The following is a 143,654-nucleotide window of genomic DNA, read 5'->3' as shown; positions in this document are numbered from 1 at the left end:
TCTGCCGGACGGGTATGGGGTTGTACAGGGCCATGGTCCGGGCTCTCTGGGCCATCGACTGCTTGTACACTCGCTGCCCTCCGGGGGGCCCCCCTTGCCTGCTGCCGCCGCGGCCGGGCCCCCCTTGTCCGCCGGCACCCCCGCCACCACCGCCACCACCACCTCCTCCTCCTCCACCATACCTGTTGGGTAGCTCGTCTCCAAAACGCGCCATTCTGCAGACACCAAACGCCAGAAGTTAGGAAGGAGCCGGGGGGGGACCTCAGAGTGACACCTCCACATGCCACCACCCCATCAGCCTCGGCTCCAAACACACATGCAGAAGCGGAGTCAGGTTCTCTCTGTCTCTCTCTCTGGCTCCCCTTCTCCGTCTCCTGCTAGTCTATCTGTGCGTCTCCTTCCCAGATCTTCAGCACCGAGAAGATACCTCCATTTGTGTGTGTGGAAAAGGGAGGGGGTGAGGAGGAGAGAGAAGGGGGTGGGAGGGGAGGGAGGGAGGGAGGGAGGGAAAAGCGCACGGTGTCTCTGACCGTGTGTTTGGAATGTGAATGTGAAACAGAGCGATGTGTTTATGTAATTTCTGGCGAATGAGTTCTCTGACTGTAAGAAAAAAAGAATTTGGTTTTATTGGCGAGAAAACTGTCAGAAAATGTTCTAACTCGTCAGAGCATCCGCGTTTTCTCTCCGTCGGAAGAAAAGCAAGGCATCCTGTTTTTTGTTGTTATTTTTTTTTGGGGGGGGAGTCGGTAAAAATAAACCTCTCCAAGAATGAGCCAGTTTTTGCATTTCAATAAGCAAACCGTAATCGATCACGTTTGATACGCGCGATGAGGACGCATGTAGCTGAGCGTTTCAATAAATATTGCAATCATCTCCACTAAGTAGGCTGTACCCCTGGCTGGAGACTGCGTCTTTTTCCCCTCTCAACAGTGCATCTTGACAGGATCTGCAGTTGTCTTTTTTTTTTTCTTCGTCCTCCTCCTCCTCCTCCTCCCCAGGTCCCCTTTTTTTCTCCTGCGAGATAAAAATACAAATAGATAAGAGTAAAATCTTTAATAATTAATTTATTCTTGTGCCATATATGCGCAATGTTTAGTGTGTTGTGGCACGGCAGATCCCCCCCCCCCCCCCCCCCCACCCCCCCCCCCGCCGTCGCTCACTGCCACCACTCCGCTCGGGTTACACGCAAACGCCAACCGAGGGGGGCTTCCCCAAAATCCGAGCCTGGTGACATTTGTTGATATTTGGTGATGGACGGTGCGGCATCCCCCCTCCCCCTCCTCCTCCTCCTCCTCCTCCTCCTCCTCTTCCTCCCCCCTCCTCTTCCTACCCCCCTCCTCCTCCTCCTCCTCACCAAGGCGTCGGTCACTGATTTTGGGCGTGATTGCGCGCACTTGGAGACGAAAATACACCGGTGCTCAATCTACCAATTTATATCTTGCCCACTTCCCCGCGAGGGATTATACCAAAAAAAAAAAAAAAAAAAAAAAGAGTTGAAATTAAATTAAAAGAAAAAATGAATGTCCACAACGATCATCTATAATCCAAGGTTGTGAGAACAAGAATCCCGGACGCGTAGGATCCGGAGGAGCAGAAACAGACCACTGAGGGAGGCAGCAGCATCACCATTATCAGTTCTTGTTCGGAAAACACGACGGCGGTGTGTTGTAGCAGCGGCTTGCGTCTTCTCCGCCACCGGGAAGAAACCGTGCATCATGCCCGCCCAGCAGCATAGCCCCCCGAGGCTCCCCGATACCAGAGAGAGGCGGCCAGCCCCGCAAAGCTACAGCAAATCCAGCGTCTCTTCTCTCTCTCTCTTTAGCTCTTTTCCTATTCCTCCCTCTGTGTGTGTTTTTTTCTTCTTCTTTCCTCCCTCGACCCCCCCAGGTGGACGTGAACCAACACGCTGTCGGTCCGGAGGAGGCTGTATATATTCCCGTGGAGACCAGCCTTGGAAGCAAAAGAAACCCGACGAGCGGAGAGCTTCTCCGGCTCTCACCGCGTTCAGTCAGCCGTCGGGGTTGAGCCGCGCACTGAGCATCTGATCGGTCTGACGGGAACCGAGCGCCGCGCGCAGATTCCGTGGCCAAGCCTTGCAGCGCACGACGCACGGAGCGCCCCCCCACACACACTCCAACCCACTCCCCATATAGCGCACGACGGAGATGTATGGGCGTTAGTTGGGTACGGCGGGTCTCCTTTGCCCAGATCAATCATCATGCAATCTTATGATCGTTAGAATCACAATAAACAAGCAGGTCAAACATGTCAGATGTGGTCGGGAGGCCAAAACACATCTCGTTTCTAGTGTTACCTGAGATCATTTGGTGATTTATGTCTGATAACTTTTCATTTCCTCACTTATTAACCAGCAGGCTTGTGAACGCGGTTCAGAGTCAGTGGGGGGGCCAGACGCGGTGGACTGGATGGGTTTATAAGGGGGGTCCTGGCCACTCACGGCTTCTTCTCATGTTCGCTAAGTGCCAAAAAAGACCGTTCACTGTTTACTCAAACCCAACAAGCCAAGCAGAGGGCTTTGTCAGGAGGGGGTGAAGGTGTCATGGAGACCAGAGGACGTCAGGGGTTCCTGCCAGCTAAATGAGAGCAGGGTTGTTTTCACAATCTGTCTGAGTGTATTTTTTGAATCAATAAGTTCCCTTTCCCCTACTTTTCTATCTCCTATCTGACAGTACAGACGGTTATGTAATATTGTTCCAAGCCAAGAAAAATTCTGCTCAAATGGGATTCCTTGGGAGGACAAAAGAAAAACTGTGATTTTGAGCTTATTTTTGGACTTCCAAAAAGGTTTTATAAGCAAATGTTTGTTTGCTTTTTTGCCCCCATAAATGTATGAAAAAAAAGATGTTGACAATAAACTAAGTTGGACCAACATTTCATCTCCAGGAGGAGAGTTGAGAGAGTTTGTGAGTGGGTTGTTTTGTTTGTTTTTTGAGGAAGTACTGTTATTTTGAGGACGATTTGAAAGAGCTTTTTTTTTTTAATCTCTCTTCGTTCCTCCCTTTTTTTTCTCCGAGCCGGCTGTCAGTCTGGCTCCGGCATCTGAGTCGTCTTTGATGCGGGTTGAGCAAGCTGTTTGCTTGGGCTAAACCGACCGAGCTGTCACCTCTCCAGAACAGGAAAATGAAGGTGGTGGAGGAGAGATGGAGGGGGGGGGGGGGAGTGAAATCCATAAAAACACATTTGCCAGAGAATCCCTTTCAAATAGACCCTATGAGATATTTTACATAATGGAAGCAGGAATAGAGTTAAAAGACACCGAACAGCACCAACTCTGGTCTTTTTAGAACATTGACGCTGTCCTTGGTGCTGAAACAGCTACTGACGTGTTTCCAGGGCCTTTTGGTGCTGTCCAAAGTGCTGAAACAAGAGCACAAAGCTCCGAACACCACCTGCACGCCTTTGGAAGAAGATTACCTTCATGAGGGTGGGTTTAGTTACTGTACCTCCATCTGTTAAATACTGAGAAGTGTTTGCGAGTTCTGCTGGCTGTTTGTCTCCTCTACCGGCTTCTTTGGCAGGTAAACTACCCATCATTTGGAGATCTGAGTCTGTTCTAAAAAAAAATAAAAAATCAGTTGGTGAAATACTCAAAGTGGGCCATATGGTGGGTTTTGCGATGGATCTGACAGGCAAACTGTGGCAGACTATGTGGAAGTCTAACGAAGTCTCGCAAAAACTTCACGAAAGGGGATCATCTGGTGCTGTGAGATGTGCTGTCACAGCGATATTACGGGTTCTTTTACACGTTAAATGAGCACACAAACATTGTAGGTTAGGTTTTACAACCTATATAATTTGAAGACTGCTATCCTTTACACAGAAATGATTGTGTGGCATTGGACAGAACATTCCCATGTCTTTGTCACAACCATTAATGTAGCTACAAGATCAAGTAACACCCACTGGGTGAAGAAAAGTAGCAATCGTCTGGGTTTGATTCAGTCAGGTGATCATCAAATGATGGGTTTGCTGCACATCAAAACTAAGTTAATCTGTTTTTTAATTACTCATGTTAAAACACCAACCGTGTCTTCTACTAAACTACGTTCCCATAAAACTAAACTGCTCTCAATCACATTTCGAGCGAAACATATTTCCTCAAATTTAAAACAAAACTTTTTGGTTGGGTTTAGTAAAACACATCATGGTTTGGCATAAAATGATTACGATATTAAAAACAAAACAAAAACGCAACGAAATTACTTGGTTATATTCATCATCCTAAATGGACTTAATTGAAAGGTGTTTTATGATATGTCAAAAAATGCGTTTCCGGAGAAACTTTATTTCACATTGCAGTTTCGTTGTATGGGAACATGACCTTTTAGGAGACCAGGTTGAAACACACCTGTAATGTTTCGTCAAACTCTTCCAAATCTGGGCTTGTCGAGGGAGCAGCTGAGTCCGTTTGTTATTTTGTTTAGCGGTTCACAACTCATGATGTTGTCAGCACTGGAACAATATCACAAAATAGATCTTGGCCATGAACAGTGGTTCAAATAAACACCGTCTACACTGTCAAATCCATTATTTGGACCCTTTTTGATACATATTCTGAAGATGGGAGATGAGTTGCATTTGCATTATGAGTAATTCATCTGTTATAAAGCTCCTCTGTCACCCTGAGGTCTCACAGCTACGCTATTATTCACAAGAGGCCCTTTCAACGTCACAACGTGTGGGCATCACCGCATTTGACCGGCATCTGATTCCCGTAGACTAGTGGCCACCGACAGGCACATAAAAGCCTGTTCCCTCTGACAGCAAGGGGGGGAGAGAGAGAGAGAGAGAGACAGAGAGAGAGAAAGAGGTGGGTGGTGGTGGAGAGACGGTGGTGGACAAGCCTGTCTGGGATTTTGCGGGAAACCACGCGGTGATCGGACGCCTGAGACGACCAGCCCCCCCCCCCCCTTCTGTGAATTAGCACGGAGAGGAAAGTGATGGCTGGAAACTTGTCGCTTTTCTTGTGCACACTGGCATCCCGTTTTTATCGCTGCTGCATGCCCATGCAGCCTTTCCCCGTCTCTTTCCCTGCGAGAGTGTGTGTGTGTGTGTGTGTGTGTGTGTGTGTGTTGCTGCTGCAGCAGCTGAGGGAGTCGTGCTGAGGCCCTGGTGCGCAGCATTGTCATTCAGGGAGCGTTCACACAGGCAACCCCCGCAGGAAGCCCTGACACCTCCCCCCCACCCCTTACTCTCCTCCCCCCCCCCCCCTCTCTGCTCTCTGATCTCACTCAGCAGGCCAAAGCTACAGAGCTGTCTGAGAGGAAGAGAATGAGAGAGACAACACAGCAGGATTAGGGCCAATTCACGTTCAAATAGAAAAAAGAGAATCGACATTATGATTCACTTAAGTCTGGCAACGTCAAGAGTTTGATTTCAAAATGTGATTTACTTTTGAGCAGAAATGGTGGCAACTTCTCTACGCAAGCTACTTCAGAAAATAACTGTTTTATAGATGATAAGAAACTTAAAGTGGCAAATAAACATGATTCCCATTTCATTGAATTGAACTTGAAGAAGAATGAATGCAGCCCGGGGTTTTCTTCTAACCGATGGAGATTCAGATGGATTTAGGTGCACAGAAAAGACCTCCTCCATCTTTTCCTTTTTTTTAAGTGAAGCTGAGTGCCAGGCTGCGAGCGCCAACAGCCTCCTTCTCTTCATTGACTGCTGCAGCTGCAGTTTGTCAAATGGCAGTTTGATTTTTCACTCTAATGGCTGCGACTTACAGTGAATATCGCTGGGATTTAAAATAGTTAAAGTAAAATGAGTGAAGTACACACAAAATAACAAATTAGTTTAGACAGTACAAACACATGAGCCACAATAACAATACTGCAGACTGGGCTGGTGATTCTCAGTGGGATCTAGATTACTACTATACCTTCATATCACAAAAGTATTTGTTTCATTGCTGGTATAAAAGTATTGCTTATGGACTTTTTAATGAGTATAAAGAGTGACAAAAACAAAAGAGCGAAGGAATCGTGGCTATGGCCGCCTCTCTTTCTCTGGAAAAAAGAAAAAACATAAGCACACCCAGATGCATGCTGGTCCTCGACCTGCCTATATAACCACAGGTGCCCACAGGGTTACCCAATTCACAAGCAAAACTAAACTAAATGTTAATTATGCAAAAACTAAACGGGAAAAGAAAAGCCGATCAATACTCTAATCTAAATGAGACTCCGATGGATCCGGTGTTACGGAAGCTTCACCCCAACAAGAGACGTGACTGTCCATTGATATCCGTCTCTCACACATCTCCAAACTTTATGGAGGTAAAACATGAAATAGCTGACAACATTTTGTTGAAACTATAAAACGTCTTCATTGTTTGGGACCAAAATATACAATCACGTTGTCTTCTGTTCTTTTTAGGACGTCGCACGGACACCAGCTCTAATAGATTAGTTTTGTGATAAATAAACGTGCAAAATGTTTCAACATGTATCTGTATCATTATGGAAGATTAAGTTTCACAGTATGTTTTAGTGTTAAAGACATTGCCTATTATCAATACTGTGCTACTTCTGAGTGAAGTCTCTAAAGAATGAACACAGACATAAACATAACAATTGAATTAGGTTTCACTTTCATTTACATGTTCACAGATGTATGGATAAAGTATTGTTTTTTTACTAGCAAATATTTTATTGCACGTACACTATTAAGCGTAGTTGCTGCCAACTCGAGTATCATTCACTTCATCTGGTTCACTTCACCTTTTGTCGGTTTAGTCTATACGGACGTTAGCCCGCTACAACTGTCGCGACGGCAACGGTGCACCTAAAAAAGGCCGCCGCACCGACCATCCTGCTACAGAGATTTGAATGGGGATATTCCCTTGATATTTCCTTGAGCAAGGCCCTTAAACTCTGATGACACCAGCGGAGATCTCAGGAGGAGAATACTGCGGTTTGAACCTGGAAGCTTCCAGGTGCCAATGCATCATTTTAGCAACATGAGGCAGCCTGGTGATAAGTGAAAAAACAAAACAAAACAGCCTGCATGATCAGCAAAAGCCTGCCCTGGATACAGGACGGTTTGACAAATGAAGGAACGTTTCTGGAATAGAACCCAGTGAACCCAACTGGGCTCCTTAACACAAAATCAGCAATGAAGAGGCGGATTCACGAGCTTTGAAGGAGCGGAAAACAAATGGACCCAATGAACCCCCAAGAATTATTATTATTACGAATGTTAGACACTCCAATAGACCTAATGTGACCACTCTGTCGGCTACTGCTGTTGTTACTACTTTTACATATACAAACACTGCTACTACTTGCTGGTAACGGCAACCAAAAGGCCAATTTCTCAAAACGGGCAACCGTTACCGTCGGAGCCCTGCTGCGTGATGCTGTCTTGTCGGATAGAGATCGAGGTCGTCTGATAATTTTGACCAGTTCAGCACGACAGCCCCGCGCCAACACTGCGGCACTCGAAGCCCCGACCCACGCTGCCTCGCCGTCTTTTAGAACACAACAAAAGCACACGAAAAACACACACACACACACACACACACACACACAGGCACACACACACACACTTACAGGGCTTCATTCATGATGCCAGCTAGCTGTGTTTTGCTGGACTCCGTGTGGCCGACAAGAATGAGGAGCGTTTATGTAACGTTTGGTCATGTGATGCTTCTTTGAACTCACAAGCTTCTGTCTACAGTAAGTGTGTGTGTGTGTGTGTGTGCGGAGGATGATCAGGAAACTCAGCTCTCAATGCTCACAATCATAATGTGAACTGTGTGTGTGTGTGTGTGTGTGTGTGTGTGTGTGTGTGTGTGTTATGCAGTTAGGCAGAGAGATATAGTGAGCTGATGTAGCGTCCAAGCTAATTAGGAGGATTGCTCTTTTTTTGGCTTGTTCTCACGCCGACTCAACCTGTATTAATTGATTGGCTGGTTAATGGGAGTGGAGAGGAGGAACGCAGGAGGGAGGAAGAGGAGGAGTGTGCTGGTCTCAGCTAATGGGCCCGGGCTCTGGTGTGTGGAGTAAGCATTCTAGTCAAAGCATCAGCACTATAGGACGGACAGAGAGAGAGAGAGAACAGCAGAAAAGAAAAGGAAGACGGAGAAACTGCTAAAGAAAATGAAACTCTTTCTATTTTTTTAATGAACTGCGTCGTGACACCACAGATCATCTCGAGTACACGCAGACATCCACACCAGTGACAATACAATGCTGAATTATCTACAGCTATTATCAAAGTCCATTCCTACATACGTAAATGATTATTCAATGCCTGTTTAGTTACGTATTTAGACACATGTGACATTACTTGCAACTTGTCTGTAAACACGGCAAAGCTGGTTGGAAAAGAGGACAAAGGTCCGTGGACGGCAAAAGAATGATGGAACTGTACCGCCTCCTTATCTATGTTCTCTACTGCACCAACAACTGCAACTTTCTTCTTTATTTTATACTTTATTTTTCAATACCCTTTTTAAATATGCTGGCCGGACGGCAACCTCCGGTTCTAAAGAGTAAAGCCGATGAAGAAGTGCCTTCAACTTGCATTCTCTCTAGTGTCCACCAGGGGGCGACTCCTCTGGTTGTATAGAAGTCTATGAGAAAATGACTCTACTTCTCTCTTGATTTATTACCTCAGTAAACATTGTAAACATGAGTTTATGGTCTCAATCTCTAGTTTCAAGTCTTCTTCAATACAGCATGATGTTCATTTGGAACATTATGGTCCATTTAGAGTCAAACAGACCATAAAGCAGGGGATGCTTTAGGGCGGGGCTACACAGTGATTGACAGGTCTCTACCAGAGACGTATATCTTACTTAATCTGACGTCAGGAAGATGTGGGTGGAGGTGGATTTCCGACAATGTTCGACCATCCGACAAGCACCTAACTTCAAAACAAGTACAAGCGTCAACAGCAGCAGAGATCACGGGGTCAAAGGGCACGGGCGTTATTACTTCCTACTGCTTTCTGATCTCATGAGATCCAGCGCTTGTGGCCTTGCTATTGCGTCCGGCGTTTTCGTAGCTTCCTCTTGGATGCGTGCTTAAGATCCGGCACCTGCAGTCTCTACGTTGCTGTCTAGGTTGATGCCCAGAAAAGTCCCGAAAACAGCAAAATAATAAAACACAAGCAGACGGCGGCGTCTCTGCAGACGCACACTTCTACTGGGTCATCAGTGATGATTGAGAGGGATGCTTTTTGTGTGAGTCAATACATTGTTTTTATATACTACTACTCATTGTGCCTTCAAAAAACCGTACAAATCATTTTTCTGTTGTGGTTTATTAAACATTACTATATGTTTAAGTTGACACTTCACTAATTTTGGAGTGGCAGCTTGGGGAGAGACACAAAGATAAACGTCACTTTATCAAATTCAGAGCAGTTTAAAACATTCTTGGCTGAAATCAGGAGTAAATAGAATATAAAACCCCTCGCAGGCCAATCCGAGATCGCACATCTTTCGAGAGATAATCCCAGAATGCACTTGTCGGTGCAGCACAATGTGTGGCAACCTGCCAGAGCCGGAGGGACGGCCAACGGAAAGGCAAGTCAAGCACGTCGCCTCCATATGTCTCAGGATGTGTAATACCCACCGAGGGGCTGCGAGAGCCATCCAGTTGGATAAATGTTAAATTTACAGGAGAATTAACCCACAGAAGACTGTTAAATATGCTTTGTTTGGTTAACCCTTTCTACTGCGCCTTTAAAACAGCAATAGTTGGTAAAATGTTAAATATTATTTTTGCGGGAGAGCTGGAGACTTGAAGAAGTCTGCTGGAGAATCAGCTAATTAAGGAGAACAAGCAGAACCATCACAAAAAAAGGTATTTAGATCCATGAGTGAGGACGTTTTACAGAAATGATATAATAAACCTCTTTTCCTTCCAGCCTTCCTAAAATTCCTCATATTACTGGCATTACAACGGTTATATTAGATGATGTGTAAGAGGAGGAAACATCATGATTCGTCATTTTAAAGAGGCTGCAGTGTGGGAACTGTGAACATGACTCTCAATACTCTGATTAAAGAGCACAGTGGGGACGATGCTGAGACCTTCTACTCGTCCTTTAATGCATCTTTGTCTCCTTCAAAGTAGTTCATTGGAGAGGAGAAGTAAGGGGAGGAGAGGAGAGGAGAGGAGAGTATAGAGTAGAGTGCAGAGAGTAGAGATATGAGATGAGATGAGATAAGATGAGGAGCGGAGAGGAGAGATGATGAAACGGGAGGAAAGGAGAGAAGAGGAGAGGAGAGGAGAGAAGAGGAAATGAGAGATGAGTAGAGAAGAGGAAAGCAGAGGGGAGGGGAGGAGAGATGAGGAGAGGAAAGAAGAGGAGAGAGGAGGGGGGGAGATATGAGGAGAGGAAAGAAGAGGTGAGGAGATGAGAGGAGAGGAAATGAGAGATGAGGAGAGGAAAGAAGAGGAAATGAGAGATGAGGAGAGGAGAGGAGAGGAAAGCAGAGGAGAGAGGAGGAGAGGTGAGATGAGGAGAGGAAAGGAGAGGTGAGGAGATAAGATAATAGGAAAGGAGATCAGAGAAGAGAGGAGGAAAGGAGAGGTGAGGAGAGGAGAATCTTAGTTAAGATGCTCTCCTCTGAAACCAGTCATCTCGTATCGTCGGCTTCTTGCCGTAATTTAACTACGATGTCACTCTGACATGCGACCAGCTGATACACAGAGTGACATGTTCTCTTTACAGATGAAACCAATTCAAACAACTAAAAGCTTATTCATGGCCGGAGATGCAGCGCTCCACCTGCGGAGAAAAAAGGGTAGGACAAAGCAACGCCGATCCCAGTAGTGTTTTCTGCCTTTTCTCTGTTCTGGACATCAGCGTGTTACCCACGGCTCAGTGTCGTCTGTGCACATTCAGGACGCTGCTGGTCTGTGGAGCTCCGGCCCTTTTCTTCTGTCTGGAGACGAAGCGATGCAAGAATATCTGGTTAACTCCCAACAAGTTATATTTGAGGCTTATACAGCAGATTTAGCACATTGTGTGGTGCCAGAAACCCAACAACGCCCCATACGAGGGAGCAGTTATCTGTTCCGAGAGCCTCATTTGAAAAGCTGCCCTACAAACGAGTCATCCTCGTGTCAGCGGGCTCAAGAGCAGCACTGCATCCTCCAGGATTACAGGTGCAGGTATCCTGCAATAAATCCAGCGAGGAGCATGAAGAACAAGGAGGTTCAATTCCCAGCCCGGCTGATACAGCCACACACCAGGTGGACTGCAGAGTAATGCGAGTGTTTGCCTATTTTTGGTCCCGTGTTGTTGGACTGAACCTTTGTCTCTCCAGGTGGTTTCCCACCAAATGCTGTCGAGTGAATCCGATGCTGAAGCGTCTTAAACCTGCATTCTCTCTAGTGTCCACCAGGGGGCGACTCCTCTGGTTGTATAGAAGTCTATGAGAAAATGACTCTACTTCTCTCTTGATTTATTACCTCAGTAAACATTGTAAACATGAGTTTATGGTCTCAATCTCTAGTTTCAAGTCTTCTTCAATACAGCATGATGTTCATTTAGTACATTATGGTCAATTTAGAGTCAAACAGACCATAAAGCAGGGGATGCTTTAGGGCGGGGCTTACTGTGATTGACAGGTCGCTACTGCTGCCAGATTTGTATACGGCGTCTCTGCGTCACTCGTCCTCAGTCCTAATATGGTCACTTGTGTTTATTGGTTGCAAAAACAACAACATGGCGACGGCTGTAATCACTGAGCTGGAGGCTTCATAACATCCGTCCACAAACCAATGGGTGACGTCACGATGACTACGCCCACTTCTGTGGTTATTACTAATGTATGGAGGTGGTGGACGGGTCAAAAACAAAGGGCCTTCAGTCATTTTCAGTCAAACCATTTTATGTTTTACTAAATCTACAAAGTACTTTTGTAGCGTTTTTATGTTTTGTTTTGTTTAAAATCTGAGAAATTATGTTTCTCTCAAAATTGAGAGTGCAGAAAGTAAAGATGGAGAAAACTACTGGAGATGAAGTAAAGATAAGGGCGAAAAGAAAAAAGAAGAAGAAGAAGAGAGGAAAGAAAGGAGAAATAAGAAAAGCGAGCGAGGGGGGGGGGGGGGGGGGGGGAGGGGGGGACCAAAAGAGGACAAAGACAAAAAGGCGAGGAGCTAAAAATGTGATGAAAAGCAGCTGAGAGGAAGGTAAAGAGGAGGCGGGGTGGAGGAGGAGGAGGAGAGATGTATAGAGGAGGCAGGAAATAAGGTCAGATAGGAAGTGAGAGTAGAGAGATAGCGGAATGACAAAAAGGAGACGAGGAGCAGAGCGAGCGAGCGATTGAAAGGCCGAGATAAGGAGGTGGAGGAAGGTGAAAAAGAGGAGAACAGGAACAGAGGGAGATAGTGAGCGGGTGAGGAGGAGGAGGAGGAGGAGGGTACGGAGCAGTCATCATTGTTCATCATTTAAGGTCTAGGAATGTCTAAAGCCAGAGAACTCCGTCTAACTACCATTGAACTCCTAAAACATCGTCCGACTCACAATGAACAGTTAAAAAAACAAACAGGGATTGAAAGTTCTTCTTCTTTGTCAAAACCTGGAACCTACATTACCCACAATGCAACTCCAGTGAGGACAGTCGGTCATAGATCCAGGCGTGCTATGCTAATTGTCTGGTTATAGCTCTTTCTAACTTCACACCTCCACTTTTTTAAAATTCCATTTTCAACCAGTCTGGACGCTGACTCAAGTGACATCACTAGAGTCAATTTATCAAGATTTTAAGCCCCAAAACGTTGAAAGAAGTGCTGCCTACACACCTCATATCTCACAGGTGCTTTAATCTATCAGGACTTCAATCAGTTTGTTCCTAATGACTCCATTTCATTGTTTTTTATCAATTGAACACGAATGTAACGAGGGTTACGGGGGCGGGGCTTACTGTGATTGACAGGTTGCTGTCGCTACCAGAGACGTATACGGCATCTCTACGTCACTCCTCCACATTCCAAACATGGTAACTTCTATACAGTCTGTGAGACAGACACGTGCACACGTGCACACGTTTGAGCGATGGCATAAATCTCCTGCTGAAAATATAATAATGTTTTGAGAAGAAATGAGTAAATGTTTTGCTGTGATGGTTGTTTACGGTTCCTTAGTTTAAGGGTTTGGGTTAGACATGTTGTCATAGCTACGGGCTGGAGAACGCATGTGTGTGTGTGTGTGTGTGTGTGTGTGTGTGTACTGTAAGTAGACCAGCACACAGAGGTTTACCAGGCAGTGATAAAGTGGCTGAATAAATCTACATCTCTCCTTCCTCTCCTTCTATCCTCACATCTCTCCTTCTCATCCCTTTTCCTTCTTTGTCATCTCTCTCTTTTCTCTAGGCTTCTCCTCTTCCCTTTCTTCTTCCCTCCCTCATTTCTCCATCACTCCCCTGCTCTCGTCCCTTCCTCTCCCTCACATTCACTCTCCTTCTCGGCTCCTCCCTCCTTCCCTCTCTCACCCCTTCCACCTTTCTTCTTCACTTCCTGTATTGTTTGCTCTGCTGATTCACACTTCACCTCCTGTACTCTCACATCCTCCCTCTTCTATTCCCCCCATATTTCTCCTTCCTCCTTAATCACCTGCTTTTGTCTCTCTTCTATCGGTTTCCTTCCCATTTTGTTTCTCTTCTCCCAAAGGCCGCCTTTATTTTTAGTCTCACGCTCACCCAACCGCCCATGTCACTGTGTCCTCTTTGATCTCTCTCTTCACTTCACGTTCTCTGGAATGAAACTAAATATAGTCAGATGGAATAGTTTATATACAGCTTATAAAGGGAATCATATTGATCCTATATTTTGAGAATATGGCAGCAGCTTCTCATACCTACAAACGTTCCAGCTCAGGCATGTTTTCCTGACACCAGTATTTCAAAAGTGTATATTTTTAAAAAAACATTCATTCTTTCCAAGTTTTGAGTCTCCATTGAGTCAAACAGGTTATATGTTAAACCCTACTATATTAACACGATCACTGATTTCATAGATGTGTGCTTAAAACGTTGATTATATATTTGTTAGTGCCGACTTACTGTGGCAAATCAAACTCCAACACTGAACCATCGTAATGTTCAGTGTTTGGGACACAGTTTGGACTCGACAGTCTAAAGGTGGGAAACGTTGTGCTGCAGCCGTAATTCACTTAAAGAAACAAGACAGCTGGATTTTTACATAAAAATCTTGCTGAGTCCAGCTTTAATGCGCTTAAAAGCCATTTAAAGTTTAAACTCATTTACTAAGTCAATATATCTCAAGTATAATGAGAGTGTCTGTGTGTGTGTCTGTGTGTGTGTGTGAGAGAGCCGTAAATGTCCCCAGTGTAACGGTTTCATTGAGAAAAAAGCTGAGGCATGAAGGGTGAGGCGGTGCCCTCACTAAATGGGAGTGGCTGGCAGCTGGCCAGCCGGCCAATCACAAAGAGAGGGCGACCCTGAGTGACAGCTGGAGAGAGAGAGAAGAGAGAGAGAGAGAGAGAGAGAGAGAGAGAGAGAGAGAGAGAGAGAGAGAGTAAAGAGCTCTTAAGAAAAACAGAATGTCATCTACCACAAATGATGCAGTCACCCTTGAACCAATCAGGAAGGAGTACTTCTTTGTTAACTCGTTTTCCCGAGTTTACTCTATAGGCATCTGAACGGGGCCTACAGGGCACAGGGGCCCACAGTGTGAGGGGGCCCAGTGGCCTTCACCTACACAAAGGAAGGGACTCAAAATGACCAAAAAGAAAGAGAAAATTATGACCAAGAGACACAAACAGACCAAAACAACCACAAAGAGACACAACAGGACTATAAGGGACAAAAAACAACTGAAAAGAGATTTAAAGGGACTACAAAGAGACACAACAACTTCAAAGAGACACAGCAAGACTACAAAGAGACAGTAAGACTACAAAGACACAGCAAGACTACAAAGAGACACAGTAAGACTACAAAGACACAGCAAGACTACAAAGCGACACATAACAACCACAAAGAAACACAAAACTACAAAGAGAGTCAAAGCAACAACAAAAGAGGCAAAACTACAGACCAAAATAACTGGTCAAAACAAAATGTCATTACAAATTCATTCAAGTAAAACCCTTTTGTTGTTGGGATGATCTTTGCCACTAAGACTGATCATTTGTCTTTTTTTGTCTCTTTTACAATTTGAGGAAGAGAAAAAAAAGGAAAAGGCTTCCAAATCTCCACCGCTGCCACCGCCGCCATGCCGTGCAGCCCGACCCCCCCAAACCCACCGCCATCCAGCAGAGAACGGGCTGTGTCATTACAGGAAGATAGCTGTGACTAAGACTATTAGCTAATTGATAGGCTGACTGTGTTTGGCTGCTGCCGCGGCCGGCTGACACAACAAAACGAAACACGCCCAGCTTCTCTGCAATAATCATTTCCGACTCCAGAGGAGACGTCCACCAAACACTCGGGAAGTTTCCTTTTCAAATCAAATCTCTCATCTCCTGCAGAGTAAAAAGGATCATTCTCCAACATTGCATTTTAATTTCGAAAGTACATCTAAAAAACAACAACAACCGTGTGCACTGAAAATCGCTGAAAATGCAAACCTGTCCTCAGAAGGACGGGTCCTTCCTCTCAGAAGCCGGTGTGAGTCGGCTCCTCCGGTGTCAGAGTGTATAAGTGGAGAAAGTCATTTGTTTGACTGTACTCACTCTTTACATTTCACATGAGTAGAAAGAAGAATGTGATGAATGGTAAGGGACGGGTTAAGTGTTTTAATACAATATGACAGTGTGCATTAATGCATGAAGTACATGTATTTCCCTACGCGTGTTTTTTTTTGGGGGGGGGGGGGGGTGTTTGTTCAAACTGCTGCCTTGTGCACAGTTCACTCCTCGGAGAGAACAAACGCGTTCCCGGCAGATTTCTCCTCATTAAAATAAAGGACGAATCAATGATTTCTAAAAAAGAAAACCTTCTATTTATCCTGAGAGGACTTTGCTGAGCAGTCAGGCGTTCTCTCTGCAGAAGAGCTTCACAGTCGCTCCTGCACATTTTGTTTTACTGCTGCACACATTTACATCTGAAATCTGCACATAATTATATGACTCTACGTGGGATCATGTGGGATTGGTTTACCTTGGACCAATGGTGAAAGCTAGATAAAAAAACACCACCGAGGTTCCTTCGTGGTCGACTTTGAGACATTTAAGTTGTAAAATTGCTTCGTCCTTTAAATCAAAATGTTGGCAGTTCCATCCTCCTGTCCTCCCGTCCAAGTGTCCTTGAGTGAGACACTGAACCTCAGGTTGCTATCCGGAACGCTTTTACACTTTCCGCTTAGAAAGGGGTTGAATGCAGCGCTCAGGTTTTCCTATCTGACAATATAAATAAAGTTTAATTCATTAACTAATTAGCTGCAATCACAAATCTGCTACTTTCGTAATGTACTTACTGTATATATTTCATTGTAGTGTATTGTGTTGCATTGTGCTGTACACCGTTTTACTTTAGTGTTTGCTGTTTGATTGTACTGATAATATTAGGCCACTAACCTGTAATAACCTGCGCAGAGGACTAAAGATGGAAATTAGCTCTCTAACGAACTCACACGTCGCACATTTACAGTGAGGTGGAACCTGAAATGTTGATTATTGTGCACCGTCCCTGCAAGTAAGTTAATACATAAAGAAATGATCAAATAAAAAAATTTAAATATATATAAATAAAATAAAATAAAATAAATATATATAAAATAAATTAAAAATTAATAAATATAATAAAATAAACAACCAGGGACACCAAAACAGCAAAAATGAAACTTGAGTCGTGACATGATGTTTTAAATAAGCTCCAATGTCCCAATTTTCCTCCCAATACAACACGATGACAATAGAATGTGGTGATGGTGGCGATGTTTGTGTATTTGTGTGAACACCGGTTCATCTGGGCAATCCTCTACTGACACTCTGTGGTCACATGAAGAACTGCAGATAAAGGTTTTTGTAAGATGATTACCTCCACTCATGTTTTTGTAGTAAAATGTTGAGCTACTTGTGCTACTTACATAATATCTCCCATTTCTGCTACTTCATACTCAGATTTCAGAGACACGTTTTGTACTTTTTCACTTCACTACATTCATCCAATAACTTTTAGTTGAATATTTTTTTTTGATAAATAATACAAAACAAAATCAACAGACTAGTGATGATGTAATAATCATAGATCAAAATAAAACTGTATTGATCCCTGGGACGAAAGCTGGCAACATTTGTACACATTAAAGCATCAGTATTATTATAATCCAATATTACAGTATGTTTGAATCATACATATACAGATAATGTGTACTTTCAGTTTACTTTGAATACTTTTGTTCTTTTACTTAAAGCGTGCTTCAGAACAACTTTTTTGTTTTAAGTTCATGTTCCTCTTTTTTCTTTGTCCCGTTGACTTTTGTTCACTAATTCAACAAATATTTAAAAAATGTATCTATTTCGGGGCGCAGGTTTTGCTGTCTCTGTTTTTATTTTAATGCCACTGAAGGCAACCAAAGGCCGAGAATTTGTTTCCAATTTTCCAAAATGGTTGCAGATGGCAATATCGCAAACCTTTACCATCTCGCCCTGCAGTTGTACTCTTATTGTTCGTATCTGTTTTAATTGTTAACAAACTGCTCTGAATTCTAAGAGGTTTTAAAGATCTGGTTTTAAAGATTCTGGTGGATCTATTAGCAGATATGTAATACAATATTACCTAACCCTAACCCCTAACCCTAAATAAGTTTTCTTTAGTGTGTTCATCACCTGAAACTAAGACCCGCTCTGTTTTCGTTAGCTTACGATGAGCCCCTTCATATCTACATAGGGAGCAGGAGGCGGGGTCCGCCATGTTGCACCGCCATGTTTCTACAGCAGCCCAGAACGGACAAACCAAACACTGGCTCTTAGAGAGGTACTTTCCAGGCTTTAAGTTCCCTGAAGGCCCCCGTATAGCTCTCCGACACCCTTGTGAAGTCTTGAAAAAGGGAGGAGTGAGCGGACGGGTATTCGGTCGGATGCAATCTGCTAACTCACCACTAGATGTTGCTGAATCCTACAAACTGTCCCTTTAAAATGGTATGAAAACTAGGCTACAGCAGTGGAGGTAATCATCTTGGAATAATAAACAAGTTGGAATGATGGGAGGTTTTCCTGTTCTTGAACGCACCACAATGAAGCCCACCCAGTTCAAAACATCCTCCAAACCCCTTGAAACTGGTTTTCTAATCCTTAAATCAAGCCGTGTGTGTGTGTGTGTGCGTGTGTATGGGGGCATCGTGCCCACCTGCGTCACAGTGTGTGTCAGCATGACGCATTTGGTCCTGTATCACCTTGCTGCCACACACACACACACACACACACACACACACACACACATAGACAGACAGACATGAATAAAGAGAGGAGAGAAGAGGGAGAACTCTGATTTGATGTGTTCAAGAGAATAAATCAAACACACATCGCAGATATGATCAGTTATCAACACAAGAGGGCAGCAGAGTCCCACATGAAGACTCCTCCTCACACTGAAGCTTTGGTCCAGCGTGTGTGTGTGTGTGTGTGTGTGTGTGTGTGTGTGTGTGTGTGTGTGTGTCGGTCTGAGTGGTTGTCAGTCAAAGAACCACCAGACCTTTGATCAAACTGACTGGGCGGTGGTGTGTGTGTGTGTGAGTGTGTGTGTGTGTGTGTGTGTGTGTGTGTGTGTGGAGGTGGGCGGGTCGAGGTGAAATAAAAGGAGAGGAAGTGGGGTGAGTCACTGAGGTTTGGGATGAAAGGGATGAGCGGGAGATGAAGGCTTCTGTAAAGTAAGCCTCATACAAACAAAGCAACCTCTTGCTATTGTGCCAACTACTGTCGTCTCTCAGGAGCAAAGCGTGACGTTGCCAAAAACGAGGGCGTTGAGGACGGTTGGGCAAACAAGACACGTGACATCAACCCGGGAGACCGGGAGATATTTAAAGAATTTCAATCTAAGGAGAAACGTTTCGTGTAACAAAGAAAGGGGGACATTGAAAAGAGATCCAACCTTCACTTCCAATGAGAGTTAACTAGATCTTGATCTTCTCATCAACTAATAACTGCAGAAGAGTAACCCCGGTGGGTTCTTCATCTGCAGAGTAACACAGGTCTTGGAGCACTTTCATGAATTATGTGTGTGAAGAGTGAAAACTGAGAGACAGAGAAGAGTTTGGTGGAGTCGGTGCAGACCAGGCTGTCCGTCTATAGATTACCTTTATATAATACTCATTTGTTTTTTCCAGCTACGTTTTGAAACATAATTGCTGCCTGGCTCATGAACACTGACGTCATTTATTTACCAAAGTAATATTTGTAGGGAAGCAGTCAGGGAGGACTGAAACTGACCGGGATCGGTCTCCTGAGTTCTGCATGAGGTTTGGTTAAGTTTGGAGAAACTCTTCAAAGTAAAATAAAATAAAAAGTGAATTCTTCTGGTTTGTGTTGTGTCAATGTTGTCACTTGTTACAATATGGCACCAAAACCAAAAATCTCTCCCCTAACGTGTGCTGCTATAGCGCCTGTACAAAACCATAAACAGGTGGTGATATTGTAGGGACAATTAATGCAATATGTTGTAAGTGAATATTTATGGTTCATTATTAAACGAGTAGTTATTTCTAAGAGATCATGATCACAAAATGCACCTCACTGATGTAGAAATGTGTTTACTCATCCGACTGAATGTACCGAATGAAACGGAAGCGTGAGGAAGATATAAAAGAGGAGGGAGGAGAACCTGATGGGTGGATGGAACGGAGAGGTGGAAGGTGAGCGAGCGGAGGAGGAGGGATATTAAAATGAATGATGTGCACTCTGGAAGCAGAGGTGCAGCTGGCAGCAGAGTGGCGTCGCCCGAGCCAGCAGAACAAACTGACTGATGCTGGCACTAATACAACACAACAGAAAGACAGTCAGTGAGGGAGAGACGGAGAGACGGAGAGACGGAGAGATGGAGGGACGGAGGAGCAAAACATGTCTCGCTCTGACTGACCGCCCTGTCGACCCTCGTCTCTGGAACTTTTCACATTCGTGTGGTTTTGCAAAATACGTTTTTTTACAGCCTCGTTCTGATTCACGTAAACGGAGGAAGGAAAATGACTCTGGATTCGATGATTAGTGCATTTTACAACTTTTAGGCAGGCGGCAATGTCCTAAAACTTGCATTCTCTCTAGTGTCCACCAGGGGGCGACTCCTCTGGTTGTAGAGAAGTCTATGAGAAAATGACTCTACTTCTCTCTTGATAACACAATCTTTCAAGAGCGCTCGGTGCTCGATGCCGAGTGTCTCGGGACAAAATAAAATGTATGTTTATTATGCACCTGATATGAATGAAAATGAGTCTGCGGGAGCGTGTTGGAGGAGACAGTATTTGGCGAGAAGTTGTAGCTTTGGCGTGAGGGCACTGCAAATATCTGCCTCCTCCCTCGGAGGAGAAAGAGGAGGAGGGACGCGAACACAGAGAGAGGAGGAGAGAGACGGACAGAAATATGTTGCTGTACTTTCATCAAGCTGTGGTTGTTTTTGTGGCGTTAGTTTTACACAACCTGTTTCTTATTGTACGTCTAGTTTGTCGTATAACGCTCGACTTCACAAATCCAGCTTTTAAATCTTTGAATTAGAACAGATTACAGGCAATAACTACACTAATAAAACTCATCTGGTCAAAGTAATTATACTGTATCTGTGGTCAAAGTGTGAATGGAACACATGATGAGACATGTCCAGTAAATGTGATGCTGAGAGAAGGAGTTTATCGATCGTATGTGTCCTATTTGATATGCCATGCATCCATTTACGGTGATGTTTAATGCATATTTTCCTTGTGTAGCAACCGGCTTCTTCTCCATCTCGTATCCTCATCAGGCACTTGCATTCTCTCTACTGACCAGCAGGGGGCGACTCCTCTGTTTGCAATAAGAAGTCTGATTGTATAGAAGTCTATGAGAAAACGACTCTACTTCTCACCCTACTTTATCCCCTCAGTGGAGAGAATGCAAGTTTTAAGACACTTCCGCATCGGCTCCACTCTGTAAAAATGCTGTTCAGACTGCAAAGCCCCTTGAGGCAAATTCATAATTTTGTTATTTTGGGCTATAATACAACTAAAACTGACATTTCCACTTGATGCACACAGAACTGATGTGCCAGTTATTGCTTTTCATTTTGTTTGATAATGTGGTCACTGGGAACTTTTTAATGACATCCAAAAATGAAGACTGTTATATGATTGATTCCTCAAATTAATAAAAGTAAATTAAACCACCGATTATAATTATTTCTACTTGCTGGAGGCTTTTACATTTTTGAATCTCCGTGTTTTAATGAGTTCTTTCTCACGTCCAGTGACGTCACATGATCCAAAAAAACAAAGAGGCCCTTTCTCTTCTCGATCACAATGTCAAACACGGAAACGGCAGATTGATACGGCAAGTTTATGTAAAAATGAACAACGCAGCGTGTCTACCAAGACTAAAACACCACCTCGTGCTCGGCAGGTCAACTCTTCCCTCTGACCCTGGCTTTTGCCTATTTTAGCCTCTCGTTTTACAAACCACAGGCTTTCTCAGCTTACTGTGACCTTTCAGGAATGTCACAGCCTAAAAAAAGCACATTTTACAGTAACTGAGCGCTGGTGGCAGCGAAGGGGTTAAAGAAACACGAGAATGAGGAGGACGGAGTCTGGTTTGACATTCAAGGCTGGCTCCAGAAACATACAACAGGGTATTAGACACATGTTGTGTACCAATAATAACTAATTAAATGCAATCAAATGTTCTCAGACAAGTCAAAAATAAAATATATCATAAAATCTTGATTAGAGCTAAAGTTACTTGAAGGAACCTTTATTTTGTGTTGTTTTTGTTGACCCCTTTGGACTAAAGCATCCGGCAGAACGACGAGGAGGCGCTGCTGCTGCCGGGAGCAGAGCGCTCCTCCTCCCGCCGGAGGTCCGAGGCTGCAGGGAAGCCGGATCTGGGACTGGTCTCCGCTGGAGGATCTGGGTCCCTCCACGGTGAACCGGTCTCCGGTGGAGGCCCTTGCTGGAGTCTGAGCTGAAGGAGTTTTATCTTATTTTCGGGAATCCGACCCGGTGGCACCGATGACGAGCATTAACAGAAACAGCCCATCTTCTCGCTGATGGTCTCATTTACCGATGAAGGTCTCATAGAGGATCAGGACTAAACTGAGGTTCATAACCAGTTAAAAACTCCTTGAAAGAACTTTAAATATTCAAAACAGAGTGTAAAAAGAAGTATGAAGCTGTGCACTTTTTCCCCAATCAATTGGTAGAAATAGCAAAAGGCTTTTTCTATTTTTAGCCGCCTTGAATTAGTTGAATTAAAGTGTGTTTCTTCTACCACACTTGTATATGTGATGAGAGAAATAGAAACCTTTGCTCAGGGAATATCGGGAAAAGGAAATCTAAGGAACTGAAAGTAGATCTTTCATTTTGCAGGTCAGGTCAGTCTCCAAACACACAACCTTCAGAGTCTCTGCAGTCGTTCCGGTTTGTGAAGCAGAGTCTGTCACCCTGACTCGTCTACAGGGAACAGTGCAAAACAACAGGAATAGTGAATAGAGCACTGGGCTGCTTTTTATTCCCAGTTTATTTTTAGTTGGACTTTTACTGATGGTGAAAAAAAAAACATTACTTTTTATATTGTACTATTCCTACACAGTTGTACTCCTCTGACGTGTCGTGTTAATTATTACCTCGGCCTTACCGGAGGTCTACGCTCTCAGACCGACCCTCTTGTATATATTAATAGTCTGTAAATACATTTTCCTACTTTGATTTGCTTTATTTGTCTGTTGTTACACTATCTTCCCTCCTGGGGATCTACCTCTTCACTTTCTCACCTCCTCTTAATTGATTTTGATCTTCTTTTTTTTGTTGGCAACAGAGGGAATCTCTGTGTTCTGCCAATAATGGACTCAGTGAACTGATCTGGTGCCAGAGACGGCGAGACAGCGGAGACGGGTGAAGCAGCAGAAGCAGTAAACATGCTCTCAATCACAGTTGGGTGGAGGGGGTGGAGGCAGCGACTGGTCCTGCAGCAGTAAATGGTGTGATCAACTAGTCGGCATGGACTACATTATAGTCTGGGGGGGCAGAGAGGCAGACAGACACAAGGGACCAGAGGCTAATAAAACCCTTCTAACCCTTCGGCAATCTTTCCATCCATGGGTCTGCTGCATGACGGGGTAAGTGGGGTTTTAACCTGTCACGTCTAATAAAAATCAGTTAGCCCCCCCTCCCCTCCCCTCGGGCTACGCTGACTCACCTGGTCTGATCTGCAACTGGGTCAGCGGCTGTCCGCCGGTCCGTCTTTCTGCTTGTTTTTCCGTCAAAACCCACTGCCCACTGCCTCCGTTTCAAGGCTCAGGACTCAAGGACTTGTTATGGGCTCCGGTAACAGAGCCAAACTCGCTTTCATTTCACTGATTACTTCCTCTCCTCTGTTTGAAGGCGTGTATAGTCAATCAAATCTGCTGCTGTGGAGTTCGATAGCAAGAGAAACCTGCGGACTGTCTGATCTTCTGTGACGCACTTTTGAGACAGATGCTACACAAAGAGGTTCCACTCTAAATATCAAACACGGCTGCTCATGAAAACCACACACCGTGTGACGTATTAAGTTGCATTTCAAACCTTGAATCAGGGCGATATGGGGAAAACCAAATATCATGATATTTTCAACCAAATACCTCGATATCAGTATTGCGACAATTTTGTCGGGGTTTTTTTACGCTGAGATTTCTGATAAATAATCATCAATAACGTGGATATAATAACGAAGTCGGGTAAAGGAAAATAATAGAAGAGCTACAAGAGTGTGCCGAGTTCAGAACATCACTTCACTGGAATGCAGCCTTTAAAACCAGGAAATGACATATTTTGCCGTATTATGATATTCAAAATTCAAGATGATATCTAGTCTCAAATCACGATATCGATGTTAAAGAAAATAATTGCCCAGCCTTTATACGAACTCACCGCACGCTACATCTTTTCAACAGAAAACACGTGTTGAATGTTGTCAGCGTACGAGTCTGCAGAGGGAGAAAAGCAACAAAATAAACGACTTTTCTTGCTTAGCTGGCAACAGTCTCCAAGTGATTATGAAAAATACTGCTCGTGTTGTTAAAGAAAACATTCTATAAGCTTTCAGAGACGTACAATCAATGAAGACACAAAGCTATTGATTTTCTTCGTTGTTTGAATCACGTTCGGACTAAAAGCTCCGACACTATTTTGAACACAAACGTATCGATCTCGCAATGAATCTTATAGCTTCCTAATTTTCCACGAGGACTTTGTCTCCACACCCCCTGTCTTTGGAAAGTAAAGCTCAGGGGAACTGGGACCTTGTTAGGACTGCTAGATCCCAGATACGATTACCGCAAGTAGTGTCGAACAATAGCAATTACGGTTAATGGCTCGTCCTCCGTCTCTAGGTAACCTGTACAGAGCCCTGTGTTTGGGAGGCAACGGGTAAGCCCATACGAGATACGGGTGGTGCAGGATAATGAAGGATGCCTGTATGGGGAACAGGAGGGGGAGGAGGGGGGGGGGGGGGGGGGTGTGAGAGGCAGATAGAGGATGGATATGTTCCCTTACAAACCAGGTGGAGGGAGCGCACTCCTTGATGTCCCGACACAAAGCACGTCGGCTGATAACGTGCTGCAATTACCATCAGTGTCAGTTCAGCTCCAGTTATGTTCCCAGATAAACATTTACCACCTTCACCGCAGTTTAGAGCTCTGATAAATCAATATTCTTGTTTATATTTGCATTGAATCAAGTGAATACATAGAACATGAAATGGTACAGTTGAAGTAACTAACCCACTGAGACTTATCACCCGATTCTGCAGCTCCACTAAACATGTCAGCCTCTCTCTAGGCTAACTGAAACGTCAGAATATGGCCATAAGGTGAACCCATCCAGTTGACTCCAACACCATAACTCTATGCTGTCTCAACTGTAACAAAAAGTGAACGGTACTCACTCCCACTGCTTCCTCCTGGCCTGTGGTGTGTTTAGCAGCTTGTGAGCCTGGTGGGCCATGATGACGTCACGGTGGTCCACCACTCCTCCCCTCCGGCGGACCAGCGGGACTGTGGGGTCGGTGCTGCTGGTAACCAGGGACAGGGAGCCCCGGCCGGAGCGAACCCCATAGCCGCCGCCGCCACCTCCACCGGTAAAGGGCACGTCTCCGTACTGCTCCACCCGAACATCGTAGACGGCGTGATAGTAGGTGGGGTTGGGGCCCACGCTGCTCCCGCTGATTGGAGGAGGGTGGCAGCGTAGCGGCCGTTGGAGGCCCTGAGAGGAGGAGCAGGTGGAAGGCTGGGGCCACCCCACCGAGCCGCCATGGTCCGGATAGAGGGGGGACAGCATGGAGCTGGAGGAAGAGGAGATGGAGACAGATGAGAAAGGAGCAGCAAAGTCTCCGACAAATTGTGTTCCCGTACGACAGAACTGCACTCTACGCTTCCGGGGGGAAACTTATTTTCTCCCGGATTGCGTTTGTTTTTGATGCATCATAAATTCGTTAGTGTAAGTCAGCGTAGGCATCGAGGTACCGACTCTCATCCCGACTGCTTCAGACACGGCGGCAAACCGCCCCATTGTGTGCTGATGGAGCAAACAGAACCAAGAACTCAGTATTTCATTACATCAGCAGCAGGCCATTGATACTTAAAACTAATAACAATAATGCGGTTGACCTTATTATTGGAGGACTTTTTGATGAATGAAACAAACATCACCGGTCAACATTTACAACATTGATATGTTGGGTATAACCTGCTGCAACTTAGTTGCACCAAACATATTTCAGGTTGAGTTTTTGTGACTTTTTTTGACCAAAAGTAGCATCAGAGGGCGACCACAACCGCCATCTTGGATGTAGAGAGGAACAGTAAGGAGGGAATGAGTTCAGAGATTATATTTGTGAATGGAAAACAGAAGAAAGGATGGACGGAAGGAGAGGATGTGGAACGAGAGAGGCTCTGGAGGAAAAGGGGAACAGAAGAGGGGAAATAGAGTCAAGGATTTAGAGTAAAAGTGTTGAAAAGGAAATTTGTGAATAAATGACTTTGGAAAACAAAAAGCGTAACAAAAGAGGAGATAATGGAAACCGTTCCTTCAATCCAATGCTCACTCATCATAAAAATAATAATACCATCCACAGTGATAATACTTATTCAGTAAGAGGACAAGCTGCTTCCACAGATACTCCCTTTATGAACACCAACACCTTTCAAAGTTGGCATTAGCAAAGGAATGAAAAACAACAACATAGATATCATCACTTAAATAAGCCACTAAAAACACCAACTACAAAGCTTCAGCGGCTTCACAACCACAGCAGTGTTTGAATAGAAGAATGTCTTCAGAAAAAGCTTGTCCAGAAACACCATTTTAGATTATTTACTGAATCTGTACGCAGCCTGGCCAATCATAGCGTAGCGTCGACCAGGGTCCGACCACTGTCCGCCTCTGCTACGTATACTCATGCAATCCTTTCAGATTTGTCTCATGATCCGGCTGGTTGTGTGTATTTGGAGCTTGTCATGTTTAAACATTGTGTACTGGTTGGAAGGAGTTTCTAAAATGTTACATTTCTACGTAAAAACCTGTGACGCTAACATTAGCGGAGTACGTTAGCACATCATTAGCTAGCCTTAGCACTTCTATGCTACGCTAACTAATGAAGGTATGCTGAACCAATACACATGCTGCTTTTGCTTTTAGATGATTGTAACAGTGAATAAAGAGGAACAGTGTTGTTCCTTAATTTCATTGTCTTCTGTCTGGTGATGAGGTGGTTCACTTCAGCTTCTATCTTTATCTTTTTAAACCTGTTTTCTCTGCTGAATCAGTTTAAACACACACTGTAGACCCTCTGAGATCTGTCTGCTTCTCTCAGAAATCACTTTCTTTCTTTTTTTTCTCCAAAAATTAGATAATATTGATGCAGGGTAACGTATTTCTGACAGCTTGATGGAGTTAATCTGGGTTTTTGCAGAATCATCCAATTCTCCATTTTTTAGTTAACCCCTTGTGAACTTCTTGTCCACATCAAGCAAGTGAATTCAAGGTCAGGACACACAATAAATTGTCTCTCTAGAAATTAATGTCTATACATTTCCAGTTACACATGTATCCTTCCATACCATTTCAGTTCCCATTTCTTGTGTAGTTAGCATTGATGATTTTGACTTATGGCTGGTAAAAGTCTCAGGATGTCTATTCAGTTGAAGTTTTCCGTACTAAAAATGCAGTTGGTTTTTTTCGGGCAGCTCTGAGCTTTTGCAATGTTTCTCAACTTGATACGTTAGAAATAAATATAAACCAGAGAGAGTGAGAAAATATGCAGAATATGAATCCACATATAGAGAGGGGGTGCATTAAACACCCAGACACTCAGTAAAAATACAGAGGACAAACAACAATGAGAGGTATGGAGAGAAACGGAGGAAAGAAGAAGGGTGGACGGGAAGATAAAGGGGTCACGCTCTTAATGAAACACCTGCAAAGAGTAACGACGCTAAACTGGCTTTTTCATTTTTACTTCAGACTTGCAAAGAAATAAAAAAACAAACAGCTCCTGGTTTGTTTGTGTATGTGTGTGTATGTGTGTGTATGTTCACTTTCATGTGTGTCAGTGCATGTGTGTGTGTGTGTGTCTGTGTGTGTGCACAGAACGTATTGTAAACAGCAGTTTTCCTCACCAGTTATCTGCTGAGAGTGCATTACACATTATTTCTCCCTGACATGGTGTAAAGCGAAAACTAATTCACGGAGACATGCGCGCACACACACACACAGATTTACGCTCACACACTGCAGGTACAATGATGAGACATACTGCTATGGTAAGGACTTTGTTGGGTGATTGAGGGTGCGTGTGTGTGTGTGTGCCGCAGGGCTTGAATAACACGGGTCTGGTTGTATTAGTGGGAGCAGAGGAGAAGACAAACTCAGGACCATGCACATAACACGGAGCAAGGGCAAGCTACGGACCCAACACCGACGACAGAGGACACAAAGAGGTGGGGAGATTATGAGGGGAGACAGGGAGGTTGATGGACAGACAAAGAGGAGGGTGAGAGGGCGAACAGATGAGCGTGAAAGAGGAAGACAGTAATGGAGGACAGAAACAAAATAAAAGTTATAGTGAGACATTGGGGAAAACAAAAAAACATGCACCCCCAAAGGCACAGTGGTATGATGGAGAGAGCCCTTTAATAAAAGGTACAGAGGCATCAAAAGATGAGCAGGATGACGGAGAACGAGTGGGAGCGATTAGGGGGGCCTGACAGATGAGTGGACGAATGACTAATCGAGAAAGATAGACAGGGATGAAGCAAAATCCTCTCTCTCGTTCAGTCATTGTGTTTCCCTTTAGCAGAAGAGACGGGGACGTTCTATTCTGGCTTAGCAGTGAACTACTACAACTCTACATACTGTAGCTCTACAAAACAGGGAACTACTACAACTCTACATATTACAGATCTACAGAACAGGGAACTACTACAAGTCTACATACTACAGATCTACAGAACAGGGAACTACTACAACTCTACATACTACAGATCTACAGAACAGGGAACTACTACAACTCTACATACTGTAGCTCTACAAAACAGGGAACTACTACAACTCTACATACTGTAGCTCTACAAAACAGGGAACTACTACAACTCTACATATTACAGATCTACAGAACAGGGAACTACTACAAGTCTACATACTACAGATCTACAGAACAGGGAACTACTACAACTCGACATACTACAGATCTACAGAACAGGGAACTACTACAAGTCTACATACTACAGATCTACAGAACAGGGAACTACTACAACTCGACATACTACAGATCTACAGAACAGGGAACTACTACAAGTCTACATACTACAGATCTACAGAACAGGGAACTACTACAACTCTACATACTACAGATCTACAGAACAGGGAACTACTACAACTCTACATACTACAGATCTACAAAACAGGGAACTTATACAACTCTACATACTATATGTACAGCACAGGGAACTACAACTACATACTGTAAATGTTTTTGTGTCACCATCTCTCTCTCTGTATCCTGTACGTCTACGTAACCGATGGCTCAGTCAGTTATCTGGTCAGTGTTGACGAATTCATACTTCAGCTTTTGAATCCCAGTTGCGTGTATATGCATGATTCTGAATCTGATTTTGTCCACACCACAAAGACCACAAACAACTTACTTGTGTTAATACTCAGTAAAAACAGCTTTATAAAATACCTGAAATAGAGCCTACATTTAGACATTAGAACTACAGTGCAGTCATGATGATAACATTCACAGATATTGGTAATTAAACTGCTCGGTTACTAATCAGGCAAGGAACTGTTATCGCAGACAGTTAAGTGAATGAACTGATTCATCCTGCCGAGTCCTGATACGTCACCGACGTCAGAACCTTCAGTTTCCAACGTGACACCAATAAACAGCAGAGATGAACATTCAGACTCAGCTCAATTTAATGAGCACGACTCACCCTGAATTTCTAATGGTGATTTAATTCAAAGTATTTCTTTCATGGGGTGTTTGTCCTCTCTCTTTAATCTGGCTACACATCGGGGGGATGGTAAGACCAGTGTGATCATAACTGTGTTATAACTGTGTTACTTGCAGTGTGTGTGCAGATGCACAGAGAAGAGGAAGTATAAAGGGAGCATTGGTTTGGTGCCTTTAAGAGGGACAGAGAAGAGAAACGGGGAGCAATGCCTCAAAGTCACAGAAGCTGGATTTTGATTGGAAGGTCAATGAACTGAATCCCTGAGCAGCACCGGGAGGAATCTGGCAAGGGGAAAGTGGATGAGCAAAACCTTTTCCTACCCTTGAGGAGCTACGAGGGCCATAATTTCTCTAAATCTACTGTGAAAAACACCTTTTCATCAATACAGTAGGCTAAGGAGTGGGAACTCAGCAGAGGAAGAGCTGACTGGCCAAGTTATTTTGCATCTGTCAGGTCAAGAGAGGATGTTTCACTTGACAGCTGCATCTAAATGCATGAATGCATCTTTACGACATAATAGACTCGTATCTTTTGCCTCGTGTACGCCTAACGTCCACACTATTGTCTAGTTTTAAATCCCCCAAAACTGGGGCGTTTGTTTGAAAACTCCATAAAGCAGATACCTGCCCATTATTGTTGCAAGAATGATCCTAAGAATGCTTTCCAAACAAATAAGATAATAATAAATAAATATATGTTAAACTGAATGGAGTGGGATGCATAAAGGTAAAAAAATCTTCAAACATTTTTTAAAAAATCCAAGAAACTCTTCTTTTACATTTAGAGAAATGAATGTCATTATAGTTCACACTGTTTGTTTATCCTAAAAGTAGATACCAATGCTTTCCCAACAAATAAGATAATAAATAATCAATAAATATATAAAAAATTAATGGAATGGGATACATAAAGTTATAAAAATCTTTTCAACATTTTTTTACGGCTGTCACCATGTTGTATTTTTCACAACCAGTGAACAGGAAGTGACCATATTTGGAATGCAGAGGAGTGACGTAGAGACGCCTTATACGTCTCTGGTAGATAGTTGTCAATCACAGTAAGCCCCGCCCTCAAACATACTCCGATTTGACTCCGATTTGACTCTAAATGGACCATAATGTACTAAATGAACATCATGCTGTATTGAAGAAGACTTGAAACTAGAGATTGAGACCATAAACTCATGTTTACAATGTTTACTGAGGTAATAAATCAAGAGAGAAGTAGAGTCATTTTCTCATAGACTTCTATACAACCAGAGGAGTCGCCCCCTGGTGGACACTAGAGAGAATGCAACTTCCTCATGGGCTTCACTCTGCAGAACCGGAGAATGCCACCTGGTAGAAACGTTTTTTTGCTGTTTGATCGTACAAAGAGCAGCAGTAGAGATTAGGGCCACATGTGAAAAAATGTATGAGCTCTGAATTTAAAGTCAGAACACAAAATGACCAACCTACAAAACCAACTGTAATTGAAATAAAGAAGGGTTAGGGAAACAGAGGGCAGCACTGAATGCAGCAACGTCAGCTAAACTACTTTTGAACCAGACGCTGGTACAACCTTGTCCTCTGCCGTCCCGTGTGATTGACTGTGTCGGCAGCCGACAGCACTGTCAGCAGCCAAGACGCTCCGTGGGTGTGACAGGATTTAAATCACTAAACTCTGACCGGGACGCACACTTTTTTAATTCTCTGATTGTGTGCAAATCTGAGATCATCTGGTTTGGTCGTATTTGTTGGTGCAGCCAGTATTGGTCAGTCAATTTCTCAAAGTGTCAAGTCGAATGTCTAAACTGAATAATGGCGTGGTAATGAAATGGTCGTGTCTGAAAATCTGGCTAAAAGTTAGGGCAGAAAAATGATTTAATATCATCTGATGATCATTTCAAGATACAAAGAGTCACAGCAATCGGTGAGTCAGTCACTCTAATTAGTCAAACAGACCGGGCAGCAGAGATAAAAGTGATCCAGCCTTCTGTTTAGCAGCCAAACACAGCTTCTGGTCTCCTGATGTTCCGACTGTCTGACCTCTTTCTGCCCCTCAACCTCCCCAAAACGCTCTGACCCCTCCGGTCACAGCTCTGTGACTGCTGCATCCATCAAGGAGCAGGTGAATGCAAACAAGCCGCACGGTTTCTCCCCTCTCACATCTGCTCATGAGGCTCAAACCGCAACCGGAAAAGTCTCCCCGCTAACATGTGACTTTGGTACTAGGTTATAACACCAACACATAAATATAGTAAATGGATTTTTGACTTGCAAAAATGTGCTTCTTTTGAGCAGGTATTAGTCCGAGGTGATAGTCACGGCAGCCACTTTATCCAACAATAATTATTTGAGTATTAAGTCTTGTGATCGTTTGTTTGAACCCGTGAAGGTATACAGCAGTCTACATTCTGAGGAAGAGTATAGTTAATTGTCGGTTGATGACATTTTCGTCCTCCTCGCCAAGGTGAAATGACATCACATGCAGGAGGCTCGCCATCGCTGCTGTAGTTTAAATAACCTCTTGCTGCTTTTAGAGAACGACAATTTGCAGAAAGTTATGCATAATATCAGCTTTACAATTCCTGTAACACAGCAGGTAACATACTGTGCACACAAAGCCCCGACATATCCTCCTGATATTGTATGAATATCCAAGAAACTCTACTTCTCACAACGGTTCTTATCTTAGGACAAAGTTACTCCCCATTTTTCTTACGAAAGTCCACCAACACGTGTCAATTCCCACTTGCACACACATACAGTCTTTTCAAAATAAAGTTCCATCTTCACAGGAAACAACTGAAAAAAAATCATGAATTGGATTAAAATAACCAGGGAAGTGGCGTTACTTAAGTGATGAAAGTAGGAGACGAAAATGAACATTGTCTTCTAGTTACTCTGGTAGAGACCTGTCAATCACCGTGTAGCCCCGCCCTAAAGCATCCCCTGCTTTATGGTCTGTTTGACTCTAAATGGACCATAATCTACTAAATGAACATCATGCTGTATTGAAGAAGACTTGAAACTAGAGATTGAGACCATAAACTCATGTTTACAATGTTTACTGAGGTAATAAATCAAGAGAGAAGTAGAGTCATTTTCTCATAGACTTCTATACAACCAGAGGAGTCGCCCCCTGGTGGTCAGTAGATATAATGCAGCTTTAAGGCACTTTAGCATCGGTTTCGCTTTTCAGAATTGGAGGTTGCCGCCTGTTTTATCCTATAAGACATTCATGTGAAACTAATAAAATCATTTCTTTTGTTGATGTTACAGTGACCTTTGACCACCGAATTCTAATTAGTTCAATCTTGAGTTCAGCTGGACTGTTGTGCCAAATTTGTGGAAATGCCCTCCAGGTGTGCCTAAGATATTGCCATCACCAGAATGGATCGGAGCGACCAAAACGCGAAAATAACCGTTATAATATGCAACAAAGTAAACTGGACTGTTATATTGAGTGTAATCCAGACTTGCTTTACCAGATACAGGTTTAAGAGCCTTAGGACTACCAACCAACTGCCCACACTGAACATTTGATGATGATGACGAAGCATATCAGTGTAGTTCCCGGCACAGAGGTTTGCTTGAGAGGCAAACTAATCCTATGACGTCCCCATTTTTGGACCGCATACATTATGATAGGTTGAGAAGAATCACCCCACCACCGCGTTGCCCAAAAAAACAAAAGCGTTCTCCAATTACCAAATGGAGATCAAGTGATTTGGCTCGGAAGGACGTAATTAAACTGTAAACGGTCTCAGTGAGTCCAAGCACAAGCTCTGGACATGAATAAAATCAGCTGGCAACATGCTGAGATCCATTATTCTGAGAGAGGTAGCCAGAATTATGGGGCAGCAGAGGAGACAGAGGAATTACCTACTGGAGCGTATAAATCTGAGAGTTACTGATGGGCACAGAGACAGACAGCCAGGACGATGGACGAAGTGGTGAGGCGCCTCTCTCCGTCAAAACACAAACACAGGCATGCGACTGCTCCGCGTCAGTGCTCCGCTGAACCCAGCCGGCGTTTAACAGCTGAAGCATTTACTTTGGGTTCACCCGAGGGTGCCACGACACACACTGACTCACTCCCGCTTTCATCCCTGACTGCTGCATAAAAAAGCCAGAACACAGGATGTTGTTTACTCCGCTGAGCCCGGTTACACCCGAGTCGACGGCCACGTTTGATTTACGTCAGAGTGGGAAGGCCTATACCTGGATCCAGAGCCAGATGTTCAGAGAGGAAAAGGCTCAACCAGTCATGAGACGGAACGAGATTATATTAAAATCAAACGGCGGAACAAATATGCCAATTTTGTACCTTGGTAAAAGCAGGAATAAGCACAGAGTAAAAATATAACTGAACGCCATAGACACCGACTACGTTTACATGCACACTCATATTCCACTGTCAATCCAAATACGACAACATTCTGAACTTGATATGGTTCATGTAAACATCATATTCCGTTTGGATATTCTGAAATACATCTTATTCCGAAAGGAGCTTTTTACGATTAAAACTGCCGATATTATTCAGGTTTTAGGAGCATTCTTTGGACATGTATTCAGTTTATTAGGAATATGCGTCTCAATAGAGGTTTTTAGTCACTTTGAGAACACACGGCCTGTTTCCTGTTTACGACCAGCTCTGTGCGTTGAACACTAACCAACTAGCCAATAGTTTGCAACGCTGGAGTAGAGATGGATGCCCAAAAGAAGAAGTAGGAATATTGTCTTTTTCATATTTTTTTTTTGTCTATATTTGTTGTGTTTTAATTTATTTGTTACAGGTTATATATGCAAAGAATTCCTCTCTAGTGCAGAGACGAAGGCATTCTCACCAGTATTTGACAGAGCAAACAACGCATTCTCTGCTCAGGTAAACATTACTCCACTAGAACTTTGACATTGCAAATAACGTTAACGTGTCCTGGTTCGGACTGCACGAGCCGCTATTGTCCGAGTTCGGATGCATCGGCATTTTCTGCTCTAATTTCTTCGGTGATCGCCCTCAAAGTGTAAGTAATATTAATTCGTACATATCAAAGAAGATGACAGCAGAAAGACCAGAACGTGCCTCTTAACCGATACATCCGAACCAGGACATGTTTACGTTACTTGTTTGCTGCTAAATTAATTCCCTGAATTTCAAATTTAGCACCTTTAAAGTTTGCGCTTGTGAAGCAGCTATGGAGGTCCGTCCTACACAACGTGGCCTGTGAGAGGTATGAGCTACCTCAAGTAGACATGCTGGCTGTTTCTATTAGACCTACAGGCCTCCACATGGTAAAGAATAAGCTTTAATCTCACTTCTCACCTGTACTCTGGTTCACAGTCAAAAGAGAGTGACCAGGAGTTCATGCCTATTTCTATTTCCTGGTTCCACCATTGTTAGAAGAGAAGGTGAAGCATAACGTGTCTGTTGTTCGTTATGTCTGGTGTTTTTTGCTGGAGCTGCAGGATACATGGAAATTAGATTTAAAACGATTTAGCAATTACCGGACAAATGTGTTAATATATTTTTTGTCGTCATCAGTTATCTGTCTCTATGAAGATATAAAGTGAATTTCCCCCCACTGGTGTGGTGGTTCAGTCCTGTCCAATTGGTTCCCAGTAAGGTATAAAAAGGTCGTGGGTGTGGCTGTTTAACATTCCCAACAAAATGCCTGGAAGATGATTACCATGACTTCCTGGAAATAAACTAAAATGTAAGGCGGATGAGATTTGAATTATTAATATTAATGTGCGCCCTCCAGTCTGCTGATCAGTTCTAACATCATGGATAGGCCCAGAATTTGAATTTGACCTATGCATAGTGAATAATTACAAGATAAATAACTTCAATAAGATAAATCAGATCCAAGTCCAGATCTGATGCACTGACAGAGATTTATCAAACACGTAGCACAATCTCAAAGCAGGATGTGAGGCGCTGTTTTTATATTTGGGAAACAAGGACGCAGATTACTCGGCACAGAATGCTGCTCTTGTGGATGAAATAGCAAAATACTGACCATCAGAATACACTTCAATCATTAACAAGTCAGTAAAAGAAAGGTGGAGGAATACATGGGGGGAAAGAAAAGAAGAGGAAGTCTTACTTTACAATACAGGAAACAGTTTGAAAAAGCGTTTTTTATCTGGGAGTTGTCCAACTTTAACCCTTTCACAGTGCGTTTTCGGTTCATGGAAGTTAATACGACATTTTGGTCGCAAAGATGGTGAAGGCCAAAAACCAAGATGGCAATGGCTGAAATCCAAAAAAGCAAGATGGCAACAGCCAAATAACAAAGTGGTGACGACCAAAAACATTAACTCTTTAACTCCTCCACTCCAATACTACCACAACCCAAAAAACGCATGTGTGACTCTCATTGATCCCCGTAGTGGTTGAGACCAGCTCACACCATCCACGGGTTCACTGACAAACTGCTTCAGATGTCATCAGACCCTAAAACAAGCAGCGACACCGGGCTTTAGACGTCACCGAGTACAGAAACAAGCCTCTGAGCCACGGTATCAGTTTCAGCATCGTTAATCTAATGTATTGGCCAACATGGCAGTGACTTGACCAACATATCCCCTATCTGCACTATTTATTTTCTGTATCCTATTTATCTCTGTTTGTCCCCATTGCTCGTTGACTTTCCGTCTTCTGCGTTTTGTTAGTTTGGTCTGACAGTTACAGAGTCCGACAGCGCCGCTGTTTTGTCTCATGCCAATAAGGCTCTACTCAGTCGAGTAAAGCTGACAAACAGAGGGAAGGAAAGCACCGCGATGGATTGATGGATAAAAGGACGGAGAGATGGATAAATGGGAGTGCTGAGACAGGAGGGTCGAGAGAGAGAGATGACCCAGAAGAAACAGGCATGAGTGAAGGCGTGAGATTGCATTTGGTAAACACGAATACAAACACACATGCACACACACACACACACATCTGTCAGAACGACTCTAATCCTTCCTACAACGCTGGTTCTGTGGGCGTTGAAGCAGGAGGAAACCTGCTCCCTGTAAAGATTCGGTAACACTTTGATCTGATGATGTTACGTCGGTATCAGGGTTCGGGCCAAAATAGTAACGGAGCAGAGAGGAGAGGGAATATTTCTGTCCGAGAGGTACAGTAGTACATTCGAGAGATCCGTATACCTAGAGATTTTACATAACTCACTCATCCAACAGAGGATTTGACACTCTGCTGTGTTCAATAATAGCCCGGGGAGAAAGCGTCAACGTCTATCGCAATCTTGTCTTCTTTAGAGGAAGCGTAGAGGGTGCTGAGAGGCGTTTTCTTGTTCAACAGCAGGAGGAGAGCTGCTTTGTTCTTTGTATAGAGTATCAATTTGACCTCAACTGGAGTTTCTTTCATTTTTAACATTCCCTTTTGGGACAAGACCAGCGAGTATACAAGTACTGAAGAACGTACATTTCACTCTAAATTTCTGTCCAAAAAATACTAATGAGCTATTAATGGGCATTACATCCGTTTTAAGGGTTTTCCAGACCCTACAGGATCTGAGAAAGTTTCACTTCAGCGTTCTTAAGTAGTCAAAAGCTTTGCAATATCTTTCCTGCAGTTGTTCTGATTCTAGGTTTGGTTGCACAGCTGCCAGTGTCTTGGTGCTTCTGCTGAAACTATTTCTGAGCAGACTGAAGCTCTGTCTCTAAACCAATGTTTCCTCAAACAACGGTTCTTATGATACCTTGCAAAAAGTTTAAAATGAAATGTAATCCTGATCCTCTATATGACCTCCATAGGTAAGCAAAACCATCAGAGAGAAGATGGTCTATTTCTATAGAGTTATTCTGAATGCTTGTCATCGGAGCCACTGGGTCGGATTCTGGTGAAATCAGATGAACTCATGCAGGTTCACCAGAAACTCCTTCAGCTCAGACTCCAGCAGAGACCGGTCCACCGTGGACAGACCCAGATCCTCCAGCAGAGACCGGTCCACCGTGGACAGACCCAGATCCTCCAGCAGAGACCGGTCCACCGTGGACAGACCCAGGTCCTCCAGCAGAGACCGGTCCACCGTGGATAGACCCAGGTCCTCCAGCAGAGACCGGTCCACCGTGAACAGACCCAGATCCGTCTTCGCTGCTGCCTTCGGCCTTCAGTCAAGGCTCCGGAGGGAGGAGGAGAGCTCAGCGACCTGCAGACCCAGGCCGTATTGCTGGGCCCGCTGGAGGGAAGAGAGGCACGGGAGAACCAGAACCAGGACTGAGAGGGGCCGACTGTCAGACCCTGCTGCAGTATAATGAGAGGTTTTCTAAAGGGACTCTGGTGCTCAGAGACACGACCGCTTTTGTCCCCAGGGACCGGAAAAAATCAGCACACAATTTAAGTTCCTCATAGTAGCCGTTGACTTTTGATTTCACACGGGACATGAACAGCGACCTCCTGTGTGAAAGTCCTGTGTTTGTTTATACATGTGTGTGTTTGTCCATTCACCTCTTCTAAACTCAGACATTGATGCTCTTTCTACTCCGTCATCTGTCCTGACTCACGACTACCTGGGTCAAACAGAAATTAGAGTGCATTACTTTGAATGAGAACAGCCTGCTCTAAACACACCAAACCCAGCTATTTCTATATTCATACCATGTATACTCCAGTAGCTGTTATATAAGAGTTATATAAGAGCCCTGGGTTTTAAATGATTTAACATGCATGTCAAACATAGGCTCAGACTAAAATTAAACATGAATATAGTGACATAAGCATTATATCATTCACATTTGTTCATCTCACTATCACACTTACACACATACACCCCTTACCCAACATGTAGGATAATTATTTAATCCAAATATATTAATTAAAAATTTTTAATTACATTTCTATTTGTGGTCTTTGTGGATCCAATCGCCAGAATACATGTGAAGAAATTATTAAGGTCGTTAAAGGGACAGTTTGTAGGATTTGGTGGCATCTATAGGTGTGGTTGCAGATTGCAACCAGGCTGCAACCTCCAGTTGTGCCGAGTTAAACCGATGCGGAAGTCTCTTAAAACCTGCATTCTCTCTAGTGTCCATCACGGGGCGACTCCTCTGGTTGTATAGAAGTCTATGAGAAAATGACTCTACTTCTCTCTTGATTTATTACCTCAGTAAACATTGTAAACATGAGTACGGTGGCCTTCAGGTAACGTAAAAAAGTAAAAGTCTCTCTCTAGAGCCAGTATTTGGTTTGTCCGCTCTGGGCTACTGTACAAACATGACGGTGCAACATGGAGGACATATAGCTGTTGTACTCATGAGCAACTTAAGTAGACGTTTCAGTTCAAGCCTCCTTTTCCCGATATAAGCCGATAAGGAGTGCAAAGGTTTCAGTAAATAACCCGCTCTCCCTTTTATCAACAGGGAACAGCAAACAGAGTTATTATTATTACATTGAGATGAAGACGCTCCGGGGAACTGTGAGGCTTCCTGTTCTGTGTTTCACTTTGAGCTCCATCCGTCAGTCAGACGTCATCACATGATGTAAAATCTGAACTGCCCTGATATCACCAAATGTGGATGACTGATGGGGACGTGTGATTACAGGGAAAACCTGTAAACCTTTTAGGGACTTGGGAATTACCCGAATTAATTCTAATCAGCCGCATTTGAAAGGCTCCTCGTTGGATTTACTCCTTCGAAACTGGCCACAAATCGAATCTCTTTCAAAAGTTGGCTTGTTAGCATTAAAAGTAATGGAGAGTTCTTCGAAGTCAGACTGCAGTATGTCGGACACCAGCTGCTATTTTAGAAAACACACTAATAGGCTGAGAAAATATAAACAAGGATCTATTAATTCTTGATTTCTGCACCCTTTGCCAACCTAATATTAGCAGTTGCACTCTGACCATTCATTAATGCTGAAGTTTTTTTTTAAATATTATATTATATAATTTGCTTGAAGTAATTTGAATCCAACACTGGGATCTTGCTGATTGGTCAGATGTGTCATTTGTGATGAGTGATTGGTTTTATTTTCTATTGATCAATGAAGCAAAGAAGAAGCAAAAACTAGATATGAAGCATTTAAAAACCTTCTAATACGTCTGTGCTGTTGCATTCGGGGCCCGGGGCCCCACTAGAGGGCGCTGATGTGTTATCGGCTTTTTTCTATTTCAGACCACAGACTGTAAATAAGAAGTGGACGTAGTCATCGTGACTTCACTCATTGGTTTGTGGACTGATGTTATGAAGCCTGGAGTTTGGCATTTTTGCCGTCGCCATCTTGGAATACGGCCGTCGCCATGTTGTCTTTTTTGCAAACCGATGAACAGAAGTGACCATATTAGGACTGAGGAGGGGTGACGTAGAGACGACGTATACGTCTCTGGTAGAGACCTGTCAATCACAGTAAGCCCCGCCCTAAAGCATCCCCTGCTTTATGGTCTGTTTGACTCTAAATGGACCATAATGTACTAAATGAACATCATGCTGTATTGAAGAAGACTTGAAACTAGAGATTGAGACCATAAACTCATGTTTACAATGTTTACTGAGGTAATAAATCAAGAGAGAAGTAGAGTCATTTTCTCATAGACTTCTATACAACCAGAGGAGTCGCCCCCTGGTGGACACTAGAGAGAATGCAGGTTGTATGACCCTTTCCCAATGGCTTCACACGGCAAAACCGTGACACAATTAAACGTTTAATGTGAACTTTGAGATTGTGAGTGAGGCCTGATTTTAGCGGTGCAAGGGTGTACACGTCTACGTTAACGTTACAACAGTAGTGATGACTCGTGTGGATTATTTAACCACAGTACGATTTAGAACTTTACCGCTGGAGCAAAAAAATGGTTGGGACCACACTGACTGGATGACTTAATCATATATCAAGAAGGAAAAGATAATAAAAAAAGATAATTCAACCACTGAAACATCTCTCAGAAAGGCTGGTAAACACCAGAGTTTGTGGCACTAAACAATGCAACCGTCAGACTGAAGGAACACAGGAAGGTTCTTGGCAGAATTACAATGCTCAGCCCTAATTTAAGGGCACCTCAGATATTATTCAAAACCAACTTTTTGGAATTGCATGTTCAATGTTTACAAGGATGCGGTTGCTCCACAGATGACAAAATGCACCTTTTTCTGTTGCCGGTCATGAGTCAGCTGTATTTGACGTGGAGAGATACTAGCTCACAATTGTGAGAGTATCAATGTGATACATAACTGTGGTATGTTTGGATTGCATCATCCAATTTTCTTGATTGAATATTGTGTGGTTCCACCAGAATTTACATACCAAACTCACCACTGTTCCAATGCAGTCTATGATCAATCATTAATCTGTTTACACATCATAATACATAATAAATACATAAATAATCTGAATTGAGTTGAATAGATTAATATGAAATCCAACTAGTTTAGTGTGCAGTTTAAGTATCATTGTGTCTAAATTAGAAATTTAATTTAATAACAAAAAAAAGCGATTTGATCTAATAGTAACATTTATTATTGACTTAATAATAGAGTAAATGATCTGTTATTGGGAAAAATAAGAATGAAAACTTGCACTTGGAGTGCATGTTATATGCACACGTGCTTTAGCACATGTCCCGGCCTGGTCCGTGTAGCCTTACCTGCCTGTCAGGTGCTCTGCTGTCCAGCGGGTACCGAGCCTGCGGGCTCCGGGGATTCCAGACCCGCCCACCGGGTCTCCGGTGACCCAGACCCGCTCACCTGGCGAGCGGAAGCGGCTGGAAACCGGTCGGCGGTGCCGGGAGGACTGGACGGGCGGAGACGGAGCAGCGACGTATCCACTACCGGAGGAGAGGAAAACTCCATGTTCACATCCAGAACATCCCGACTAAAGTGATGTCGCGCCGGTCAACGAATGTCAGAGAGACTCGGCTAAAGGAGGCGAACCGAGGGGACGAGAGAGGGAACGAACCGAGGGGACGAGATAGGGAACGAACCGAGGGGACGAGATAGGGAACGAACCGAGGGGACGAAAGAGGGAATGAACCGAGGGGATGAGAGAGGGAACGAACCGAGGGGACGAGCTGTTCAACCGAGAGGAGATCCGGTCTCTGTTTAGAGGTCTGCCGGTCTGAAGAGGACGTTTCGTTCTGCAAGCTGGTTGATCCTCAACACACCGAGACTAGACCCTGTTCTCTCTCTCTCTCTCTCTCTCTCTCTCTCTCTCTCTCTCCTCTCTCTCTCTCTCACAGTCCCTCTCTCTCTCTCTCTCTCTCTCTCTCACAGTCCCTCTCTCTCTCTCTCTCTCTCTCTCTCTCTCTCTCACAGTCCGTCTCTCTCTCTCTCTCTCTCTCTCTCTCTCTCTCTCTCTCTCTCACAGTCCCTCTCTCTGTCTCTTTCTCTCTCTCTCTCTCTCCTCTCTCCTCTCTCTCTCCTCTCTCTCTCACAGTCCCTCTCTCTGTCTCTTTCTCTCTCTCTCTCTCTCTCTCTCTCTCACAGTCCCTCTCTCTGTCTCTCTCTCTCTCTCTCTCTCTCCTCTCTCTCTCTCTCTCTCCTCTCTCTCTCTCTCTCTCCTCTCTCTCTCTCTCACAGTCCCTCTCTCTCTCTCTCTCTCTCACAGTCCCTCTCTCTGTCTCTTTCTCTCTCTCTCTCTCTCTCTCTCTCTCTCTCTCTATGTCTCTCTCTCCCTCTCTCATGCCCTCTTTCTGTCTCTCTCTTCCCAGAAAACCCCAGAAAACTTGTAATACAAAAAACAAACATCTATGAGTTCATGTGTTCACCTGTAGAGTCTCTAAATGTCTGTAATGTAACTAAACGTCTCTTTAAAGGACGTTTTCCTCTAACGTTGACAGTATTTTCTGATTTATGGAGTGATATAAAGAGATAAACAATATTCCCTCTGTTAAAACCTTTGACGACAATTTGCATATTCAAACACAACATTTCAGAAAACTAATAACACACAACATGTCTTAATGTGAGGATTCCAATGTCACAGGAACAGACTTCTTTTCTTTTGTTCAACGTCAAGCTGTGATGCAGAAAACCTCCCGACGCCAACGTTTGAATGTGTGCGCGTGTTAGCGTTTCTGTTCGGCTCGCAGTCTGTGTCCGTACCCTCCATAGTGTGTGTGAGCCCGACTCAGCACCTTCCCACCAACAGCATTCACATAATAACACCTTGCTCCTGAAAATGAAAGCCTCTAGCCATACATACACTTTCTCTCTCTCTCTCTCACACACACACACACACACACACACACACACACACACACACACAGGCCCACAGGCACAAGTACACACACTCTCAAATGACACAGGCTGCAGTGTGGAGGCTGAAGAGCCATGCAGATCTCACACAGTAAACACACCTTGAATGGTGTTGTGTAGGTTGTAGGTTAAACTATATTTATATATATTTATAAAAGGAAATTAAAGACTTTTAAAAAGTTGTAATCATTATTGTCTTCTTGTTTTTTATCCCTGGTGTTTATTTTATTTTAAGATTTGATCGTTTTATTGATGTATCTACTTTTTGTTTTTATATTTTTTTGGCTTTGTCGCAATTTACTATTTATTTTTACTCATTTTTTAAATAATTATTTGAAACAAATATCATAAATATTAGGGTTTTTCCCCCAAACAATTGCACCACCAGCCCAACATTTAGTCTTAAACATCTCATTTGTTTGTTCATGTCTGTCTGTGATTGCCTTTGTGCGTTAATAAAGTTGTATTGATTTGAATTGAATTGCTGAGTGGAGCACTTTGCGCTGCATGTTTGTATGAAAGGTGCTATATCAATAAAGTTTAAAAGTTACTGGTTCAAATTCTCTGAACCTCAGATGATCTGGCTGTCGATGCCGAGTTCGAGCTGCTCTTCATCGTTGCCGTAGTAGTAGTAGTAGCTGGATAGCAGCCGGTGATATTTGTTGGTTTCCATGCTTTCATAAACTACTCTGGACTTTGACCGTTAATCCCTTTTAGTTCAAGAGGTCGGTTCTGTGGTTTCACTTCGTAAAAAGTGGCTTCATGCTGTAATGTGCGACACAGAGTTCTATAAAACACATTTTGTTACTGAAATTTAACATTTATGTAAACCATCATTTAATTTCAAGTTGTCACATTGAATAGTTCTTGATTTTCAAGACATGCAATAAATAAATGAAGCTAATGACTTTGAGACAGACTTTCAGAGCCGGTTGCCCTTCAGCGAGGCACTTAAACGTGCATATCTTTAATTAACTGTCCGTCTCCGAGGCAGGAGTTAGGCCGAGTCTAACAACTAAAACATCCTCCAATAGTTAACTGTCTTGAGTGGCGATCTATTTAGCACTGTTTGTTTGTGTTGTATTCAAACACACGCTGCTTTAGAAATGACGAGAAGTGACTCAGCATATTTGCACTTCTGGTTCCCTCTTCTACAAAGTCAATGTTTTGTTTCATGTTTTATTGGTTAGACGTCTGAATTAAGGTCTCTGGTTTTCTTCTAGATTATAATATCAGTCAGTAGACACCCCTCTGGTGGATGTAATAGCTTTTACTAGAACACTAGTCCTCCTTTGGCTCAGTGGTGGAGACGTGCAGTCATGTGACCGTGGTGGAGTTAGCGTTATACTTTACACTTCAAACATCATAAAAGTGTTGATTTGTAAAGATTATCTTGATGAACAAAACTTGTAAGTATCATAAACGTTTGTTCGCCACAGAGATGATTTTCTGCAATAATCCAGAATCCGATTGTCTTTTTGTTCAGGGAACCAGGTCGATGTTAACTTCCTGGTTGGACGACAGAAATATGTCATCCTGCAGCTCTGTGTCACGTTTCACAGGTGACATGAGAGATTTTATCCCAGGGTGCATCACACAATGCACTCACTCACTTATGAGACATTATTCCACCAAGACATGAGGTAGTATAAGGGACAAAACAACCTGAAGGCATTTCATAGAGTTTCAAATATGTGGATTTATTGGTTTCTTTCATTTTTCGTAGGATGCACGTAACGTTCCGGACCCTCGTTGGTCTATCAGACACCAAAGAGACACATTACTTTACAACATCATGTGTGTTTTAATGAGACAGCAGAGGGGGACAGCGGAGACGATTGGGCTCCATATGATGGGCCTGTGAGGGGGCCACGTGGGGCCTTTGGAGTCTCGTTAAACTTGAAACCACCTGCCGTCTTATCAAAGAAAGGAAGAATATAATTGACAATGCTTTTCCTGATGCCTTTCACCCAACCATTTAAGGGCTAAACATCATTCTATAGAGTTCTAATGCCTTTTCATCCACAGACTAACTCAATTAGTGGAGGCCACAGAGACTGGACTCATTTCCCCTCGACTCATTAGAGACTCACTCGTTTGCGATGCCGCTGTGCCCTCTGGTGTTGGGAGGCGGCCTGCTCCACGGTCCACTCTGCTCTCATCGGGCGGACTCAGCAGACCAGGATATGGAGATTAGATTTAATTAAAATCGCCTTCCAGCACGTCACCCGCTGAACTTAAGATCTACGTTCAGCAAACCTTGACAGGTCTTAATATCCAAATTACGCAGCCCGCCGATCAATGCAGGCGATAACCGCTGACTCAAATTCAATATCCTCTACTCTGATAGCAATCCACAACAAATGCAGCATTATGTACTGGGGCAGAAGGGATTTTACAATATATATATATATATATATATATATATATATATATATATATATATATATATATATATATATATATATATATATGTACTGTATGTATAACAATGGGATGCAGGGAGTTGTTTAAAAGGGCTCCCCAAAACAAAATCAGGAGACAACCCACTGGGGTTTGCTGAAAGTATATCAGGTACTCTGTGTGGCAGCAGAGCCCGACGTGAGTTATTATGTGCCACTAAATCAGCTTCACATCCAGCTGACTCCTCCAGATTCTTGGCCGTCCTCAGCACACACACACATACACAGACACACACACACAGGCGGCTGAATGCTGTGTGCATTTGTTGTAGAGGAGAAACCCTCGAGAGGCCGGAGGAGTATTGACCTACACTGTAACCTCAGACCGTATGTGAGAAGTGGACGTGGTCATCGTGACGTCACCCGTTGGTTTGTGGACTGATGTTTTGAAGCCGTCGCCCTCTTTGATTACGGCCGTCGCCATGTTGGTTTTTTTGCAGCCAATGAACAGAAGTGCGGAGGAGTGACGTAGAGACGCCGTATACGTCTCTGGTCCATCACAGTAAGCCCCGCCCTAAAGCATCCCCTGCTTTATGGTCTGTTTGACTCTAAATGGACCATAATGTACTAAATGAACATCATGCTGTATTGAAGAAGACTTGAAACTAGAGATTGAGACCATAAACTCATGTTTACAATGTTTACTGAGGTAATAAATCAAGAGAGAAGTAGAGTCATTTTCTCATAGACTTCTATACAACCAGAGGAGTCGCCCCCTGGTGGACACTAGAGAGAATGCAGATTTTACTTTACAGAACCAGAGGTTCCCGCCTGCACCACCTGCTCAATGTGTTTCAATTGTCTTTGTTTAACCTTACTGTTGATTTGGCACACTGACCGACAAGAAGATCACAGACTTCTGCTAGTAAATAATAACTGTTAACGTGAAGAAAGAACATCAATGACTTGTTCTACCGAAGACAAATAAAAGCAAACAGATCCTTTTAAAATCATACAACTTTATTTATGACGTCCTGCAACAGAATTTGGAAGATTTCATCAACAAACAAACGTTAGAAAAGGTTCAAAAGAAGAAGAAAAACAGCCGGAGGCCATCAGAGACCACTCGATGTCTCCGTCTTGACGTAGTGTCCTCTTTACTGTCCTCCTCCTCTCGTCATCTGTCTCCTCTCTCCTTCTATCACATTAGATTTCTCTCCGTCTCTGTTTTTACTCAACGATGGCCGCGGGGTGGTGGGGTGGGGCACTATCAGCTGTTTTCGTCATCCATGATTTCACTACCCGTGCTCTTCCGTGATTGGCCGTCGGCTACCATGGCGGCGACATCGGCTGAGGGTTCTGTAGGTAGGACATCACGACGGCCGAGATGGACAGCCTGAGGACGGGAGGAGACACGGTGTCAGGTGCGTGAAACTAAGTTTAAACGTCTGACCTTCACTCAACGACTTTCCTGTGATCCACAAATGACAAATCTTTTGCTGAAGAATAAAAGAATTGAGAATTATCCAGAGACAGAATTCCCAGGCAGTCTGAACGTGGAGACTTTGGGACCGACACCTGTACAATTCAGCAAACGCCTGAAACTGAGGAGTCGACAAACAGCTTTGCTACGTCGGCATTTTCTCTCCCGTTTGCATTTGTTGCGGTTCCACGAGCACCTTCGCTCGTGCGACTCCTACTTATTGCCTACGAAGCAAAAACACACCAGGTATTTTTTTTAAGGAGATATTTAGCTGACAATGTTTGGCATTTTTACTGTTACAGTGAGCAGAGATACAAACAGGTATGAAGAACGTCTCCCGTAATTCATCCACACCTGACGACACGCCGGTCCTCCTCCGCTCCTCCCTCCGGTATAGAAGCTCACCTCTCTCTGATAACTCAGGGCTTCTTACATCACGTCTCTGCCTGTGACAGATGTCCTACAACTGGCCTCGAACCAGCTTTCTACGCACACGAGGCCGGAGCATTAAGTTCATCGTCAGACATTACCCGCTGAGCCAAACATTTTGTGTTCAGTGCATCAGGCTCGTCTTTAACACAACCTCATCTAGACGATGGACCGGCTGCAGCACTCCTTCATGAGCAAATGGAAACGTAGCAGCCAGCGGAGGTCGCTCAGTTAAAAGCTTTTGGACATTAGAGTTGGCTCGTCTCAAGTCTCAGCCAGTCTGACCTCCAGATTCACAGCTGAATAATTCAAGAGTTTCACGTAAACACGGAGGGACTCAACCCCCTAACAACTGAGACTGTTTGTCCAAAAACCTTCAAATAAATACATTTCTTCCTGATAGCAACACAGCAAATATTCAAAATAAAACCACTAACGTGACGTGAACATGTCTTCAAGATGGATTCCAATGAAAGTGAATAAAGTATAATATTAAATCATATCCCGTTTACTCACATGAAGCTGCTCATCATCTGTTTGGTGTCCTCCGAGCTTCTGGAGTTGGCGAAGCTGATGAAGGAGCAGTAGACGGCGATCCAGGCGCACCACTTCAGCTGGAACACACAGAAGGTTACAGAGCTGGGGAGAGTTCAGGCCTTCTGCTAGTGAACGGTTAGCTTAGAGACCGACTGGATTAAAAAGGAGGAGCACGGCTGAGATGTACTTCGAGGGTAGATGGACGCCGAGGAGATACTTGGATAACGGCTCAGTGAATTCCCAAACAGGACGACGGCTACTCCAACGTTTAGGAGCTGCCGCAGCAATGGTGCGGTCTTATCTGCCAGCCTCGAACCATGAAAACGTTCGAAGCAATAGTTCTGAGGATCTAAGTCAGTGCAGGGATGCTAGTATACCGGTGTAGTACCAGTTAGGTATACCAGCCTTTCACCACAGAGTTGATCTGTTTGTCGTATTCCCGTCAAAGAAAACACGATTCCTTTACGCGGGCATAAAGGTTCGATGCCAACGGCCCCATAAGTGGCCCTCAAGGACCAAAAACAATCACTTCTGTCCTGTTATTGAGGGTGGCTTCGATACCATCAGGCACCTACGATACTCCTTCGTAGGTGCCTGATATTCATACAGTATTCTTGTGTTTATATATCATGTACACATCTACAGAAACACATCCAGTGCTTTGAGTATTTTCCGTGTTCCATGCGCTGACAGAAAACCCAAAATCTGGCAGTGCCATCGCCAGTCTTTACCTAAAAGAAATAATAATAATAATAATAATAATAATAAATTAAGAAACGTTACACCAACAAGTCAAAAATAGTTAGCCTGATGCTGTGCCCTCTTAGTGTGTCGTATGCTGCCCTTCATCCTTTCACCTTCAATCTTCTAAATGGAACGATTGGGCTGGACCACGGTCTAACATCCAGGGTGTGTGTGTGTGTGTGTGTGTGTGTGTGAGAGAGTCACCTTCAGCATCAGTCCACACATGCTGAAGATCATGCCGAGCAGGTTCATGTAGTCCGGCGTGGGGTCCTCAAGCGTGGGATTGGTGTCCGTGCTTGGGGCCTTGTACCTGCAACACCACGAAACATATGTGAACCACAACACGCGATGGAACAAGCACCGTTACACAGCTGATCGCACTATTATATCACATTACACCCATACACGCTCATTGAACAGCATCTCAATCCAAAACACCATGGTGGCCATTACTACTACTGAGACTCTACTGTTGAAACCCACTGATTCTACTGAGACTCTACTGTTGAAACCCACTGATTCTACTGAGACTCTACTGTTGAAACCACCGATTCTACTGAGACTCTACTGTTGAAACCACCGATTCTACTGAGACTCTACTGTTGAAACCCACCGATTCTACTGAGACTCTACTGTTGAAACCCACTGATTCTACTGAGACTCTACTGTTGAAACCACCGATTCTACTGAGACTCTACTGTTGAAACCCACCGATTCTACTGAGACTCTACTGTTGAAACCCACCGATTCTACTGAGACTCTACTGTTGAAACCCACTGATTCTACTGAGACTCTACTGTTGAAACCCACTGATTCTACTGAGACTCTACTGTTGAAAAACCCACCGATTCTACTGAGACTCTACTGTTGAAACCCACTGATTCTACTGAGACTCTACTGTTGAAACCCACCGATTCTACTGAGACTCTACTGTTGAAAAGCACTGATTCTACTGAGACTCTACTGTTGAAACCCACTGATTCTACTGAGACTTTACTGTTGAAACCCACCGATTCTACTGAGACTCTATTGTTAAAAAACACAGATTCTACTGAGACTCTGCTGTTGAAAAGCACTGATTCCACTGAGACTAATCAGCATAATCCCTTGCAGATATAATCATGACTTGTGTTAAAGGTTACCTCATTAGCTGTTAGCTGGCATTTAGCTGAATCTAAGCTAATGTGGTTGGCTAATTCCATCGATACAAATGTCTTATTTTCTGTTTGACGTACTCACCGTAGAATCTTAGTCTGTCTCCTCGGGTCTGACATGTTGTTAAAAGACATAATAATATCCTCGTGTGTTTTATTTAGAAATGTAAACTCCTGTGTGAGCGATAGACAAGTGATCGGACTCTCTACCGGAAGTGACAGTAGAGCAGGCTGTCATATCCGATGAGTTTCAAAATAAAAGCGTTACATACCCAGTAGGCAAAGATTAAACGGGAGGACTTTTTTAAACTTTTATTTTGACAGGACTATTTTAATCCCAGTGTGCATTGCGCGTACTAGCAAAACATGATGGGTGAAATGAATGGAAGAAGCTAATGGTTACAAACTCGGGATAAACTTATTATATAACGTTACATATATACTTATTAGTAATATTAACTGCACCACGGATATCACCATGGCACTCTCCTGAGATTTAACTCTGGTAAAACGGTTAAATAAGTGAGCAGAACGGGGAAAAACTAACGTTAATGTGAGTAGAAAGTCATTAATGTTAGCTAGCTATAGTAAAACATGCTAAATATTCCACTGCTAAAGCTAATAACGTGACCAAAATGTAACGTTGTAACATAAACTTCCGTAACTCCATTAGTTTCTTTGGCAATTTGCATTGCAATACTTTAAAGTGCATTCATTTTCATATGGCAAGAAAAAAAACAATAACCGGAAGTTGGCAGTGTGGCTCACATGTTTGTGTTGTGTTTTTCTTTCACACACAGGTTACGTCATGTCGTTCCCTCAGCCCAAACCTCAGGCTCCTCAGCTCCCTCAGCATCTGCTCAGGACCATCGACTGTCAGCAAGGAGCTGTCAGGGCTGTCCGCTTCAACGGTGAGAGAGAGACAGAGAGAGAGACAGAGAGACAGAGAGAGACACAGAGAGATATTATGACTCTGATGAGATATAAGTAGACATAAGTAGCTCACTTAATATGAGTTGTTACTTACTTTAAACACAAGATGAACTTGAATAAGACAGGTTCAAAAGTTACAGTGCATACCTGTATATTATATTTATATTTATTTGACAGACTGTATAAGGATCAGCTGCTCAGTCTTTTACTTTAATATTTTTTTATCTTGGTCTTGTTCTGTACTCTCTTACCTGGAGACGAATACCGGTTTATCTTATCTTTTAATAGTCTGACAGCACAAGGACAACACAGTGTGTCCTTTACTGTTATGCATATTATTTGATGTTGTCGAAGCACACAGCCTCCAGCGCCTCTCCGTGTGAGTCAGGAGTCATCCATGAAATCAAACTGTATTCATTCACACCTGCCTCTGTCTCATGTCTCCCTGCTCGCTCAGCTGATGGGAACTACCTGCTGTCTTGCGGCAGCGACAAATCTCTGAAGCTGTGGAGTGTGAGCCGAGGAACGCTGCTGAAGACGTACAGCGGCCACGGGTACGAGGTCCTTGACGCCGACGGGTGAGTGTCGCAGCCTCCTCCCCCCGCGCGCTGTGTCGGGAAGGTCGACTCTGAATTTAAAACACGTGAACTAATTCATCATCGGCTGCTTCAACAGATCCTTTGACAACAGCCTGCTCTGCTCCTGCAGCTCTGATAAGAGCTTGATCCTGTGGGACGTCGCCACAGGCCAGGTCACACGCAAACTCAGAGGGCACGCTGGGGTTTGTAGTTTCACTCTTATTTGGTTTTGTCGTGTCCATTTAAAATGTCCATTCATGTATTCACTTTTCTTCTTTTCTGTCTCCATATTGTCACTCCAATTGTCTGCCCGCAGAAAGTCAACTGTGTCCAGTTCAACGAGGAGGCAACTGTCATCTTGTCTGGTGAGTCTTTATCTTCATAAAATGCACGACACAGACTCTAGTTTATATTGTGGGTTTCCTTAGATAGCTCAATGTGTATTATGTGAAATATCCTGCCGCTTGAACATCGCGTTGTAAGTTTCTTGGTCTGTATGTAACTGTAACTCATGTCATTTATTCGTGGTCCGGGTGTGTTTGTTCTGTGTGTGTTTTCTCCTCATCCAGGCTCCCTCGATGGGACAGTTCGGTGCTGGGACACGAGGTCCAGAAGGTTCGAGCCGATCCAGGTTCTAGATGAGGCTACGGACAGCGTCAGCAGCCTGAAGGTGTCTCAGCACGAGCTGCTTACCGGGTCAGCGCTGTTTACATAGTTTTTTCCATGATAGACACTTGAAGTGGAGTTGATCTTCAGATTATATTGATCACTAATCACTTGTTACTTGTTTATCTGCTGCTCATTCTGACTGCAGACGTTTGGATTTGTACTGGAAGCAAATTCAGACTCAATGTATCCCCAGTTTATATTTAGAAGTAAATGATTCTTGCTTTGTACGTGGTTCTTTCAGTCTTAAACATGTGACGGTTGTCTCTGGTGTTCAGGTCGGTGGACGGCAGAGTGAGGCGCTACGACCTCAGAATGGGACAGCTGCACGTTGACTTCATCAGCAGTCAGTGATCTTTTTTTCATGGTTTATTTTCAGCATTCACTAAAGGTAATAACAACCGTTACTGCAGAACCCTGTAACCTGTGTGTGTGTGTGTGTGTTGCAGGTCCCATCACATGTGTGTGTTTCAGTCAGGACGGTCAGTGCACGCTGACCTCCAGTCTGGATTCAACAGTCAGACTGCTGGACAAGAGCACCGGGGAGATGCTGGGAGAGTGAGTGACTGCCACACCACCGACAAAAACCTCAACGAGAGCTGAGTCAGCACCATTATGCCACAGCCACAATCAAAAGTTGACATTACAAGACTCAGATTAGCATTTATGTACGTTATTTTGTACTGTTTGTACGTGAAGCCCTGCCGTGTAGTGACTCGTTTGTGTGTCTCAGGTACACGGGACACAAGATGAAGGGCTACAAGCTGGACTGCTGCCTGTCCAGCAAAGACACCCACGTTCTGAGCTGCTCAGAGGACGGACACGTGTACTGCTGGGACCTGGTGGAGGTGAGTGTCTGCTGGGCACATTTATGTGAACTGTGCATTTTTAACAGAACTTAAAGGGATAGTTTGGATGTTGTGAAGTGTGTTTGTCTGAGGTTCTTCTCCACAGTCAGTGTTCTACTACAGTAGATGAGTTTATAGAGACAGACAGGAGAACCGGTGGCTTTGAAAAGAGCACAGATAACGACTCCCGTTCCCAGTCAGAGTTATTCTAAATATAGTGTACACTTAGTGTCTAAAATAATTCCTCAGCAGAACATTACTTTGCTCCCGGGCTGGTTCTCCTGTCTGTTTCTAACCTCTGGGTTTCATCCCAGTCGCACATGAACGCAGCATGATTGTCTTAAAATCAATAAGTCCTCCAAAGTTAGACATTTACCCACAAAATCTCAGACAAATGGTCTAACTTTATGTTAGAAACAGATATAGAAAGCGTACTGAAAGCATCTGTTTTTTTCTCTCCAGGGATCTTTGTCGTTGAAGCTGCCGGTGGGGAAAGGTGTCGTCCAGTCGTTGTCCTTCCACCCCACGGAGACCTGCCTCCTCACAGCCATGGAGGGGCGTGTCCAGGTGTGGGGGGCGGAGCCAGAGGAGACGGAGGAGGACGCCATGGCCACATAGAGATGGTGAAAGTAGTCAGAAGCTACATTTTACACGCTGAGGAGAATCCCGCAACATACAGACGGTAAACATTTAAAACCTTTGGAAGGAATAGGAATCATTACAAAACATGAAACATTGAAGGCTCATGTGGGCTCAATGGATGCACAGCAGCCATTCAGGTGCAGCTCACCTCTTAGCCAGGCGTCTGTCTGTCTGTCTCTACAGTCGCTGGCTTTGCAAAGATTTAGTTCTCTAGAGGGGGAAGCCAGTGCTGGACATACCAGCTGACACATAACGTCCAAGAAGCTTTGCTCCACAGATGTACACATGATCTGGTTGTGAATCACAACGAAATGATGTCAGATTTTTTGTACATGAACGCATAACATATATTTTTGTACAAAACCTTCAATAAACACGTTCTTGTATAAATCATGTTAATTGTTCTCGTTATATTAATGATTCTTCCATCAACACCGTTTAGTTCTGTAGTTGTATCTTTATTAGGAACTGTACACACACACACACACAATAAGTTAATCAGCATGACGAAAGAATGGCAACAAATAAATAAATAACTTATGTTACATAAATACGTTTGTTCTAAACTTAAGCTGCAGCGTTGACGAGTAAGTCTGAACCGCAAGAGAACCATGAGGTGCATCTACGCAGCTTCGTACACACAATGCGTTCTGCTGTTAACCCCCGAAATAGCACGGAAGATTTCAAATAAATACATGTCAGCTTATTTACAGAACAATAGTCAAGTAGCAGTAGAATCACGTCTCTGTTCAGTGTCAGCCTTTTGAGACCGCTTCATTTAGAAAGGTCTGCAGTAGGACATTCATGCAAGGACTCATGTCTGACTCCTCCACTTTGTATTTATTACCAACGTCGGGTGAAAAAACTCCCTTGTCGAGAATGCAGACTGTAAATGAAGTAAGAAAAGCAGCCGTGTATTTCAGCTCGACTGCTGTGGGAGTCTGTTTTAAAGCTGCAGCAGTAATACGATGTAATCCTGTCGAGGCCCATTAGATCACCAGCTGAAGTCAAAGCATTTAAACCAACAACACTTGATTCATGAGGTTTTTCAGCCAAAAGGGAAAGGAATCCTAGCTTAAATTAGTTTTTTGATATAAATAACTTCATGAGAATAGAACTCTTCATTTAAAGATGTTACAGAAGAACCTGCCAGCACACCTGCCCTCTCAGAACCACCCCGTCCTCACGAACACATCATCCACGTCTACGCTCGGTGGTCTAGCCAACACAGCTGCAGCCGGCGGCCGACAGCTTCTCCACCTTGTGCCAGCGGTGCGAGTTGTCGAGGAAGGCCATGTCCTCGTGGTGGGTGGGCCTGCAGCACGGCGCGCCGTGCCACAGCTCGCCGGGCGCCGGCTGAGGGAGCGCGCCGCTCAGCAGCAGGCTGGTGAGGGTGAGGTCGTGGTTGGAGCGCACGTGGGGACACGTCCCGCCGCAGTACTTGAAGAGCACGGTCTCGTCCGAGTCGTAGCCCAGCCCGAGGTTTCGAACCTGCAGCAGGACGGAGCGCAGGCCGCACTGGGAGTCCAGGGTGGAGCGACGCACCCGGGACGGGATCGGGGCGACGGGATCGGGCGGCAGACCGACTCCAGGAGCTTCTGTTCGGCCGTCTCCGTTTCTCTTGTCCTCATTTGGCGACGTGTGTGGAGATGCCGTCTCTTGTTTCTGATCTGGAGAATTCAGAAAGAGTTAAATATACATCTGATGTGCAAAAAGTCCAGCTATTCACAGTATTAACTAAACATAATAACTTCTTAAGAGGCAGAAAATCAAAGTCTAGACACATTATTTAACTCATTGCGTCTGAAACAGGCCAAAATTTGACTTCTAACCAAAGAGGTCATAGGTCACGACCTCCCCCTTCAGCCAGCACTCACCAATCAGCGACCTCAGCCCGCGGCCCTCTCCCCTCCGGACGCAAAGCAGAATCACCAGCAGCTTCAGCAGGGACCTCATCGCTGGAGTCTGCTCTTCGTCTTCGTTCGGCACGTGTGTGTTTGAATGTTTGCCGACGTCTGCGGGTGCGAGTGATGCTCGAGATGCAGACGAGTCACAACCTCCAATATATATAGCCCTCTGAGATGAAGGGTGGGGTGGGGTGGGGAGGGGGGCGTGAAGGGTTGAGATAGGGGGGAGACAGACAGACACTAACCCGTTACTTGCCAACAGACTATCCGCCTCACCTGGGCCTGACAGGGAGCGTAGGAGGGCGGGCGTTTGACCCAGAATTTGTCCTGTTGAGATTATCTAATTGGTGTAAATCACCGATTTTCTCTTTTTTTTTTTTTGTAGAGTTTCCCCCCAGATGTTTTTCCAGAGGAGGTTGGCCACTGGCAATATGGACTTGCTGGCGGTTAAAAAAAGCTGCTGAGGAGTGGACAATGACGTCACGTTGATGATGCTGAGAATGAAATCAGTAGATAGACGGACACGGAAGCGGAAAGGCGGGCAAGCAGACAGCCAAGAGACACGTTCACGGGACGGGACTTTATCAACAGACAAACACAGAAGTGATCCGCGGAGGAAAAAGGTTAAAGAAGTCACGATGAGTCACTGTGGAATGTCTGTTGTCGCTTCTCTTACCGTAAACGTGACGTCTTTGGAATCGATTAAAGAAAAGCAAACAAAAAAACCTCTAAAAGGTTAAACACCAAATAAGAAAAGGGAAGTGGGGTTATAATTAGAACACAACAGGGCCGGTTTCAGCAGACATTCCTCAATGGGTGACTCGTCTTGAGCTGGTCCATAAATCGAGGGATTTCATCAGCAATGTGTGGCTGACATGTAGAATATGTAGAATATGCGTTATGTAACGGTTATAGGGCCCAAGCAGGCAGTGGATGGGGTTTTGGAGTTTCCACGAAAGTGCATATTTGGACCCTGTTTCTGCGTCCAGGTGCAGGTCAAACACCTCAGAGCACCTTATGAGCAACTGATGTCACGAACAAGAAATATGAACTGGACCCGAATTAATTGGTGAGTTGCTAAACATTTGAAATTGAATCCGTCCGTCCTGACCACAGACTGTCTATGAGGAGTGGACGTAGTCATCGGGACGTCACTCACTGGTTTGTGGATGTTTTGAAGCCTCGAGTTCGGCGATTTCACCGTCGCCATCTTGGATTACGGCCACCGCCATGTTGTTTTTTGCAACCAGTGAACAGGAAGTGACCATATCAGGACAGAGGAGGAGTGGTGGAGACCTGTCAATCACAGATAGAATCACTTGTGTCCGTTGTCTTTGACTCTGGAGAGTTTCCTCTGACTGACTAACAGAAAAAGACACATTACTTGTAAAATCAAAACAAGAAGACGAGAATTAAAGCTACAGAATTATAGAAAAGTAGAGTTAGAAAATAGTAAATCACGTAATACTTATTAATGTAAACTACAGTGCAGGTGATTAAATAGAAATCAAAACACAGAATATTATCTCTACTGCGTTTCGTTCAGGCCTGGCTCCTGGCTTCGGTTAGTTATATTTAGACATGAGTTGTGTGTCCAATGAGACTTTAAGTTTATTTATTACATTTAAACAGCCCCGTTTCTCATGTATTATAGCTCTGTTGATATGAATTACAAAGGAATCATCTCTAAATCTTGAGCAAACACTGAGCCACGAAATTTACTGCCGGGAATTTCAATAATTCTTTCGGGAATAAAGCTTTTGAGACTGCACTAAATTAGCCATTAAGAATGAAGCTCTTCCTCAGTTATATAACCTAGTCTACTCAATATGTCTGACTCTAAATTTACCCAAAATACTTATGTTTCTTCATGCTATTATTTCAGTAACTTACAATTGGAAAAACCACATTTTCGAGACTCACAAATGGGACGTTAAAAGATTATTTTTTTCCGGTTGAGAGGTTTTAACAAGCTAACAAATGTGGAGAACTGGATTATCAAGAAAAGATTCTCAATGTCCGGATTGGGACTATCCTAATTTCTGCAGATACAGAAACCTTTGTCAACCCGACAAACACACAAGGGCAAAGGGCCTGACACATTCCTTCCACCTCTCAGAGAGACGGGAGGATGAAGGCCAAGCGAGAGCTGAGAAGACAGAAGGAAAGCGGAGGAGGTGGTGGGAGAAATACAGTGGAGATAGAGCAATCCCATTGGATTACGGCCTCGAGAACCAGTCTGGAATTCGGGGGTTGTCAGAGGACAGGAATGGAAAGAACGTGGCATCAAAAAAAACAGAAGACACAAAACATTTTTATACAGTGGTAAACCAGGCCAGATCTGAAACCTGTCTGCTGCTGTTCCAAAACTGGATATCCATAATTCTGGCAAATTGTTTATGCCAAAATCAAGTCTTGCCCCTCGAACGCAGACTGGCCAATCGCAGCGTAGCATCGGCCCCGGCTCGAGCTCGGTTCTGACAAGCGTCCGTCTCTGCTCCACAGACTCTCATCAACGCTTTCAGATCTTCTGCATTTTTAAGGCTGCTTCGGTGGATTTGGAGCTTGTCGTGTTGAAGCGTTGTGTGATAGTGATACTCGTTACCCGGAGAGGTTAGGAGACAAATGTTTCCAAAAAAGCTGTGGAGCTAACGTTAGCAGATCACGTTAGCTCTGTAAACACATGCTTTTGCTTTGTGATGATTGTGACAGTGATTAAAGAGGAACAGTGTTGTTCCTTAGTTTCATTGTCTCATGTCTGGTTCACTTTGACACGTTTTCTCTGCTGAATCACTTTCACATCCTGAATATATCCTTCTAACACGTACCGTACACCCTTCTGTCTGCTTCTCGCTCAGATTCTGTTTTTCCCAAAACATTATCTAATATTTAAGATAAGATAATCCTTAATTAGTCCCGCAGTGGACATTTACAGGATTACAGCAGCATATTGGGTAATCCAGGCTCTCGGGCTGACTATGCCGCGTTGGTCAATGAGTCCACCAACTTGGTCCAGATTGGAATATATCAGCAACTACGTAATGGATTGCATGCACATTTTGTTCACTTATTCATGGTCACCAGAGGATGTACCGTCATGACTTTGATGCTCTCCTGACTTCTCCTCATGAGCCAGCAGGTTAACGTTTTTTACTTATCCTGTGAAATATCTAAACATCTACTGAAGGAGTTGGTACAAAACTTGAAGATATTCATTTTTTCCAGTTGATGTATCTTTGGTGATTCCCTGACTCTTCCTCTTTCCTCCACCATCAGGTCAAAATATGTTCAATACTTTGGTTTATGAACAAAATACCTGCATTAGCTTATAAATCCCACAGAAAGTGAGATAGACATGTCTTGTAGGTGCTGTGCAGGTACTGTGAAAGAATGAGAACGCTCAATCCACAGAGGAACGCTCACAGATGTATTTAGGGACTTCTGTTAGGTTGTGATGTCACTATACCGTGTTGTGATGTCACTATACTGTCACCAGTAGAAGTGCCGCTAAACCTTGTGAAGCTGACCACAGACTGCATATAAGAAGTGGACGTAGTCATCGTGACGTCACTCATTGGTTTGTGGACTGCTGTTTTGAAGCCTCGAGGTCGGCGTATACGCCTTTGAGGCAGCAACCTGTCAATCACAGTAAGCCCCGCCCCTAAAGCACACTGCTTTATGGTCTGTTTGACTCTAAATGGACCATCATTTACTAGATGAAGAGGCTCAAAGAGACGGGGCTGAAACGGAGCATTTTAGACATGTAAACATGTAAACATGTTCTCGGAGAAACTCAAAAAAACAAGTATGAACGTGAAAATGAGCGTGATACGTTTAGTGCAAATGATCAAACGTTAGCACGTTAACACGCTGAACTAAGATGGTGAAGATGTTGATGTTGAGCACCGCTCTCCCTGATGGCCACTGCAACTCTACGTGAGCAGCTTCATGTTTTGCCTTGCTCAAGGGCCCAGCATCAGTCCCAGTTAAGGCAGGGCAGGACGTTCCTGGTTTTGGTTTCTTTCCTCGACCGGCCCAGCTTTCTCAAGAGCGACTTTGCAGCTTTTCTAACCTCTGCGCTGCTTTCAGCTCCCAATCGTCTGGTCCCTCAGTCCACCTTTAAATCTTTTCCGAGGCCTCGTAGATCTTTAAGGGGAGAAACTCTCCTCCGAGCACTCTGGCACATTCCTGCACGTTCGGCACATTTATTCTGTTGTCTCATGAAGCAGACATCTTTTTATGATGTACTGCTTCCCGTATGTCTATCCCATCTATCAAAACAATTTAAATAAATCGCCTCCTTGACATTTGAAATAAAGACTAATTATGGTGGTTCCATGTTCCTCTTTGGGTTATTTAGCCGATACACAATCTATTCCTCCTGACATTAAAGGGAGTTGTACCTCCCACAATTTACTTGTTTCCTTTTAAATACGGAAAGATTCTTAACTTCATTGAAAGATAATTATATCCGCTAAGTCTAAGGCTAAGTTGCCGGTAAGGATTCTTTTCTTCATGTGGAAGAACTTAAAGATCAAGATCAGATAATCAGGTGTAATAGTAGCAACCTGTGTGTCTGTTCACAGGCTGCTGAGGCTCAGCCAGGACTCAGAGCTAATGCCAGAACTGATATGAAGAGGGGAAATAGACAGATGAAGATGGATATGATGAGGTTTAAAGCTAGTGTAGGTACTTTTATTAAGAAACCTCTCTTTGTTATATTAGTTGGAATTGCCGAAAGCGATCAGAAATGCTCTGACAAAAAATAAATCTGGTATCTGTGAAAGGACTGTGATGAGCTCTAAACGGACCATCATTTACTAGTTTATTTTTATATTATAATAAGCAGGTTACAATTATCAGAACAATACGAACATTCAGGCTACTTCATGTTCCTTAAAGTTGTACTGCAGATATAATTGTCAAATAAAAGAAGAAATTCTAATTTATAAAATCTCTGTATGAACTCTATTCTCTGGTTTCTCAAGATTCCCAAGTTTTAAACATTCTAAAAACCCAAATATACGAGTCAAACTAACTACAGTTAGTCTCAATCCACAGCGATGACTCTTTAACTGCTGACTGATTAGAACTCAGTGATTACTGCGTCTTTGAGTAATCTGAGCATTTCTTCAGCATGAGGAGTCCGTGTAGAAATGTCTCAAAAGAGAGGAACTGATCACAGGACGCCGTGTTACTTCCAGATTGTTTGAATGCTAATTGCATGAGGTCTGCTGTGCATTATTCCCGGAGGAGCTGGTCAGACAGTCAGTCCATATAGGGCTCGTCTGAGCAGCAGGCAGGAATGTGGGGAGCAGCCTTCCTGTAAAGGGGAACTATTCGGAGGAGATTTAGCCTCGGAATCTCAAACTCGCACGGAGCGTCTCGTGTTTACGCCGTAAATCTGTTGGTCGGAGCTGAGACGCTCCGCCGTGTGGCGTCGGGGCCACGAGAAGCTGCAGGGTTTTCTGTTCCAGCCGATGTGTGCAAGTCCGTGACATCCGCTGCAGAACCCTGGACCAGGATGACATAAAGAGAGAGACCACATGGCCATAAGTGTGTGGACAGCAGAGTAGAGCATGCATAGACCCTGACCGGTTCACCGTATGGGACTGTTGGATACACACAAACCGTGGGCTTTAGAGGGGCTGCTTTCACAGCTTCCTCTTCCTCTTCCACCAGATCCTGAAACATGATTTGTGGCGTCCGTTGCAGTTCATCACAAAAAGATGTTAGTCGGGGTCGAGTCCAAACTGTCGCCACAAAGATGGACGCACACAGTTGTCTGAAATAGCATTGTGTGCTAAAGATTTCTACTGATTGCAACTAGGAGATCCAGCTAATACCATGAAGACCAGCAGTATATATATATATATATATATATATATATATATATATATATATATTCACATATATATATATATATATATATTCACAAAGACAACCGTCTCAGTGCCACGCAAGACCGTTGTGATTTGTCACGATACGATATTATCGCGATTCCAAACATATTGTGATACGCTGAGTTCTGCGTTTACGTTTTTTTTTACACTGCAAATTCTGCAGTTTGTCAACATTCGTTTTAACCGTTAAGATAAAGTTTTCACTGTTTTTCAGTCAAGCAGACCGACCGACACACTTCCTGCCAATCCGGGCGTCTTTACTCACGAAAGCACCGGGAAAAAAAACATTTTGTCTATTAGTATGTTATCCTGTGTGTACATTTATACTCTGTGGTTTGGTTTATTTATAGTGTATTAGAATATATTCATATCGTGTATTCTACAGACACACACACACACATAGCTCTAGTGTTGATGTGTATATTTATTGTTGTCGTATAACCTGCTGCTTTAACACAATTTAGGATCAATAAAGTATATCCATCTATCTAATAAAAGGATTCTGTTTCCGTGTATCAAGACAATATTGCTGTGCAAAATATCGCAGAAACCTGCTGTATTGATTTGTTTTCCCCCACCGATAGGAATTATTGATTATTAAAAGAGTTAATACTATTCACAAAATACTTTTACAAGTATTTATTTATCGTGCAAAGTTATATTTCCTGACATTTTGCTGTACAACATGGTCTTATTAACTTCACAATATGGACAAAGTATGTATTTAAGTAAATATAAATTAAACAAATAGAAAGATTTAACGACTCCAGAAACAAAAAAAGAAAACAGAAACACCCAGAAGGACGGAACAACAGGATTTGGTTCCAGAACCAAACTTTCCTGTAAGATTAATATTCATAAATCCTTAGGTTCCTGCCCAAAGTCAAAAATAAGGAACCTTTTGGATGGTAACAGTGGTGGACTACATTTATTCAGTTCTACACAGTCAGAGGTGTCGTGAGGGCCTCAGTGAGTCCATGCGTGTCCACAGCAGGACTGCACAGCAAGGACGTGTCCTGCAGGAGGGACACCAGCTCAACAGGACCGGGCGGGTCGCTCTTCTTTTGAGCAGCAGACTCTTTCGAGGATCCTGGCTGCCGGCGCCTTTTGGACGCCGCTCTCTTCGTTTCACCGAAACCGCTCAACCTGGAGGCGAGAGACCTCTTGCGTTGGGGCTTCCTGAGCTTCTTCTTCTCCGGGTCGTGGGCGACGCGGTGGCGCTGGAGGCTCTGCCTCATGGCGAAGGTCTTCCCGCAGCCCGCCTGGTCGCAGGCGAAGGGCCGCAGCTCCTCGTGGAAGGAGCCGACGTGGCTCTGCAGGTTAAAAAGCGTGGTGAACGACCGCCCGCAGCCGTCCCTGGGGCACTTGAGGACCACGCGCGTCTCGGAGTGGACGCGCTGATGCTGCTGCAGGAACCAGGAGTCCTTGAACACCTTGTTGCACTGGTCGCACCTCAGGACGAGCCTGTGCTGCTCCTTCCTGTGCTTCAGGTACTCTGTCCAGGTCTTTCCCGTGAAGCTGCAGCCCTCGTCTTTGCAGGGGTACCCTCGGTGCACCTTCTCGTGGCGCTTCAGCTTGCTGGGGACGGCGAACCGCATCTGGCAGTCCTCATAGGTGCACGGGTACGGGGCCAGCTGCGTGTGTTGCTCGCACACGTGGGACTTGAGCTGCTTGTTCTTCCTGAACTCGAGCCCGCAGTCCTCGAACTTGCAGGCGTACTTCTTCTGCTCCCGCGCGTGAATGCGGCCGACGTGTCTGGCCCGGTTGGTGCTGGTGGTGAAGGCCTCCTGGCAGCCGTCCTCGGTGCACCGAAAGGGCTTCACGCCGCTGTGACTGAGTTCGTGTCGCGCCACGTGGTAGGGGCTGCAGAACGACTTACCGCAGCCGTCGCTCGCGCACGTGAAGGGCTTCGCTCCGGTGTGTTTACACAAGTGGGCGTCGAGTTTCCACTGTTTGTTATAAGCCGCCGAGCAGCCGGCGAACGAGCAGATGTACCGTTTGAGCGGCTCCGGTTTAGTTTCCATCACGACCAGCAGCTGACAGCGTGTAAATATTGTTGCTCTCTGACACCGGTACTTCCGGTACAATCCTCCACAACATGACGCTACTTCCGTAACAGATTACGTATCATTTAAATATTTTAGACTAACTAATATTATTAAGAAAATATGAGCCAGTTGTTTTGTTTTGTTTCTTATTTCTTATTTCTTTTTTTATATTTTATTTTCTTTTTTCTTTTCTTTTTTATACTATAAATAAATACTAGACATCCTGATCCACACTCTGACCAGCTGGTGGCAGTAACGCGCCAACCGCCAATAATCCTCAAAAAAGAAGAAGAAGAATATTGATTAGACCGTCGTTTTTTATTTATTTTTTATTATAAGTATAATCATTATCATTATTATTATTATCATTATCATTATTATTATTATTTTGATCCTTTAGAGCAGTGATGAAACCTTTACTCTGAAACTGCACACTCCGGTACTGGTGGTGGCGGTATGCACATATTCAAGTTGGTTGCGCTCCGCCAATCAAATTAGAGAAGAAGAAGAAGAAGAAGAAGAAGAAGAAGAAGAAGAAGAAGACTATGACGATGACGATGATTACGTATCCGTTACCCATCGGCCCCTCTGGTGTTTGGTTGATGGTTGTTTGTGCGGCTACAAAGAGCATTTGTAAGTCTTATTTTACGTTTATAACTTAAGAATAAACATGGCAGTGGCGCATTTACAAATGACAATACTAATAGTTGTTATTTTGCTACAAGTTGTTCATAATTGCACTAAAAGAAGACGCTAAAGTCACAGAGCAAGCTAGCTATGCTGCTAATGTTAGCTTGCTTTTTAGCACCGATACTTTCCTCTGCAGCAATGAAACGTCGCACCAAACTCAATGCACAACAGTGTAATGTGTTCATACATCGTGTAAAGAAATGTAGCTAACGTTTAGCACTACAGTCAAGATGCACATCACTCTCCTATATTTAATCAAGCTAGCGTTTGTTAGCTAACTGTTAGCTCTTCAGCTACAAACATGTGTTGGAACGTTAGCTATATGTTACACTTCATGACATATTCTAAATTCACTGGTTACTAAGTGTGTGTAGCTCACTGATTGTTTACATGTAACCTAATCACCGACATGACTTCTTCTCTTGTTCTGGCGGAAGAGGGTGAATCCATTCCTGGTGTGGTAATCCAGTCGTCACTATGGTAAGTCACGATGTTTATATTTTACGTATGTGTGTCAAGATGAAAGGGTTTATGTTTTGTTTAAGTACTAACAAAGTATCCTGCACTTGTTTTCTTGACAGGGTGAAAGAAAAGGAACAAACAAATACTACCCTCCAGATTTTGATCCAGCCAAGGTGTGTATGCCCACACAGTGACCAGTGTGTGTGTTTCTAGTGTCACTTTTGTGTAGATGTACTGACTAACGTTCCCGTCGTTCTTTGCCTTTAGCATGGATCCCTCAATGGCTACCACAAAACTCACGCTCTGCGTGAGAGGGCCAGGAAGCTGTCCCAGGGCATCCTCATCATCAGGTTAGTGAACACAGACACACAAAGTGTTTTAACTGATGTGGGCTCAGGATTTAAAACTATATATGATCATCATTTGCGTTTCCAAAAGACATTATCTGGACGAACACATGACAGACACGGATTTATGCAGAGCATCTCGACCTTTTTGTAATGAGTGTGTTTGTCAAAATATGATGAAATAAGAAAATCTAGAATAAACTGATTAATGAGTGTGCATGTCTCACGTCCCTAATAAACATGGAGAATTGTACATTTAACTGCCATGATTTTATTTAAGTATAATAAACTTAAAATGTAAAAGAACATTAATCTGAATTGGTGTTTTTCATCGATACTCAGCTTAAGTGTGTTTTTGTCCGTTAAGGTTTGAGATGCCCTACAACATCTGGTGCGATGGCTGCAAGAATCACATCGGCATGGGTAAGTTTGAAGAAGAAGAAGAAGACCCATTTAGTCCCGTCCAGTGGCGATTCATTTCATGACACCGGTGTTGTGCTTGTACAGGCGTCCGCTACAATGCTGAGAAGAAGAAAGTGGGGACCTACTACACCACGCCAATCTACAGGTGAACACGATGCTCTCGTGAGCGTCACACTCTGCACCGAGTGGTTCGGTTTATATTTAACCAACAGGAAATCCTCGTGAACCTCTTTGACAAAGGGACTCAAAGTCTTTTCATGCCTCCTCAACCAGGTTTAGGATGAAGTGCCATCTGTGTGTCAACTACATCGAGATGCAGACGGACCCGGCGACCTGCGACTATGTAATAGTCAGCGGGGCGAACAGGAAGGAGGAGCGCTGGGACATGGCTGACAACGAGCAGATCCTCACCACAGGTAAAGGATTCCTGTTTATCAACCTGAAGACTCAGGTCTCTACTGAGTTACCTGTTGGTGGAATTCAACGACACAGAATATGTTCTTTTGATGGTGCTGGTTCATCTCAGATGTCTTCACGTCCTCACGGCCTTCATGCGTTGGTTTAAGTGCTGATATCATTTCTTCATAAGCACCCATTCTGCGTGTGTTTTTTAAAGTCTCTCCTCCGTCTCTTTGTACAGAGCGAGCAGAGAAGGAGAAACTGGAGACGGACGCCATGTTCAAACTGGACCACGGTGGGAAAGACAAGGAGAAGCTGAAGAAGGCTCTGCCTTCTCTGTCGGAGATCCAAGACTACCAGTCCTGCAAGAAGGACGACTTCCAGCTCAACAGCTCCCTCCGCAGGAAGTTCAGGGTAAGAAAGTGACCTCTTGTTTTGGTAACATCTGGATAGACGCTCACTGCTCTGTCATGGGAGTATGGCTGCTAGTTTTGGTGCTGAATGTTTACATTGATATACATAGTACACGTTCAAGTTGAATGCACTTTGATTGCAAAATGAAGAGGCTACGTCCACGCAGGAGTTTGGGTTCTAGTTGATCATTTGACAGCGCAGAAACGTCCCAACCACAAAGCATTGTAAACGATATGACGTGCATGTTTTGGGAGTGGTTGAAGGGTTGCCAACACTGCCGCTGACCCCTCGATGCGATGTCCGCCCCGGTTGACATTCCCACAAGGGGAGTGGGGGGGTGAAAGCGCACTTCAGTAAAGGAAAGAGGAGCGCTGGATTTATAACACAAGACAAAAAGAGAGCATGGCTGTGAAACAGAAGGCAACATAACAACCGCTTTCATCTCACATTTTCTTGTTCCTGTGACACAGAAAGAGTTCCACAGAAGACAAAGCGATGACTAGAAAGTTAATGTTGGTAAATGTCATCGTCACTTCTAACCGACGGCTCTGCTTTTCACTGGACAGACGGAGAAGAAAGTTCTGGCTGAGCAGGAGGAGAAGGACAACACGGTGAGGATGAGGACCAACCTGTCCATCCCGCTGCTGCCAGAGAAGGAGGAGGACAAGAAACTGGCCGCCCTGCTCACCTACCAGGCACCGGACTGTAGGTCTTACACACACACACACACACTTCTTACTTACATTTGTCAAGACCTTTAAATTTAAACAGATAACTGAACACAAACTTCGATGTGGTCGTGCTGTAGGAAGGCCTCTCAGTGAAACGCTCTTCAGTGAACAGCACCAAATAACTACAGCTTCCAAAACGATGATGAAGTTGAATGAACACGTCACTGAGCTCTGCTGTTGGGCTGCATTATTTAACCGGGGGCCTAATAAACTGAGAAACGTATTGATTACTTATGCTATTCGAGGTACTTGCTGTGTTAACTGTGTGCTTACTTGTGTGGATTTCAACAGGGCTGTGTTCAAATAAACGCTGCAGTTTGCACTTACGATTGCAACATTTCACCTCCTCTTCTACTCCTCCTAATTATTATCCTGGTCCTTATCTTTCTCCTCCTGCTTCTTCTTCTTCTTCTTTTGCTTCTCCAGCTTCTTCTTCTTCTTCTCCTCGTTTTGGCTGAGAAGTGCGTAGCTCAAGTCCACACTCAGCTGTTTGACCGTTCTGAGTGTGTTTTAGAGGGACTGTGATGCATGAACATGTAGCCGTACTAAATCACAAGTGTAGGTACGGAGAACGTAATTTAACACATTAACGGTCTTCTTGCATGCTTGTGTCTTGTGGTGTTTCCTGTTGCTCCTCATGTGTAGTGTGTCTGTGTACAGACGGATGACAAAGTCCCTCTTACGTATCTACTGAATGTTAGATATTCTTTACCGTACATGTGTGCAAGCAGCAACGTTTTAACACTGTACTCATTATTTCCCTCCACCATCAGCCTACGAGGACAAGCAGCACATCAAGCGGAAAGCCATCTCCTCTCGCTCCTGGTTCACCTCCTCCTCGGCCACGCCGGGAAGTGCAGCCTGCAGCCTGCTCCACAAGCTCAGCCTGCAGGGCAAAGAAGCAGCCGTGGCCAAAGCCCTGAGCTCCTCGCCCAGCCCCCTGATCTGCAAACGCTCGGGAGGACCGGGAACCAAAAGCGAACCCTGCGCCACCATGGCCCGGGGAAAGTCGCACCCTGAAATCGGCACGTGCAACGGAGAGGGAGCGCCGAGTATAGCACCGTCACAGGAGGGGGAGGAGCCAACGGAGACCAATGACAGCGGCTTCAGAGAGACGCATGTTAAATCCTCAGAGGAAGCAGATGAAGGACTGACGAAGGATTTTGGGAAGGAACGGGGTAAAGGTTTAGGAGCGCTCTCGTCTCTGGTGGCGGACTACAGCGATTCAGACTCAGACCCTGGACCGTGAGGCCGGACTGCGAGGCTTTTCTGTTTTCATGAATGGATGACATCATGTGTCATTTAGTGAGAGTGAAACACAAACCGGAGACGCTTGTCCAGAATCGGTGGCGGTTAACTCACCTGTCTGCTCACAATGGAAATGTTTTAGTTTTCCTAAACAAAGCGTGTGAAATAGGATTTATAATGTTTAAGAATGCATTGTCATGAATGTGTTTCTACGATGACAGCTTGACTGTAAATATGTTTCAAAATCTTTAATGTGTTGAATCTGCCGACATTACAGCTTCAAGTGTTTGGTTGTTTGGATTCTTTGATCACATGTGTTCAATAAAGAATAGTGTTGAACTGTTTGAGTTCAGTTTATTTCCTGAACATTACTTTTTACTTTCAATAATGAAACAGAGAAGTGATGACAGTTTATCCAATAAACCAGAAACAATGTCACCAAAACATTTAGATTAACAGTCACAGTTCTGCTTTTCTGTCATCGTTGCTTTTAATCATCAGATTTGAGAACGTAAATGTCCCAATGTCGGAATAGTTTGACCTAGTTTCTCATTTTCAGATACTAATAAATTATTTTGAGAGGCTATGGCGTTATTTTAACGATACTTTATCATATTCAACTTTAACTTCCAGACACACGAGTCCATATGAAAAAATACAACAAAAACAATACGAAACGACGCCATGACGCTGGTATAATCATTGCAGCTCAAACATACAGACGTTTGTTCCAATGTTTCCAAAATCAAGAAGAATGATTTACAAGATACTTTTTGTCCTCACAGAGCTTCCATAGTCATGCACTGTGTGTTTGTAATGATGATAAATGATCAGTAGCTAAGAGCTAATGTAGCTTTGTCTCTTCGTATGTATTGTTTTATTTAGTAGGAACAGTGAACATGAATACATCATCACTGCAAATACTCCAGTCAGCCAAGTGGCTGATGTTCATCTGTAGTCTCTGGACAGATGTTATAAAGTCACCTTAAGAATATAAGATAAAAGTTATTTATAAGCATGCAGAACCAATAATGCAATAATAGAGAATATTAATATGAGTAGAAACTGGTACTGTTCAGGGTCCAAAATGATCTTTCTCTGCAATACACTAGAATCCTCTTGTGTTAACAGATACTGAGGTTTTTAAATGACAGCTGTCGCTGTGTGGGACACGGTAGAGAAGTTCAGATAACAGTGTTTCTGTGTGCAGCTTGTACGGGAGGATTATTCTGAACTTTTAATGCTGAACTTTGGTCTCCATCAGGGACCCTTCACACAGTTTGTTTTTGTGTCATTCGTATTGATCGGAAGCCGAAGCCCCTCCTTCTGTTGAGTGTCCAGCATCTGATGAGGTAGTGGGGGGGTTATAGCAGTTGACCGTCTCTCCCGTGTTCACAGACCGCTGAGGATCCCAGACGGTCGACATGGGCCGGTGGACGCTACACAACGTTTTGTTTCTCGTGCTTCTCTGCAGCTCCGATGGACAGTCTGATGGCCATAGAAGAAGGTTCGCCTCTGTCCTCCTGAGACAGTTTGTACCTTTAAAGTTCTGTTTACTCACAACTAATGACGCTGTCCTATTCACAGGGGCTTCTGGAGTAAAAGGTATGTGTGTGTGTCTGTGTGTGTGTGTGTGTGTGTGTGTGTGTGTGTGTGTCTGTGTGTGTGTGTGTGTGTGTGTCTGTGTGTGTGTGTGTGTCTGTGTGTGTGTGTGTGTGTGTGTCTGTGTGTGTGTGTGTGTGTGTGTCTGTGTGTGTGTGTGTGCAGAGATCACGTTCACAGTTGTATCCTTTTCATCTCTGACAGCTGAAGTTATTGTTTCTGAATCTCCAGACTTCCACCAATAGGCAAAGTTGGACCTCCACAGAAAACACATCATAAATATATATTTATATATATATATATATATATATATAATATATTATATACATATATTATATATATATATATATATATATTATATATTATATAAATATAAATATATTATATATATATATATATATATATATATTATATATTATATAAATATAAATATATTATATATATATATATATATATATATATATATAATATATTATATAAATATATTATATATATATATATATACACTATATATATAGTCTAGTGGACATTTGCTCTGTAATCTTATATGATTTATTAGATCTTTTGAGTTTGCAGGTCTCTGTCACGCCTTAAATTCATGCTTGTTCTGTTTGTTTGCAGCCGACCAAGTCAGATGGTGAAAGTTCGTTCTACACCGAGGTACCGTTGATATTCATACAACAGTTTGTTTTACAAGTTTTACAAGTGAACATTGTTCTCTTTCATTCGAGCATCAACAGTTTTATATTCTCTTCTCACACCTCACCGTTTCTCTTTCTTGCCTTTCAAAAGCTTTACATCTCCTGTATCATCAATAATCATAAAGTCAACAGTAAAGAAATGTAACTGGCTAATGTACGTACTCGCTGCCAAAGTTTGCCTGAGAAAATGTAAACAGTAAACTCTCGTGAGATAACTGAGGTTCGACACTGACCTCGAGCATTAATTACACATATAACATAACAACTGCCAGGAATATTATTCTGTTGTTTTTTACTTGTTTGAATGGTAGCGACCAGCAGAGATCTCTTTAAACCATAGACTGTAATGAAGGAGTGGACGTAGTCATCGTGACGTCACTCACTGGTTTGTGGACTGATGTTATGAAGACTCGCCATCTTAAATTTGCGACAGTCGCCATCTTGTTTTTTTGGCAACTAATGAACGTAAGTGACCACATTTGTAATGCAGAGGAGTGACGTAGAGACGCCGTACACGTCTCTGGTAGCGACCTGTCAATCACCTTGTAGCCACGCCCTAAAGCATCCCCTGCTTTATGGTCTGTTTGACTCTAAATGGACCATAATGTACTAAATGAACATCATGCTGTATTGAAGAAGACTTGAAACTAGAGATTGAGACCATAAACTCATGTTTACAATGTTTACTGAGGTAATAAATCAAGAGAGAAGTAGAGTCATTTTCTCATAGACTTCTATACAACCAGAGGAGTCGCCCCCTGGTGGACACTAGAGAGAATGCAGCTTTAAGACATGAAGCATCGGCTTCACTCTGCAGAACCGGAGGTTGCCGCCTGGTTTAAACCGAAGAAAATATGAATTCATTATTGGGAAGCTTATTCTCTATACAAACTGAGATTTTTGCATGTGCAGCTAACCTGCTGTGCTCAGACTACAAGTGGAAGTACTATTAGTTGTCGTGTCAGTAGTACGTGTAAGTTGTAGCCGTACCAACCCGGTTACTTCCTGCCTCATGTTGTGACGTTTTTCCTGCAGGTTCACTCTGCTGGCTCCAGACCTGCTGAGGACAGACAGCCAGGAGAACATCTACCTACAGGCAGACGGTCTGTCCAGCCCCGTCACCGTCTCCATCTCCATCGTGGACTTCAGTAAGACCACCATGCTCCTCCAGGACTCCGTCACGCTCAATCCGGAAAATGGATTCCGCGCTCTCAAGGAGATACAGGTGAGTCATCGGGGTCAAACGTTTTGGGTGCGAGAGAGAAGCATGAATACAAGGAACATTGTAAAATGTCAGAGATTATGAGGTTCAGGGGAGAAGTTTTTTTATATATATGGATGTTTATGTATGTATGTAAGTATATATGTATATATACACACACACACACATATACATGTATGTATATCTTATATAGTCTTCTTAACCTATTGTTTTAGAAACTGTTTTAAAACTCTTTATGTACATATATATACATACCTCTCTATACACACATATATGTATATAAATATATATTAAAGAGAGATATGTGTATGTATTTATAAATATATATATGTATATATAGAGAGAGTGAGATATATACAGTATGTCTATATACATGTATGTGTATATCTATAGAGATATGTATATATAGATATACAGTATATATATATATCTATATATATCTATATATATATAGATATATATACATGTGTGTATATACATGTATGTGTATATATGTGTATATATGGAGATAGTGATATAAAGTGATAGTGAAAACACATCAGGTTATACATTTGAATGTAGTGTCTCCTTCCTGCTCCGCATCATGATGCTTTCCTTAATTCTAAACATCCTCTCGTGTCTCAATCTCATTGGATCACAGCTGCCCTCGGATCGCTTGAATCGCGAAGAGAAAACGAACAAGTTTGTGTATCTGAAGGTGGACTTCGAGAACTACCACTCAGAGGAGAGGGTACTGATGGTGTCCTTTCACTCCGGGTACATCTTCATCCAGACGGACAAACCCATCTATAACCCCGGAGACACCGGTGAGAACCGGAGATGCTGACGAAGAAAGAAAACAAACTTAAACCACGAAATAACCCCACGGATGAGAGAGAGGACTTGAAACTGCTGATCAAGTCTGGTTTGATTTAAATAAAATGAATTTCAATGCAAACAGTGCAAGACGTCAAGATGGTATTAGCAGTGATGATAGTACCAATGATGTAGATGTAGTGGTCACAGAAACAGTACTAGTAGAAGTACTATTGATCATGACACACACCTGAGTAATGTACAAATGTACAAATCATTTCTTCAGTCTGTCTTTTGTCCATTTTCCCTCTCCAGTTCGATTCAGAGTCTTCGCGTCCTCTCTGTCCTTCAAGGCCTTTGACAACTCCGTCACAATAGATATTCAGGTAAACAAACAACATGGTCAGTAGATTAATTGATTAGCCAATCATTCTTTTGTTCCAGAGGATTGTAAAATGTGTATCTTTGGGTTTTGGGCTGTTGGTCTATGAAAAGAAGACCTTTTAAAAAATAACCTTGGGGTTAAAGAAATTAGAGTCTTGCAAAATGTACGAGTAAGACACTTTGTAGACATACGTTTTGATCATATTTATGGGTTATTCTTTGGTTATTTTAGCTCAAACGAGCCTGTTTGTGTGTCTCAGAATCCAGACGGCGTGGTGGTCAAACAGAACTCCAGGATCAGACCTGCTGATGGCACCTATGCCGACATGTTTCCTCTCTCTGAATATGTCAAGTAAGATCAACATCTGTCAACACCTTCCACTGCCGACAGATAGAGATGTGTCTGTTTAAATGTTTCATGGGCCTTTCATCTCTGATGTGCCAGTGAAGGAAAATGGACGGTGACCGCAAAGTTTGACCACCGGCAGCAGAACACGTTCACCTCTGAGTTCGAGGTGAAGAAATATGGTAGGTCGAGTTAAACCGCGCGTCCTTCAGCTGATAACGTCAGTAGAGATTTTTCTGTTCGTCTTCTAGGCATCACACTTTTGTTCAACTCTGAATGTGACATTTTGGTCAGGAGTGTAATATTTAGTAAAAGTTATGCTTTATGTTTCAGTGCTTCCTGCCTTCAATGTTACCCTGACGCCCAAGAAGTCCTTCCTCAGCCTGGATGACAGCGAACTGGAGGTAGAGGTCTCGGCCAGGTCGGTCAAATCCTCACACACACGAATTTACGAAATGAACATCATGCTGTATTGAAGAAGACTTGAAACTAGAGATTGAGACCATAAACTCATGTTTACAATGTTTACTGAGGTAATAAATCAAGAGAGAAGTAGAGTCATTTTCTCATAGACTTCTATACAACCAGAGGAGTCGCCCCCTGGTGGACACTAGAGAGAATGCAGCTTTAACACACTTCCGCTTTGGCTTCACTCGGCAGAACCGGAGGTTGCCGCCTGGTCAGCGTTGTGGTTGTCTGCCTGAAGATGTCATAAATTGACTTTTCATCCAGTTTCAAGCCACATTTCTACGATGCACTTTTTAGGTCCTGGATGTTTCCATTTATACATCATAGAAACAAGCTGAACAAGCGTTAGGCAGTGAAGACAACATCTCCCATGATCCCTCGCAACCTCACCAAACTATCTTTTGCTATTGGTTTGACCAAGAGAACCCTAGCGGTAGAAAATTACATATTGTGCATTTAAAGTACACTACTCCAGATTTATCTTCAGCTGTTGACCATAACTCTGACCAATGCTGCTCTTAGTTTAACCTAAACCTCATCCTACCTTCAACTCTAAAACCATGTCCTTACACTGAAGTAGCCTCTGCAGAAGGACATTTGATCCTCATACCATAACCACAGGGACGGACAGGATTTTCCTCCAGACTTTGAAAGTATTTATATGAAAACAATGAATGCAACCGGCTGACTGTTGACTTACCATTGTTGGGATTGTGTCTCAGGTACCTGTACGGGGAGCTGGTTCAGGGGACGGCCTACGTGGTGTTTGGGGTGAAGATCAACCAGGAGATGAGGAGGTTGCCTTCAGTGAAGCAGGTGTCAAATGTGAGTCACTCATCGCTGTCGTGAACTCTTCCCGCCACATTTGTGAGCTACACACATATCATCATTGACCCTTTGTTCAGCCCCCCCGCCCTCCGTCAAGCTGTCAGAGCTACGTCACCATGGAGCCCACACTGTCACTAACCTCACTCTCTGAAGAAATGTTTCTTTTGGAGGAAAAAAGAAGTGATTTCAGATAGAAGCAGACAGAATGATATACAATATGTGTTTGCAGTCCCTAGTCAGAGCTGGCTGATGCTACGCTGTGATTGGACAGTCTGCGTTTGAGGGGCGGGACATAGCTACTACAAAGCTTTGGTTCCGTTTACCGTCGGCTTTATTTGCATTTATATTCATGTTTGGTTCAAAGCAAATGTTATTGTGGTGTTTTTTAGTTTCTTAGCGAGTGCAACAAGGAGACATTTAAGAAAAAGAACGTTTGTGAAAGTCCAATCTTGACCTTGAAAATAGCAGGTCAACTTACTAGCTTTATTTCCAGAGCTTTCAACCGTCTTCTTTAGTGGAGGAAGTTTGCTCAGTTTAGGTGAATCAGTATTAGTTGCTTATCGAGACTGCCGGGTCGCTGTTGAAAGCTTGTAATTGGACCTTAACTAAGATTTTTATTGTGATAATTATAAATATTGGTTAATAATCATTTAGATTGGTTATTACAGTGAAACAAAGCCTTTATAACCGTCAGATGTTTTCTGTGCTCTTCTTCTCCTGCAGCTGGAGGGAGGAGTCGTCAGTCTGAGCATGGAGGAGATCAAGACAGCTTACCCCGACTTCAGGTCTCTGGTGGGAAAGTCTGTGTATGTGAAGGCCTCCGTGCTCACCAAGTCAGGTAAGAACAGGCAAAAGTAACAGAAAGTCAACCGCTAGACTCATTATTTTTATCAATAAAGTCAATTCCTAAACATAAATAGTCATTCGGTAAATGTGTATTTTCTAACCCCAACCCGCTTCTTTTATTATGGGCTAAAATCACTATTATTTCCTTTTGTCTGTGGTGTGATGGGAACAAAATATTTTGTCAATTCTTTTTTTCTCGAATATTTGTGCCTTAATCTCAGAGAATATCCAGGTGTTTTTCTTGTAAATGTACAGCTTTAATAGTGTTTTTCTCTGAATATTACCCCTCTCCCCCGGATATGTTTATTTATTTATTTTTTCGTACCTTTGAGTCAAGATTCCAGAATGTCTTCAGGTTTGTGGTTTCTGTTGGCACAGTTTGTTTTTCTCCTGTACAGGCAGCGACCTGGTTGAAGCAGAGAAGACTGGCATTAAAATTGTGGAGTCTCCGTACGTCGTCTCCTTCAAAGACATACCGAAGTACTTCAAACCGGGCCTGCCCTTCGACTTCACAGTAAGGACCGTCTTCTGTGTTCATGATCCAATCAACTAAAACTGTTTTTGTTTTGTACAGGGAAATGATTTTGTCCAGTGTATAAAATCACAGAGAAAATAATATTTCCCCCCAAAACCCGTCCAGATCCAGGTGAGCCACCATGACGGCTCCACGGCCCGAAACGTTCTGGTCGACTTGAAGCTGCTGAACTCGCCCGTGGTCGTCTCCTCCGGCACCGGCAGAATCACCATCAACATGCCCGCTGATAGACGCCCACAAACCATCACGGTCAGTGTGACGGCAACACATTTCACTCACAGAGCCTCTGAGCATTTAAAAGAGTCTAATGTTGTGAGAAGTTAACCTTTAAAATATCAATCATCAAGTTTTACACAACTGCTCTGGTTGCTATATTGCAAACACTTACGATATATATATATATATATATATATATATATATATATATATATATGATATATTGCAAAAAAGTTTAATTAGTTAATCAACTGAAAGTCAGTAAGAAATTCGATTAACTGTTTTTGAGTTTTTGAGTTTTCTTCATTATTTTTGTACGAGATGTGAAGATTTTGCTGTTTTTCTTTGCTTTATATAACGACAAAGTAACTTTGTAACAAAAACGAGTGTCTTCAGAGGACAGTATTAAGTCATTGGTACTTATGGACGTCCCTGTCATAGACCAGAATCATAAAGGCTATTTTGTAAGATTTTTTCATCTTGAATTTTTACTCTTTCTTCGGGTTTATGAAGACAAAACTGTCACAACCCCTAATTCGTTTATTGTGTGTGTTTTCCCAGGCTGAGACCATGCAGGCTGACCTGAGACCAGAGCAGCAGGCCAAACAACGGGTCACCGTCCAGCCGTACGTCACCTTCAACCACCAACATCAGAACTACCTGTACATCTCCACGGGGACCACCGCGGTGTCCGTAGGAGACCTACTGCCCCTGAAGCTGACCGTCGCTCCCGCAGACCCGACGCACAGACAGTTCATCACACACATCACCTACCTGGTGAGACGAGACCGCCGCACCACATTTACAACACAGCAACAGAATCAAATAACACACTTTGTCCCCAAAACTCTCTCAGGTGCTGAGTAAAGGCAAAATCATTGTTGCCGAGCGCGTGGAGGTGACGGGCCAGCTGGTCACCGGCGTCGGGCTGACGGTCACCCCGGAGATGATGCCGTCGTTCCGTTTCGTGGCGTTCTACGGTATTCCCTGGGAGGGGCGGGAGGAGGTGGTGGCGGACTCCATCTGGGTGGATGTGGCAGATTCCTGCGTTGGAGGGGTGAGTGATCAGTACCGACGTGTTATTGGAGCGACGCACCTGTGACGGTGGAGCTTGTAGTTGTAGGAAACAGTCACGTGTATGTATCAGTAGTAGATTTATTTGTTCACCTTCTCAATTTCTTGTGCAGAAATCCTAATCTACAAATCAGGAATTAAGAAACTCACACGCTCACAGTTTTTTCTCCAGTTACTGCAGTGAATATGGTGCGTTACGGTGGTATTTTTGTCCATGACTTCATATTTTTTGATACAGCTGTATGAAAGTGTTTTTGCACCATATTTGTAGAATAGGATTTCTGCAGCTGCAATGACGAGTTTGAGAAGGTGTCACAGTCGTGTTGTGTTTGTGGAAGAGAAAGAAAATCGAGCCATTCCACCGTCACAGATGCTCAGGTGTTGTTCTCAGGAGTTTAGGGAGTTTTAGGGGAACTCAAACTCAAATAGATTGAATCAAATTGAAAAGGGAAAAACGTAGAATAACGCCAGCCTTATTCTTGAATCGTTATTTACTCTTCTGATCTGGTCTGAAACACAAACCGACTATTTAATCAGGATTTGTTCTTTGTGTCGATGCATTTTAATTCTCGCTGTCTTCCAGCTGAAAGTCGGGCCGGTGGACGGCAACCGTCGAGACTACATGCCCGGGAAGAGCTTTAGGTTTCAGGTCAGAGGTGATCCGGGGGCCAAGGTCAGCCTGGTGGCTGTGGACAACGCCGTGTATCTGCTCAACCGGGACAGACTGACACAGAGGAAGGTGGGTGTGATTGAGAAAATGAAAAATTCGGATTTTTAAAAATTTTGATTTGACAAATTAAACATAGTTATTCACTTTGTTATTCACACATTTTAAAATAGTGTGGTGTTACAGGTCATTAGGTTATGTCTTTGTTCCATACCGACGAGCATCATTAGTGTTTTTAAAGTGTCATACCGAAACTAAAAGAAGCCTCTCGTCACCTCGTCCTCAGATTTGGGGCGCGGTGGAGCACGGAGACATCGGCTGCACCAGAGGCGGAGGCAGAGATGCCACATCGGTGTTCTCAGACGCTGGACTGCTCTACGCCTCCAGCGCCGGGTTCAAAACCCAAACCAGACAAGGTAACCTTTGAGCATGGAGCAGCTGAAGATACAGCACGTTTCCTGGTACTTCAATAGATAAACAGTCGATATGAAACAACAACATGCTAAAGCCTGTTTTTGTTTACTCCTGTGTGAATGAAATACTTGATAAAGGAAAATACTCATCAAGTGAAATTATGGAGAAAAGAATGAATATTTCCAGCGATACACTATGTTTACATGCATGTACATATATTTTAAACTGGTCATTGCGGCGTTTTTTTTATTGCTTAATTTGTTTATCGACTACAAAAAAAGGTATTGTGATTGAATGAATGAGGTGCTTTACAAATACAGAATTAGCTCATATTGGAGTGTGTCTTTCTCATTTATGGTTACTGTTCACTGTAAAAACCTTGTATAATACCGTACGTATATCAATAAAGAAAACAATACATACAAAATGATCAGGTATTTTAAAGTCACTGTAAAAAGTAACCGTGTCTAATGTTGGAGTCCGACTTTAACTTTGTAGAAGGCCATGTTTGCTCTGTGTGTTTACTCAAAGTGAAGCAACACTGGAGCTGAAGCTGCTGTACTGACGCAAAGTCGTATCGAAGGCTGATATCCTGCCAATATTTAGTTAGTTTGAACTATCAGGGGACAATAAAAGTCTCCACTGAAACCACAAAATACTTGAAAAAAACTGCTATTAGTAATACTTCTTCTACTGCAAATGAAAATAATCATAAGTAGACATCAAAACTGTTTTAGAATCAGTTTGACAGTCAGAGTCGTATCATAGAATCGTGTCATTACATCCTTGATATCTATCAGAGTGGCAGCACTGATGCTGGTCATTAATCAGATAAATCATTATTTGTAAAAAGATCGTCCACGATAGAGACACGCAGATGAGCATAAATATGTTTTCATCTTCTCCTCAGCCCTGCAGTGTCCACGCAGTGCCAGAAGGAGGCGCTCTGCCGAACTGTTGCAGCGTAAAGCACAGCTGGGTGAGTAAAACGAGGGAATGAAATGCAACTAATTGACCGCTGAAGGAAAAAAACAGCACCACAACAAGCTGATGTTGTAAAAGTATGATGTTGTTATTACCTCCGCCAAGGAGGTTATGTTTTTGGTTTGTTGGTTTTTATGTCTGTTTGTCAGCAGGATTACAGAAAAACTACCGGCTCGATTTTCATGAAACTTGGTGGAAGGATGGAGCGTGGGCCGAGAAAGAACCCATGAAATTTTGGAGCGGATCGGAATCACGGGGCCCATTGTTTTTCACTTTCCTGAACATCACTTCACATCGAGTGCCCTTCTAGTTGCCAATGTGTAGCAAAAAGCTGCCTTTTTTCCCCACGTTTTTTTTTTATCATTCTCTGTTCAGTTCCCTTTACAAGATGTTGATGTTTTACTACGAGCACTGATGACTGACTGCTGGTTCCTTCTGCCTCCAGAGAGTCATTACAAGGAGAAGCTGCAGCGTCGCTGCTGTAAGGACGGCCTCAGGGAGATCGCCATGCCGTACTCCTGCACGCGGCGCTCCCTCTACATCACGGAGGGCTGGGAGTGCATCAGGGCCTTCCGCTACTGCTGCGCCACCTTCAGGAACCAAGTGTTTAACACGGAGATCCCCACCACCCCGCCACCCTTCACCACAGCTCCCACCACCACCGCTCAAGCCACCAGGCTCTCTGTTCCATCCAATCCTTTTGATAGAGTGCAGTGTACGTTGGCTCTGGTTTATGCTCTTAGATGCTTGTTTGAGGAAAGGAGATGCACTTATGACTAGTAGTTCTCTCGAAAACCGATGTTGAATACACTTATTGTAAGTCGCTTTGGATAAAAGCGTCTGCTAAATAACTGTAATGTAATGTGTCTGCGGGTGACGGAAGGATACACCTGTCCCGGGATACATTTGGTTATTACTCTACTTCAACCTTTTTAGATTTTTAGTTAGCAGGAAACATTTTCACATCTTTCTTTGAAATTTTGTGATATGATGTTTGAAGTGTTTTAATGTGCTGGCATGCTAGCATGTGCTAACAAAGGACAGATGAGGCTGTTGGGAATGTCATTAGTTTTGCAGGTGTTTGGTCACAAACCAAATAATCTTCATGCAGAATCTGTAGGCAGTGGGACAAGATGTTGGTGCAGGAAGCGTTCTGGTTTCCGTTGGTGGTCCATGTACCGATCGAGTTTGAGCAGGCTTTAGTTGTATGCAGGTTAACGCTCCACGTGGAGAGAAGAGGAAGCAGAACGCTTTGGCTGAAATGCAATCTCGGAACCCACCGGCAAACGTCTGATGGCGATTTAGCTTTTTATTTGCTAAAAGGTATATTAGGTATATTAATAAACTGCCTGAGAGGAAAAAGTGGTGGACCGATATCGCCACCCCAAGAGCTGCTAGAGTGGCACAAGTTGGAATCATTCCTTCCACGTAGCCCATTAAAGGCTTCCTCCAATAGTGCTGCAGAGCCGGGTTCAACAGTCGGTCACCGTTTTATTGTGTTGCATACAAGGACATGTCGGTGACGCAATTTTCACACTTTTCCGCTGATCTACAGGTTGCATTACCACCCCAAAAAACAAAGCCATGCGCCAGAAAAGGGAGGGAAGAAGAAGCATAAACACAGCTTTAGATGCAGATGATTAATGAGGCACATTTGTCAGACATCCCACAATGTGTTTCGGGGAGAAACAATGAACGTTAAAACTTTTAATGAATTTGTTGTGTGTGTGTATGTGTATGTAGACATATTAACAGCTTCTAGATCCATATATTAGAGATATGTAATGAGAGGTCAAGACCTGCTAATCATGTTAAAATGTGTCCATAGATTGGGAAACGGTACGTATAATGGCTAGACCTCAAAGTCCGCATGGATTTCCTTTCCTCATTGGACAGCCTGGAATGAGTGGACGGCGCACGACCTATTCAAATGCTAACAAAATGGCAGAAGAGGAAGAAGAAGAAGAGGAGGAAGAGGAGGAATACCTGGATGAGACTGAAGTGTATCTGCGATCCAAGTTCTACGAGTCTTGGCTGTGGACGGATGTTAAGCTGCCCAGCCGGGCTGACAGAGACGGGTGAGTGAAACATTAAAGTAGTGGTAACATCAGAGGCCGACGATTCTCATTCGCTTACTCAAGCACTCTGAATCTCATTTATATTCTGACATTGTATTAGTCCCTGTACTGCTGTTACGATGTTGCAGGAGCGATAAGCAAGCAATCAAATATAATTTAGAAATAAAAGCAAATAGATGACCACCATTGCATGAAAAGGAAAACGGCATTAGACATTTAATTTCATTTAAATGCTGATTCCATTTTCAAATGGTTAGAAAATTGCATTTTAATTGTAATTCTGACTTAAATTATTCTTGCACGAACAGAAAAGTTTAGTATATATTGTTTCTATTGCTTTTTAATTTTCCAATTTTTTGACATTTGAATATCGTCCACTGCACAGCGGCGTACGACTTTGGAAATTAAACGAAAAACAGCTTTTCCGTTTTAAATTTAATAAAGTCCGATAGTATGTGAAAATGAAAAATTTGATTATTGCATTTTCATTCTCATTTTTACTCAAACAACATACATGTGTTTTTTTTTAATGTTATTGTGGAATTTCACTTTAATTTTCAAGTTTATATTGTAATTTTAATGACGACGTCTTTGGGCTTCCATAGGTTAGTGTAACAATATGCAATCAACTTCTCAGACTTGTCTCTTGAACACTTTATCTGCAAAAATATTCAATGTTAAGAAGAAACCATCAATGGCACACATTTCACTCAGTGGGATCAATATTCTTAGACAGGAAAAATGAATCATCCCAAAATAAGATATATGGACTTTTCTTCAGTTGCTATTTTTATTGTAGTTTCAAGATCTATTGGTGTTGCTAACGATAATACAGATTTTAAACGTATCGGGTGTTTGTGAAAAGACCTGCAGTGAAGGAAAGTGTTTGAGTTCATGATTCATCTCCACGGGAACAAGGCAGTAAACAAGTCATCCCTTAAAGAGGACACAGAGATTAGGAGAGAGCAATAACGACACAATATGTTGTCCTCTCGTGTTAACCGACGTGTTGTAACCGTAAAGATTTTGGTATGGAGCAATGGTGGTGTTAGAGTGTCTGTTGACCCTCCGATGTGGTCGTGTGGTGTGACGTTTGATCATGTTTCTAAAAACGTATGAAGCCAAAAGAAGGTTACTTTTAAATGTCTATTCTCATCTGTTCCGTCCAGTATCTGTTCAGGATATTTAAGCAAACACGGCACAGAAGCACCTGCCCTCTGCTGTAACTGGGTCCCCAAAAGTCCAAACCCAGTCAGTGATATTTGACGTAACATTCTTGATCCAAAGTCTCTCACTCTGTGTCATCATGTGAGGGGAAAGCACCGTGAACTCCCGGCATTGCATCATGTTTTGTTTGGTCAGTGATCACCGCTGGATAAACAGCTCAGAATCAACAATGCTGACTCTCTTTCCCGTATTAAACAAACATCCATGTTCTGTACTAATGCAGATTCCTGTATGTGGGCAGTGTTTTTATTTAGAAATGCATCTGTCAACCCAAAACTGTTATTGTTTATCACCAAGTTAACATTTTATAAGTTAGCTGCTGAATCGGTAGTCTGTTTTAAATCTTTCTTATTTCCTTGCTTTCATACAGTAAATTAACATTTATACTGTTATCCACCAATCAGCACCAAGTCAAATTCATTGTATGTGCAAACATAGTTGGCATTAAACCATTTCTCATTCTGATTCTGAACAGTAGCAAATCTACCACAGAGACGCAAAACAACCAAAAAGGACACAAAACTTCTACAAAGAGATGAAAAAAGACCAAAAGTAGATAAAAATGACTACAAATAGAAGCAAAACGACCATAAAAAGACACAAAATGACTACAAAAGGATTCAAAACCACCCATAAGAGAAGCAAACGAACCAAAAGGGACAGTTAAGAGCTGCAAAACGGTCAAAAAGAGACACGAAAAGACCTTGAAGAGATGCAAAATGACCAAAAATATGTCTCCTTGAATCTTTGGCTCTTGTTCATATGTAGGAGCCTGGAGGAGTGGGGGTCCTTTACATGGCTGTGCCCAGGGGCCCATTGTCTCATAATCCATCCATGTATACAGCTATGCTATACTTTTTGTTGTTACACCTTTAAAAAAAGCAGAGTGGTTTTGACGTTGGACCTCCTGGTGATAACACAGGTATGAATCTGATCAACAGGTTGGCGTTGATGAACCTGGACCATGCTTTACCAGACAGCATCACAGAGTGGGGGGTTCTGGCCATCAGTGCATCACCTCACACAGGTACGAGGAGGCCACACCCAATCCAGGCTCTCTGCTTTATTTAGTCTTTCTTTCTCATTTGAGTGAGCGAGGTCCAGAGTTTTCCCATTCTTCCATCTTCATTTTCTTCTTCTCTCTCTTGGACCCTAGCTTTTCTTTTTTGAGCCCCGGATGTTTGGAGAGGTATTTCCAACTTAGCTAGTCAGGCTGCAGTTTGCTTTAGGTCTTTAGATTAGCGGCACATGTCTCTTCTGCACATCTAACCACCACATAGACTGTATATAATGAGTGGACATAGTCATCATGACATCACTCATTGGTTTGTTGACTGCCGTTTTGAAACCTTGAGTCGCCATCTTGGATTACAGACGTTGCCATCTTGGCTTTTTGCAACCAATGAACAGAGGTGCCCATATTTGGAATGCGGAGGAGTGACGTAGAGACGCTGTTTACATCTCTGGTAGTGGCAGTGACCTGTCAATCACAGTAAGCCCCGCCCTAAAGCATCCCCTGCTTTATGGTCTGTGTGACTCTAAATGGACCATAATGTACTAAATGAACATCATGCTGTATTGAAGAAGACTTGAAACTAGAGATTGAGACCATAAACTCATGTTTACAATGTTTACTGAGGTAATAAATCAAGAGAGAAGTAGAGTCATTTTCTCATAGACTTCTATACAACCAGAGGAGTCGCCCCCTGGTGGACACTAGAGAGAATGCAAGTTTTAAAACACTTCAGCATTTGCCGCCTGGACCCCCACAGTTAATGTGAAAATGGTTTTCACGGTGATATACAGTAAGTCAGTGAGTAAATGTTTGTACTTGATGCCATTTAAGGGTCAGCCGACCTTCATGAGCCCCCGTCTCCTGGGCCTCGACCGGGGTCATCTGTACCCTTTGATCCCCCCTGATAACGGGGCTGAGTGTCACATTGCGGCTCCTTTTCTCCCGCAACATTTTACGACACCTGCCACAGGCCGGCTTCTGACGACAATTCTGGCTTTTAAAAAAGGCAAACTTGTTAGCAAAATGGCACATTGAGTATCCCAAATTTTATGAAAACTGGACTATGAATATGCAAGCGCTTGACTTTGAGATGTCTACATTTAGTTTTCTCTGCCAATATGTCCCAATGCATCGCACATGTTTATCATTTCTTTAAAACAACTGTCACCACCACTACATTTAAAAACAGTTATTTCTGTAGACTTTCTGTAGAATCTGTTGTCCAAGTTGCTCAACTCTACAGGAAATTGATACATTTTCAGCAATTGCCTTGACAGTGTAAAAGCACAGCAAACTCTTGATGTTACTAAAAAGAATCCAAGGCTTAACAAATTGTCCACACTTTGCAAAAACATTTAAAGATTTGAAAGTTCAAATCTTTAAACCCAAAGGATGGAGGAAATACATTAAACACATTCATACTTGTGCAGAAGCCCCGTCACGAATGTTTTCTCTGAACGTTTGTAGGTTTCTGTGTTGCGGAGCCTTACAACGTCAAAGCATGGAAGCGGTTCTTCGTGGACCTGAAGCTGCCGTATTCAGTGGCGAGGAATGAACAGGTCCAGATCAAAGCGGTGGTGTATAACTACGGCTACGAAAACCTGCATGTAAGAAATTCCGAGCTCAAGCTCTGATTCAATGCTTTTTAATGCACCGGCACCTTCTTCTCATTCAGATTACATGTCGTAGTCATTGAAAAATGTAAATATGTGTATGAATTTTGATGTTAAGAATATATATATATATATTGTGCCTGGTTTCCCGTTCAGGTGAGGGTGATGCTGATGAAGACAGAAGGTATTTGCAGCATTGCCTTCAAGAAGAAACACACGCAGGAACTGATGCTGCTGGCCGGCTCTTCTGTGGCGGTGCCTTACACCATCGTGCCGCTGGTGGTGGGGAAACTTCCTCTGGAGGTGATGGTGGTAGCCAGAGACTTGATGGGAGGAGACCGCATCCAGAAACAACTTCGGGTGGTGGTGAGTCACTCTTGATGATGATCTTCTAAAAACAGGGTCAGCTGCTAAAACAGGAAAGTTGATATTCTGGATGGTAAAAAGTCTGTGTGTCCTTCCTGGAATGTAAGAGGAGAATATAGATGTTAAGAAGGTAATTAAAATATAACAGACATACGTACTTTAATAAAGATACATCTTTTCTGAACCCAAACAGCTGGATGGAGTGCAGAAGACTGAAGTTTGGAGTACGGTGTTGAACCCGTCTGCTGAGGGAGGTAAGAAGATCACAAGTTTATTTATGTAGCACATTTTAGCAACGAGGCGATTGAAATTCAGGTCCGAGTCCATGACTACATCTAGATATCCACCACACGTATGCCACATTTATGGGATGTCCTTGCCTCTCTGCCGAGAATGAGTTGATTCAGTCTCTTAACTCTGGCGTTCTCTTGTTTTCTCTTTATCTATATCTATATATTTATTACTGTTTAAACCACCAGTATACATGCTTTTGAGATCACATTTTTATGAGTTACAAACAAGTATTAATCAGTTCAGGACGTCTTCCCAGAATTATTGATTTGGTGTCTTTACGTTATAATGATTAGATTCTCTTTAGGTTTGGGGTTGAAAATAACCAAGTTTAACTTTATGGCTCTCTTCCGTCCACGACAGGAACGCAAACTGTTCGTGTGAGCAAGATGGAACTGAAGTCAGTTGTGCCGAACTCTGTGCCAGAGACATTCATCAATGTCAGAGGTCAGTCACTGGTGGTAAGGATTAAAATATTAACCAGTGGAGAGTGCTCTGATTCCTGATTCCTCCTCTTCCCCTCCAGGCAACGTGTTGGCAGACAGCATCGATAACTCCATCAGTGAGGACTCCCTGGCCTCTCTGATCCGGATGCCCGGCGGCTGTGTGGAGCAGAACTTGGCCAGCATCACTCTGCCGCTCATCGCCACCCTCTACCTGGAGCGAACCAACAACTGGGAGAGTGTAGGGGTGGATCGCAAGGCTGAGGCTCTCCGCTACATCAGGAGAGGTGAGAGAGAAAGAAAAGAAGGCGTCGATAGATGGATGAAGGATTTCCAAAGAAAGTAAAGAGAAGCAGTACAATGGGCGACTGATGTCTGTTTAAATGAACACATTAAAACAAAGATAACTTGGATGGACTGATGGATGGATGAATGAAAGAGTTGGTGAGTGGATGGACTGATCTCAATGTCTGGGGATGGATGGATTGATGGATAGTTTGATACATAGGTGGATAGATGGATGAGTGGTTGGATACATTGATGGGTGAATGGCTAGTTGCTTGGATGGATGGATGGATAGTCAGATACATGGATCTGTGGTTGAATGGATAGAGCAATGGATGAATGGAGAGATTTTAGACGTTCTGTTTACATTATGAGTAAATTAAAGTGCATCTCTCTCTCCTTCATATCCTTTTATCTTTGAATTCTTCCATGCTCTTTTCAGGCTATGAGAACCAGCTGGCTTACAGAATGAGTGATGGCTCTTACCCCCCCTACAGGAGGGAAGGTGCAAGTACATGGTACTCTCAACATTTTACGTTTTACCAATAAGCTGATTTCCAAGAAAATACATAAGGTTCGAATGTGTGCATGTAAACACATGTTTGTGCCACATTCTGAAATGAAATACTGCAGAAAAACAATTCAAAAGTCACTATGTGTTGATATCAGTTGATATCACTTAAGCTGTTAGATACGTGGTGCAATGTGTTTGAATGTGACCAGATGTAGCTCTAACCACAGTCCGCCTGATTGTCAGGATCACGGCGTACGTGGTGAAAGTTTTCTCCATGGCTCACGCCATCACCGGCATCGCCGAGCAGCAGGTGTGCGACCCTCTGCTCTTCCTGGTGAAGAACAAGCACCGGCTCCAAAGGGGCAACTTCGTGGAGAACAACCCGGTTTACGATACTACCATGACGGTGAGACTTAAAATTCATTCTGTCGTAACTACCCAGAATGCCGTGCAGCCACAAGGCCATTCTTTTGGTTGTTTTTTTGTAAAAAAAAAAAAAATAATAAATAAGGTTGAACAACTGTTATGCAGTAATTGGAATGAACTGGTATTATTCTAGACTTTAATACAAACCTCCTGTTTGTGTCTCCAGGGCGGTCTCCGTGGTGACGACCCCGAAATAACCCTGACAGCCTTCGTCCTCATCGCGCTCGCTGAGGCCAAGCAGGCCGGGATCAGCTGCGCCGGTCCCAACATAGAGGTACATTTCATATCAGTTAACGGGTGTCTGTTGCCTTTTTTAATCCTCGTTGTTATCATGATGGGGTTTATTATCAGTAGTTGTACTTAAAACTATTATCTACCCCATGTGGCTGCTGCAGATGGTTATCCGTAAGACGGCTGAATACCTGAAGAGAGCGCTGGTGGTGACGGGGAGGCGACCGTACACCGTGGCCATCGCCTCCTACGCGCTGGCTCTGCTGGGCAAAGCTCAACCCTACAACCCGATACCATCGTTACTCAGCGCTGCAGCTCCAGGTTTCTCATACACTCAGCCCTGTTTCATTAGTGCCTACAACAAACATCAAGTTACTGCCTCAGTCAATTCATTTTATTGATTTCTTTTGTCAAATGTCACCTCTTGAGGTTCTTCTCCATAGTCAATGTGTTAGCTTAGATGGAGAAACAGAACGAAGTACCAGCACGGGAGCAAAGTACTGCTGTGGACGTATTTTAAACACCTGTTGAACCTTGCTGCCAGACAGCCCTTTCCAACGGGGAGCTGAAGCCGTTATCTCTGCTCTCTTTAAAGCCACGAGACTCCATTAACAAAAACAGTCATTTTACCTCGCAGAACAAAAGAGTTGCTGGTCTACCGCTGCTCAGCAACTCTTTTGTTCTGCAAGGTAAAATGTGAAATACACAGCTACTGTAGTAGAACACTGACTATGGAGAAGAACCTCATGCAACCCCTCTTCAAATAATCCAAACTATGCCTTTAAAGCCGACATATCAGTGCTTCTATTTCCCCCTTCCTCTCTCCTCCAGGTGGCAGCCACTGGCCCGACACACACAACACCTTGTTCACCTTGGAGGCGACCGGCTACGCCCTGCTGACTCTGGTCAAGTTGGGGCTCATGGAGGAAGCGGCGGCGCCGTTCAAATGGCTGAACAACCAGCGGAGGAGAGGAGGCGGCTTCGGCTCCACTCAGGTAACGACAGGGCGACACTGGAAGTCCAGACTCTGATTAGAGCACCCACTGACAGGTGTTTTATTTAGCCCATCCTATTTATATCAACGAGGCTAAGCTAAAAGAAACACAGAAACACCACCTTAACAACCTACATCCTACAATATGACAATGCAATGTAGTTTGCACCATTGCCCAAAAGTTACAGAAAGCATTAAAAAGTATTAATGGGATAGCTACCCCGGTCCAAACGGTGTAGCAACGTATCTAGTTCAGATTGTATCTAAAAGTAAGAATCATAAATTAAATGAAATGTCCTTCAAGCTTTGTTATCGGTGCTCCGTTTCCCTCCTCAGTCCACCATGGTGGTGCTCCAGGCGCTGTCAAAGTACCTGATCAACAAACCTCCTCCCGTTGACCTCAGTCTGGATGTGGACGTCAGGATGACGGGACGCAGGGAAATCCGCTACCAATTCAACCACGAGACCGCCTACGTGGGTCAGTCCTCCAGGGTGAGAGACCTGAAACTGAACGTAAAATCCAGGATGAATATATGTGAAATCAGTTTATCATGATGTTTCTCACTTGATGTTCAGAAACTGTACAGAACGACTCTAAGTTGAGTTTCATAACATTAAAAAGTGAGTTCGCAGGACATTTCTGCAACATCAGGAAGTGTATTTTTGTGTGTTTTACCCTTAAAGATAGAACAGAAGGAGAAGGTACATTGACTTGTTTGTCTTGGTTATTTGATTTGTACAAATCCTAATAAATCAAGAGAGAAGTAGAGTCATTTTCTCATAGACTTCTATACAACCAGAGGAGTCGCCCCCTGGTGGACATTAGAGAGAATGCAGGTGTTGGTCACCTCACAAACTGACCGCCTGGTACAAAAGAAAATGGTGATTCTAGTTAGTTGTTGTTGAACAATTTGTATTCAAGTTCTACTCCTAATCTGTTTCTATGATTTTAACACAAAATGTCTTCTTTGCAGTTGCCGGCTAATCTTGATGTGGAAGTGCAGGCTCGAGGGAACGGACAGGGAATACTGGAGGTACGATGACACGATGACACTTTTAGTTCAGCAAAAAAAAATGTTCTCACATGAGATATAAACACATGTAAAAATAGAATCAATGATAGGATCACATGACCGACATCACTCAAAACCTACACAGAAATACAGCAGGAAGTTGTTTCTAACCGGTTAACGTTTTGAGAACAAGGCTTTTATTTTGTTTCTTGTAACTCGTCTGTTTTGCATGTGGTGTCACTTCCTGTTACTCAACCAAGGTTGTGACGTATTACAACCAGCTGCATGAGGTGGATGAGAGAATGCCCTGCAAGGACTTTGAGCTCAACGTCACTATTGAAGAATCCAGCGGTAACTCAAGTTCTGTCTCATAATATACATGAACGATGTCTCTCTCTTTATGTTATCTAATAATATAATATCTTTTCTGTCGGCCGAGTGACTTTTAGTGCCACAAAGGGATGAAAACATTCAAGCAAAGTTGAAAACAATCCAGACCGTACCATGTCCTTGATATACCGGAAACAAACTGCATCAAACATGACATAATGACAACATGACATAATGACAACATGACAACATGACATAATAATGTAACAAAATAAAATAAAATGTAAAACACAAAAGCTAAATTATTAAAACACTATCCATGATTTATAGATAACAAAGCAGAACATAATGTCAAAGATGAACATTTTATTGGCATTCATAATGGTAGTCACCATCACACATTGTTGAAGCATAATATTTTAAATATTGACAAATACATTTAGTAAACTATATTTATAAAGCACTTTTTACAACAATGTAAAAATGTAAAGAAAGTCCCAAAATTATTCAAAAGTATTGAAAATAAAAAACCCAAATTTAATTCAACAATTCAACACACACTGGACATCTTCAATAAATTATTATATCCTCATTAGTAAAATAAAATGACATTCTGTGGCACAACTGAATATTAGTACTATGAATTTAAGGCCACAGCACATTAAGAAATGCTTTGTTTCCACAGAAAAGCCTCCAGCTGATGTAGAAAAATCCTACCAGATCACCATCAAAGTGCGGTGAGTTATTGTCTTTATCCTTTTTTCACTTTTATGAAAAAAGCAGCCTGTCTTTTAGTGTTTGAATAAAAAGCTGAAGTATGTTTAGTCAGTGCTGGTCTCTGTCCTCCCCACAGGGCTTTAGGACCCAGAGATGTCCGGATGGTGGTTCTGGACATCAGCCTGCCCACCGGCTTCACCCCAGAAAACTCCGACCTGGAGATGGTAATCGGCCTCTACTGACAGATTAAAGTTTAAAGTGTAGCCTGCTGTAGAGCACATCTCCACTTAGTTTACATTCACAGAAACGTGTTTTTGAATCAGTCTCAAAGATTTTCACTTAATTAAGTGTCTGTTCAGTTTCTATCGATCGCAGAAGGAAGTAACACAACGGTGAATGATGAAAGTATTGCAGTATTCATATATTTGCAGTGTTACAAACAACACAATTCTGTAAATTTGAAGGTCAAGTGTCAACAAAAAGACTGCAGACTGCTAAACTCTGAGCACGACTCCATTGTTTTCACTCAAATTTAAAATCTAAATCAACCAGGACTTAAATCTTAAGGATTGCCACTTTAAGAGAATGCGTAATAGTTTTAATTTATGAAATAGTTTTGCTCTTATTTTGAAAAAGTGATGAAACTGACATGAAGAATAGGAGTATAGGAGTTAAACGCATTAAAGTTCCAACTAAATTGATCATAATATCGATTATATAAAAATGTATTTTTATCTGAGGCTGCACTTTGGCTCATAGAGGAGCAGCGATGTAACCGTGAAGGGAGCCTCAAACAGGGCCGACTTCCTCTGTTATTTGTCTAAAAAAATCAAACCGTTATGAAATAAAAACAGGAATGATCTTCTCGAGAAAAGACCTGATTCATCGGGGTGTTTGATTCTTCTCCTAACAGAAAAGAAGCCAACATCCCGATGGATCCCTTTCAGAAAGCAGTTAATCAAAAGTGTTCTACATCGTAACCGATTCTGTGTTCGTGTGTGTGTTTGTCCAGCTTTCAAACTCAGTGGACCGTTACATCAATAACTTCCAGATTGTTGATAACCTGAGTGACAGAGGCTCTCTGATCATCCACCTGTTCAAGGTAAAGCATCGACGAGCTGCGTCGTGTCATTGAGATGCACAAATACAAAGTTTCCCTCAATGAAAAGAAATGTCTCGAACGGAGTTGATGTCTCTATTTCTGTGGCTTTTCCAAGTTGCAGGTTTACTCAATCATCTGGATCTTTGCACAGTGAAACCCAGCGCTTGCTTACTCTTCACTGTTGCTATGACACACTGTCGTCCCCTGTCCTCCTCCCAGGTGTCTCACAAAGAGCCGGAGATCCTGATCTTCAGGCTGCAGCAGAGCTTCAAAGTGGGCCTCCTCCAGCCGTCCTCGGTCACTGTCTACGAGTATTACAACCCAGGTAGGACGAACACGTTCTGACCACCACCTGCAGGAAATAGTTCACCACCACATCCAGGAAATAGTTCACCACCACATCCAGGAAATAGTTCACCACCACATCCAGGAAATAGTTCACCACCACATCCAGGAAATAGTTCACCACCACAGATGATGTAGAATATGTCCAGTTTATTTACTGTAATTATAATTTTGAAAAACAACTTTCAGTGACAGGTGTTGTGTCTCTCTGTCTGTCTGTCTGTCTGTCTCCCCCCCCCCCCCCCCTCTCTCTCTCTCTCTCTCTCTCTCTCTCTCAGATCACCGCTGCAGTCACACCTACACTCCCAGTGAGGACATGGAGGAGCTCAATCAGATCTGCAGGGACAACGTCTGCCGCTGCACGCAGGGTAAAAGCTCCACCGCGTCTGCAGCAACGCATTAGTGGACATGTTTGTACTTGTAGTTATTTTATTTTATTATTATTATTGTTTTATTCGCTCACGATCTCCAGGTGACTGCTGTGTCTCCAGAAGCGACAGTGAAATCGTCCCCAACAAAGAAAGAGAGACGTTTGCCTGCAACACGTTACACCACGGTACGATACACGTCACACACACACACACACACACACACACACACACACACACACACACACACACACACTGTCTAGCCACCCATCTGTGGTAATTCATTTATTTGCTTGTGGTAGCATCAATAATAGCAGCATTTATTATCAAGCAATGGAAACTCTGATCTGCCCAATTGACCTATTAGGATGCGTTTATTATTGTGTGCATGTGACACGTTTATAAGAAAGGTCAGGAGGCCAAAATGATTGGTCTCAGGACCACGAACATCACCAACAAATGTCACCGCATCATCCCGACAAGCCTAAATATGAAGAAAGCAAACGTTACGTCGGTTTTGTTGTGCTTCAGTTTTCCAGGTGAAGGTGCTGAGCGTCACCCAGAGTTACTACGACAAGTACGAGATGGAGATCACACAAGTTATCAAGCTGGGTGAGTCAATGCAGTGGATGTGTGTCTTTTATGAGCATCAGCTCTTTTTTTAAATAAAGCATTGTTCATTAATAATAAAAAAACACGAGTAAGAGACTCTTAAGTAAAATCCTTACGGCCTCATGATGGAGGACAAATATCTTTTTAACAGCCCAGGATGTTAGATAACAGATGTATCCGTATCCACTCAATTTGAAGCTCTTTTATCTGGTAATTCACTGTAATGCAGCTTTGAATATGTTCTGAATCTGAAGGCGTGGAGGCAGGAGTTGAAGTGGGCCAGAGGAAGTTTTTCATGTCTCACGGAGGCTGCAGAGATGGACTGGTCCTGAAGGAGGGCTCCCAGTACCTCATCATCGGCCCCAAAGAGGACCAGTGGAACATCGACGCTGACACCAACAGGTAGGAAGAGCGAGAACCGAACCAACACACCTGCAGTACAACAGACAGTTAGAGGTTCTGTCTGTACACGGAGGAGTTGTTATTAGAAATGTGTCTTTTATATTCAAAGTGTCACATTTTTCAAATAGATTTGTTGTAGTCGCTTTGCTACAACAGTAAATTAAGGTTATTGTAGAAGAAAAATGAGTGATTAGAGATATTCTGGTGTGATGAGGTTGAACCAATCTGAGCCACGAGTGCTTTATTATTTTAATAATTGTCATAAAATAACACAGAAAGAAAACATGTATATTCATCGTTCAGGAGCTTCGCCATAAGAACACGACTTTAGGCGGAACAAAATCCAGATGACGGCTGGCGTTACCACCGTTTTGCCCAATTTATGACTTTGAAATTAAGGACTGTAATCTGAAATTGACCCCTCTCCCCCGGCTCCGTAATTATTATTATTTTCTAATAAGCAGTCCTATTATGTGTGTAAGCTACCAGAGAAAGTGGGATGTTTGCAGTAAACACTCGGCTGTTTACAGGAACTAGACGCAACAGCAGTACATCAACTGATCAAAAGTCATCCTGAAAATGAATTTACTGCTCACTCTACTGGCAGCCATGTTTGTTTGTTCACAAACTGGGGTTTGGGAAAACATAACTGCCCTCCGAAGTACAAACTCACTAAAAAAGGCTACATTATTTTATCTGCTAGTCAAACGGAGGCGTTTATACTCTCTGTGCTGCAATATTCTCCGAAACACCAGAGGGCGTACAAACTAAATAAACTGTGAGGAATCAAAAAGACAACGAGTATAACTCAGAGATATGAACATAAAGCAACTTCAACAATGACGAGGACGGATTGTAATTATCTGTAAACTCATATCTCATATTCATGGTCTACTTTATTACCTTTATACAAACCCTGTAAAGAAAGAAGTCAGGTAGTACATTACAGTATTATGAAGAAAGAAAGGTTGAATATCCTGTAAAATATTTGATTTGGCTGCAAAATATTTACTCAGATGTAGATTTTTAAGACTTCCTGTTTCTAAAGCATTTAAAAATGAATCGGCCTTCTTTGTAGTCTCTAGACATGTAAACAGTGTTTTTATCAGTGAACTATTTGTGTCACATGATCGCTCGCCGAGCGTATAAACTAAGCTTCATTCCCTGGACTTGAAAACGAACACACATCTTAGGTGCAGAGAGTTTCATTGTCAGTTGTCCTCCCTGAGAAGCTTAGCCCAGCACACACCTTACCTTTAACTGTGTCCTGTGACCTCGTCTATCATCATGGCCAGAACTCACAGCATTCCAAAGCTTTGTTATGGACTTCTGTCTCCACTGTGCAGTGAATAAAACTCATCTGAACCAGCCACAGATTGTTTTTTTTCCTTCAACGATAGCCATTTGGAGGCATAATACGACCCACACAGTGTAAACTCCTCTCTATTCCCTCCCTGCCTGCCAGATTCATCTACATGTTAGGAAAGGACTCCTGGGTGGAGCGCTGGCCTTCGCCCGATGAGTGCTCCAGCAGTCCCAGCCTGCAAGCTAAGTGCAAGAGCCTGAAGGATGCTGCAGATGAACTGTCCGTCATCGGCTGCCGGCTGTAGAGGTGTCTGAGCTGCAACTGCACGCCACTCTCTTTTGCACACTTATGTTGTTGTTTTTCTTGCAACAACAGCAATTTGCTCTGCACACAAAGATTCAATGGTCATTTTAGGGCCACACAGCCTGTGCAATGAGTAAGTTATTTGTGTTCCACTTTGAGGGAGAAAGAGGACTGACAGTGGAGCTGGAGTTCTCGTGTTCTGTTCAAATTTGTAAGTTGAAATTTCTGTTAAGAAACCGATGTTTGTCTCAGTGCTGTATTCTCAGAAAGAAATATATGAAATCAGTGTACTCGCTTAAATAAACAGACTACTGCACATACACACCAGGCTGGAGATCCCTTCTGTGCTCAGCAGGGTTCGGTTGATCGTTCTGTACAAAGCAGCTAAATCCTCCGCGGCTGACGTCTGGTTTTTCAAAGAGAAAAATGAATTAGGGAATTTTGCAGATAAGTTATTAGACGATGCAAATGCTTGGACAGTGATCATTAAGCAGGTACAATTACATCAGACAAATGCATCAACGATGAAGGTTTGTGTTGTGATTACTCCAAGCTAGTGATGCAAATCCTAAAGTCAGGTTCCTGCGAGAGGAGCTGCTCACCTCGGGGCGGAGTATAGTAAAGTCTGAGCATGGTATATCAAAAAACATCCTAAAAAAGTTGTAGGTAGTAAGTCAAAAAATATCATAAAAAGTTGTAGTGTTGTATGTTTAAAATACTCATAGTGTTGTATGTCGAAAATAGTATAGGATGTCGAAAAAAATCATAAATTGTGGTCGTATAGCATTTCTTTAAAGTCAGTTATACTATAGAATGTTGAATATTCATTGTATAGTATGTCGCAAAAAGTCATGAAAAAGACAAAGTATATAGTATGATGAAGAAATCATTAAAAAATCATATTACCGTAGGTCTAAAAAAAGTATAATATGTCAATAAAAGTCTTAAAAAGTAGTAGTCTTCACTCAGGTCCTCAGGTGGTGTGAGATACCGCCTCTGCTGATGATCAGAACTGAAGCAGAATCTAGATGCGATAGATTCATAAGTGCTGAACACAGTAAATGTCCGCTGACGAGCCTTTGAAGGCCCAGATGCTTCTGTCAGCGTACGTCACTCTGTGGCAGTGTTGACCACCAACACCTGAAAGATAAAACAATCTTCAAACAGAGCTGCTGACTCCATCTTTCTCCTCAGTGGTACACAGCAGCTTGTTGAGGCGCTGGCAGCAGAAGTGATCCTGCAGGGCTCAATGCCCCCAGAGAATGTGTTAATATAGAAAGAGGAAGTGTGAGCATTCATATTTAAAACACTTACAGTCATCAGACAGACCGGTTTGGGGAGGAATATACAGTAAACTCACACACTGAAGGAGAGGGGGAATCCTCGCGCCCTTTAAGAGCACAAGAGAAGCTGTCTGCTGAGTCAAAGGAGGCCGATGTGGATGCTTGAACTGAGAAAGGGGAAATGATCTTCCCCAGAAATGTCCGACTGTAACAGCGGGGCTTTATTCAGATGTGTTTCCACTGTTGATCCTTTTAACGCACAGATGTCAGGAGGAGTGAAAGTCTCCCTCCAGTCATTCTGTTTCTTTAGTCTTTTCTTTTCATGCTAATTCTCCTCCACCACATTTCACCAGATTTTAATTGTTTAAAATAATGTTGTGTTTAATGGGCAAACTAATCATTTTTACAAATAGGAGCGATAGCTCTGAGGTCATCACTTATCACCACAATAAAACCACTTGGTCTGAATATGTGATGATACAGAAAACATGCACAGATTTGAAAATAGGTAGTTTGGGGATTTATTCAGAATATTTTCCATTTAAAACTGCTGCTCTGCTAAATGCCTCATAATGTAAATGTGGATTTGCAGTACCTGGCATGGAAAGAAGGAAGACGACATTCATAGCTGCTCCTCTCTTTGCTGTGTGGCTTCAGTGAAAACAAACAAGAAGATTATTGCGCACAAGTTTGCAGATTAGTCACATCAACTACTTTCAATAAAGAAGGAAGTGCTCTTGAACCGCATCGGTCCCCTGTGGGCATTAAGTAGGCTTCAAAATACACCAGGCGTCCTTCCTCTTCAACCAGATGCCAGTAAATGGCCAAAATTTAACTTTAACTTTAAGTTCCGGAAGAGACAACAGAACATTTGAAACATCGCTTCAATGCATTAATAACGTCTGCAAAAAGTCATTTGACAATTTATTAGTTTTATGACTTAAATATGTACAGTACATGGCTGTTTATTTTGAATATTATAAGTCAAGGAGAAAGTGTAATTTGAAAAAGCAATACAGAACTCCATGTAAACAGGCAGACACTATCTGCAGCACAGACAGGAGCACCACAGTGGTGAGCAGGGCTGTGGTTGTGGTCACTTTCCATCCCTGACTCACAATGACTGTAGCAGCGGTCTCTGCGCTGCCGTCTGCCCTTCCTGTGCTCCAACTGTAACGCTTTCTTGACAAAGACTTGACTTTCATCACTGCAGCTTTTTGACTCCACTGTTTTTATTTCAGGTTGACACATGCAGTATAAAAAAAAAAGGAAGCATGATAATGAGCTGTAATCGTATCATATTTAGAAATAAGTAAAAATAAAACCTGATCTTTTATAATGGAACTGTATACACACGTGGTTAAAAAGACTATTTACACAAACGAAAAATGAGCTTCCATGATTTTGGAAATGGTTGTCTATCAGTAAAGCATGACTCTTGACTAAAATCTAGTGGCAGCACTACAACTAGATCAACTAAAGCCAGTCATTATGATGTATCCTGTGAGGGACATGGCTGTGACTCATTTATGACAATCCATCCCATAGTAGTTGTGATATATCAGATGTCGAGGAATCACCAACATCAGACGGATTTATCCTTGGAGAACCATGTGAACTAAGAAACTCAAATGACGCCCTGTTTTGGCGCTGGACTTAAAGTCCGGGAATCTTCAAAGTCTGTAGGAATCATCCTCTGATGACCATGAATGTCAATACTAAATTTAAAGGCAATCCATTGAGTTCCGTCTGGGCCAAAGTGGAGAACCGACCGACTAACTTTGCCATCCCTTTAGCCATGCAGTGGCAAACGAAAGCCTAGCGATTCCTGTTGTGTTCAGCAGGTTTGTTGACCGTACTGTACAGTTCAGCTGGATCCTCCACAGTCTCCCGACTTCTAGTTCTGAGAAGAAGAGACAAATCAGGAATGCTGGAGATATAGTACAAACCGATACAAAGTCTCACAGTGAGAGCAAAAAGGTAAACAAGCAGTGAAAGTGTTCAAATTCAACCATCAATTCTACAAAATGCATGTGATTTTGAGGTTTTAGTGAGGATGAAGAGATCACCTCGGAGAAGCGCTGGCACTCTTGAATTTGACAGCAGCGTACTCGACTTCCTCGTATACGCGGAGTCGAGCTGGTCTGAGGTTGGAGTAGACCGGGTCTGTCTGGTTGGCAAAGTGGATACTGGCGTAGTGAATAGCATCCCGTTCCACCGCCTCATTGGGTTGACGCTGCAAAGACAAAATAGCTTTTTTACATTTTACATGTGTAATGACTTTGGTAGAACCTTTGGAAATACAACTTCTTGATCTATTCATCCCGCTGTTGTCCTTAACTTAACCACGTCCCAGCCGTGATGGCAGCAGGCTAAGCAAGATAGCCCACAAGCCCTTCTCCACAGCCATGTCCACCAGATAGAAGAGGAGGCTCATAACAGGATTGATTTCTGTGAAGAAGGGTGGCATTAGAGCTACATGGACTGCCTCTCAGTCAGGGGGGATTAAACCAGAGACTGTATGTAAGAAGCGGCCGTAGTCATCATGACGTCACCCTTTGGTTTGTGGACTTCCGTTATGAAGCCTCGAGTTCGGCGATTTCACCATCGCCATCTTGGAACACGGCTGTCGCCATCTTTGCTTTTTTGGAACCGATGAACGGAAGTTACAAAATTTGGACTGTGGAGGAGTGACGTACAGACGCCATATGTGGCTCTGGCAACCTGTCAATCACCGTGTAGCCCCGCCCTAAAGCATCCCCTGCTTTATGGTCTGTTTGACTCTAAATGGACCATCATGTACTAAATGAACATCATGCTGTATTGAAGAAGACTTGAAACTAGAGATTGAGACCATAAACTCATGTTTACAATGTTCACTGAGGTAATAAATCAAGAGAGAGTCATTTTCTCATAGACTTCTATCCACCAGAGGAGTCGCCCCCTGGTGGACACTAGAGAGAATGCAGCTTTAAAGCACTTTGGCTTTACTCTGCAGAACTGGAAGTTGCCGCCTGGTTTTAACACTTTCTGATAATGAGTGACTAAAGCTACATCCACCCTGCCAAAAGTCATTTTTAAAATGTTGTTTGTTTTCCTACAGAAGATGGTCACGTGATAGGAGCGTGACAAATCAAGGAATAACACGTCACGTTCTCAAACGTCTCCGGCTGAAACTGAAGAAGCAGTGTTTCACAGACATTCACACTGGATTGTATTGAATTTAAATTTGCTCACCTGTTGCCTGTTGTGTGGACCCTCTACAGGCTCGGATGACTGCCTGGCGGCTCTCTTTTTTCTGGTTTAGAGAATTAATCAAAAACAAAGAAGTTCATAATTTAGAGTATCATGTAAAACTGATTTGTAAGTATTAAATGTTCAATGTTTTGGTAAAGAGAGAGGACTCACCTTATCAGTAGGAAGACAGAGAGCCCTATGATGGCCAGGAAAACAGCAGAGGTTGTTCCAATGACTGCTGATGTCGATGCTTCTTGGTAAACTGTGTAAAAATAAAAAAAGTGATCTGGCTTAATTTTTCAGACATTGTGAAGCATTCTCACTTTGACTACTCTTTGCAGTTCTGGCCTCTGTTTTTATGGCTTGTGATGAATTTCATTGGTAGATATAAACCAATTTATATTTGAGCTAAAACTTGAGGTGCTCAATCACAAATAATTCATTAATTGTGCAGGAAAACTGTGTGAGTATGGTGGGTCAACGTGAAACCAGGAAGTCAGCCTGTGAACTGTGAAAGATGTTAAAAAAGGAAAGTATGAGTAATTACTGAAGAAGTAGCTTCTGCTTTTTCTTATGAATACATTTGGCAGATCTTGGGGTTTGTGTAAATTGTGTCTGAATGTTTGACTGCTATGATATCTTACCCAGCTGACATCTTTTGAATGATGTCTCCATGTTCTGAGATTTCAGCAATTAAAGACTGCTTAAAAATAGTTTTGACTTTACAGATTTAGATCTATTGTCAGTATGTACCACGGTCTAGTCGTTGACAATACCAAAACTCAAAGAGTCTCACAGGGTTCAACTCGCAGAGGCTGGTAAACCTATTACCTCCACCCTCGGTCCATCGTTTGGTGGTTTAAGACGTCTGATGTGTAAGAAAATTAAAAAACTCACCTGCAACAACCATCACATGTAAGGTGGAGTTACTACGTCCTCTCATGTTCTGGGCTTCACAGGAATAATTCCCACTGTGTTCAGCTCTGAAGTCAGTGATGATGAAGATCTGTCCTGATGCTTTTGGTGAGTCTTCATCCTCCTTGTACCAGGTGTAGCTAGCTGCTGGGTTAGCATCACTGCTACAGGTCAGAGTCACTGAACTGCCCTCCACTATCTCAGCAGAGGGACTCACTGACACAGCGGGAAGCTTTGGAGCATCTGGAGGAGATAAAGAGATACTCAAGACATTCACATTAGATGTTGATGTATGTATTAAATCACAACATGTCTTTGTCACATGTTGCATTTTGGATAAAGGGCATGTCATTTGTGAACAAAAACCTTTTAGAGCTATCGTCTGTCTACACAACATTAACTTCACATCACTTCTCTGGAGATTGTCAATTAAAGTTCTGTTCCAAGTAAATAACATGTGAACCAGGTGTGTCTACATGGAACATGTCCCTCACTGCTGGGCCACCAGGACAACAGATGTGCTGATGTTTTGTACTCACACTGGACATCTAATACGAGAGACGTAGAGTTGATCTCTCCATGTTTATTCTCAGACTTGCAGTAGTAGATCCCTCTGTCCTCAGAGCTGATGGAGGTGAAACGATGAACACCAACTGGACCCTGAAGCAGTGTTTGGTTCTCCTTGTACCAGGTGTAGTTAGCTGCTGGGTTAGCATCACTGCTACAGGTCAGAATCACTGAACTGCCCTCCACTATCTCAGCAGAGGGACTCACTGACACAGAGGGAAGCTTTGGAGCATCTGGACATGCATAAATAAATAGAAATAAAAATAATTAAACTGCAAGTTGCATAAATGCTACATGTTGTATAAGTACGGCATATGAAACAGAGGAGAAACCCCTTTTCCTGGGAACTGACCAATGTATGTTCCTTTTTAAATGAGAGATTTTACTCACATTTCACATCAACATTGATGTATCTAGACGTCCTCCCCAGCTGGTTCTCAGCTCTACAGTAATACTGTCCAGAGTCAGAGGACTGGATGGAGCTGAAGACAAGCTGAGGTTCTTTACTGAGAGGAGTGTGGTTCTCCTTGTACCAGATGTAGTTAGCTGCTGGGTTAGCATCACTGCTACAGGTCAGAGTCACTGAACTGCCCTCCACTATCTCAGCAGAGGGACTCACTGACACAGAGGGAAGCTTTGGACCATCTGGAGGAGATTTAGAGAGAGACTCATATTTCACATTAGTTGGTGATACGTATTAAATGTAACATGGTGTTGTCACACGTTGCATTTTGGCTTAAGGGCATGTATCTTGTCTGTCAACTTAAGCAAATAGATCACAGTCAACACTAATTTCAGATCACTCTGGTGATTGTCAAAACACGGGACACCAGATGTGATAATGTTTTGTACTCACACTGAACATCTACTGACAGAGACGTAGAGTTGATCTCTCCATGTGGATTATGTGCCTTGCAGTAGTAGATCCCTCTGTCCTCAGAGCTGATGGAGGTGAAACAATAGATACCTCCTTCTCCATGAGGACGTGTTTGGTTCTCCTTGTACCAGGTGTATTTAGCTGCTGGGTTAGCATCACTGCTACAGCTCAGAGTCACTGAACTGCCCTCCACTATCTCAGCAGAGGGACTCACTGACACAGAGGGAATCTTTGGAGCATCTATAAATGAATATAGATTATTATAAGTTGATCAATAGCATCTTTATTTAGACACCAGAGGCTTCATAAAAACTAACTGGCCAGACCAGTTTGTAGGTTTCTTGTTGAACATTAAATTCTACTTCATGTGTAGTGTTCTTTTAATAAAGAGCAAACTATTTGACAGATTGAATGCGTCTGTTGCTTATTACCTGTATTTTACTCACATTTCACATGAACATAGCTGTATCTAGACCTCCTCCCCAGCTGGTTCTCAGCTCTACAGTAATACTGTCCAGAGTCAGAGGACTGGATGGAGCTGAAGACAAGCTGAGGTTCTTTACTGAGAGGAGTGTGGTTCTCCTTGTACCAGGTGTAGTTAGCTGCTGGGTTAGCATCACTGCTACAGGTCAGAATCACTGAACTGCCCTCCACTATCTCAGCAGAGGGACTCACTGACACAGAGGGAAGCTTTGGACCATCTGGAGGAGAAAAGAATAAACATAAATCAACTTTAAGATGACAATGTTATGATAAAACATGGGGTTCATTAAAAAGCTACAAGTTGGAGAAGCATAGCTGGTAACTACCAGAGTAAAGACAGAGAACGGTACATATGTAAGTTAACTTATATGTAAGTGAGGTACATAACGCTTTATGAATAATAATATACTAACGATGTCTGAGAGTCAATAATGTCCAACCCACCAAATCATAAAGAATGAAATGCAGACTGTCAGTAAACTCACACACTGAAGGAGAGCGGAAGGCCTCATATCCTCCAACAGCACAGGAAACGATGTCTGCAGGATAAAAGTAGTCTGAATACGAAATAGACCTTTGTCCCCAAATATTGTCTCTATTCTTGTACCAGACGTAGTGAGGATGACCAGGTGGAAGACATCTGCTCTGACACTTCATCTCTGCCGAGTTATAAGACTCGTAGACTATTAATCTGCTCACATGGACCTGGAGATCTGAATATGTGAATAAGGAACAGACGTCTTCATCTATACACACACATATAAACACACAAGACGTTCAAAAGACGTTGAAAACTAAAATACTAAATGTTCAGATGAAAATGTTACCTGTGACGGACAGAGTGACTCCAGGTGAACCAGTATATTTCCCACCTGGTTGGTTTGTTGTGAACCTGAACTTGTACTCAGCTGAGTCGCTCTCTCTCAGGTCTCTGATCGTCAGAGTGCAGACTTTGTTTACACAGTGAGACTCCACACGACCTGAATACTCCGGGTCTGTTCTCAGATCCACATAAACATCATTACTCACTTTAGTGAACCAAAGTGTTTCCACAACTTTTGCATTAAGGAATTGTCTTGTGTATGGGTGTGTGTAGCTGCAGCGTATTGTCACTGTTGATCCTTTTACAGCACAGACCTCAGTAGGAGTGTAAGTCACTCTCCAGACATCCTGACCCTGAATCACTGTAACACAGAAGATTCATGACATCAGAGATCAGACTTTCTTTTACTCATCTGTCTTTCTAGAACTGAACCAAACTGCTTTTCAAATCTACATCCAGAGTCAAACCGTTTGTCACTGAGAACCGACAGTCTGCAGGTTTTCATTTCATTTTAATGACTCGGGTGAAATAAGAACCTGGAGACGGTTGGCTCTCCGTGGAACAAGATTGGACGACTGACGTAAGCTCTGCCAACGTCCTGAGAGTTAAGACAAAGAGGATCATGGTACCAACAGAGTCTGATTCACTGCAACAAAGTCACAACAACATACGCGTCTCTCACTACAACTCAACAAGAATAAATACTTTTACTACACTTTTTGGTGCCAAAACTCTTTATTTTTTTTATTTCCATTTTCTTTTATTAAGTGCATATTTTCTGTAACATGTCTAAATCCTTTAACCGTGTGCAGCACGTCCCTCACATAACACCAGGAACACCTTGACGTCTGATCTGCACACGTCTCTTAATTCCCTGCATTAGATTGATTCAGCCTCTGACCATGAATGTATACGTTTGATGCACTCTTACCACCAACGACAGTTTGGGCAATTCCACTTTGACAAAAGAGGAAGAAGACAAATATCTGAGAGTATTGCCTCACTTCATTAGTGCTCAGAGCGTGGTTCACTCCATCAAAGGTTAGTTTGAACAGATCAAACCCAAGTAAAGCTGTCCTTCCTTTACTTTACTTAAACGTACTAACATATGACGTACGATGTGTAAAAACTGGACATGATCTCAGTTGAAAACGTTCTAAAAAGTGCAGTAACATGATCATGAGAATGTGAAGAGGTTACAGTGGAGACGTCACGTAGAACACGTCTCTGTGTTGTGTTGCAGAGACATCTGAAGACGTGCAGAGTGTTAAGAACAGGCACTGCATCACTTCACAGGTCACAACACGGTGACCAGAGAACGACTGAATGAGACGTTCACTCTGTGTAAATATCCTACGACGTGAATGTAGAAATACAGAACCTGGTAGAGTGAGGAGGAGGACGAGGAATCCACTCGCTGCTGCTGTTAAACTCATAGCTGCTCCTCTGGATTCTCTGAGAGACTTCAGAGTCAATGAAACACGTCTGCAGGTGAAGAAGCTACATCTGTAGTAAAGGAGTCACATCAGAAACACTTCATGCGGAAGGAAGGGTGCTGTCTTGATGAGATATCTGTCGTCTGAAAGCAGAAGACTGAAGTCAAGTTATTAGAAATACACCGAACTTCCTTCCTCTTTAGGTTATTAACATGCATGAGCCAGCAGATTAAACTTCTCACCGTGGGAAACTAGTTCACAACACCACACTAACACATGAAAAGAGCATCTTAAGAGATCTGTTCTTCAGTGTGGTCACCGTCTAGGGTCTGAGAAATAATGCTGAGTATCTATCTGAGTATTTGAAGTATTAAAATACTGGTGAAAGGCAGAAAAAAGGTGGTTTGAAAAGAATCGATGGTACAAAAACAGGCTGAAGATAAGACTCCATTGATCCCCAGAGAGACATTCACATGTAACAGCAGCACAAGAGACGGACGACGAAGAGGAAAGAGAAACAGAGGAAGAACTTATTTGAATGAAATTAGTGCAAAAACCGACACGTCAGCTCTTTTTAGTAGAACTACTATTATGTATTTTATTCAAGCAAGACAAAACATTCATGTAAAATCTAAATACATATAAATACAAATAGAGAAATATAAAACAGAAGCATGTAGATGAGTGTAATGAGCAGGTGAGGAAATAGAAATAATTCACTAAATGAGTTTAATAATACTGATATTTGACTCCCAATAAAACCAGTTGGTGATAAAACTGATATAAAAAAGAAAAGAGGGAAGAAGCAGAACGTGGAGGAGATATATTATAAACACATGAATGTACATTCTCTGTTATCAGTGAAATATAACTCTTTACTAATATCTAGTGGCAACAGTTGGAAACTACAACTAGATCATCAAACACATGTTCCCCTCCAACAGCAGAGCAGCAGCAACAACAAGCTGCTGACTGTCATTCACATTCAATGTGTCAGAGACCTCAGGTGAGATTTAATCACGCTGAGAAATCTTACAGCCTTTCAAGGTCTTAATTACAATATAATATAATAAAATGTAATGTCCTATAATATAATATAACATACTATAATATGTATATTTATATGTGTAGACTCTGTGCTCATCAGGTTTTGTTGACGGTGCTGTACAGGGCAGCTGGATCCTCTCCACCTCTGATTCTGAGAATAAAAATAAAAGGTGATTCTAAAGATATATAATATGAAATAACATACTTTTCATCACCAGTGATATCAAAGTCGCCTCATATGAAGAGAGGATGATGTTCCTGTGTGAGGAGCTGCTCACCTCGGGGCACTGTTGAACTGGACGGCGGCGTATTCAGCCACGTCTTGCTGCTCCGTGTGTCTGAGGGCCTGAGCTGGTTTGATGCTGGAGTAGAGAGGATCTGCCCGCTTGTTGGAGAAGTGGACGCTGGCGTACTGAAGCTCCTCCTGCTCCTCCTGCTCCTCCTGCTGTCCCCGATCAGGTAGATCCTGCAGAGGCAGAGTTACTTTCAGCTACACATATTACACGAGGAGGTCTTTTTTTGGAATAGTGTGTTCATGCAGAGGACTGCAACAAGGACAGCAGCTGTATTATATTAACATGGAATCAGAACGATGGTATAATAACTATAATAATAATAACTTTATTTATACAGCACCTTTAAAAACAGAGGTTATGTGTGGTTGTAATGTGCTTCAGTACACGTTGCTTTGTCTGTCTGTTTCTTTTTAAATTACTCTGGAGGCAGCTATCATGATAAGACAATATGTTATGTGTCATATCATGTGTGCAGCATTTGGACAATAAGTATATCGTATCATATCGTATATCATGAGAGACCGTTCATGGTAAACGGGTCAAATCAAGACAGCTCTCTCAACCAGAAGACCGGTGTTTGAGACCGTTGTCTTCGGTTTTTTAAAGTAACTTAAGTGACGTTTGTGACATGTTTTCCGTACTTACGTAACATTGTTTACGTACGTATTTAACTTAGTTCATATAGTTATTTTAAGCCCAACCACGATGTTTATTCCTGAACCCTACTAAGTGGTTTTGTTGACTAAACATAATCGCGACAGTTTCCTGCGAACGACGTCGAGCAAAGTGAAACGTGAAAAGCCGTTTAAATGTTGTGCTAATATAAGCCTTCACATGAGATCGGGTTGACTCAGCAGTTTGAATGGAATATGTTTTCTTTAGTAGAATAATATACGTAACTATTCTCACCTGTTCCCTGTTGTCCGGTCTCTCTTCAGGCTCAGACGAGTCCCTGGAAGCCCCCTTCTTTCTGTTTGGAAGAATTATTAATACAAATAAATGATTGAATGTTTTTCGTTATGACAAACTGACTTTGAATGATTTGACAAACAAAGACTCAGTGAAACAGAAGTGCTCACCTAATCCACAGGAAGACAGAGAGGGATATGACAGCCAGGAGAACAACAGCCATTGTTCCAGCAGCTGCATATTTCCAAGATCCTGAGAAATGGTGATCAAAAGAAAACACAAACTGTTCATTGAGGTGTTACAGCATGTTTGAGGCCCATTGGTCCCATAGAGTGATATATGACCAAACAATGCATGTGTGCATATTACATCCATGGAGTTAAATGAATGTAATTATGGTCTTATCAGCTGATTAACTTGTCATTTCCATCAAGTTTGTGTGTTAATATAGGAGAGGTGGTGGAGGGGCTGTTTTCTCATTACGCCCCCTTGAGTTCAACAGTCGATTAGTACGTCAGAGCTTTTCTCATCTGAGTTATGAAGGTTGGAGAGTAAGCGGTCACTATTCAGAGAGATATTCCACAGAGCTAAACCAAACATTAAATACAAAGGCCTGCATTACTGAAGCTTCAGGAGCTTTAGACACACTGGTGGTCAAAGTCTAATGAAGCTAAAGGACAACATCATCTGCAAACAGTCGAATGCTCCCAAACATCACAGTAATCGGGCACTTCACAGACCTGGGCTGTAACTTGATATTCTGGTCTCAGGTATTATGAATAGGAGAGATGACAACACAGAAGACTCAGGCCACATTAGATGAGCTTGGTGTAAGTTCAACAATAGACAAAAGCTCTGGCTCTGAGTGAGAGAATGTGAACAAGATGATTAAATCCCTATGAGACCAGAAATATGTAACACAGTGAAAACATGATGAGAGATGAAATCTTCACTGTTCTTCTTTGATCTGAGGTTAAACTCTAGTTCTATGTTAGCTCTACGACCACGCAACGTATCCTCATACAACGGTTTGTAGGAGATCTCACGAAAAGTTACTCATTTTTTGTGCTGTTTCCTACAAAATTCAGCAACACGTGTTTATTTCTGCTCTTTACGTGCATATGTCTTTTTCAGAATGAACTTCCGTCTTCCCAGGAAACTTAGTTTGGTTTATGCAACAAATCTACTTGGCTAGGTTTTGGAAAAGATCATCGTTTGGGTTAAAATAACCACGGAATTAACAATACTGACGTACGCAAGTTACGTGACCAAAACATCAACATTGACTTCTCGATTCACATGAGGAACGGACAGCGGTCTCCTGGCTTTAGCGGTCTTTATACTTCCTTGTTCACGATTATGTGGATTCATACAAAATTATTTTGTGGGATATCTATGAATTATGCCACATGTTTTTCGTAGGTATTGCTAAGAATGCTGGATGAGACCAACCTGGACAAAGTGGTTATTTTCACCTAAAATTGAAGAGTAACACAAGTAAAGTTTTGATACATGTGGACGACGCATTACATCACATTATGCTTTATGACTTCTGATGCTGAATGTGTGTGACTGAATGCTACATATCACCTGCTACAACAGTCAGATGTAAGGAGGAGTTACTACGTCCTATGTTGTTCTGGGCTTCACAGGAATAACTCCCACTGTGTTCAGCTCTGAAGTCAGTGATGTTGAAGATCTGTCCTGATGATTTTGGTGAGTCTTCATCCTCCTTGTACCAGGTGTAGTTAGCTGCTGGGTTAGCATCACTGCTACAGGTCAGAGTCACTGAACTGCCCTCCACTATCTCAGCAGAGGGACTCACTGACACAGAGGGAAGCTTTGGAGCATCTGGAGGAGATTTGAATAAACATTAACTTTAAGATGAGAATGTTATGATAAAACAGTCAGTTTAATTTGTTAATAGTTTGTATGTTCAAGAGAACTATTTATTCAGGAAGACATTAAAGAATTTTAATAATTGACTGTTGCCGCTGTCCAGAGTGCTGATTCAGGAGCTTCAATTTAAAGTTAAAGTTCAACCCCAAATTAAAAATACATATTTCCTTTTCCCTGTAGTTCTATCTATTCATCTAGATTGTTTTGGTGTGAGTTGCATCGTGTTGGAGATTTCGTACGTTTAGATGTCTGTCTCCTCTTCAATATAATGGAACTAAATGCCACTCGGCTTGTTATGCTCAAGTGACAACAAATACATATGAAAAATTAAACAGCAATGTCTCTTTCCAGAAATCATGACCCGGTTACTCAAGTTAATCCACAGACCTTGTTGTGAGAAGTTTCATGTAGGAACCATTCCTGTTTAACTGTGGTCAAAAGGATTTTTAAGAGTCTGTTTCTGATGGCGTTTTCTGCACTTCTAGCAGTAGAGTAACATCATTTCCTATTTTTCTGGGTAAAACTATCCCACATTCATATTTGTGTGGAGGTAATAAAACAAGGTCTTGAAGGACTGAAGATGAATGTTCATGTTAAAGAGGAACTAAAGATGTGTAAGAGCTGAAACATGTTTGGGGGAAACTCACACACTGAAGGAGAGGAGAACATCTCGTGTCCTTTTATGGCACAAGAATAGTTGTCTGCAGGATTTAGTGGGTGTGGATGAAAATAAACTTTTTCTTCCTTCCTTTTCTCTCCATTCTGGTACCAGATGTAAGACACATCTTCAGGCAGCTGACACTTAGACTGACATGTCAGCTCTGTCCAGGTAGAATTCAGTGTTGATCTCCTCACATTTATCTGGAGCTGTGGATCTGTGATTAACCAACAGAGACGTTCATTTAGAATCCACTATCGACACACACAAAGAGAGAGGAAAGAAAAACACAAGCTGATAGTAATGTTTCTTATCAAACATTTGAAAAGCAAATGTTACCTGTGACGGACAGAGTGACTCCAGGTGAACCAGTATATTTCCCATGTGGTTGGTTTGTTGTGAACCTGAACTTGTAATCAGCTGAGTCGCTCTTTCTCAGGTCTCTGATTGTTAGAGTGCAGTTGTTGTGATCACATGTGTGCTGCACGCGTCTTGAATACTGAGAGTCTTTTGTCAGATCCACAGGTTCACCACTATTCGTTTTGAACCAGAATGTGTTCTGAACTCCTGAGTTAGTCGTGGATGGGTACGTGTACCTGCAGCGCATGTTAACTTTTGATCCTGTAAAGGCACAGACCTCAGTAGGAGTGTAAGTCACTCCCCATTCACTCTGACTCTGTATCACTGAAACACAGAGCACATCAAGAACCACAGTCAGAGTCAGTACAACATCAGAGGACACACTCTCATTCCCAGCGCATCAAATACCAACGCTGTATGAAACGTACCAGGTGTTCAAGCAACTACAAAGTAAACCGATCCACATGATAATAAGTAAGGGAGAGAAAGGGAGTCTAAAGAGAAAGAAAGTCCTCACAGGGAGGTGGGTCAAATAAACACAGGACTTTCATCCAGGAGACCTCTGTTCATGTCCCATATGAAACTCAAAGTATTCGTTGATATTTAGTCACTTGAGTTTTTGTCCTTAGTCACGTGACTCATTTGTTACTCATCAGTCACGTGAGTTGTTATTCAGCGAAGTTAACGTCAACACTCTTTTCCTGAACTTAAACTGCCGGTAAAGATGAAAGTTTATTTTGAAAAGGTACGATGCATGCAGCGAGTGTAAATTGAGACGCTGACGCGCACAAAACTGACACTAGAGGGGTTTTTAGAGGCTCATAGTTTGAAGCTTAGGAGTGCTGACGAAGCGAGTTTGGTGAAAATGTGTTGGAAACCAACAACGTGGTGTTTGTGTTCACAATGTTAAGTTTCACTTTACAGAAATATTTTTTAACACAAACCACAACCAGTTGGTTAGTTGCATAAACTAGTGTTTTTGTTTAAATTCACAACGTTAGCCACGTGTTGACATGCGAGAATGGAGGAGCATCATCATTCCATATATCCAGAACAGTTTGTACATCTCATGACCAACTCCTCATTTTTCTACAAAAGTCCAGCAAAACGTAACATGCACACAAGCTTTTCAAAATAAAGTTCCATCTTCGCAGCAAACAACTTAATTAAGTTCAGGCAACAAAACTACTGAGTTAGGTTTATAAAAATATTGCGGTTTGGCTTAAAATAACTATGAAAGTGACGTCACTTAAGTACAGAAGATATGTGACAAATAAATCTACGTTGACTTCTCGTGTTACACGGGACACGATCAGAGGTCTCCTGGGCTAAAGACAGGTTTTTGTTTGGTCTCCTCCTTTAAGTTATGTCTTAAAAGTTGTTGCTTTTTAACCTCTATTTTATGAGGAAATCCTATTAAGACAAAAATCTCATTTACAAGCGAGTCATGGTAGCAGCCACACACATAAACAACATGATACCTTCACAATAAAACAGCTGTTAAACACAGTGGCCACCACATTCTTTATGATGCCCTTGAATTCATGAACAAATATAAATATTCCCAATTTTAAATTTGTTTGTACATTATTCCATGCTGAAGTCAAAAGCTGAGGTTCATTAAAAAGCTACAACTTGGAGAAGCATAGCTGATAACCAGAGCAAAGACAGAGAACGGTACAAAGGTAAGTTAGTAACGCTTTATGAATATAATTATACTATTTATGATGTCTGGGAGTCAACAATGTCCAACCCACCAAATCATAAAGAATGAAATGCAGACTGTCAGTAAACTCACACACTGAAGGAGAGCTGAAGGCCTCATATCCTCCAACAGCACAGGAAACGATGTCTGCAGGATAAAAGTAGTCTGAATACGAAATAGAAGTTTGTGTCCGGATGTTTGTGTTCTGTCTTTTCTTGTACCAGACGTAGTGAGGATGACCAGGTGGAAGACAGCTGCTCTGACACTTCACCTCTGCCCAGTTATCAGACCACCTGTAGACTATTAATCTGCTCACATGGACCTGGAGATCTGAATATGTGAATAAGGAACAGACGTCTTCATCTATACACACACATATAAACACACAAGAAGTTCAAAAGACGTTGAAAACTAAAATATTAAATGTTCAGATGAAAATGTTACCTGTGACGGAAAGAGAGACTCCAGGTGAACCAGTATATTTCCCATCTGGTTGGTTTGTTGTGAACCTGAACTTGTACTCAGCTGAGTCGCTCTCTCTCAGGTCTCTGATCGTCAGAGTGCAGACTTTGTTTTCACAGTGAGACTCCACACGACCTGAATACTCCGGGTCTGTTCTCAGATCCACATAAACATCATTACTTGTTTTAGTGAACCAAAATGTTTCCACAGCTTTTGCATCAAGGCCATTTAATGTGTATGGGTGTGTGTAGCTGCAGCGTATTGTCACTGTTGATCCTTTTACAGCACAGACCTCAGTAGGAGTGTAAGTCACTCTCCAGTCATCCTCACCCTAAATCACTGTAACACAGAAGATTCATGACATCAGAGATCAGACTTTCTTTTACTCATCTGTCTTTCTAGAACTGAACCAAACTGCTTTTCAAATCTACATCCAGAGTCAAACCGTTTGTCACTGAGAACCGACAGTCTGCAGGTTTTCATTTCATTTTAATGGCTCGGGTGAAATAAGAACCTGGAGACGGTTGGCTCTCCGTGGAACAAGATTGGACGACTGACGTAAGCTCTGCCAACGTCCTGAGAGTTAAGACAAAGAGGATCATGGTACCAACAGAGTCTGATTCACTGCAACAAAGTCACAACAACATGCGCGTCTCTCACTACAACTCAACAAGAATAAAATACTTTTACTGCACTTTTTGCTGCCAAAACTCTTAATTTTTCTTATTTCCTTTGTCTTTTATTAAGTGCATATTTTCTGTAACATGTCTAAATCCTTTAACCGTGTGCAGCACGTCCCTCACATAACACCAGGAACACCTTGACGTCTGATCTGCACACGTCTCTTAATTCCCTGCATTAGATTGATTCAGCCTCTGACCATGAATGTATACGTTTGATGCACTCTTACCACCAACGACAGTTTGGGCAATTCCACTTTGACAAAAGAGGAAGAAGACAAATATCTGAGAGTATTGCCTCACTTCATTAGTGCTCAGAGCGTGGTTCACTCCATCAAAGGTTAGTTTGAACAGATCAAACCCAAGTAAAGCTGTCCTTCCTTTACTTTACTTAAACGTACTAACATATGACGCACAATGTGTAAAAACTGGACATGATCTCAGTTGAAAACGTTCTAAAAAGTGCAGTAACATGATCATGAGAATGTGAAGAGGTTACAGTGGAGACGTCACGTAGAACACGTCTCTGTGTTGTGTTGCAGAGACATCTGAAGACGTGCAGAGTGTTAAGAACAGGCACTGCATCACTTCACAGGTCACAACACGGTGACCAGAGAACGACTGAATGAGACGTTCACTCTGTGTAAATATCCTACGACGTGAATGTAGAAATACAGAACCTGGTAGAGTGAGGAGGAGGACGAGGAATCCACTCGCTGCTGCTGTTAAACTCATAGCTGCTCCTCTGGATTCTCTGAGAGACTTCAGAGTCAATGAAACACGTCTGCAGGTGAAGAAGCTACATCTGTAGTAAAGGAGTCACATCAGAAACACTTCATGCGGAAGGAAGGGTGCTGTCTTGATGAGATATCTGTCGTCTGAAAGCAGAAGACTGAAGTCAAGTTATTTAAAAATACACCGAACTTCCTTCCTCTTTAGGTTATTAACATGCAGGAGCCAGCAGATTAAACTTCTCACTGTGAGAAACTAGTTCACAACACCACACTAACACATGAAAAGAGCATCTTAAGAGATCTGTTCTTCAGTGTGGTCACCGTCTAGGGTCTGAGAAATAATGCTGAGTATCTATCTGAGTATTTGAAGTATTAAAATACTGGTGAAAGGCAGAAAAAAGGTGGTTTGAAAAGAATCGATGGTACAAAATCAGGCTGAAGATAAGACTCCATTGATCCCCAGAGAGACATTCACATGTAACAGCAGCACAAGAGACGGACGACGAAGAGGAAAGAGAAACAGAGGAAGAACTTATTTGAATGAAATTAGTGCAAAAACCGACACGTCAGCTCTTTTTAGTAGAACTACTATTATGTATTTTATTCAAGCAAGACAAAACATTCATGTAAAATCTAAATACATATAAATACAAATAGAGAAATATAAAACAGAAGCATGTAGATGAGTGTAATGAGCAGGTGAGGAAATAGAAATAATTCACTAAATGAGTTTAATAATACTGATATTTGACTCCCAATAAAACCAGTTGGTGATAAAACTGATATAAAAAAGAAAAGAGGGAAGAAGCAGAACGTGGAGGAGATATATTATAAACACATGAATGTACATTCTCTGTTATCAGTGAAATATAACTCTTTACTAATATCTAGTGGCAACAGTTGGAAACTACAACTAGATCATCAAACACATGTTCCCCTCCAACAGCAGAGCAGCAGCAACAACAAGCTGCTGACTGTCATTCACATTCAATGTGTCAGAGACCTCAGGTGAGATTTAATCACGCTGAGAAATCTTACAGCCTTTCAAGGTCTCACTTTGAACTGTGAGGTCTGAACTGCCTCTCTGTGATCCCATCATGCACTCTGCTTTAAAGTGAACATGAAGATGTCTTTACGTTGGAATGACTTTCATATCAGCGCTTTGCAGTTTTTACCACTTCAGAATCTCTTGGTGGCACGAAACTCACTTTTTATCTTCTTTTCCCGAAAAAGTCGTCACTCCTGGACTGTCATAATTACAATATAATATAATATAATATAATATAATATAATATACTATAATATAATATAATATACTATAATATAATATAATATAATATAACATAACATAATATAATATAATATAACATACTATAATATAATGTAACATAATATAATATAATATAATATACTATAATATAATATAATATAACATAATATAATATAATATAATATAATATAACATAATATACTATAATATAGTATAATATAATATAACATAACATAATATAATATAATATAAAACAACATAATATAATATAATATAATATAATATAATATAATATAATATAACATAATATAACATAACATAATATAATATAATATAATACAACATAATATAATATACTATAATATAATATAATATAACATAATATAATATAATATAACATAACATAATATAATATAATATAACATAATATAATATAATATACTATACTATAATATAATATAACATAATATAATATAACATAATATAATATAATATAATATAATATAACATAACATACTATAATATAATATAATATAACATAATATAATATAACATAATATAATATAATATACTATAATATAATATAATATAATATAATATAACATAATATAATATAATATAATATAATATAACATAATATAGTATAATATAACATAATATAACATAATATAATATGTATATTTGTATGTGTAGACTCTGTGCTCATCGGGTTTTGTTGACGGTGCTGTACAGGGCAGCTGGATCCTCTCCACCTCTGATTCTGAGAATAAAAATAAAAGGTGATTCTAAAGATATATAATATGAAATAATATACTTTTCATCACCAGTGATATCAAAGTCGCCTCATATGAAGAGAGGATGATGTTCCTGTGTGAGGAGCTGCTCACCTCGGGGCACTGTTGAACTGGACGGCGGCGTATTCAGCCACGTCTTGCTGCTCCGTGTGTCTGAGGGCCTGAGCTGGTTTGATGCTGGAGTAGAGAGGATCTGCCCGCTTGTTGGAGAAGTGGACGCTGGCGTACTGAAGCTCCTCCTGCTCCTCCTGCTCCTCCTGCTGTCCCCGATCAGGTAGATCCTGCAGAGGCAGAGTTACTTTCAACTACACATATTACACGAGGAGGTCTTTCTTTGGAATAGTGTGTTCATGCAGAGGACTGCAACAAGGACAGCAGCTGTATTATATTAACATGGAATCAGAACGATGGTATAATAACTATAATAATAATAACTTTATTTATACAGCACCTTTAAAAACAGAGGTTATGTGTGGTTGTAATGTGCTTCAGTACACGTTGCTTTGTCTGTCTGTTTCTTTTTAAATTACTCTGGAGGCAGCTATCATGATAAGACAATGTGTTATGTGTCATATCATGTGTGCAGCATTTGGACAATAAGTATATCGTATCATATCGTATATCATGAGAGACCGTTCATGGTAAACGGGTCAAATCAAGACAGCTCTCTCAACCAGAAGACCGGTGTTTGAGACCGTTGTCTTCGGTTTTTTAAAGTTACTTAAGTGACATTTATGACGTGTTTTCCGTACTTACGTAACATTGTTTACGTACATATTTAACTTAGTTCATATAGTTATTTTAAGCCCAACCATGATGTTTATTCCTGAACCTTATTAAGTGGTTTTGTTGACTAAACATAATCGCGACAGTTTCCTGTGAACGACGTCGAGCAAAGTGAAATGTGAAAAGCCGTTTAAATGTTGTGCTAATATAAGCCTTCACATGAGATCGGGTTGACTCAGCAGTTTGAATGGAATATGTTTTCTTTAGTAGAATAATATACGTAACTATTCTCACCTGTTCCCTGTTGTCCGGTCTCTCTTCAGGCTCAGACGAGTCCCTGGAAGCCCCCTTCTTTCTGTTTGGAAGAATTATTAATACAAATAAATGATTGAATGTTTTTCGTTATGACAAACTGACTTTGAATGATTTGACAAACAAAGACTCAGTGAAACAGAAGTGCTCACCTAATCCACAGGAAGACAGAGAGGGATATGACAGCCAGGAGAACAACAGCCATTGTTCCAGCAGCTGCATATTTCCAAGATCCTGAGAAATGGTGATCAAAAGAAAACACAAACTGTTCATTGAGGCGTTACAGCATGTTTGGGGCCCATTGGTCCCATAGAGTGATATATGACCAAACAATGCATGTGTGCATGGAGATAAATTAATGTAATTATGGTTTTATCAGCTGATTAACTTGTCATTTCCATCAAGTTTGTGTGTTAATATAGGAGAGGTGGTGGAGGGGCTGTTTTCTCATTATGCCCCCTTGAGTTCAACAGTCGATTAGTACGTCAGAGCTTTTCTCATCTGAGTTATGAAGGTTGGAGAGTAAGCGATCACTATTCAGAGAGATATTCCACAGAGCTAAACCAAACATTAAATACAAAGGCCTGCATTACTGAAGCTTCAGGAGTTTTAGACACACTGGTGGTCAAAGTCTAATGAAGCTAAAGGACAACATCATCTGCAAACAGTCGAATGCTCCCAAACATCACAGTAATCGGGCACTTCACAGACCTGGGCTGTAACTTGATATTCTGGTCTCAGGTATTATGATTAGGAGAGATGACAACACAGAAGACTCAGGCCACATTAGATGAGCTTGGTGTAAGTTCAACAATAGACAAAAGCTCTGGCTCTGAGTGAGAGAATGTGAACAAGATGATTAAATCCCTATGAGACCAGAAATATGTAACACAGTGAAAACATGATGAGAGATGAAATCTTCACTGTTCTTCTTTGATCTGAGGTTAATCTCTAGTTCTATGTTAGCTCTACGACCACGCAACGTATCCTCGTACAACGGTTTGTAGGAGATCTCACGAAAAGTTACTCATTTTTTGTGCTTTGTCCTACAAAATTCAGCAACACGTGTTTATTTCTGCTCTTTACGTGCATACGTCTTTTTCAGAATGAACTTCCGTCTTCCCAGGAAACTTAGTTTGGTTTATGCAACAAATCTACTTGGCTAGGTTTTGGAAAAGATCATCGTTTGGGTTAAAATAACCACGGAATTAACAATACTGACGTACGCAAGTTACGTGACCAAAACATCAACATTGACTTCTCGATTCACATGAGGAACGAACAGCGGTCTCCTGGCTTTAGCGGTCTTTATACTTCCTTGTTCACGATTATGTGGATTCATACAAAATTATTTTGTGGGATATCTATGAATTATGCCACATGTTTTTCGTAGGTATTGCTAAGAATGCTGGATGAGACCAGCCTGGACAAAGTGGTTATTTTCACCTAAAATTGAAGAGTAACACAAGTAAAGTTTTGATACATGTGGACGACGCATTACATCACATTATGCTTTATGACTTCTGATGCTGAATGTGTGTGACTGAATGCTACATATCACCTGCTAAAACAATCAGATGTAAGGTGGAGTTACTACGTCCTATGTTGTTCTGGGCTTCACAGGAATAACTCCCACTGTGTTCAGCTCTGAAGTCAGTGATGTTGAAGATCTGTCCTGATGATTTTGGTGAGTCTTCATCCTCCTTGTACCAGGTGTAGTTAGCTGCTGGGTTAGCATCACTGCTACAGGTCAGAGTCACTGAACTGCCCTCCACTATCTCAGCAGAGGGACTCACTGACACAGAGGGAAGCTTTGGAGCATCTGGAGGAGATTAGAATAAACATTAACTTTAAGATGAGAATGTTATGATAAAACATAGTCAGTTTAATTTGTTAATAGTTTGTATGTTCAAGAGAACTATTTATTCAGGAAGACATTAAAGAATTTTAATAATTGACTGTTGCCGCTGTCCAGAGTGCTGATTCAGGAGCTTCAATTTAAAGTTAAAGTTCAACCCCAAATTAAAAATACATATTTCCTTTTCCCTGTAGTTCTATCTATTCATCTAGATTGTTTTGATGTGAGTTGCATCGTGTTGGAGATTTTGTACGTTTAGATGTCTGTCTCCTCTTCAATATAATGGAACTAAATGCCACTCGGCTTGTTATGCTCAAGTGACAACAAATACATATGAAAAATTAAACAGCAATGTCTCTTTCCAGAAATCATGACCCGGTTACTCAAGTTAATCCACAGACCTTGTTGTGAGAAGTTTCATGTAGGAACCATTCCTGTTTAACTGTGGTCAAAAGGATTTTTAAGAGTCTGTTTCTGATGGTGTTTTCTACACTTCTAGCAGTAGAGTAACATCATTTCCTTTTTTTCTGGGTAAAACTATCCCACATTCATATTTGTGTGGAGGTAATAAAACAAGGCTTTGAAGGACTGAAGATGAATGTTCATGTTAAAGAGGAACTGAAGATGTGTAAGAGCTGAAACATGTTTGGGGGAAACTCACACACTGAAGGAGAGGAGAACATCTCGTGTCCTTTTATGGCACAAGAATAGTTGTCTGCAGGATTTAGTGGGTGTGGATGAAAATAAACTTTTACTTCCTTCCTTTTCTCTCCATTCTGGTACCAGATGTAAGACACATCTTCAGGCAGCTGACACTTAGACTGACATGTCAGCTCTGTCCAGGTAGAATTCAGTGTTGATCTCCTCACATTTATCTGGAGCTGTGGATCTGTGATTAACCAACAGAGACGTTCATTTAGAATCCACTATCGACACACACAAAGAAAGAGGAAAGAAAAACACAAGCTGATAGTAATGTTTCTTATCAAACATTTGAAAAGCAAATGTTACCTGTGACGGACAGAGTGACTCCAGGTGAACCAGTATATGTCCCATCTTGGTTTGTTGTGAACCTGAACTTGTAATCAGCTGAGTCGCTCTCTCTCAGGTCTGAGATTGTTAGAGTGCAGTCGTTGTGATCACATCTGTGCTGCACGCGACTTGAATACTGAGAGTTTGTTCTCAGATCCACAGGTTCACGACCATTTGTTTTGAACCAGAATGTGTTCTGAACTCCTGAGTTAGTCGTGGATGGGTACGTGTACCTGCAGCGCATGTTAACTGTTGATCCTGTAAAGGCACAGACCTCAGTAGGAGTGTAAGTCACTCCCCATTCACTCTGACTCTGTATCACTGAAACACAGAGCACATCAAGAACCACAGTCAGAGTCAGTACAACATCAGAGGACACATTCTCATTCCCAGCGCATCAAATACCAACGCTGTATGAAACGTACCAGGTGTTCAAGCAACTACAAAGTAAACCGATCCACATGATAATAAGTAAGGGAGAGAAAGGGAGTCTAAAGAGAAAGAAAGTCCTCACAGGGAGGTGGGTCAAATAAACACAGGACTTTAATCCAGGAGACCTCTGTTCATGTCCCATATGAAACTCAAAGTATACGTTGATATTTAGTCACGTCAGTTGTTATTCAGCGAAGTTAACGTCAACACTCATTTCCTGAACTTAAACTGCCGGTAAAGATGAAAGTTTATTTTGAAAAGGTACGATGCATGCAGCGAGTGTAAATTGAGACGCTGACGCGCACAAAACTGACACTAGAGGGGTTTTTAGAGGCTGAGAGTTTGAAGCTTAGGAGTGCTGACTAAGCTTATGTATTTGATGAGTTTGGTGAAAAAGTGTTGGAAACCAACAACGTGGTGTTTGTGTTCACAATGTTAAGTTTCACTTTACAGAAGTATTTTTAACACAAACTACAACCAGTTGGTTAGTTGCATAAACTAGTGTTTTTGTTTAAATTCACAACGTTAGCCACGTGTTGACATGCGAGAATGGAGGAGCATCATCATTCCATATATTCAGAACAGTTTGTACATCTCATGACCAACTCCTCATTTTTCTACAAAAGTCCAGCAAAACGTAACATGCACACAAGCTTTTCAAAATAAAGTTCCATCTTCGCAGCAAACAACTTAATTAAGTTCAGGCAACAAAACTACTTAGTTAGGTTTATAAAAATATTGCGGTTTGGCTTAAAATAACTATGAAAGTGACGTCACTTAAGTACAGAAGATATGTGACAAATAAATCTCCGTTGACTTCTCGTGTTACACCGGACACGATCAGAGGTCTCCTGGGCTAAAGACAGGTTTTTGTTTGGTCTCCTCCATTAAGTTATGTCTTAAAAGTTGTTGCTTTTTAACCTCTATTTGATGAGGAAATCCTATTAAGACAAAAATCTCATTTACAAGCGAGTCATGGTAGCAGCAACACACATAAACAACATGATACCTTCACAATAAAACAGCTGTTAAACACAGTGGCCACCACATTCTTTATGATGCCCTTGAATTCATGAACAAATATAAATATTCCCAATTTTAATTTTTTTGGTATATTATTCCATGCTGAAGTCGGTCAAAAGCTGAGGTTCATTAAAAAGCTACAACTTGGAGAAGCATAGCTGATAACCAGAGCAAAGACAGAGAACGGTACAAAGGTAAGTTAGTAACGCTTTACAAATATAATTATACTATTTATGATGTCTGGGAGTCAATAGTGTCCAACCCACCAAATCATAAAGAATGAAATGCAGACTGTCAGTAAACTCACACACTGAAGGAGAGCTGAAGGCCTCATATCCTCCAACAGCACAGGAAACGATGTCTGCAGGATTAAAGTAGACTGAAGACCAAAGAGAAGTTTGTGTCCGGATGTTTGTGTTCTGTCTTTTCTTGTACCAGACGTAGTGAGGATGACCAGGTGGAAGACAGCTGCTCTGACACTTCATCTCTGCCCAGTTATCAGACCACCTGTAGACTATTAATCTGCTCACATGGACCTGGAGATCTGAATATGTGAATAAGGAACAGACGTCTTCATCTATACACACACATATAAACACACAAGAAGTTCAAAAGACGTTGAAAACTAAAATACTAAATGTTCAGATTAAAATGTTACCTGTGACGGACAGAGAGACTCCAGGTGAACCAGTATATTTCCCACCTGGTTGGTTTGTTGTGAACCTGAACTTGTACTCAGCTGAGTCGCTCTCTCTCAGGTCTCTGATCGTCAGAGTGCAGACTTTGTTTACACAGTGAGACTCCACACGACCTGAATACTCCGGGTCTGTTCTCAGATCCACATAAACATCATTACTTGTTTTAGTGAACCAAAGTGTTTCCACATCTTTTGCATCAAGGCCATTTACTGTGTATGGGTGTGTGTAGCTGCAGCGTATTGTCACTGTTGATCCTTTTACAGCACAGACCTCAGTAGGAGTGTAAGTCACTCTCCAGTCATCCTCACCCTGAATCACTGTAACACAGAAGATTCATGACATCAGAGATCAGACTTTCTTTTACTCATCTGTCTTTCTAGAACTGAACCAAACTGCTTTTCAAATCTACATCCAGAGTCAAACCGTTTGTCACTGAGAACCGACAGTCTGCAGGTTTTCATTTCATTTTAATGACTCGGGTGAAATAAAAACCTGGAGACGGTTGGCTCTCCGTGGAACAAGATTGGACGACTGACGTAAGCTCTGCCAACGTCCTGAGAGTTAAGACAAAGAGGATCATGGTACCAACAGAGTCTGATTCACTGCAACAAAGTCACAACAACATACGCGTCTCTCACTACAACTCAACAAGAATAAATACTTTTACTGCACTTTTTGGTGCCAAAACTCTTTATTTTTCTTATTTCCATTTTCTTTTATTAAGTGCATATTTTCTGTAACATGTCTAAATCCTTTAACCGTGTGCAGCACGTCCCTCACATAACACCAGGAACACCTTGACGTCTGATCTGCACACGTCTCTTAATTCCCTGCATTAGATTGATTCAGCCTCTGACCATGAATGTGTACGTTTGATGCACTCTTACCACCAACGACAGTTTGGGCAATTCCACTTTGACAAAAGAGGAAGAAGACAAATATCTGAGAGTATTGCCTCACTTCATTAGTGCTCAGAGCGTGGTTCACTCCATCAAAGGTTAGTTTGAACAGATCAAACCCAAGTAAAGCTGTCCTTCCTTTACTTTACTTAAACGTACTAACATATGACGCACAATGTGTAAAAACTGGACATGATCTCAGTTGAAAACGTTCTAAAAAGTGCAGTAACATGATCATGAGAATGTGAAGAGGTTACAGTGGAGACGTCACGTAGAACACGTCTCTGTGTTGTGTTGCAGAGACATCTGAAGACGTGCAGAGTTTTAAGAACAGGCACTGCATCACTTCACAGGTCACAACACGGTGACCAGAGAACGACTGAATGAGACGTTCACTCTGTGTAAATATCCTACGACGTGAATGTAGAAATACAGAACCTGGTAGAGTGAGGAGGAGGACGAGGAATCCACTCGCTGCTGCTGTTAAACTCATAGCTGCTCCTCTGGATTCTCTGAGAGACTTCAGAGTCAATGAAACACGTCTGCAGGTGAAGAAGCTACATCTGTAGTAAAGGAGTCACATCAGAAACACTTCATGTGGAAGGAAGGGTGCTGTCTTGATGAGATAACTGTCGTCTGAAAGCAGAAGACTGAAGTCAAGTTATTTAAAAATACACCGAACTTCCTTCCTCTTTAGGTTATTAACATGCAGGAGCCAGCAGATTAAACTTCTCACTGTGAGAAACTAGTTCACAACACCACACTAACACATGAAAAGAGCATCTTAAGAGATCTGTTCTTCAGTGTGGTCACCGTCTAGGGTCTGAGAAATAATGCTGAGTATCTATCTGAGTATTTGAAGTATTAAAATACTGGTGAAAGGCAGAAAAAAGGTGGTTTGAAAAGAATCGATGGTACAAAAACAGGCTGAAGATAAGACTCCATTGATCCCCAGAGAGACATTCACATGTAACAGCAGCACAAGAGACGGACGACGAAGAGGAAAGAGAAACAGAGGAAGAACTTATTTGAATGAAATTAGAGCAAAAACCGACACGTCAGCTCTTTTTAGTAGAACTACTATTATGTATTTTATTCAAGCAAGACAAAACATTCATGTAAAATCTAAATACATATAAATACAAATAGAGAAATATAAAACAGAAGCATGTAGATGAGTGTAATGAGCAGGTGAGGAAATAGAAATAATTCACTAAATGAGTTTAATAATACTGATATTTGACTCCCAATGAAACCAGTTGGTGATAAAACTGATATAAAAAAGAAAAGAGGGAAGAAGCAGAACGTGGAGGAGATATATTATAAACACATGAATGTACATTCTCTGTTATCAGTGAAATATAACTCTTTACTAATATCTAGTGGCAACAGTTGGAAACTACAACTAGATCATCAAACACATGTTCCCCTCCAACAGTAGAGCAGCAGCAACAACAAGCTGCTGACTGTCATTCACATTCAATGTGTCAGAGACCTCAGGTGAGATTTAATCACGCTGAGAAATCTTCCAGCCTTTCAAGGTCTCACTTTGAACTGTGAGGTCTGAACTGCCTCTCTGTGATCCCATCATGCACTCTGCTTTAAAGTGAACATGAAGATGTCTTTACGTTGGAATGACTTTCATATCAGCGCTTTGCAGTTTTTACCACTTCAGAATCTCTTGGTGGCACTAAACTCACTTTTTATCTTCTTTTCCCGAAAAAGTCGTCACTCCTGGACTGTCATAATTACAATATAATATAATATAATATAATATAATATAATATAATATACTATAATATAATATAATATACTATAATATAATATAATATAATATAACATAACATAATATAATATAATATAACATACTATAATATAATGTAACATAATATAATATAATATAATATACTATAATATAATATAATATAATATAATATAACATAATATAATATAATATAATATAACATAATATACTATAATATAGTATAATATAATATAACATAACATAATATAATATAATATAAAACAACATAATATAATATAATATAATATAATATAATATAATATAATATAATATAACATAATATAACATAACATAATATAATATAATATAATACAACATAATATAATATACTATAATATAATATAATATAATATAACATAATATAATATAATATAACATAACATAATATAATATAATATAACATAATATAATATAACATAATATAATATAATATAATATAATATAACATAACATACTATAATATAATATAATATAACATAATATAATATAACATAATATAATATAATATACTATAATATAATATAATATAATATAATATAACATAATATAATATAATATAATATAATATAACATAATATAGTATAATATAACATAATATAACATAATATAATATGTATATTTGTATGTGTAGACTCTGTGCTCATCGGGTTTTGTTGACGGTGCTGTACAGGGCAGCTGGATCCTCTCCACCTCTGATTCTGAGAATAAAAATAAAAGGTGATTCTAAAGATATATAATATGAAATAATATACTTTTCATCACCAGTGATATCAAAGTCGCCTCATATGAAGAGAGGATGATGTTCCTGTGTGAGGAGCTGCTCACCTCGGGGCACTGTTGAACTGGACGGCGGCGTATTCAGCCACGTCTTGCTGCTCCGTGTGTCTGAGGGCCTGAGCTGGTTTGATGCTGGAGTAGAGAGGATCTGCCCGCTTGTTGGAGAAGTGGACGCTGGCGTACTGAAGCTCCTCCTGCTCCTCCTGCTCCTCCTGCTGTCCCTGATCAGGTAGATCCTGCAGAGGCAGAGTTACTTTCAACTACACATATTACACGAGGAGGTCTTTCTTTGGAATAGTGTGTTCATGCAGAGGACTGCAACAAGGACAGCAGCTGTATTATATTAACATGGAATCAGAACGATGGTATAATAACTATAATAATAATAACTTTATTTATACAGCACCTTTAAAAACAGAGGTTATGTGTGGTTGTAATGTGCTTCAGTACACGTTGCTTTGTCTGTCTGTTTCTTTTTTAATTACTCTGGAGGCAGCTATCATGATAAGACAATATGTTATGTGTCATATCATGTGTGCAGCATTTGGACAATAAGTATATCGTATCATATCGTATATCATGAGAGACCGTTCATGGTAAACGGGTCAAATCAAGACAGCTCTCTCAACCAGAAGACCGGTGTTTGAGACCGTTGTCTTCGGTTTTTTAAAGTAACTTAAGTGACGTTTGTGACGTGTTTTCCGTACTTACGTAACATTGTTTACATACGTATTTAACTTAGTTCATATAGTTATTTTAAGCCCAACCACGATGTTTATTCCTGAACCCTACTAAGTGGTTTTGTTGACTAAACATAATCGCGACAGTTTCCTGCGAACGACGTCGAGCAAAGTGAAACGTGAAAAGCCGTTTAAATGTTGTGCTATTATAAGCCTTCACATGAGATCGGGTTGACTCAGCAGTTTGAATGGAATATGTTTTCTTTAGTAGAATAATAGACGTAACTATTCTCACCTGTTCCCTGTTGTCCGGTCTCTCTTCAGGCTCAGACGAGTCCCTGGAAGCCCCCTTCTTTCTGTTTGGAAGAATTATTAATGCAAATAAATGATTGAATGTTTTTCGTTATGACAAACTGACTTTGAATGATTTGACAAACAAAGACTCAGTGAAACAGAAGTGCTCACCTAATCCACAGGAAGACAGAGAGGGATATGACAGCCAGGAGAACAACAGCCATTGTTCCAGCAGCTGCATATTTCCAAGATCCTGAGAAATGGTGATCAAAAGAAAACACAAACTGTTCATTGAGGTGTTACAGCATGTTTGAGGCCCATTGGTCCCATAGAGTGATATATGACCAAACAATGCATGTGTGCATGGAGATAAATTAATCTAATTATGGTTTTATCAGCTGATTAACTTGTCATTTCCATCAAGTTTGTGTGTTAATATAGGAGAGGTGGTGGAGGGGCTGTTTTCTCATTACGCCCCCTTGAGTTCAACAGTCGATTAGTACGTCAGAGCTTTTCTCATCTGAGTTATGAAGGTTGGAGAGTAAGCGGTGACTATTCAGAGAGATATTCCACAGAGCTAAACCAAACATTAAATACAAAGGCCTGCATTACTGAAACTTCAGGAGCTTTAGACACACTGGTGGTCAAAGTCTAATGAAGCTAAAGGACAACATCATCTGCAAACAGTCGAATGCTCCCTAATATCACAGTAATCGGGCACTTCACAGACCTGGGCTGTAACTTGATATTCTGGTCTCAGGTATTATGAATAGGAGAGATGACAACACAGAAGACTCAGGCCACATTAGATGAGCTTGGTGTAAGTTCAACAATAGACAAAAGCTCTGGCTCTGAGTGAGAGAATGTGAACAAGATGATTAAATCCCTATGAGACCAGAAATATGTAACACAGTGAAAACATGATGAGAGATGAAATCTTGACTGTTCTTCTTTGATCTGAGGTTAATCTCTAGTTCTATGTTAGCTCTACGACCACGCAACGTATCCTCATACAACGGTTTGTAGGAGATCTCACGAAAAGTTACTCATATTTTGTGCTTTGTCCTACAAAATTCAGCAACACGTGTTTATTTCTGCTCTTTACGTGCATATGTCTTTTTCAGAATGAACTTCCGTCTTCCCAGGAAACTTAGTTTGGTTTATGCAACAAATCTACTTGGCTAGGTTTTGGAAAAGATCATCGTTTGGGTAAAAATAACCACGGAATTAACAATACTGACGTACGCAAGTTACGTGACCAAAACATCAACATTGACTTCTCGATTCACATGAGGAACGAACAGCGGTCTCCTGGCTTTAGCGGTCTTCATACTTCCTTGTTCACGATTATGTGGATTCATACAAAATTATTTTGTGGGATATCTATGAATTATGCCACATGTTTTTCGTAGGTATTGCTAAGAATGCTGGATGAGACCAGCCTGGACAAAGTGGTTATTTTCACCTAAAATTGAAGAGTAACACAAGTAAATTTTTGATACATGTGGACGACGCATTACATCACATTATGCTTTATGACTTCTGATGCTGAATGTGTGTGACTGAATGCTACATATCACCTGCTACAACAGTCAGATGTAAGGTGGAGTTACTACGTCCTATGTTGTTCTGGGCTTCACAGGAATAACTCCCACTGTGTTCAGCTCTGAAGTCAGTGATGTTGAAGATCTGTCCTGATGATTTTGGTGAGTCTTTATCCTCCTTGTACCAGGTGTAGTTAGCTGCTGGGTTAGCATCACTGCTACAGGTCAGAGTCACTGAACTGCCCTCCACTATCTCAGCAGAGGGACTCACTGACACAGAGGGAAGCTTTGGAGCATCTGGAGGAGATTTGAATAAACATTAACTTTAAGATGAGAATGTTATGATAAAACAGTCAGTTTAATTTGTTAATAGTTTGTATGTTCAAGAGAACTATTTATTCAGGAAGACATTAAAGAATTTTAACAATTGACTGTTGCCGCTGTCCAGAGTGCTGATTCAGGAGCTTCAATTTAAAGTTAAAGTTCAACCCCAAATTAAAAATACATATTTCCTTTTCCCTGTCGTTCTATCTATTCATCTAGATTGTTTTGGTGTGAGTTGCATCGTGTTGGAGATTTCGTACGTTTAGATGTCTGTCTCCTCTTCAATATAATGGAACTAAATGCCACTCGGCTTGTTATGCTCAAGTGACAACAAATACATATGAAAAATTAAACAGCAATGTCTCTTTCCAGAAATCATGACCCGGTTACTCAAGTTAATCCACAGACCTTGTTGTGAGAAGTTTCATGTAGGAACCATTCCTGTTTAACTGTGGTCAAAAGGATTTTTAAGAGTCTGTTTCTGATGGTGTTTTCTGCACTTCTAGCAGTAGAGTAACATCATTTCCTTTTTTTCTGGGTAAAACTATCCCACATTCATATTTGTGTGGAGGTAATAAAACAAGGCCTTGAAGGACTGAAGATGAATGTTCATGTTAAAGAGGAACTGAAGATGTGTAAGAGCTGAAACATGTTTGGGGGAAACTCACACACTGAAGGAGAGGAGAACATCTCGTGTCCTTTTATGGCACAAGAATAGTTGTCTGCAGGATTTAGTGGGTGTGGATGAAAATAAACTTTTTCTTCCTTCCTTTTCTCTCCATTCTGGTACCAGATGTAAGACACATCTTTAGGCAGCTGACACTTAGACTGACATGTCAGCTCTGTCCAGGTAGAATTCAGTGTTGATCTCCTCACATTTATCTGGAGCTGTGGATCTGTGATTAACCAACAGAGACGTTCATTTAGAATCCACTATCGACACACACAAAGAAAGAGGAAAGAAAAACACAAGCTGATAGTAATGTTTCTTATCAAACATTTGAAAAGCAAATGTTACCTGTGACGGACAGAGTGACTCCAGGTGAACCAGTATATTTCCCATGTGGTTGGTTTGTTGTGAACCTGAACTTGTAATCAGCTGAGTCGCTCTTTCTCAGGTCTCTGATTGTTAGAGTGCAGTCGTTGTGATCACATCTGTGCTGCACGCGTCTTGAATACTGAGAGTCTGTTGTCGGATCCACAGGTTCACCATCTTTCTCTTTAGTAAACCAGAATGTGTTCTGAACTCCTGAGTTAGTCGTGGATGGGTACGTGTACCTGCAGCGCATGTTAACTTTTGATCCTTTAAAGGCACAGACCTCAGTAGGAGTGTAAGTCACTCCCCATTCACTCTGACTCTGTATCACTGCAACACAGAGCACATCAAGAACCACAGTCAGACTCAGAGCAACAGCAGAGGACACACTCTCATTCCCAGCGCATCAAATACCAACGCTGTATGAAACGTACCAGGTGTTCAAGCAACTACAAAGTAAACCGATCCACATGATAATAAGTAAGGGAGAGAAAGGGAGTCTAAAGAGAAAGAAAGTCCTCACAGGGAGGTGGGTCAAATAAACACAGGACTTTAATCCAGGAGACCTCTGTTCATGTCCCATATGAAACTCAAAGTATTCGTTGATATTTAGTCACGTCAGTTGTTATTCAGCGAAGTTAACGTCAACGCTCTTTTCCTGAACTTAAACTGCCGGTAAAGATGAAAGTTTATTTTGAAAAGGTACGATGCATGCAGCGAGTGTAAATTGAGACGCTGACGTGCACAAAACTGACACTAGAGGGGTTTTTAGAGGCTCATAGTTTGAAGCTTAGGAGCGCTGACTAAGCGAGTTTGGTGAAAATGTGTTGGAAACCAACAACGTTGTGTTTGTGTTCACAATGTTAAGTTTCACTTTACAGAAGTATTTTTAACACAAACCACAACCAGTTGGTTAGTTGCATAAACTAGTGTTTTTGTTTACCGTAAATTCACAACGTTAGCCACGTGTTGACATGCGAGAATGGAGGAGCATCATCATTCCATATATTCAGAACAGTTTGTACATCTCATGACCAACTCCTCATTTTTCGTGCGTTTTTCTACAAAAGTCCAGCAAAACTTAACATGCACACAAGCTTTTCAAAATAAAGTTCCATCTTCGCAGCAAACAACTTAATTAAGTTCAGGCAACAAAACTACTGAGTTAGGTTTATAAAAATATTGCGGTTTGGCTTAAAATAACTATGAAAGTGACGTCACTTAAGTACAGAAGATATGTGACAAATAAATCTACGTTGACTTCTCGTGTTACACGGGACACGATCAGAGGTCTGCTGGGCTAAAGACAGGTTTTTGTTTGGTCTCCTCCTTTAAGTTATGTCTTAAAAGTTGTTGCTTTTTAACCTCTATTTGATGAGGAAATCCTATTAAGATAAAAAAACTAATTTACAAGCGAGTCATGGTAGCAGCAACACACATAAACAACATGATACATTCACAATAAAACAGCTGTTAAACACAGTGGCCACCACATTCTTTATGATGCCATTGAATTCATGAACAAATATAAATATTCCCAATTTTAATTTTTTTGGTATATTATTCCATGCTGAAGTCAAAAGCTGAGGTTCATTAAAAAGCTACAACTTGGAGAAGCATAGCTGATAACCAGAGCAAAGACAGAACGGTACAAAGGTAAGTTAGTAACGCTTTATAAATAAAATTATACTAATGATGTCTGGGAGTCAATAATGTCCAACCCACCAAATCATAAAGAATGAAATGCAGACTGTCAGTAAACTCACACACTGAAGGAGAGCTGAAGGCCTCATATCCTCCAACAGCACAGGAAACGCTCTCTGCAGGATAAAAGTAGTCTGAATACGGAATAGAAGTTTGTGTCCGGATCTTCTCTCCATTCTTGAACCAGACGTAGTGAGAATGACCAGGTGGAAGACAGCTGCTCTGACACGTCATCTCTGCCCAGTTATAAGACTCGTAGACTATAAATCTGCTCACATGGACCTGGAGATCTGAATATGTGAATAAGGAACAGACGTCTTCATCTATACACACACATATAAACACACAAGACGTTCAAAAGACGTTGAAAACTAAATTACTGAATGTTCAGATGAAAATGTTACCTGTGACGGACAGAGAGACTCCAGGTGAACCAGTATATTTCCCATCTGGTTGGTTTGTTGTGAACCTGAACTTGTACTCAGCTGAGTCGCTCTCTCTCAGGTCTCTGATCATCAGAGTGCAGACTTTGTTAACACAGTGAGACTCCACACGACCTGAATACTCCGGGTCTGTTCTCAGATCCACATAAACATCATTACTTGTTTTAGTGAACCAAAATGTTTCCACAGCTTTTGCATCAAGGCCATTTACTGTGTATGGGTGTGTGTAGCTGCAGCGTATTGTCACTGTTGATCCTTTTACAGCACAGACCTCAGTAGGAGTGTAAGTCACTCCCCAGACATCCTGACCCTGAATCACTGTAACACAGAAGATTCATGACATCAGAGATCAGACTTTCTTTTACTCATCTGTCTTTCTAGAACTGAACCAAACTGCTTTTCAAATCTACATCCAGAGTCAAACCGTTTGTCACTGAGAACCGACAGTCTGCAGGTTTTCATTTCATTTTAATGACTCGGGTGAAATAAGAACCTGGAGACGGTTGGCTCTCCGTGGAACAAGATTGGACGACTGACGTAAGCTCTGCCAACGTCCTGAGAGTTAAGACAAAGAGGATCATGGTACAAACAGAGTCTGATTCACTGCAACAAAGTCACAACAACATACGCGTCTCTCACTACAACTCAACAAGAATAAATACTTTTACTGCACTTTTTGGTGCCAAAACTCTTTATTTTTTTAATTTCCTTTGTCTTTTATTAAGTGTATATTTTCTGCAACATGTCTAAATCCTTTAACCGTGTGCAGCACGTCCCTCACATAACACCAGGAACACCTTGACGTCTGATCTGCACACGTCTCTTAATTCCCTGAATTAGATTGATTCAGCCTCTGACCATGAATGTGTACGTTTGATGCACTCTTACCACCAACGACAGTTTGGGCAATTCCACTTTGACAAAAGAGGAAGAAGATAAATCTGAGAGTATTGCCTCACTTCATTAGTGCTCAGAGCGTGGTTCACTCCATCAAAGGTTAGTTTGAACAGATCAAACCCAAGTAAAGCTGTCCTTCCTTTACTTTACTTAAACGTACTAACATATGACGCACAATGTGTAAAAACTGGACATGATCTCAGTTGAAAACGTTCTAAAAAGTGCAGTAACATGATCATGAGAATGTGAAGAGGTTACAGTGGAGACGTCACGTAGAACACGTCTCTGTGTTGTGTTGCAGAGACATCTGAAGACGTGCAGAGTTTTAAGAACAGGCACTGCATCACTTCACAGGTCACAACACGGTGACCAGAGAACGACTGAATGAGACGTTCACTCTGTGTAAATATCCTACGACGTGAATGTAGAAATACAGAACCTGGTAGAGTGAGGAGGAGGACGAGGAATCCACTCGCTGCTGCTGTTAAACTCATAGCTGCTCCTCTGGATTCTCTGAGAGACTTCAGAGTCAATGAAACACGTCTGCAGGTGAAGAAGCTACATCTGTAGTAAAGGAGTCACATCAGAAACACTTCATGCGGAAGGAAGGGTGCTGTCTTGATGAGATAACTGTCGTCTGAAAGCAGAAGACTGAAGTCAAGTTGTTTAAAAATACACCGAACTTCCTTCCTCTTTAGGTTATTAACATGCAGGAGCCAGTAGATTAAACTTCTCACTGTGAGAAACTAGTTCACAACACCACACTAACACATGAAAAGAGCATCTTAAGAGATCTGTTCTTCAGTGTGGTCACCGTCTAGGGTCTGAGAAATAATGCTGAGTATCTATCTGAGTATTTGAAGTATTAAAATACTGGTGAAAGGCAGAAAAAAGGTGGTTTGAAAAGAATCGATGGTACAAAAACAGGCTGAAGATAAGACTACATTGATCCCCAGAGAGACATTCACATGTAACAGCAGCACAAGAGACGGACGACGAAGAGGAAAGAGAAACAGAGGAAGAACTTATTTGAATGAAATTAGTGCAAAAACCGACACGTCAGCTCTTTTTAGTAGAACTACTATTATGTATTTTATTCAAGCAAGACAAAACATTCATGTAAAATCTAAATACATATAAATACAAATTGAGAAATATAAAACAGAAGCATGTAGATGAGTGTAATGAGCAGGTGAGGAAATAGAAATAATTCACTAAATGAGTTTAATAATACTGATATTTGACTCCCAATGAAACCAGTTGGTGATAAAACTGGTATAAAAAAGAAAAGAGGGAAGAAGCAGAACGTGGAGGAGATATATTATAAACACATGAATGTACATTCTCTGTTATCAGTGAAATATAACTCTTTACTAATATCTAGTGGCAACAGTTGGAAACTACAACTAGATCATCAAACACATGTTCCCCTCCAACAGTAGAGCAGCAGCAACAACAAGCTGCTGACTGTCATTCACATTCAATGTGTCAGAGACCTCAGGTGAGATTTAATCACGCTGAGAAATCTTCCAGCCTTTCAAGGTCTCACTTTGAACTGTGAGGTCTGAACTGCCTCTCTGTGATCCCATCATGCACTCTGCTTTAAAGTGAACATGAAGATGTCTTTACGTTGGAATGACTTTCATATCAGCGCTTTGCAGTTTTTACCACTTCAGAATCTCTTGGTGGCACGAAACTCACTTTTTTATCTTCTTTTCCCAAAATCAGTTGTCGCTCCACTTTGGTCCCGAGTGAAATATCTTACCTGGATCGTCACAATAATAATAATAATCTGTCATATAAAGAACTAAAGAATAAAAAGCTTGCATATCTTCAGCAGTTCGTCATGAGTCAGTCAGTCACACAGCACCTGACCATCAGCTGATCTAAACAACACATCTAGTTTGTGACCTCGACATGATTCAGTTCAAGCTGCCAACACCTCGTTCTTCTAAATCTTCTCTAAACCGACTGACAAGAACAACTTTTGGGAGCTTTGTGTCTCCACTTCCTCCACATCCTGCACAGCCTCGCTCTCCACACTCATATCTCAACGTCGTACTTCTTTGTTTCCATCGCGTGAGTCTCGCCTCTGGTTCAACTGCATCTGAAGAAAATCACAGAACACTTGTGTGAAGTTACCGTCAGGAGCTGTGACTCTGACTCTGAAGTCGTCCCGTTTCATTGGACGCAGCAGGAGGCTCTAAGCTGACTGACCTTCACACCCGGTCTTCCTGCTCCTCTGAGTCTTCTGTCTGTGCTGCAGTGTTTGAGTCGTTCTCATACTCAGGACAAGAGTCCAACTGATGGAGAGAGGATGGACGACAAGATGAGAGTCAATGGACCTGCATTCATTTACATTTCATCAAAAATGTATTTTAGCACGTATAAAAGTACTTTATTTTCTTAAGTTGTGTTACGGACAAATGCATCACTGGTTTCTACTCATCAAGATGTGTTTAAAACATGAATTCACTTCACATCTTCTTCACTTTGCAGAGCGTTTATGAGCCGACTTATAACCACGAAGGGGAGGTTGAGTCAACAGGGCCTCTCTCTCTCACCTCTATCTCTACAGGTTCATGTGGATCAGTGGTGGAGCTCAGAGCTTTCTTCTTCCTGTAGTGAGTCCAACAACAAATACAGAATGAACCACAATACAAGTCACGACACTAAAACTACAGGACTGAAGTGATTGATGTGTTTTTGTTGAACCTCGTCCACAGAATCAGGAGCAGCAGAGGAATCAGCATCAAGACCAACAAAGTCGACCGGATGATATTCATGATCATTGTTGAATATCCTAGAAATACAAACAGATTTTAACCTGAGAATCAGGTCTGACGCAGTAAACAGGTGTGTTTGTGTGATGCTGACTGTGGAGAACTTACCGCCTACAACAGTCAGATGTAAGGTGGAGTTACTACGTCCTATGTTGTTCTGGGCTTCACAGTAATAACTCCCACTGTGTTCAGCTCTGAAGTCAGTGATGTTGAAGATCTGTCCTGATGCTTTTGGTGAGTCTTCATCCTCCTTGTACCAGGTGTAGTTAGCTGCTGGGTTAGCATCACTGCTACAGGTCAGAGTCACTGAACTGCCCTCCACTATCTCAGCAGAGGGACTCACTGACACAGAGGGAAGCTTTGGAGCATCTGGAGGAGATTAGAATAAACATTAACTTTAAGATGAGAATGTTATGATAAAACATAGTCAGTTTAATTTGTTAATAGTTTGTATGTTCAAGAGAACTATTTATTCAGGAAGACATTAAAGAATTTTAATAATTGACTGTTGCCGCTGTCCAGAGTGCTGATTCAGGAGCTTCAATTTAAAGTTAAAGTTCAACCCCAAATTAAAAATACATATTTCCTTTTCCCTGTCGTTCTATTTATTCATCTAGATTGTTTTGATGTGAGTTGCATCGTGTTGGAGATTTCGTGCGTTTAGATGTCTGTCTCCTCTTCAATATAATGGAACTAAATGCCACTCGGCTTGTTATGCTCAAGTGACAACAAATACATATGAAAAATTAAACAGCAATGTCTCTTTCCAGAAATCATGACCCGGTTACTCAAGTTAATCCACAGACCTTGTTGTGAGAAGTTTCATGTAGGAACCATTCCTGTTTAACTGTGGTCAAAAGGATTTTTAAGAGTCTGTTTCTGATGGTGTTTTCTACACTTCTAGCAGTAGAGTAACATCATTTCCTTTTTTTCTGGGTAAAACTATCCCACATTCATATTTGTGTGGAGGTAATAAAACAAGGCTTTGAAGGACTGAAGATGAATGTTCATGTTAAAGAGGAACTGAAGATGTGTAAGAGCTGAAACATGTTTGGGGGAAACTCACACACTGAAGGAGAGGAGAACATCTCGTGTCCTTTTATGGCACAAGAATAGTTGTCTGCAGGATTTAGTGGGTGTGGATGAAAATAAACTTTTTCTTCCTTCCTTTTCTCTCCATTCTGGTACCAGATGTAAGACACATCTTTAGGCAGCTGACACTTAGACTGACATGTCAGCTCTGTCCAGGTAGAATTCAGTGTTGATCTCCTCACATTTATCTGGAGCTGTGGATCTGTGATTAACCAACAGAGACGTTCATTTAGAATCCACTATCGACACACACAAAGAAAGAGGAAAGAAAAACACAAGCTGATAGTAATGTTTCTTATCAAACATTTGAAAAGCAAATGTTACCTGTGACGGACAGAGTGACTCCAGGTGAACCAGTATATTTCCCATGTGGTTGGTTTGTTGTGAACCTGAACTTGTAATCAGCTGAGTCGCTCTTTCTCAGGTCTCTGATTGTTAGAGTGCAGTCGTTGTGATCACATCTGTGCTGCACGCGTCTTGAATACTGAGAGTCTGTTGTCGGATCCACAGGTTCACCATCTTTCTCTTTAGTAAACCAGAATGTGTTCTGAACTCCTGAGTTAGTCGTGGATGTGTACGTGTACCTGCAGCGCATGTTAACTGTTGATCCTTTAAAGGCACAGACCTCAGTAGGAGTGTAAGTCACTCCCCATTCACTCTGACTCTGTATCACTGCAACACAGAGCACATCAAGAACCACAGTCAGACTCAGAGCAACAGCAGAGGACACACTCTCATTCCCAGGGCATCAAATACCAACGCTGTATGAAACGTACCAGGTGTTCAAGCAACTACAAAGTAAACCGATCCACATGATAATAAGTAAGGGAGAGAAAGGGAGTCTAAAGAGAAAGAAAGTCCTCACAGGGAGGTGGGTCAAATAAACACAGGACTTTAATCCAGGAGACCTCTGTTCATGTCCCATATGAAACTCAAAGTATTCGTTGATATTTAGTCACGTCAGTTGTTATTCAGCGAAGTTAACGTCAACGCTCTTTTCCTGAACTTAAACTGCCGGTAAAGATGAAAGTTTATTTTGAAAAGGTACGATGCATGCAGCGAGTGTAAATTGAGACGCTGACGCGCACAAATGTGACACTAGAGGGGTTTTTAGAGGCTCATAGTTTGAAGCTTAGGAGCGCTGACTAAGCGAGTTTGGTGAAAATGTGTTGGAAACCAACAACGTTGTGTTTGTGTTCACAATGTTAAGTTTCACTTTACAGAAGTATTTTTAACACAAACCACAACCAGTTGGTTAGTTGCATAAACTAGTGTTTTTGTTTACCGTAAATTCACAACGTTAGCCACGTGTTGACATGCGAGAATGGAGGAGCATCATCATTCCATATATTCAGAACAGTTTGTACATCTCATGACCAACTCCTCATTTTTCGTGCGTTTTTCTACAAAAGTCCAGCAAAACGTAACATGCACACAAGCTTTTCAAAATAAAGTTCCATCTTCGCAGCAAACAACTTAATTAAGTTCAGGCAACAAAACTACTGAGTTAGGTTTATAAAAATATTGCGGTTTGGCTTAAAATAACTATGAAAGTGACGTCACTTAAGTACAGAAGATATGTGACAAATAAATCTACGTTGACTTCTCGTGTTACACGGGACACGATCAGAGGTCTCCTGGGCCAAAGACAGGTTTTTGTTTGGTCTCCTCCATTAAGTTATGTCTTAAAAGTTGTTGCTTTTTAACCTCTATTTGATGAGGAAATCCTATTAAGATAAAAAAACTAATTTACAAGCGAGTCATGGTAGCAGCCACACACATAAACAACATGATACATTCACAATAAAACAGCTGTTAAACACAGTGGCCACCACATTCTTTATGATGCCATTGAATTCATGAACAAATATAAATATTCCCAATTTTAATTTTTTTGGTATATTATTCCATGCTGAAGTCGGTCAAAAGCTGAGGTTCATTAAAAAGCTACAACTTGGAGAAGCATAGCTGATAACCAGAGCAAAGACAGAACGGTACAAAGGTAAGTTAGTAACGCTTTATAAATATAATTATACTAATGATGTCTGGGAGTCAATAATGTCCAACCCACCAAATCATAAAGAATGAAATGCAGACTGTCAGTAAACTCACACACTGAAGGAGAGCTGAAGGCCTCATATCCTCCAACAGCACAGGAAACGCTCTCTGCAGGATAAAAGTAGTCTGAATACGGAATAGAAGTTTGTGTCCGGATCTTCTCTCCATTCTTGTACCAGACGTAGTGAGGATGACCAGGTGGAAGACAGCTGCTCTGACACGTCATCTCTGCCCAGTTATAAGACTCGTAGACTATAAATCTGCTCACATGGACCTGGAGATCTGAATATGTGAATAAGGAACAGACGTCTTCATCTATACACACACATATAAACACACAAGAAGTTCAAAAGATGTTGAAAACTAAAATACTGAATGTTCAGATGAAAATGTTACCTGTGACGGACAGAGAGACTCCAGGTGAACCAACATATTTCCCATCTGGTTGGTTTGTTGTGAACCTGAACTTGTACTCAGCTGAGTCGCTCTCTCTCAGGTCTCTGATCGTCAGAGTGCAGACTTTGTTTACACAGTGAGACTCCACACGACCTGAATACTCCGGGTCTGTTCTCAGATCCACATAAACATCATTACTTGTTTTAGTGAACCAAAATGTTTCCACATCTTTTGCATCAAGGCCATTTACTGTGTATGGGTGTGTGTAGCTGCAGCGTATTGTCACTGTTGATCCTTTTACAGCACAGACCTCAGTAGGAGTGTAAGTCACTCCCCAGACATCCTGACCCTGAATCACTGTAACACAGAAGATTCATGACATCAGAGATCAGACTTTCTTTTACTCATCTGTCTTTCTAGAACTGAACCAAACTGCTTTTCAAATCTACATCCAGAGTCAAACCGTTTGTCACTGAGAACCGACAGTCTGCAGGTTTTCATTTCATTTTAATGACTCGGGTGAAATAAGAACCTGGAGACGGTTGGCTCTCCGTGGAACAAGATTGGACGACTGACGTAAGCTCTGCCAACGTCCTGAGAGTTAAGACAAAGAGGATCATGGTACCAACAGAGTCTGATTCACTGCAACAAAGTCACAACAACATACGCGTCTCTCACTACAACTCAACAAGAATAAATACTTTTACTGCACTTTTTGGTGCCAAAACTCTTTATTTTTTTAATTTCCATTTTCTTTTATTAAGTGCATATTTTCTGTAACATTTCTAAATCCTTTAACCGTGTGCAGCACGTCCCTCACATAACACCAGGAACACCTTGACGTCTGATCTGCACACGTCTCTTAATTCCCTGCATTAGATTGATTCAGCCTCTGACCATGAATGTGTACGTTTGATGCACTCTTACCACCAACGACAGTTTGGGCAATTCCACTTTGACAAAAGAGGAAGAAGACAAATATCTGAGAGTATTGCCTCACTTCATTAGTGCTCAGAGCGTGGTTCACTCCATCAAAGGTTAGTTTGAACAGATCAAACCCAAGTAAAGCTGTCCTTCCTTTACTTTACTTAAACGTACTAACATATGACGTACAATGTGTAAAAACTGGACATGATCTCAGTTGAAAACGTTCTAAAAAGTGCAGTAACATGATCATGAGAATGTGAAGAGGTTACAGTGGAGACGTCACGTAGAACACGTCTCTGTGTTGTGTTGCAGAGACATCTGAAGACGTGCAGAGTTTTAAGAACAGGCACTGCATCACTTCACAGGTCACAACACGGTGACCAGAGAACGACTGAATGAGACGTTCACTCTGTGTAAATATCCTACGACGTGAATGTAGAAATACAGAACCTGGTAGAGTGAGGAGGAGGACGAGGAATCCACTCGCTGCTGCTGTTAAACTCATAGCTGCTCCTCTGGATTCTCTGAGAGACTTCAGAGTCAATGAAACACGTCTGCAGGTGAAGAAGCTACATCTGTAGTAAAGGAGTCACATCAGAAACACTTCATGCGGAAGGAAGGGTGCTGTCTTGATGAGATAACTGTCGTCTGAAAGCAGAAGACTGAAGTCAAGTTGTTTAAAAATACACCGAACTTCCTTCCTCTTTAGGTTATTAACATGCAGGAGCCAGCAGATTAAACTTCTCACCGTGGGAAACTAGTTCACAACACCACACTAACACATGAAAAGAGCATCTTAAGAGATCTGTTCTTCAGTGTGGTCACCGTCTAGGGTCTGAGAAATAATGCTGAGTATCTATCTGAGTATTTGAAGTATTAAAATACTGGTGAAAGGCAGAAAAAAGGTGGTTTGAAAAGAATCGATGGTACAAAAACAGGCTGAAGATAAGACTCCATTGATCCCCAGAGAGACATTCACATGTAACAGCAGCACAAGAGACGGACGACGAAGAGGAAAGAGAAACAGAGGAAGAACTTATTTGAATGAAATTAGTGCAAAAACCGACACGTCAGCTCTTTTTAGTAGAACTACTATTATGTATTTTATTCAAGCAAGACAAAACATTCATGTAAAATCTAAATACATATAAATACAAATTGAGAAATATAAAACAGAAGCATGTAGATGAGTGTAATGAGCAGGTGAGGAAATAGAAATAATTCACTAAATGAGTTTAATAATACTGATATTTGACTCCCAATGAAACCAGTTGGTGATAAAACTGATATAAAAAAGAAAAGAGGGAAGAAGCAGAACGTGGAGGAGATATATTATAAACACATGAATGTACATTCTCTGTTATCAGTGAAATATAACTCTTTACTAATATCTAGTGGCAACAGTTGGAAACTACAACTAGATCATCAAACACATGTTCCCCTCCAACAGCAGAGCAGCAGCAACAACAAGCTGCTGACTGTCATTCACATTCAATGTGTCAGAGACCTCAGGTGAGATTTAATCACGCTGAGAAATCTTCCAGCCTTTCAAGGTCTCACTTTGAACTGTGAGGTCTGAACTGCCTCTCTGTGATCCCATCATGCACTCTGCTTTAAAGTGAACATGAAGATGTCTTTACATTGGAATGACTTTCATATCAGCGCTTTGCAGTTTTTACCACTTCAGAATCTCTTGGTGGCACGAAACTCACTTTTTATCTTCTTTTCCCGAAAAAGTCGTCACTCCTGGACTGTCATAATTACAATATAATATAATATAATATAATACAATATAATATAATATAATATAATATAATATAATATAATATAATATACTATAATATAATATAACATAACATAACATAACATAATATAATATAATATAATATAATGTAACATAATATAATATAATATAATATACTATAATATAATATAATATAACATAATATAACATAACATAATATACTATAATATAATATAATATAACATAACATAATATAATATAATATAATATAACATAATATAATATACTATAATATAATATAATATAACATAATATAATATAACATAATATAATATACTATACTATACTATAATATAATATAACATAATATAATATAATATAACATAATATAATATACTGTAATATAATATAATATAACATAACATACTGTAATATAATATAATATAATATAACATAATATAATATAACATAATATAATATAATATACTAAAATATAATATAATATAATATAATATAATATAGCACAATATAATATAATATAATATAATATAACATAATATAATATAATATACTAAAATATAATATAATATAATATAATATAACACAATATAATATAATATAACATAATATAATATAATATACTAAAATATAATATAACATAATATAATATAATATAACATAATATAATATAACATACTATAATATAATATAATATAATATAACATAATATAATATAATATAATATAACATAATATAGTATAATATAACATAATATAACATAATATAATATGTATATTTATATGTGTAGACTCTGTGCTCATCAGGTTTTGTTGACGGTGCTGTACAGGGCAGCTGGATCCTCTCCACCTCTGATTCTGAGAATAAAAATAAAAGGTGATTCTAAAGATATATAATATGAAATAATATACTTTTCATCACCAGTGATATCAAAGTCGCCTCATATGAAGAGAGGATGATGTTCCTGTGTGAGGAGCTGCTCACCTCGGGGCACTGTTGAACTGGACGGCGGCGTATTCAGCCACGTCTTGCTGCTCCGTGTGTCTGAGGGCCTGAGCTGGTTTGATGCTGGAGTAGAGAGGATCTGCCCGCTTGTTGGAGAAGTGGACGCTGGCGTACTGAAGCTCCTCCTGCTCCTCCTGCTCCTCCTGCTGTCCCTGATCAGGTAGATCCTGCAGAGGCAGAGTTACTTTCAGCTACACATATTACACGAGGAGGTCTTTCTTTGGAATAGTGTGTTCATGCAGAGGACTGCAACAAGGACAGCAGCTGTATTATATTAACATGGAATCAGAACGATGGTATAATAACTATAATAATAATAACTTTATTTATACAGCACCTTTAAAAACAGAGGTTATGTGTGGTTGTAATGTGCTTCAGTACACGTTGCTTTGTCTGTCTGTTTCTTTTTTAATTACTCTGGAGGCAGCTATCATGATAAGACAATATGTTATGTGTCATATCATGTGTGCAGCATTTGGACAATAAGTATATCGTATCATATCGTATATCATGAGAGACCGTTCATGGTAAACGGGTCAAATCAAGACAGCTCTCTCAACCAGAAGACCGGTGTTTGAGACCGTTGTCTTCGGTTTTTTAAAGTAACTTAAGTGACGTTTATGACGTGTTTTCCGTACTTACGTAACATTGTTTACGTACATATTTAACTTAGTTCATATAGTTATTTTAAGCCCAACCATGATGTTTATTCCTGAACCTTATTAAGTGGTTTTGTTGACTAAACATAATCGCGACAGTTTCCTGCGAACGACGTCGAGCAAAGTGAAACGTAAAAAGCCGTTTAAATGTTGTGCTATTATAAGCCTTCACATGAGATCGGGTTGACTCAGCAGTTTGAATGGAATATGTTTTCTTTAGTAGAATAATATACGTAACTATTCTCACCTGTTCCCTGTTGTCCGGTCTCTCTTCAGGCTCAGACGAGTCCCTGGAAGCCCCCTTCTTTCTTTTTGGAAGAATTATTAATACAAATAAATGATTGAATGTTTTTCGTTATGACAAACTGACTTTGAATGATTTGACAAACAAAGACTCAGTGAAACAGAAGTGCTCACCTAATCCACAGGAAGACAGAGAGGGATATGACAGCCAGGAGAACAACAGCCATTGTTCCAGCAGCTGCATATTTCCAAGATCCTGAGAAATGGTGATCAAAAGAAAACACAAACTGTTCATTGAGGTGTTACAGCATGTTTGGGGCCCATTGGTCCCATAGAGTGATATATGACCAAACAATGCATGTGTGCATATTACTTCCATGGAGTTAAATGAATGTAATTGTGGTCTTATCAGCTGATTAACTTGTCATTTCCATCAAGTTTGTGTGTTAATATAGGAGAGGTGGTGGAGGGGCTGTTTTCTCATTACGCCCCCTTGAGTTCAACAGTCGATTAGTACGTCAGAGCTTTTCTCATCTGAGTTATGATGGTTGGAGAGTAAGCGGTGACTATTCAGAGAGATATTCCACAGAGCTAAACCAAACATTAAATACAAAGGCCTGCATTACTGAAGCTTCAGGAGTTTTAGACACACTGGTGGTCAAAGTCTAATGAAGCTAAAGGACAACATCATCTGCAAACAGTCGAATGCTCCCAAACATCACAGTAATCGGGCACTTCACAGACCTGGGCTGTAACTTGATATTCTGGTCTCAGGTATTATGAACAGGAGAGATGTCAACACAGAAGACTAAGGCCACATTAGATGAGCTTGGTGTAAGTTCAACAATAGACAAAAGCTCTGGCTCTGAGTGCACAGAGAATGAGAACAAGATGATTAAATCCCTATGAGCCATGAATATGTAACACAGTGAAAACATGATGAGAGATTA

At 41.8% G+C, this 143,654-nt stretch overlaps 10 protein-coding genes across 11 annotated transcripts in view; 3 read left to right on the top strand and 7 right to left on the bottom strand.

The window, feature by feature from the left end:
• cacna1ab (calcium channel, voltage-dependent, P/Q type, alpha 1A subunit, b) overlaps positions 1–215 on the bottom strand; it is a 110,884-nt gene extending 110,669 nt beyond the window's left edge. The window contains exon 1 of the mRNA XM_076083010.1: positions 1–215. This exon is cut by the window's left edge and continues 85 nt beyond it. Within this exon, the coding sequence (XP_075939125.1) occupies positions 1–214 (214 nt within the window). The 5' untranslated portion in view covers position 215.
• Positions 216–46,211: 45,996 nt separating this feature from the next.
• Positions 46,212–49,775, bottom strand: wdr83os (WD repeat domain 83 opposite strand). The gene is made up of 4 exons (XM_076083018.1): positions 49,645–49,775; positions 48,610–48,715; positions 47,641–47,738; positions 46,212–46,608 (listed from the first exon to the last, which is right to left on the bottom strand). The coding sequence occupies exons 1-4, from the start codon at positions 49,692–49,694 to the stop codon at positions 46,542–46,544; spliced, it is 321 nt and encodes a 106-aa protein (XP_075939133.1). The 5' UTR covers positions 49,695–49,775; the 3' UTR covers positions 46,212–46,541.
• Positions 49,776–49,924: 149 nt separating this feature from the next.
• On the top strand, positions 49,925–53,620 carry wdr83 (WD repeat domain containing 83). Its single transcript, XM_076082963.1, has 10 exons — positions 49,925–50,112; positions 50,360–50,470; positions 50,950–51,070; positions 51,168–51,273; positions 51,387–51,435; positions 51,640–51,766; positions 52,015–52,082; positions 52,186–52,294; positions 52,470–52,584; positions 53,047–53,620. Exons 2-10 carry the CDS (start codon positions 50,368–50,370, stop codon positions 53,200–53,202), a joined length of 954 nt encoding a protein of 317 aa, XP_075939078.1. The 5' UTR covers positions 49,925–50,112; positions 50,360–50,367; the 3' UTR covers positions 53,203–53,620.
• An 824-nt stretch (positions 53,621–54,444) lies between these two features.
• LOC142940070 (persephin) lies at positions 54,445–55,182 on the bottom strand. The gene is made up of 2 exons (XM_076082957.1): positions 55,059–55,182; positions 54,445–54,896 (listed from the first exon to the last, which is right to left on the bottom strand). Exons 1-2 carry the CDS (start codon positions 55,180–55,182, stop codon positions 54,445–54,447), a joined length of 576 nt encoding a protein of 191 aa, XP_075939072.1.
• Positions 55,183–61,660: 6,478 nt separating this feature from the next.
• On the bottom strand, positions 61,661–63,123 carry LOC142940081 (transcription factor IIIA-like). The gene has a single exon (XM_076082970.1). It carries the CDS (start codon positions 63,058–63,060, stop codon positions 61,975–61,977), a length of 1,086 nt encoding a protein of 361 aa, XP_075939085.1. The 5' UTR covers positions 63,061–63,123; the 3' UTR covers positions 61,661–61,974.
• Positions 63,124–63,602: 479 nt separating this feature from the next.
• On the top strand, positions 63,603–68,142 carry yju2b (YJU2 splicing factor homolog B). The gene is made up of 10 exons (XM_076082968.1): positions 63,603–63,717; positions 64,212–64,254; positions 64,356–64,409; positions 64,504–64,586; positions 64,951–65,006; positions 65,091–65,151; positions 65,280–65,422; positions 65,647–65,819; positions 66,386–66,524; positions 67,324–68,142. The coding sequence occupies exons 2-10, from the start codon at positions 64,252–64,254 to the stop codon at positions 67,797–67,799; spliced, it is 1,188 nt and encodes a 395-aa protein (XP_075939083.1). The 5' UTR covers positions 63,603–63,717; positions 64,212–64,251; the 3' UTR covers positions 67,800–68,142.
• Positions 68,143–69,222: 1,080 nt separating this feature from the next.
• On the top strand, positions 69,223–95,227 carry LOC142940069 (venom factor-like). The gene is made up of 43 exons (XM_076082956.1): positions 69,223–69,329; positions 69,386–69,403; positions 70,022–70,060; positions 71,137–71,326; positions 71,964–72,129; positions 72,434–72,504; positions 72,763–72,854; positions 72,948–73,030; positions 73,182–73,269; positions 74,039–74,141; positions 74,868–74,982; positions 75,389–75,504; positions 75,631–75,774; positions 76,303–76,518; positions 76,598–76,798; positions 77,399–77,554; positions 77,769–77,898; positions 78,807–78,875; positions 79,326–79,588; positions 80,777–80,958; positions 83,127–83,212; positions 84,668–84,807; positions 84,970–85,179; positions 85,373–85,433; positions 85,834–85,917; positions 85,997–86,200; positions 86,641–86,716; positions 86,956–87,118; positions 87,305–87,412; positions 87,534–87,690; positions 88,201–88,364; positions 88,700–88,855; positions 89,338–89,397; positions 89,637–89,727; positions 90,392–90,443; positions 90,560–90,647; positions 91,436–91,525; positions 91,745–91,850; positions 92,149–92,238; positions 92,343–92,426; positions 92,770–92,850; positions 93,105–93,252; positions 94,718–95,227. Exons 1-43 carry the CDS (start codon positions 69,223–69,225, stop codon positions 94,860–94,862), a joined length of 5,193 nt encoding a protein of 1,730 aa, XP_075939071.1. The 3' UTR covers positions 94,863–95,227.
• LOC142940068 (uncharacterized) lies at positions 92,006–123,284 on the bottom strand. The gene is given in 33 exon segments (XM_076082955.1): positions 92,006–93,282; positions 95,187–95,267; positions 95,768–98,047; positions 98,214–98,380; positions 99,382–99,442; positions 99,553–99,643; positions 100,279–100,735; positions 100,738–101,096; positions 101,254–101,508; positions 101,720–101,980; positions 102,187–102,441; positions 102,709–102,936; positions 103,051–103,407; positions 104,428–104,561; positions 105,808–105,995; positions 106,735–106,795; positions 106,905–106,986; positions 108,325–108,585; positions 109,281–109,508; positions 109,631–109,975; positions 111,450–111,686; positions 111,801–112,149; positions 112,333–112,394; positions 112,729–112,754; positions 115,390–115,577; positions 116,317–116,377; positions 116,487–116,568; positions 117,896–118,156; positions 118,854–119,081; positions 119,204–119,545; positions 120,987–121,223; positions 121,338–121,694; positions 122,715–123,284. Coding segments are annotated over 31 exon segments (6,360 nt in total). The 5' UTR covers positions 122,770–123,284; the 3' UTR covers positions 92,006–93,282; positions 95,187–95,267; positions 95,768–97,962.
• A 1,375-nt stretch (positions 123,285–124,659) lies between these two features.
• Positions 124,660–132,723, bottom strand: LOC142940090 (sialic acid-binding Ig-like lectin 12). 2 transcript variants are annotated; one of them, XM_076082984.1, is made up of 10 exons: positions 132,219–132,723; positions 130,844–131,200; positions 130,502–130,729; positions 128,718–129,065; positions 128,368–128,595; positions 127,412–127,672; positions 126,003–126,084; positions 125,824–125,893; positions 124,906–125,093; positions 124,660–124,778 (listed from the first exon to the last, which is right to left on the bottom strand). In XM_076082984.1, the coding sequence occupies exons 1-10, from the start codon at positions 132,271–132,273 to the stop codon at positions 124,721–124,723; spliced, it is 1,875 nt and encodes a 624-aa protein (XP_075939099.1). In that variant the 5' UTR covers positions 132,274–132,723; the 3' UTR covers positions 124,660–124,720. The 2 variants fall into 2 exon arrangements, with proteins under 2 accessions (XP_075939099.1, XP_075939100.1); XM_076082985.1 differs by having other exon boundaries at positions 125,833–125,893; positions 132,219–132,498.
• Positions 132,724–132,843: 120 nt separating this feature from the next.
• On the bottom strand, positions 132,844–139,758 carry LOC142940091 (sialic acid-binding Ig-like lectin 12). Its single transcript, XM_076082986.1, has 10 exons — positions 139,486–139,758; positions 138,109–138,465; positions 137,767–137,994; positions 135,979–136,326; positions 135,629–135,856; positions 134,671–134,931; positions 134,495–134,582; positions 134,344–134,398; positions 133,997–134,082; positions 132,844–133,886 (listed from the first exon to the last, which is right to left on the bottom strand). Exons 1-9 carry the CDS (start codon positions 139,538–139,540, stop codon positions 133,999–134,001), a joined length of 1,704 nt encoding a protein of 567 aa, XP_075939101.1. The 5' UTR covers positions 139,541–139,758; the 3' UTR covers positions 132,844–133,886; positions 133,997–133,998.
• Between the last annotated feature and the right edge of the window lie 3,896 nt (positions 139,759–143,654).

The sequence above is a fragment of the Anarhichas minor genome, unplaced genomic scaffold (genome assembly GCF_050575085.1).
Source record: "Anarhichas minor isolate MPS153535 unplaced genomic scaffold, ASM5057508v1 ptg000114l, whole genome shotgun sequence".
NCBI classification, from domain to species: Eukaryota; Metazoa; Chordata; class Actinopteri; order Perciformes; family Anarhichadidae; genus Anarhichas; species Anarhichas minor.
This window is presented reverse-complemented; position numbering and strand designations above follow the sequence as displayed.

Excerpts from the sequence above, each read along its gene's own strand:
- wdr83os (XM_076083018.1), bottom strand. The coding sequence starts at position 49,694 with ATGTCTTTTAACAACATGTCAGACCCGAGGAGACAGACTAAGATTCTA. Across the intron at positions 47,739-48,609 it reads TGTGTGGACTGATGCTGAAG|CTGAAGTGGTGCGCCTGGAT; the intron begins GTGACTCTCTCA and ends TGTGTGTTCCAG. Across the intron at positions 46,609-47,640 it reads CAGATGATGAGCAGCTTCAT|GCTGTCCATCTCGGCCGTCG; the intron begins GTGAGTAAACGG and ends TCCCGTCCTCAG.
- wdr83 (XM_076082963.1), top strand. The coding sequence starts at position 50,368 with ATGTCGTTCCCTCAGCCCAAACCTCAGGCTCCTCAGCTCCCTCAGCAT. Across the intron at positions 52,083-52,185 it reads GCACGTTGACTTCATCAGCA|GTCCCATCACATGTGTGTGT; the intron begins GTCAGTGATCTT and ends TGTGTGTTGCAG. Across the intron at positions 52,295-52,469 it reads ACCGGGGAGATGCTGGGAGA|GTACACGGGACACAAGATGA; the intron begins GTGAGTGACTGC and ends TGTGTGTCTCAG.
- LOC142940070 (XM_076082957.1), bottom strand. The coding sequence starts at position 55,182 with ATGAGGTCCCTGCTGAAGCTGCTGGTGATTCTGCTTTGCGTCCGGAGG. Across the intron at positions 54,897-55,058 it reads CGTGACCTATGACCTCTTTG|ATCAGAAACAAGAGACGGCA; the intron begins GTTAGAAGTCAA and ends TGAATTCTCCAG.
- LOC142940081 (XM_076082970.1), bottom strand. The coding sequence starts at position 63,060 with ATGGAAACTAAACCGGAGCCGCTCAAACGGTACATCTGCTCGTTCGCC.
- yju2b (XM_076082968.1), top strand. Across the intron at positions 64,587-64,950 it reads CAGGGCATCCTCATCATCAG|GTTTGAGATGCCCTACAACA; the intron begins GTTAGTGAACAC and ends TTGTCCGTTAAG. Across the intron at positions 66,525-67,323 it reads CACCTACCAGGCACCGGACT|CCTACGAGGACAAGCAGCAC; the intron begins GTAGGTCTTACA and ends CTCCACCATCAG.
- LOC142940069 (XM_076082956.1), top strand. The coding sequence starts at position 69,223 with ATGGGCCGGTGGACGCTACACAACGTTTTGTTTCTCGTGCTTCTCTGC. Across the intron at positions 75,775-76,302 it reads GACGCCCACAAACCATCACG|GCTGAGACCATGCAGGCTGA; the intron begins GTCAGTGTGACG and ends GTGTTTTCCCAG. Across the intron at positions 87,413-87,533 it reads GCGCCGGTCCCAACATAGAG|ATGGTTATCCGTAAGACGGC; the intron begins GTACATTTCATA and ends TGGCTGCTGCAG.
- LOC142940090 (XM_076082984.1), bottom strand. The coding sequence starts at position 132,273 with ATGAGTTTAACAGCAGCAGCGAGTGGATTCCTCGTCCTCCTCCTCACT. Across the intron at positions 126,085-127,411 it reads ACATCTGACTGTTGTAGCAG|GATCTTGGAAATATGCAGCT; the intron begins GTGATATGTAGC and ends ACCATTTCTCAG. Across the intron at positions 124,779-124,905 it reads CAGTTCAACAGTGCCCCGAG|AATCAGAGGTGGAGAGGATC; the intron begins GTGAGCAGCTCC and ends TTTTATTCTCAG.
- LOC142940091 (XM_076082986.1), bottom strand. The coding sequence starts at position 139,540 with ATGAGTTTAACAGCAGCAGCGAGTGGATTCCTCGTCCTCCTCCTCACT. Across the intron at positions 134,399-134,494 it reads CTCCTGATTCTGTGGACGAG|GAAGAAGAAAGCTCTGAGCT; the intron begins GTTCAACAAAAA and ends GACTCACTACAG. Across the intron at positions 134,083-134,343 it reads ATGAACCTGTAGAGATAGAG|TTGGACTCTTGTCCTGAGTA; the intron begins GTGAGAGAGAGA and ends TCTCTCCATCAG.